General features: G+C 43.5%; 1 protein-coding gene across 2 annotated transcripts; it reads right to left on the reverse strand.

Annotated features, from left to right (window-relative positions):
* Positions 1-24,951: 24,951 nt before the first annotated feature.
* LOC137383813 (E3 ubiquitin-protein ligase RNF144B-like) lies at positions 24,952-109,869 on the reverse strand. Of its 2 annotated transcripts, none has more exons than XM_068057069.1 (8): positions 109,540-109,869; positions 76,999-77,204; positions 75,423-75,527; positions 52,934-52,994; positions 47,127-47,337; positions 36,257-36,401; positions 34,798-34,887; positions 24,952-34,065 (listed from the first exon to the last, which is right to left on the reverse strand). In XM_068057069.1, exons 2-8 carry the CDS (start codon positions 77,164-77,166, stop codon positions 33,925-33,927), a joined length of 921 nt encoding a protein of 306 aa, XP_067913170.1. In that variant the 5' UTR covers positions 77,167-77,204; positions 109,540-109,869; the 3' UTR covers positions 24,952-33,924. The 2 variants fall into 2 exon arrangements, with proteins under 2 accessions (XP_067913170.1, XP_067913178.1); XM_068057077.1 differs by lacking the exon at positions 109,540-109,869 and adding an exon at positions 99,605-99,639.
* Positions 109,870-144,179: the final 34,310 nt, after the last annotated feature.

Consider the following 144,179-nt stretch of genomic DNA (forward strand, 5'->3'; position numbering starts at 1 on the left):
TAACCTGCTTTCTATTTGCTCTGACAGCATTGAACACTTTTTGTCCCTACCTAATCCTTCTTGTTAATCCTGAAGAAAATCAGCTTTAAAACCTTTCAATACCATCTTCCTTCTGCATCCATTTTGCATTTGGAAGCCATTTTGAAAAGATGTGTTTTGAATGGCTGCAACCCAGCTTTTAAGGCCAGTTTTTTTAGCCAATTGTAAGCATATAATGTAAAAATTATCATAACCACATAGTAGAAACAGCAAAGGAGTGCTGCACAGTCAAAGAAGCCCACTTTTGGAAAACATATTTAACCAAGGAGCTCTCAGGTAAATGTAAAAGATCCCGTTGCACTATTTGAAGAAGAGCAATGGAGTTCTCCCAGTGTCCTGGCTAATTTTTATCCCTCAACACCAAAAAAAACGTATCTGTTATTTATCTCATTCTGTTTGTGAAACCTTACTACTGCATTTCCCTACATAAGAACAACTTGTATTTATATAGCACCGTTCATGACCTCAGACCATTTCAAAGCACTTTACAGCCAATGTAGGAAATAACAACAGTGGCAAGAGTCCAAAAATACTTAATTGGCTGTGAAACATTTTGGAGCAGCCTGAGAATGTGAAAGGTGCTATATAAATGCAAGTCTTTCTTTCAGGCACTTTGAACACTCACAGTTTAAACAATCTGTACAAGGGTAGTTGTCGCTCCACCTGGTGGAGCAAGTGAAATTGCAGCTGTTACGACCGAGGTGGGAGCAATGCACTGTCAATTCAGTCCCATCACTCCACAGGTCGCAGCATATTATTAAAGTTTTCCCACCGAACTGGAAAACAGCCAAATTAAACACTCTAGTAATCCCCCCCAACCCCCCCACCCCGAATAAAACAGACCAAACCAGGTATCTTTAGACAACAATTTAACTATTTATTAAAACTAAATCTTAAACACTATTAAGATAAACCTATGTCTAAAGACCTTCTAACTTCTTATTTTAACCTAATTTCTCTATTCACACACATACACTCAAAAATCAATGGTAAATCGATTTTTTTTTTAATTACGTTTTTAAAATTAGCTGTTCCTGAAGAATAAATAAATAATTGTGTTATATGTATTTGTGGGTTACGTTCATGATGGCTGAGGTATTCTAGTGTAAAAATAATCAGATGCCGCTCGAAATCTCGACGCGGATTTGATGAAACAGTCTTTTCTTGATAGGCATTCCAAGCACTTCAGCTGCAGCAGGCGTTAGCAGTTCTTTCAACACGGGGCATAACGACAGGTCTATGCTTGGATTTTAAAATTGGTAGATTTCAGTTGAAGCTTTAGTGCGAATTCCAGAAAACACAATCAGTCAAGAGAGACTCAATATTGGAGACTTAGATTGGTAATAAGGAAAAAGGAATTTTGCTACCTTCAGCAATACGAATGTTCTCTCCAAAAGGGATTTTTTCTCCTTAGGCAATTAACACAGCCTGTGGCTCATTGTAGAATTTCTGCTGAGAGAATTCTCTTCTTTCAAGGCAAGCACACTTCGCTGGTGTCTCTCAAAACTGTTTTTCGCTGGTTTTTACACCCAGTTAAATTGTTACATTACACCATGTCAACTCTCGCTCCTGCTGTTGCCTAGGTAACAGGTGCAGCTATGGCGCACTGTGCCTTAGTTTTCAAAGGCACATTGCCCCAATCAGAGAAGAAAATAAATAGTTTCATGACACAGCACATTATTTTTTAGATGTCAATTCATTTTATTCATGACCCAGAGTGAGGTCTACAACCATAGAGAAGAAGAATGTAATAATAAATAATACTAACATTTATATAGTACATTTCCTATGTTACAACAGTAACCACACTTGGAAAAAGTACTTCAATGGGTGTAAAGCACTTTGGAAAACCCTGATGTTGTGAAAGGCACTATATATACGCAAATCTATCTTTCTTTATGATCACATTGAAACCTCTTAAAGCACGTTATACAAGGACTTACCTTGGAGTGCATTGAGTACTATATGTGGCAAACATGACAGTCATTCCATGATAGGATCAAACAGTTATGAGATGAACGGCCAGCTGATCTTTACTTTGGAGGCATTTAGTCGAGAGACGCATGTTGGCCAGTAAACCAGGGAAAAATCCCTACTCTTTATCAACAGCTGAAATGCGTTCTTTCTATCTACCCAGGATATGGTTTCATAGACATTATGGGTGGAATTTTATGATGGCGGCAGGGGTCTCGACGTCTGGGGGAACCGACGCCGAGATCCCCACGTCGCCTCTTGTACGGAAGGCCCGCCGAATTTAGTGCCAATCAGGCACTTAACTGGATAGCAGTGGGTCATAGGATTTAGGACCCCATCACTAGACGTCCTGGCCTAAGAGCGGGGGGATGGCCCTCAGCAGCAACCACCGCCAACCACCACCACCACCGCCCCCCCCCCCCCTTCCCAATGCCTGATCCCTTGTTCAGGCACTAAGTGCCTTTGAACAAGGGACGCCCCTCCCCCCGCAGCCGGGAAGCAGCCTGCAGGTTTTTCATGCTGTACTTCCCACGCGATGACAAGACCGCCTGCTGCACGGGCAATTGTGGCTGTGGAAGGAAGAGGCCCTTAATTAGGGACTAATTACCCAGTTAAGAGCCTCAAATGACGGCGGGGAAGGAAAGCTGTTTACAGGCCCTCCCACCCGGACTAAATTTTGGCTGAGGCAGGATGGAGGCAAGGCCCACCCTATGTGCTACAGTACACATTGCAGAGTACTAGCAAGAATGTGCAGTAATAGTCATTTATAGTTGAGCAGTTCTTGTAGTATTTCAACTATCCTGCAAATTATATTGAACCATGGAAGTTTAAAATGCTGAAAAAGGCCATTTGGCCCAGCATATCTGTGCCAATCCTTTTCTAAAACAATCCAAAATGAATTTCGATGATCTGCTCTCTCCGTATAGCTATACTTTCCTTTACCTCAAAACTACTTGTCCCTTAAAAGATGCAATCATCTCTATCTCAACAAAAAGGCATTTCTCCTAACATCTCTCCATACTCTTTTTGTGACAATTTTACCTTGATGACCCTTGACATTGAAAGCCCCAAACAAAACAACAACTTATATTTATATAGCGCATTTAAGGTAATAAAATGTCCCAAGGTGCTTCACAGGAGCATTATAAAACAAAGTATGACACCAAGCCACAAAAGGAGATATTAGGTCTGATGACCAAAGGTTTGGTCAAGAGGTAGGTTTTAAGGAGTGTCTTAATAAAGGAGGAAAGCGAGGCGGAGAGGTATAGAGAGGATGAAAGGAACTGAGAAGGACCGGATCTATGAGGTAAGAGTCTTTACAGCACAGCTTGTGGGCCAGGAGGAGCAGTAGTGTTTCCTCTAGACCCAACAAACTGCTTTACAAACCCCCACGATCTGTTGGCAACCCTCCCCCCCCACCACCACTCCCATCTCCCCAATGCTCTACCCACAACCTCCATGGTTTCCCTTTGACCTCCTCCACTTCCCAATCTCTCTCTTCCTCTCCACTCCCTGGCTACAGCCTTGAGCCATAAGTTTTCCCACCCAACAGACAGCCTGCTTGCCAATCACTTCCGGATTTCTGATCTGGAAATCCTCCCCCAACCCCAGTCTTTCCACGACCCTGAGTAAATATCAAGGCCCTGTCAGCCTTGGTTCAGTTAGTAGCATTCTCGCCTGTAAGTCAGAGGTCATGGGGTCAAGCCCCATTCCAGAGACTTCCAGTGTACTGAGGGAGTGCTGCACTGTCAGAGGTGCTGTCTTTGGGATGAAGTGTTAAATCAATGCCAGTCTTCCCTCTCCGGTGAACTTAATAGATCCCAGTGCACCAATTTGAAGAAGAACTTGGAGTTTTCTCAGTGTCCTGACTAACATTACTCCCTCAAGCAACATCTAAAAATGGAATATCAGGTCATTATCTCATTGCTGTTTGTGGTAGCTTGTTGTGTGCAAATTGGCTGTTGCATTTCCTACATTACAAAAGCACTTTATTGGCTGTAAAGTGCTTTGGGAAATCCTGAGGTCACAAAAGGTGTGATGTAAATACAAGTCTTTTTTTTACACTGTGCACTCCCGATGACTTTAATTTTCTTTCTGTAATGGAACAATAGTCTGTTTATTCAAAATGAAAAATTGTGTAACTTCTATGAGCTGTAGCAACTGGTAATTTAAACCCAAGTTCTCCAATGTTTAGTATTGTGTGGTTGATAGTTATAAACTCAGTACAAGGTACATAACTTCCACCCAACTGCAGTTGTCACCTGGGTACATGTTGGCTCCACCTGCTGGATAACTGAGGTACAACAATGACAGCTGTATTAGTGAACTCTGTGTACTGGGAACCTGCCCCTTGTCGGAGCCAGAGAGAGTGCTTAACTTGTTCAGTCCTCACTTTGGCCCTCTCTTTTTTGGGTCGGTCAGTCTTTTTTGGCAAGTTACTGGATAATGTTAGTGTTCAGCTGTAGTCAGATCCACCAGTCTTTCGTAACATTCAGGAGGTGGGTGGGGTGGGGATGGAGACGACTGGCCAGCTCCCAGAAGGAGGGTGGGAGAAGGGATAGCGGGAGTGGGGATGGCAGCTGGTCCACTCCCAGGAAGTGTATGAGGGTGACTGGTCCAGTCTCAGGAAGTGGGTGGGTGGGGGAGGGATGGACGACTGGTTGCTCCCTGTGTCGATCATTGAAATCTTTTAAGGAAACTGCATGCCTCCATTTTAACATGATTTTTATTTTTAATTAAAGTTGGCAAGGTTTCCTGGGGCTCAGAAAACCCATTGTATAAAAGGAACTGAAAAGGGCTGGATGCATAAGGTAAGTGCCTTTATAGCACTGCTTGTGGGCCAGGAGGAGCAGTAATGTTTCCTCTAGACACAACAAGCAAACCACTTTACAAACCCCCATGATATGTCAACCCCACCCCCCAATCTCCACCTGATCTACCTGCAACATCAACAATCTAGCCCTGGCCTGCAAAATTTACACTGCCTCCACCCCACACCGCGCCCCCCCCCCCCCCCCCCACCCCCCACAATTTGCCCTCCTTCCTGAACTCTCTCTTCCTGCCGAACTAAAGCCAAACTTATTTTTTGTAACATGGAAGTTCCTCTCATTGTATCATGAATAATGTTGCCAACTCTGGTTGGACATATTCCTGGAGTTTTTATCACATGACTTCCCTCCTCCTACTGCCCGGGACACATTTTTGATATTTTTACAACTAATCAATGCAAGTCTTTGAAGAAAATGAAGAAACACAATTATTTAAATATTCCTTTGGTGCTTCTCTCTAGTCACTCACAGTAGAGCCCAGGAGATTAATCGTTAATCTTTAATTCCTGGAGACTCCAGGATAATACAGGAGGGTTGGCAATTCTTTTCCTGCCCCTCCATCACTGAACCCGGGATATCACCAATTCATCTTACCATATCCTGCCCCTCAATCATCCAAAACCACACATCTCTGGGTATATCCTAGCCCGCCAGCAGGACATACCCACCAGAGGTGGCGGCACAATGGTATATACAGAGGAGGGAGTTGCCCTTGGTGTCCTCAACATTGACTCTGGAACCCATGAGGTCTCATGGCTTCAGGTCAAACATGGGCATGGAAACCTCCTGCTGGTTATCACCTACTGAGCCCCTCAGCTGATGAATCAGCGCTCCTTCAAATGAACAGCACTTGAAAGAAGCACTGAGGGTAGCAAGAGCATAGAATATACTCTGGGTGGGGGACTTCAATGTCCATCACCAAGAATGGCTCTGTAGCACCACTACTGACTGAGCTGGCTGAGTCCTGAAGAACATATCTTCCAGACTGGGCTTGCAGCAGGTGGTGAGACAACAAACACAAGGGAAAAATCTACTTGGCCTCTTCCTCACCAATCTACCTCTTGTGGAAACATCTGTCCATGACAGTATTGGTAGGAGTTATCACCACATAGTCATTGTAGAGATGAAGTCTCGTCTTCACATTGAGTTCACCTTCCATCGTGTTATGTGGCATTCCCACTGTGCTAAATTGGCTAGATTCCGAACAGATCTAGCAGCTCAATATTGGGTACCCATGAGGCACTGTGGGTCATTAGCAGCAGCAGAATGGTATTCCACCACAATCTATAACCTCATGGCCCAGCATATCCCTCACTCTACCATTATCATCAAACCAAGGGACCAACCCTGGTTTGATAAGGAGCATAGGAGAGCACACCAGGAGCAGAATGAGGCATATCTAAAAATGAGGTGCCAACCTGATGAAGCTACAACACAGGGCTACAATGGAAACAACATGTTGTAGACCGAGCTAAGCGATCCCACAATCAATTCATCAGTTCAAAGCACTTCGGCTCACATGGCCAAGCCATCTCAAGCGCTGCTGACTCAGTAGGGTGTATAAGCTGGGGATGTTGGCCGCCTCGAGGACTTCTGTGTTGGAGATACGGTCCAGCCACCTGATGTCAAGGATTCTCCGGAGGCAGCGAAGATGGAATGAATTGAGACGTCGCTCTTGGCTGACATACGTTGTCCAGGCCTCGCTGCCGTAGAGCAAGGTACTGAGGACACAGGCCTGATACACTCGGACTTTTGTGTTCCGTGTCAGTGCGCCATTTTCCCACACTCTCTTGGCCAGTCTGGACAGCACTTCAGTACAAAAGATAAGACTGAAATGTTTGCAACCATCTTCAGTCAGAAGTACCACGTGGACGATCCATCTTAGCCTCTTCCTGAGGTCTCCAGCATCACAGATTCCAGCCTTCAGCCAATTTGATTCACTCCACATAATATCAAGAAATGGTTGACGGAACAGGATACAGCAAAGGCTATGGGCCTTGACAACATCCTGGCTGTAACACTGAAGATTTGTGCTCCAGAACTAGCCACGCCCCTATCCAAGCTGTTCCGGCTACCACACTGGCATCGATACGACAATGTGGAAAATTACCCAGGTATGTCCTGTCCACAAAAAGCAGGACAAATCCAATCCAGCCAATTACCAATCCAACAGTCTACTCTCAATCATCAGCAAAGTCATGGAAGGTGCCGTCAACAGTGCTATCAAGCAACACTTACTCTGCAGTAACTTGCTCACCAGTGCTCAATTTGAGTTCCCCCAGAACCACTCAGCTCCAGACCTCATTACAGCCTTGGTCCAAACATGGCCAAAGGAACTGAATTTCAGAGGTGAGGTGAGAGTGACTGTCCTTGACATCAAGGCAGCATTTGAGCGAGTGTGGTGGCAAGGAGCCTTAATAAAATTTATGTCAATGAAAATCAGGGGGAAAACTGTCCACTGGTTGGAGTCATACCTAGCAGTGGAGGCTGTGGTGTAGTGGTATTGTCACTGGACAAGTAACCCAGAGACCCAGGGTATTGTTCTGGGGACATGGGTTCAAATCCCAGCACAGCAGAAGGTGGAATTTGAAATCAATTAATAAATCTGGAATTAAAAGCTAGCCTAATCTAATGATGGCCATGAAACCATTGTCGATTGTTGTAAAAACCCATCTGGTTCACTAATGTCCTTTAGGGAAGGAAATGTGCTGTCCCTACCTGGCCTACATGTGACTCCAGACCCACAGCAATGTGGTTGACTCTTACATGCCCTCTGAAATGGCCTAGCAAGCCATTCAGTTGCATCAAACCGCTACAAAGTCAATAAAATGGATTGAAACCGGACGGACCACCTGGCATCGACCTAGGCACCGGAAACGACAACGGCAAACCCAGCCCTGTCGACCCTGCAAAGTACTCCTTACTAACATCTGGGGGCTTATACCAAAGTTGGGAGAGCTGTCCCACAGACTAGTCAAGCAACAGCCTGACATAGTCATACTCACGGAATCATACATTACAGACAATGTCCCAGACACTGCCATCACCAGCCCCGGGTATGTCCTGTCCCACCGGCAGGACAGACCCAACAGAGGTGGTGGCACAGTGGTATACAGTAGGGAGGGAGTTGCCCTGGGACTCCTCAACATCGACTCTGGACCCCATGAAGTCTCATGGCATCAGATCAAACATGGGCAAGGAAACCTCCTGCTGATTACCACCTACCACCCTCCCTCAGCTGATGAGTCAGTACTCCTCCATGTTGAACAGCACTTGGAGGAAGCACAGAGGGTGGCGAGGGCACAAAATGTACTCTGGGTGGGCGACTTCAATGTCCATCACCAAGAGTGGCCCGGTAGCAACACTACTGACCGAGCTGGCCGAGTCCTAAAGGACATATCTGCTAGACTGGGAATGCGGCAGGTGGTGAGGGAACCAACAGGAGTGGAAAACATACTTGACCTCGTCCTCACCAATCTGCCTGCTGCAGATGCATCTGTCCATGATAGTATTGGTAGGAGTGACCACCGCACAGTCGTTGTGGAGACGAAGTCCCGCCTTCACATTGAGGATATCCTCCATCGTGTTGTGTGGCACTACCACCATGCTAAATGGGATAGATTTAGAACAGATCTAGCAATGCAAAACTGGGCATCCGTGAGGCGCTGTGGGCCATCAGCAGCAGCAGAATTGTATTCAACCACAATCTGTAACCTCATGGCCTGGCATATCCCCCATTCTACCAATACCATCAAGCCAGGAGACCAACCCTGGTTCAATGAAGAGTGCAGGAGGGCATTCCAGGAGCAGCACCAAGCATACCTCAAAATGAGGTGTCAACCTGGTGAAGCTACAACACAGGACTATCTAGGTGCAAAACTGTGTAATCAGCATGCGATAGACAGAGCTAAACGATGCCATAACCAACGGGTCAGATCTAAGCTTTGCAGTCCTACCACATCCAGCCGTGAATGGTGGTGGACAATTAAACAACTAACTGGAGGAGGTGGCTCCACAAATATCCCCATCCTCAATGATGGGGGAGCCCAGCACATCAGTGCGAAAAATAAGGCTGAAACATTTGCAACAATCTTCAGCCAGAAGTGCCGAGTTGATGATCTATCTCGGCCTCCTCCTGAAGTCCCCAGCATCACAGATGCCAGACTTCAGCCAATTCGATTCACTCCGCGTGATATCAAGAAACGACTGAAGGCACTGGATACTGCAAAAACTATGAGCCCTGGCAATATTCCGACAATAGTACTGAAGACCTGTACTCCAGAACTTGCTGCTCCCCTAGCCAAGCTGTTCCAGTAAAGCTACAACACTGGCATCTACCCTGCAATGTGGAAAATTGCCCAGCTATGTCCTGTACACAAAAAGCAGGACAAGTCCAACCCGGCCAATTACCGCCCCACCAACCGATTCTCTATCATCAGTAAAGTGATGGAAGGTGTCATCAACAGTGCCAACAAGTGGCACTTGCTTAGCAATAACCCTGCTCAGTGACGCTCAGTTTGGGTTCTGCCAAGGCCACTCAGCTCCTGACCTCATTACAGCTTTGGTTCAAACATGGACAAAAGAGCTAAACTCAAGAGGTGAGGTGAGAGTGACTGCCCTTGACATCAAGGCAGCATTTGACCGAGTATGGCATCAAGGAGCCCTAGCAAAACTGAGGTCAATGGGAATCATGGGGAAAACCCTCCACTGGCTGGAGTCATACCTAGCGCAAAGGAAGATGGTTGTGGTTGTTGGAGGTCAATCATCTGAGCTCCAGGACATCACTGCAGGAGTTCCTCAGGATAGTGTCCTAGGCCCAACCATCTTCAGCTGCTTCATCAATGACCTTCCTTCAAACATAAGGTCAGAAGTGGGGATGTTCGCTGATGATTGCACAATGTTCAGCAGCATTCGTGACTCCTCAGATACTGAAGCAGTCCGTGTAGAAATGCAGCAAGACCTGGACAATATCTAGGCTTGGGCTGATAAGTGGCAAGCAACATTCGCGCCACACAAGTGCCAGGAAATGACCATCTCCAACAAGAGAGAATCTAACCATCTCCCCTTGACATTCAATGGCATTACCATCGCTGAATCCCCCACTAACAACATCCTAGGGGCTACCATTGACCAGAAACTGAACTGGAGTAGCCATATAAATACCGTGGCTACAAGAGCAGGTCAGAGGCTAGGAATCCTGAGGCGAGGAACTTACCTCCTGACTCCCCAAAGCCTGTCCACCATCTGCAAGGCACAAGTCAGGAGTGTGATGGAATACTCTCCACTTGCCTGGATGGGTGCAGCTCCAACAACACTCAAGAAGCTCGACACCATCCAGGACAAAGCAACCCGCTTGATTGGCACCCCATCTACAAATATTCACTCCCTCCACCACTGATGCACAGTGGCAGCAGTGTGTTATATCTACAAGATGCACTGCAGCAATGCACCAAGTCTCCTTAGACAGCACCTTCCAAACCCACGACCTCTACCAACTAGAAGGACAAGGGCAGCAAATGCATGGGAACATCACCACCTGCAAGTTCCCCTCCATGTCACACACCATCCTGACTTGGAACTATATCGCCGTTCCTTCACTGTCGCTGGATCAAAATCCTGGAACTCCCTTCCTAACAACGCTGTGGGTGTACCTACCCCAAATGGACTGCAGCAGTTCAAGAAGGCAGCTCACCACCAGCTTCAAAAGGGCAATTCGGGATGGGCAATAAATGCTGGCCTGGCCAGCGACGCCCACATCCCATGAATGAATTTTTAAAAAGCACATAGGAAGATGGTTTTGGTTGTTGGAGGACAGTCATTTCAGCTCCAGGAAATCACTGCCAGAGTTCCTCAGGGAAGTGCCCTTGGCCTAACTATCTTCAGCCACTTCATCAATGACCTTCCCTCCATCTCGAGGTCAAAAGCCAAGATGATTGCACAGTGTGCTGTGATGGAAATCACACCTGCCAAATGGAAACATATTAATTTCATCATATGGGACACTGCTTGAAACTTTGTTAGTGGACATTATAAATAATTTTTTGAAAAAGCCGAGCTGAGCAGCTGAAAACATGGTTGCATATTTGCATTCTGAGAGGACGGGGCTGGCTGAGAGATATGAATGGAGAGACAATAGGGGTGCACCTTGATTCAATTAGCAAAATTAGTCTGGGCGATAGTGGTGATCAACATCCCTTGACTTTGTAAGAGCCAGAACGCCACCCCTCACCAAGGGAGTTTGGAAAGCTTTGAAATCCATCAACCCTCCCAGAAGCTGCTGTTTCAAACAAAGCGATGGTCACATGACCTACATGCTGGTCCGACTTGGGTTTTTGAATTTTGCCTCACAGAAAGGAAATAGACTGCAACTGGACTGGCAGAAGAAAAGTCTCTCTCTCTCTCTCCAGCAAAGTCCCAGGGAACCAATGGCGGCAGCTTAGACTTCAAAAGTACTGACAAAGCCCCCCTTCAGCCTTCTGGTACCCGAGATACAAGTCTGCAATTGTGTACTTGACCCCAGCAAGGACTCCCAGACCTTAACTTCAATCAAGGACATTACATCAACGACACAAAGGACAGTACCTGTATTCCATTTATTGCCAACTCTACTTCAACATCGCCCCCCCCAACTCTGCGGCACAGTGGCGCAGTGGTTAGCACCGCAGCCTCACAGCTCCAGCGACCCAGGTTCAATTCTGGGTACTGCCTGTGTGGAGTTTGCAAGTTCTCCCTGTGTCTGCGTGGGTTTCCTCCGGGTGCTCCCGTTTCCTCCCACATGCCAAAAGACTTACAAGTTGATAGGTAAATTGGCCATTAGCAATTGCCCCTAGTCTAGGTAGGTGGTAGGGAAATAACGGGACAGGTGGGGATGTGGTAGGAATATGAAATTAGTGTAGGATTAGTATAAATGGGTGGTTGATGGTCGGCACAGACTCAGTGGGCTGAAGGGCCTGTTTCAGTGCTGTATCTCTAAACTAAACTAAAACCCTGTATCTATTTTTGTGTGTGTGCCTTTCGTATGCATGCGAGTGTGGTTGCGATGCACATTTTAGTGATTTTAATCAGGTTAAATTGATAAAGCTAATAAACTTACATCTTTCTTATTTAAACGCAAGAAAACCTGTCTGATTGGTTCATTTGCAATTGTAATGAGAATGCAGTGAGCAAGGGCTCACTGAGGTAGTAAGCTAAAATCACTTTCTTTTAAAGGATAAACCGTGTTACAGCCAAACCAGAGAAGGGGCAAGAGGGGGGGGCCTGAGACCCCTTCCTCACCTGGCTGGAACAGTTCAGTTCTGCTTCCAACTCCTCAGATAATGAACCAGTCTGTGCGCGCATGCAGCAACATTCAGGCTTGGGCTGATAAGTGGCAAGAAACATTCGTGCCACACAGGTGCCTGGCAATGACCATCTTCAACAAGAGAGAATCTAACCACCTCCCTTGACATTCAACAACGTTACCATCATCCCCCACCAACAACATCCTTGGAGTCAGCATTGAACAGAAACTTAGCTGGTCCAGCCACATAAATACTGTGGCTGTAAGAGCAGGTCAGAGGCTGGGAATTCTGTGACAGGTAACTCAGCTACTGATTTCCCAAAGCCTGCCCACCATCTACAAGGCACATATCACTTCACTCCACTTGCCTGGATGAATGAAGCTCCAACAACACTCAAGAAGCTCAACACCATCCAGGACAAAGCAGCCCACTTGATCGGCACCCCATTCACCACCTTAAACATTCACTATCTCTAACACAAGTGCACAGTGGCAGCAGTGTGTACGATCTACAAGATGCACTGCAGCTGCTTTCCAAGGTTCCTTCGTCAGCAACTTCCAAAACCGTGACCTCTACCGCCTAGGAGAGCAAGGGCAGCAGGCACATGGAAACACCACCACCCCCTGCAAGTTACCAAGTCACCGTGCTGATTTGAAAATATATCGCTGTTGGTTCATCATTGCTGGGTCAAAATCCTGGAAATCCCTACCTAACAGCACTCTGAGTGCATCTACACCACACAGCAGCAGATTAAAAAGGTTGATAACACTTCCTTCTAAAGGACAATTAAGGATGGTCAATGAATGCTGGCCTTGACATCCCATGAATGACTAATAAAAATCTCATTTACACAGCTCACCTTCTCATCTTGGTCTCTGTACTGCCTTTAGTTATTTCCATGCTTTCTGCCCAGGTAGCAAAGGTTTTCAACGCAGTATCGGCTTCTGAGAATGTGCTTATTATTGGAGTCTTAGTGACCTACATCTTCGTGCAGCTCTGCTACTGTCTCTGAGCCCCACTCCAGAATTACAGCACATATTCTAGGCACATATTCCAGTACTGAACAGATCGTAACCTCTACCCCATTTTGTTTCTTTTTTTTTGCCAATTTGTTTTTTTTCTCTTTCCTTCTTAATTCCTTTACTTTGTGTGCAGGAGGCTGCTATCCTGCCATTCAAACCACCTCTAGATATATCTTTTATTTCTTTACTTGTCCCATTATCATCCCTTTTGGTCTTGTATAATGAACCCATTTTGTCATTTAATCTCTCCTGCCTTCCATCCTATCAAAGACCTTCCCTTTTGTTCTTCTTCCCACCCTCCCTCCTTTAATTTGCTCAAAACCTATTACATTTCTAACCTTTCTCAGTTCTGATGAAAGGTCACAGACCTGAAACGTTAACTCTGTTTCTCTCTCCACAGATGCTGCCTGAGCTGCTGAATATTTCTAGCATTTTCTGTTTTTATTTTAGATTTTCAGCATCCGCAGTATTTTGCTTTTGTGTTGTTACACTACTGAAGAGTGCTGCATTGAAGAGGTGCCCTCATTTGAATGAGCTGTCTGATACCCACTGCACAAGTACAAGTCCTATTCAGTTTGAAACTTGGTACTGCAAAGGATGTCCAGGTGCATCTTAATGTGAATGAGGGGCTAAAGCCAGAAAATCCTAAGCCCAGAGCAATACTGTATGCTTTAATGAAAGAATATGAATTAGAATGTACAGAGTGAGAAGGCATAATTAAGATAATTGTCCCTGGTGACAGAGCAAGCCTGATTGTGCCTGTGGTAAAACATGAACAGAATGGTTTGGAGACCATTTCATAAAGTGAAAGCATTAAGCCCACCACAAAAATAAGCCCTGATGACAATCTGGTGTGTGGCTTCAAGGAAGAACAGTGGAAATTGCTCAATCCAGAGGGCAAGATATAATATGACCAGAATATCTCCTTGCCTGCCAGTTCCTACAAAGCCAGTTTCCAGAAACCCAGATAATTTGCCAGTGCTCAGCGATGTTGTTCTTGAGGATATTACCTGTATCCAAATAATGACAAGACATTGGGACCCCACACAAAGGTTGTCTAGGATCACAGGCTTCATACCATCCTATGTAGAAGTCGTCACAAAGTGAATGAGAAGGAGCTCTTGATGATCTTGAAATACAAAAACAAAGCACATAAACTATTCCAAAGGAAGAGGTGAAGCCAAATGGTGTTGAAATTGAACTCGATAAACTTAATACTGCTCCTATTAATTGTCCCTGTTGACCTGTTGTCAATCCAACTCCTGGAGATCTTCAAAGGTCAACAAAACCTGCAAATCGTTTGAACTTGTACATAGTTATGAATGCTATGGTTTGTTTTATTTATCTTTGTACGTGACGTAGTAGCTAAATTTCTTTAGTTCTTCTTGTTTTACTGTTAAACCAGGCTCATTCTGAAGGAGGAGCATGGAAGTGATACGTGATGTACTTGCAGATTGTTGGTTGAACACTAGAGGGCTCCTTGATAGCAGTAAGAATACAGCAGCAATTACATTCCAGGATCTGCTCATGTTACTGCATGTTTTAGCTTTGGGAGAATGTTCCAAGTCTGTCTCTTTATTTGGGTGATCACTAAGATCCAATGGCACCATTCAAAGGGAGTTGGCCCATTGCTCCTCCCACAACCTAGATCACCAAACAATAGAGTAACTTGTTCCTCATCTCACTGTGCTATGGGTCTTGCAATCTGCAAAGTGACTGCTGATTTACTGGCATAACTGCACAACTTAATTCATTGTATGTGAAACACTAGGGAACAAAAGACGTAAATGTAGGGGGCATAATCAAGATGTTTGCAGACGACACACAAATTGGCCGTGTGGTTGATAGCGAGGAGGATAGCAGTTGACTGCAGAAAGATATGGATGGCACAGTGACACAGTGGTTAGCGGCACAGTGGCGCAGTGGTTAGCAGCACAGTGGCGCAGTGGTTAGCACCACAGTCTCACAGCTCCAGCGACCTGGGTTCAGTTCTGGGTACTGCCTGTGTGGAGTTTGCAAGTTCTCCCTGTGACCGCATGGGTTTCTGCCGGGTGCTCTGGTTTCCTCCCATAGCCGAAGACTTGCAGGTTGATAGGTAAATTGGCCATTATAAATTGCCCCTAGTGTGGGTAGGAGAATGGTGAGGATGTGGTAGGGAATACGGGACCAATGTAGGATTAGTATAAATGGGTGATTGTTGGTCGGCACAGACTTGGTGGGCTGAAGAGCCTGTTTCAGTGCTGTATCTCTAAATTTTAAAAAAAAATCAATGGACTGGTCAGATGGGCAGAAAAGTGGCAAATGGAATTCAACCCAGAGAGGTGATGCATTTGGTGAGGTCAAACAAGCCAAAGGAGAACATAATTAAAGGGTGAATACTGAAAGGTGTGGAGGAAATAAGGGACCTTGGAATGAATGTCCACAGATCCCTGAAGGTAGTAAGACAGGTCATTAAGAAGGCATATGGAATCCTTTCCTTTATTAGCCGTGGTATAGAATATAAGAGTAGGGAGGTTATGCTGGAACTGTATAAATCATTGGTTAGGCCACAACTTGAGTATTGTGGGCAGTTCTGGTCACTACAGAAAGGATGTAATTGCACTGGAGAGGGTACAGAGGATTTATGTTGTCAGAACTGGAAAAATGCAGCAATGAGGAAAGATTGGATGAGCTGGGATTGTTCTTCTTGGAACAGACAAGGCTGATAGGATATTTGATTGAGATGTACAAAATTGTGAGGGGCGGTGATGGGAAGGGCTTATTTACCTTCGCAGAGAGATCAGTGACAAGGGAGCATAGATTTAAAGTGATTGGTAGGAAGATTAGAGGGGAGATGAGGAAAAGCTTTTTCACCCAGAGGGTGGTAGGGGTCTGGAACTCAGTGCCTGTTGGGTAGTAGAGGCAGAAAACCTCAACTCATTTAAAAGGTGTCTGGATATGCACCTCAAGAGCCGTAACCTGCAAGACTACAAACCATAAGTGGGATTAGGCTGGGTGGCTTGTTTTTCAACTGGCACAGACAAGGTGGGCCAAGTGGCCTCTTTTTGAACTATAAGCTTTCTATGATTCTATACCAATGCAAATTATCAATACAAAGAGCGGGATGGTGGTGGGGGGCGGGGGGAGGGGGTGGGCATAACATAGAGTGGGAGGCTCGGGGGGCCCTTCCCGACCCGCTCCTGCCTCCACCGCCACTTTACGCAGAGTGGGGGCGGTGAAAAATGGCCCGTCCCAGGCCAATCATGGCCCTTAAGTGGCCACTTAATAGTCACTTAAGGGCCTTTGCCCGCCTTCAGGGGATTTTACCCGTGGCTGTCAGGTAGCCGAGCCCCAAGAGAAGCCTATACCCAATGGAGGATTGCCCCTGCTGCCCCAACCACCCCCAACACCGCCCCCATCCCTCCAATCAAACACCCTTGCCTCGCCGGGGCCCGCTCGATCACCCCAGGTGAGGCAACCAAAACTTACCTTTGATCTGGAGTTCCCCGACATCTTCTTCTTCAACTGGGCTGTAGTCCCACCACTCCCAGTGGCGCTGCTGGGACAGTTAGCTGCCGGCCCGCTGATTGGCCGGCAGCTCTATTAGGCCAGACTTCCTACTTCAAGCAGGTGGAAGTCCCACCTCACACCAATTGAAGCCCAGCGACCTGCAATATACGAGTCAGATCCCCAGGCAAGGCAGAAGCAGATTCACCACCGACTTTTCAGTCAGTGGCCAGTTCCCGTCCACCCAGGGTTAAATCCCGGCCAGGGCCTCAGATTGATGACTGAACCTCCCTAGACCATTTTCGTTTCACCTGAGATAATGTAGCCCACTGTGGATTGAAGCTCACAACCTTTTGGACAACGAAGCAAGCAACTAAGCCATGTTGAACTAAATGAGAAGCTCCTGAAAGAAGGTTCTCCCTGTAATAGTGGATTGCAGCTGATTATAGATGTTCTCATGAACACTCGGCGTTAACATTGGTGTGAGCTCACTGCATGGTGATTTGCATCAGTAGGAAACTCTTGTGTTTTCTGCCCCAAATTGCAAAAAAAATTATGTTCTCTGCATTAAAGAACACAAGAACAGGAGTAGGACAGATCATGAATGATCTGTACCTTAACTCCATTTACCCATCTTTGCTCCATATCCCTTGACAACTTTACCTCATGAAAATCTAACAATCTCTGTCTTGAAAATTTCAATTGACCCTGTATCCACAGTTTTTTGGCAGAGAGAGTTCCAGATTTCCATTGCCCAACATGTGAAGAAGTGCAACCTGATTTTATTCCTGAATGGCCGAGCTCTGTCCTTAAGATTGTGTCCCTTGTTCTGGATTCCTCCACCAGGGGAAATAGCTTCTCTGTATCTATCCTATTGCATCCTTTTATCATGTGAATGCCTCAATTAAATCATTCCTCAACCTTCTTAACTCGACAAGCCCCATTTAACCTAATTTAGCCGTATTAAGTCCTGGAATAATTCTGGTGAATCCTTAATGCATCATGTCTTAAAATGATGTATTTAAACAATACAGTTATTTTTAAAAAAAGAATTGATTTAAAAGTTCTTAAATCCTGTCTTTTTGTAAATTCAAGCATAAGGGTTAATAAAATTTGCAACAAATGCTATAGTTTGGCTGGAGTTTGTTGATTGGCCACTAGAGGTTGCGCAATATCCATTTATATATGAACAGCAAATTAGTGCTGCAGACGGGCACAGTACAGTCGTTGCTAGATAATATCAAACAAATCATGTCACATGTACAGATCCATTATTAAAAATATATGCTTAAGATCACAAATGCATCACTATTTTTAAAGTGCAGGAAACTTGCAGCAAGACCGTCACCGTCTGTAAAGACATTTTTGGGTACAGACCCCCTCATTGGAAATGAAAACTGTAAGATAAAGTCCAAAAATTGTATTGACACATAAAAAAGGTATTATAACCACAAAGGGGGTGAATGGGTTGAATGATGTGCACCTGCTTATTAGAGAATCAGGATTTATTTTCTTCTTTACTCATTCTTGAGATGTGGGCATAACTGGCAAGACAGGCATTGGTTGCCCAATCCTAGCACAACTGAGTAGCTTGCAGGCCATTTCAGAGGACAGTTAAAAGTCAACCACATTGGTGTGGGACTGGAGTCACATATAAGCCCAGACTGGGTAAGGATGGCAGGTTTCCTTCCATAAAGGACGTTTATTGAACCAGATGGGTTTTTACAACAATCCGACAGCTTCATGGTCACTTTTACTGAGACCAGCTTTTTATTTCCACACTTCTTAAACTGAATTAAAATTCTCAAACTCAATTTTCATAATGGCATCAGAAGGCTTAACACATTTTTATGAACTTACCTCGTCCACTAATTTAATGGTGGCATTAACACTTTAGAAATAGATGATTAAAACCTCTTTTAAAACTGTAGCTAAAAGTTGTTTCATACAGCGACCATACACTAATGGCGGCCAGTCTCATTTCTAAGCTTATGTGACTCATTTTGTTTTTTACTCCTACATTACGGCAATAAATACACTTTGAAAGTTCTTCATTCGCTGTAAAATGCTTTGGGACGTTCTGAGGTTGTGAAAGGCACTACATAAATGCACATTCTATCTTTTCAGATCTGAATGGACATCTCACAACATTGTGTACCCCTGTGGAAACTCATTAATAGGTCACTCATCCTGGTCTACTAATCCTAAAACTTCCTTCTTTCATTCATTGGGAACCAAATCTGGAATCTGCCAGGTGTATACTATCCAATACTACACCATTCCCCCTCCCCCCACCTTACAAATCATTCAGCTTAAAAAATGTAAACTTAAATCCCTCTATAAGGGTGCATTTTCCAATTACACACATTACACAGAGCTGCATTCTCCAGTGGGAAATTGTGCACCTATAGCCAATGACTTATATGGATTGCACACTCATGATTTCCTGCTTTGCTGTCCCAGTGGGTGAGGTGACCAGCCGGGAGTACGCAATCAGAAAATTCACTTTATAGTTCAAGAAGCACAGAAGAGTTTGACACTTAAACCAGTAAATCAACAAGAAGAACATTCCAAACCCAGAACTTAGTTGCTGGATGCTTTTAAAAAAAACAAATGTAAGGAAATTGTGCATGAGGAACATCCCTAGATTTGAGAGTTCTCGATATGAGGAAATAATTGGTGATTTATGGCTAAAAGACTTTTTGACCTGGTCACAGACACAAGTGGTTTCCCATGATTGGTGGTCAGACCCATTAGCTAATTGGAGAACTCCCCACCCACACACTCTGATCATCTGGTGTCATGTGTTGTTGGTATTCAGGAAAATACATGAAACTTCTTTAGGGGTTGGCTGTCCTGGTTACACTATTAACTGGATTTAAATTGGTGTTTCTTAGTTAAGTTATTATTTAAGGGGCTGTCATTCTCTGGAGTTTAGAAGAATGAGAGGTGATCTCATTTAAACTTATATGATTCTTAAAGGGCTTGACAAGGTAGATGTTGACAGGTTGGCTGGAGAGTCTAGAACTAAGGATCATAGTCTCGGGATAAGGGGTTTACCATTTAGGACTGAGATGAGAGAAATTCCTTTATTCAGAGGGTTGTGAATCTTTGGAATTCTCTCGCCTAGAGGGCTGTGGATGCTCAGTTGAGGAGTATATTCAAGATCGAGATCAATAGATTCTTGGGAAGGATTATGGGAATAGGGCAGGAAATATAGAGTTGATGCAGAAGTTCAGCCATGATCTTATTGAAAGGCAAAATAGACTCAAGGAGCCATATGTCCTACACTTGCTCCTATTTCTTACATTTCTTATATCCTGTGTATGACTGCTTCAGTAACTTTAGTTCCTGGTAAAGTTCTGCTCCTGGGTGGTTGCGTCAGTGCCTGTGGGAAGTTTGTTGTAAGTTGGCAATGCGTGTGATTCACAAAACAATGAGGTAGTTGGATTACTGAGCACCGACTGAGATTTTCAGGTAATAACAGAAAGGGCCTCACAAACCAATAAAAGAAAGATTTGCATCATATGACATCTCATCACATCCCTCAAAAGCCTCAAACCCCTTTAGATGGTTTCATTTCGAAATGACAACTCAGTGAAGGATTTGAGTGTGACTATGGAGAGGTAGAGTTACGTGTCGTCCGTGTACATGTGGAAACTGACCCCATGTCTGTAGATGGTGTCACCAAGGAGTGGCATGATTCCTGGGGGACTTTGGAGGTAACAATGCAAGGACACGAAGAGCTTGTGGGGAGGTTTGGCTCAGTGGGCAAGGGAAGAGGGAGAAGAAGTAAAAAGAGCTGAAGGGATTGTCTCAACCATGGTGGCAAAGAAACCCATGAGCTCCTCGCAGTTGGAGGTGACAGTGGAGGGGACAGGAGAGAAGGGGTTCAGGGGACTGTTGGTAGTGGAGAAGTCAGGAGTTATCTTTGCTCTCCAGGTTGATCCTGAAGTAGGCTGTTTTGACAGATAAAAGTGAAGCCAATAACTAATGTGATCCAGCGGCTGATAATGAATAGCTAAACCAGTTGTGCTAAATATTCGCTCAATTCTGCATCCCTTGGACTTGAAGGAGTTTTTTTTTAATTCTTTCATGTGATATGGGCGCCGCTGACAAGGCCAGCATTTATTGCCCATCTCCTAATTGCCCTTGAGGAGGTGATGGTGAGATGCCTTCTTGAGCTGCTGCAGTCCTGTCGGGTAGGTACACCCACAGTGCTGTTAGGAAGGGAGTTCCAGGATTTTGACCCAGCAGCAGTGAAGGAACGGCGATGTAGTTCCAAGTCAGGATGGTGTGTGGCTTGGAGGGGAACTTGCAGGTGGTGGTGTTCCCATGTAACTGCTGCCCTTGTCCTTCTAGGTGGTAGAGGTCACGGGTTTGAAAGATGCTGTCGAAGGCGCTGGTGCGTTGCTGCAGTGCATCGTGTAGATGGTACACACTGCTGCCGCTTTGCGTTGGTACTGAAGGGAGTGAATGTTTGTGGATGGGGTGCAAATCAAGCGGGCTGCTTTGTCCTGGATGGTGTCAAGCTTCTTGAGTGTTGTTGGAACTGCACACATCTAGGCAAGTGGAGAGTATTCCATCACACTCCTGACTTGTGCCTTGTAGATGGTGAACAGGCTTTGGGGAATCAGGAGGTGAGTTACTCGCTGCAGGATTCCTAGCCTCTGACCTGCTCTTGTAGCCATGGTATTTATAGGGCTACTGCAGTTTCAGTTTCTGGTCACTGGTAACCCCCAGGATGTTGATAGTGGGGGAATTCAGTGATTGTAATGCCATTGAATGTCAAGGGGAGATGGTTAGATTCTCTCTTGTTGGAGATGGTCATTGCCCGGCACTTGTGTGGCATGAATGTTACTTGCCACTTATCAGCCCAAGCCTGGATATTGTCCAGGTCTTGCTACATTTCTACACGGACTGCTTCAGTATCTGAGGAGTCGTGAACTGTGCTGAACTTTGTGCAATCATCAGCAAACATCCCCACTTCTGACCTTATGATTGAAGGAAGGTCATTGATGAAGCAGCTGATGATGGTTGGGCCTAGGACACTACCCTGAGGAACTCCTGCAGTGATGTCCTGGAGCTGAGATGATTGACCTCCAACAACCACAACCATCTTCCTTTGCACTAATTATGACTCCAATTAGCAGAGAATTTTCCCCTTGATTCCCATTGACTCCAGTTTTGCTAGGTCTCCTTGATGCTACACTCGGTCAAATGCTGCCTCGATGTCAAGGGCAGTCACTATCACCTCACCTCTTGAGTTTAGCTTTTTTTGTCCATGTTTGAACCAAGGTCAATAAAGAGGTCAGGAGCAGAACCCAAACTGAGCGTCACTGAGCAGGTTATTGCTAAGCAAGTGCCGCTTGATAGCACTGTGGACGACACCTTCCATCACTTTACTGATGATTGAGAGTAGGCTGATGGGGCAGTAATGGGGCAGTGAAGATCTACAAAGATCTTATAAAATCTAATGATCTGATTTGTGCTAAAGGAATTTGAGTGCAACTTGGACTCTGTAAATGCTTTTGGGGAGGGCATCCATCTCTTATCAATAGACAATTGAGAATCAACTGATCCTTATCAGCAGTAAACAGCAAATGGCGGCATTTGACAGTGTTGATATTGAAGCAGTTTTCTGGCTGGTACCAGCAGCAAAGAACCTTGAAGATGAATTGATGGCAGGAGGAGGGTCCAAAATGTTATTAGGGTAAACTGGCTGCTGGTTTTGGAAATGGTATGAAGCTTTGCAATTTTCTGATGTGCTGAATCTATTTTTTTCTTGTGAAAGGATTTCAGAATGGTTTGGTGCCCAAGGGGTGACAACTTGTAGGTTCATGACCTCAGCCTGTGCCAAGGGAGGCAATAGACCAGCAAAGATCAAGGGCTAAGACTTCCTCAGGAGCAGAGGACATCAGAGAATTAACTTGGTTCCTTTTCACAAACATCTAAACAGATAGTTCTAGAGTTTTGACAGAGGCTTGGGTGTAGGTTGCATCCTAACCTTTTCAATTATAGATGGTGCATGCCAAGGGGCATAATCTTAAAATTTGAGCTAGGGCATTCAGAAATGAAATCAGGAAACACTGCTTCAAAAAGGTTTGAAAGCTGGAACTCTCACCCCCTGTGAACGCTGGGGAACGATTGGATCTTTCAAGACAGAGAGAGTGATAAATTTTTGTTAGGTAAGGATATCAAAGATCTGGAGAAACGTTGGTCAAATGGAGTTCAGCTACAGTTCAGCAATAATCTAATTGAATGACAGAACAGGCTCAAAGGGCTGAGTGGCCTACTCTTGTTGCTCGGCCGAAGGTTTGGAGAGCAAAAAATTAATATATTTCTTACTTTAAAAAAAAAGACCATACAATCCAGTATGTTACCAGATCATCAGGTGGCACAGTTGGGTTATATATCGAGCAAAGGGGTACCTTTACAATAACTGAGCTACAGGGGGAGATGACGGAAGCTGAGCTTGCTTACACTGGGAGATGGTGGAGAGGGGATCTCAGTCAGACAGTTAAGATCCTTAAGGATATCAACAAATTGAGCCCCAAGGCCCTGTGAATCTGGAATGAAGCTCAGGAGAGGGAAACTGAATGGACAGATCAAATATGACAACTTCACACAGAGGGTGGCGAGTTTTAAATGGACTGCCCAATCAAAGCTGGTGGCATCGTTCATTTTAAGCATAGGTTGGACAGGCATTTGGTCAGAAAACTAGTTGAAATTTGGGAAATAAGCTGTGCATTTAGTTTTTGAACTCTATGGGTGGCTCAATGAATTGAAACGTTATTTTTTGGAGTCACGCATTTTTATGTTCCCATATGTGTTTTTGTTGGTTTGAGTCAGAATGTAGACCATTATATAATATGTTTACTGTCCTCAGTTAATTGCCATTTTTTTTTAAATAAACAGAAGATTTAATATCTTGGGATCCCAATGCGATTGTTAAAAATGGAAAGCGGAAAGTTATCTTGATTCAACTACTTCTTAGAAGCCTCAAAGCTCCAGATGTTATTTTTCAGTGAATGATGGAGCTGTACAGATCTGGAAGGTCCTGGGCTCAATCCTGGGACAGTGCTGTGTTAGCTACTCTCAGCACAGGAAATGGTAGAACTATCATAACTGGCCTCAATCAGCCAGGACCTCTGATCTTGATTGCGATCAAGCAGCTCTTGCTTGAAATGTGTACATAAACTGACTGCAGAATTGAGTTTAGTTGTGTTGCTCATCATATTTGAATAGTCAGCCAATACTCGCCATTGTGATATGAATAAAAATTCGTCTCTTGGGTGAGGTATTGGAATAAACCCTGTGCAACGAAATGTCAATGCATAAACGGTCACCTCATTTTAAGCAGCAAAGGCATCTGTTGACTGTCTCGATCTCTCTTCATCTTCTCATTCGCCCACAGGACAGTTGCAGAGTGGTAGGAGTCCACACTACAGCAAGTTCCTAAGGAGTCAGAGGAAGAAGATACTTCAGAGCCTGCACCATCACATTTTACGAGGGCACCCTCCACCAATGCAGACATTCTAACCGCAATGGGTCCTTGCACAGTATTAGAAACAGTGGTGCAGAGTGAAGCAGATCACATGAGAGCTGAAGGATCATGGGAGGCAGAGTTGGCTATGGTCAGTCCCCCTTGGAGGGCGGAGGACAGGCGCAGCCCTGCTCAGCAGAGTAGAGATGCAGAGCCTCGGCAGTCAGGGCAACTTTAAATGAACCGTGCATGAGATGTGTGCCCACATGTCGGAGTTACCTGAGGCAGTGCAGGGTCATGGGATGAGAATGGAGGAATCCAATCATCCCGCGCTCCACAATAATTCAGTACTTTGAGCATGTACGCTCCTCCATTGAGAGAGTGGCCAACTCTTGGAGAGTCATATGTGGCATCACTCAGTTGTCTCATGAGGTAAATGCTTCATTGGTACAGAAGGTAGGATCGTGATTTATGGCAACTGGAATAACCCCTCACTTCCAACTAACATTCCGTTGTTTTCTTGCAGGGAAAGAAAGCAAACCCTGAATCCCAGCTCAGGTCAGCATCACACAGCTGACCTAGAGAAGAGTGAAACAGTAAATCTACTGAAGGTCGCAGGAGAGGGGAAGGCAGGCTGCAATAGGTCCCAGGCCAGACTAGCAGTATCACTGCCATTAACTTCACTGAGACTGAAAAACTGTCACAGCCACACCTCTTCCAATGATACTGTGATGTTCAATCAAGACAGGATAGCAGCCAAATGTCAATAAAAAGCACTGTGCAAGGTTAAGTAATATGATTTATTTTAATATCAAATAAAAATATACATAAGCTTCCAAACTACTGTTTTTTTTTACAAACTTTGAACATTATTCAGCAATATGCCACTATTACATAGAGCTATATACACATACATAATATAAATACATGAGAGAGAGATAAAGTGCATGGATTTACAATATTATTCTTATGATTTTATTACAATGAGACTTGGTATGAAAGTTAATGACTGGGACTACAAAGGAAACTCAAATCAGTTGCAAGTGGCATTTATGTTACTGGAGTGGAGCTGACTGCAGCCTAAGGTTGCCAACCCTCCAAGATTGTCCTGGAGTCTTCAGACATTGTAGAGTAACATCATGGACACTGCTGTGAGCAATATCCAGGAAAGAATTCACTGGGGAAATGATAAAGAAATGGTGCGGGTTTCATTTTTACTATTTTCTTTGACACTTTTCTATTAAGGTCTCAAAATATTGGAAGATGGGGGATAAAGGCTACTTGACTGGGCAATTGGAGGCAGGGGGTCATGTGATGAAACTTCCAGGCAACCTCAAACCAGAGTTGGAAACCCTATTGCAGCTACATTGTGCTCCTAATGCCAACTGTATTCTTCAATATAGAGTACAGTCCAAGGGACCAGTGGGGCTGCCACCCCCTCTTGGGTTAAGTCTGCCCGTTTCAGCAGGGTAAGCATGGGGAGCCAGACCCACAGTTTGTACCCTTGTCAGAATGGATTGTAAGCTCCCACTGTATGACTCTCTTACCTTAGGAGTAAAATTAAAGATATTTAATAAATTATCAAAGTATATAATAAGATCTTCCCAATGATCCCAAAAAGGATGCATTAATATCATTGCATTTTAACACCTGCTTGGCTAGGGAACTGCTTCTCCAGTTACTTGTGCAAGAGTGTCCCATGATTCTCAAAGAACTTAAGACTATCCAAATAAGGACATGCTTCTAAACCTGCCCCTGCAGTCCACCCCCAACTCCCCACTGCCACCCTTGCCCCCACGTGGGTCCCCCTTATAAGTAAAATAGAACAAAATGTAGTATAAACTATTGGGGATGGGGGGAAAGGACCAGTGCATGAAGATTCCTCTCCCTAGCCAGCAACAGCAAACATACAGACAAATAAAAGCTTATTTAAACCCATAGCAAACTTAAGTCTTTTGCCACTCAGTCAAAATGGAATAAATAGCTTGACCCACAACCTGCAGCACCTAGAAGGTCAAGGACAACATTGGAACACCATCATTTCCAAACTCCCTTCAAGTTATACACCGCCCTGCCTTGGGCACATAGCACCATTCCTTCAAAACCCTGAAACTCCATAACTAACAGCAATATGGAATTAACTTCATCATATGGAGTACAGTGATTCAAGAAGGCAGCTCACCATACCTTCTCAGGGGCATTCAGGGATGGGCAATAAGTATTGGCCTTGCCAACGATGCCTATATTCCAAGAATGAGTTTTTTAATTCAACAGCCTTGAATTTTAGTCTTAGCTATTCAATTTTTGCATTGCTGATCAAGATTCTTGTAAATAGGTGAGATAAAGTACAACTACTTTTATTTTATTTATTTAGAGATACAGCACTGAAACAGGCCCTTCGGCCCACCGAGTCTGTGCCGACCATCAGCCACCCATTTATACTAATCCTATATTCCTACCACATCCCCACCTTTCCTATATTCCCCTACCTATACTAGGGGCAATTTATAATGGCCAATTTACCCATCAACCTGCAAGTCTTTGGCTGTGGGAGGAAACCCACGCAGACACAGGGAGAACTTGCAAACTCCACACAGGCAGTACCCAAAATTGAACCCGGGTCGCTGGAGCTGTGAGGTTGCAGTGCTAGCCAGTGCGCCACTGTGCAGCCGATTGTTTAAAATTCTCAGATACTATTTCATGGGGATAATCAAGTGTCGAGTGTGATGCTCAGCTTCATGGGCACTGTCTTGAGGTCTATCTGATAACCCAATATAGCTGCATCCATGTGTTAAAATCCAGTTAATGGTCATAGCAGTGAAATCAGTACAAATTTAGGAACCAGTAGGATTGGGTTGAAATGAGGTTCCCCAGCCCAAGTTCTAATGCCCTGCTTTCCATGATTCATAGCATTGCTACTTTATGCAAAATCAAATTTCACAAACATGGCAGGGATTTCCTGTCCCATTATCTGTGACAGTAACAACAAAGATTTTCAGTAATGCAAATTACACCAGCACCTGCAGGTTAAAACTGGGACCAGTTTCTCATGGCAACAAAAAAAAGCAAATTGAAATTCCTTTTCCTCCCATACATAAACATTAATTTTCAAGCAGATGGTTTTATATAATTCCTATTTCCCAGTGTACATGTTTTAACTTCCAATAATGCTCAGAAAGCAGAAGTGTCCAATGAAGAGATGTCACTAGCAAACAGTTCGCCTCCAGTCTGGACCTGTCCTAAAACAATGGGCCTGAACTTAACGGCCAGGCCTCATTACCATGAGATTTGTGGAAATTCAGGTGGCAGGAGACCACAGCTGGGAACCCCGGTAAATGTGAAGGATTGTTGGACAGAGCAATTTCAGATAACTTGCTTGTTTATGCATTTTGTGGTCAAGAGGAGCAGGAATGCAATGTAATTATTCACCTTGCTGGGCCTCTTCCGGGGAAGCCATCACTGCTCCCTCGCTCAGGGTTCAAACTAAAACTGCACAGCGTATCCCCATGGCATCAAAAGAACCAGAAGGGAGATGAGGAGAAATTTTATTACACCATGACTTGTTATGATCTAGAATGCACTACCTGAAAGGGTGGCAGAAGATTCAGTAATAACTTTCAAAAGGGAAATGGACATATACTTGAAAAGGAAAATGATGCAGGGCTATAGGGAAAGAGCAGAGGAGTGGGTCTAATTGGATAGCTCTTTCAAAGAGCCAACAGATGCACAATGGGCTAAATGGCCTCCTTTTGTGCAGTAAGATTCTATTATTCCCTTTATATTGCACACTGAAACTAAACTCCATCATCACTTCAGTTCAACTCATGCATCTGGCTGTATGCTACAATGCAAGCCACTGGCAGATATAAAAACTCAGGGAAAAACAGGACAAAAGTGTACATATTACATAGAGTAATGTAGACTGGAGTGTGTTTGAAGAACAGACACATCTTGAAGTTAAGACAATGTTGATGAAATACTCAAGCTTTGTTGCTGAAGTTCAGGATGTCACCTGTGGCCTATAATATGGTCTGGTACCACACTCTGGTCTATGTTACCCCCATATTGCATCATTCTGTTTAGCTGTTCTTTGGTCCATTTGATCTCATCCTTCCAGAACAGAAACCCTTATCCTCTCCCTTTTACAGAATCTAACCATTTGTTAAATGAGTCCGGTGCAATGGCTTCAGCCAACCTTCCATGCAACCCACTCAAGACATTGATAAACCTCTGTATAAAGGTAAATCCTGTACTCTGTCCCAAGTTCCCCCTGGGGCTGTGCCCTCATGTTGCTGCCCCTAGCATAGTTGAAAGTAACGTGCTGCTGTTGGGTCCGGATTTCAGACTGTTTCTCAGCTAAGCTGCCATCAGATTCTCCCTTCAATTAAAGGGGAAAGGCACATTAAATTATCCTGCCATGGGAAAGTCGAGCACCACTTTTGTTGTTTTACATTATAAATAAGTCAAGAACATCTCCGCAGATGACAACATTTCACTGACAGCTTGCAAACAGGGTTCCAAATATTTGCCTAATTGTACTGAATGTCCTTCTACAATTAGTGACACAACATAAGGAACACAAGTACAGTGAGCCTTTCTGAGCCACATCTAAATATGGTATAAACATTCTGATGTTAACAATCTAAAAAGAAAAACAGTTGCAATGCAAGATTTTAAATAACAGATGCAGAGCATCACGGAGGCAGCTGAGCACCATGAAGCAAAAAGAAACAGGCATATTTGCAAGTCCAACTAAAACAACATTAATACATCATTTGGAAGAGTCAAGACAAACCCAAGGTTCCAACTTCCTTCCTGTGTGTAAGTGCTTGTGACATTATGTGAGCACTTAAAAAAGGGAACTCACAGAAAGCTCAGAGATAGAGCTACGCTGCTCCTTACTGAAAGCACAAAATCCTAAAGGCAAAGCAAATAATCTAAGATCTTATGAACCTAGCTCCCTCTACAGTTATAAATGTTTCACAGACCACTCTTCATTCTAATGCTATGAGTAATAAAAATGCCTAGGTGCAGACAGTTTGTGTAGAATCTCATCTTCAACTGGCTCCCAGTGGCAACACAAGTTGACAGTGCTGCCCTCTTGGTGATGTCACTGGAGGACTGCCTCCCATCTCAGAAGACAGAGGCTCAATAACAAAGGAAAATTGAGCTGCCAGTAGCAGTACTTTGCAAAGTCTGATTATAGGACCAATCTCATGAACGTTGGCTATCAGTGAGCAGACTTGCCTGCCAGGAACAAAAATTGGGAAATCATGAGGCTGGCCCCCAGTAGATTTGTACATTTGTAAAATAATCCCTTGTGTGTCCCTTCTTGAAGAAAATATATTCTCTTCAAAGGGAATTTCTAATCATTTTTGGCATCCAAAACTACCGTTTGCCAGGCAAATATGGCTCAGGCCCTGTTCCACTCTTTTCCCTGTTTTAGCCAAGTAAAGGGGCAGTAGCACTGTCAGCCGTGGCTCAGTGGTACTACTTATGCCTGAGTCAGAAGATCAAGGGTTCAATTTCTACCTCAGAGACTTGAGCACATAATCTGGACTGACACGCCACTGCAGTACTGTGAGAGAGCTGCACTGTTGGAGGTGCCAAGTTTCACTTGAGATGTTAAACCGAGGCCTCGTCTTCCCTCTCAGATGGGCACAGAAGATCCCATGGCACTATCGCATATTCTCAAGGGGGGAGGCAAGATCAGAGGGAAGGCTCTGTTATCCACGGCCTCAACAGCAAGATGTCAGATAGATTTTAAAAAAGGCACCATTGCCCAGAAAAATAGCCTCATGTTAAAAAAAAATTATTTGATGCAATTATCGTCACCAGTACTTGCAGCATTACAACTATTAACTAAACACTATCGAGCTAACTTACAGATTTGTACTCCTGACAACTTTTGACTACTAGGGCACAAATGAAGATAATGATCTGCAAATCCTACAGAGCCCACTGACCTCCAAACCCAAATTCCTAATGTACGCTCCCATCAGACAAATCTCTACATCGGGAGCACAATTCCTTAAAATCTATCCCGTATATAGTTTACCAAGTGTGCATTTGATGACATTAGGCGAATCATAAGCAGAATTGTGTTGTCTTTTATTAATACACACATTTGGCTGATTTTAACATTTAACGCCACACATTATACTCAGGTGGCTGGAATTGGTCACTACAAAACATATTCTAGATTATTACTAATAAAATGGTTGGTAACCATCAACAGTGCAAAAAGAGCTCCTACATTCATTAGTAGGATCTGTTCTCCCTGAGGAAAAGGCTTTGAGAACTCTTTCTTGTGCATTCTCTCCTTCTTGTGACTGATCTCGCTATCCTTTCTGGAGAAGCAAATTTCAGTACAGCTGCCCTCAGAAAGACATTCCACTGTAAAAGGCAGAGCATGACTGGATTCAGGTCTCGGCAAACAAAGATTCCCAAATTGGGATAATTTTCTCTCAAGTTACATTAGTTCAAACTGCGGGTTGCCAGAGCTCAGCACATAGTTGTTCAAAGATACAGCAGTCAGAGAGGTTGGTGGCACCTTTACCTTCGAGTCTCTGAGGATCTCTATGCTATCTAATTTAGAAAGATTATATCAAATGGCACTACGTTGCATGATTTCATTTGAGTTACATTACTGTCAGTGGAAAATTATTCCGGTCTCTAACTGGATAATAGGCTAAGATTTCCATAATATTCACGACCTATTTTCATCTGTTTTCCCCTCACTATCTTACTTATTCTTATGATTCTGCTTTTACCAACAGGTCAATAACTAAGACAGACTAGAGATTCCCTCACATCTGCTGGAACAGTACAATAGGAAACGTGCATCTTCTTGCAGAGAGACAAGCTAAAGTTCTCTGCAATTATTTTTAAATCCAGGAAGTTTGTCAGGAACCGTCAGTGACCAGCTGTAAATCTAAATAAATCGTTGGTTGGAGCGCAGTTAGAATACAGTATCTAATTTTGTGACCATCCTTTAGGAAGGTGTAAGGCGAGAGAAAAAGTACAGAAGGGATTAATTAAGATGATATCAGGGATGAGAGCTTTAGTTCGGAAGTGAGACTAGAGAAACTGGAGGTCTTTTCAACAGACAACGATAACTTGTATTTATACAACACCTTTAACAGAGTAAAACGTCCCAAGGCACTTCACAGAAGCATAATCAGACAACAACTTGACACTGAGCCAAAGAAGGAGACATTAGGGCAGGTAACCAAACACTTAAGGCTGAATTTTCCAAGTTGGGTTGCGATTCCGGTGTCTGCCCCAATTCTGGGTCAGGAATCTGGAATTGGCCATAGCAGGACATCTATCACAATCTGCCTGGAGCCAGCCAATTAAGTCGCTACCTCCGGGTGCCCCGTCCAATAAAGGTTGAGGCTGGCAGGAGACTATGAGAGGGCCTCAAAATGGAGGTGCTCTCTGCAACTTTGGGACTTAAAAAAAAAATTAAAATATAAATTACACATGACCACAGCTGTCAGGCCTTCAATGTGGAGGGAGAACCCCTTGAGGCAACAGCTGTAACCGTTACATCCCAACAGGTCCATGCTGGAGTGATTGAGTTGAGATGTCAATGGCCCACCTCCAGTTGCCTGCCAGGCTATGGCCTCAATGGGAGTGTGGCTGTCTATCATTGGAAGGATCCCAGCAGCGCCATCAACATTCCCCCAATTGGCCCATTAATGGGCCTAATGGACTAACTGCCACTGCCGGGCAGGTAGCCTCTGTCATGTTGACCCTGCCTCTGTAAAGGCTGCTCGGAGTCAGGAACACATCAGGTAGCCAACCCAACATGCAACTTTGCTCCCAGTCCCACCTCCTACTGCACTTCCACAGGACTGGGAAAATTCAGCCTTTGGTTAAAGAGAGTTTTTAAGCAGAGTCTTAAAAGGAGGAGAGAGTAGTGGACAGGCAAAGAGGTTTGGGGAGGGAATTTTAGAGCTTAGGCTCTAGACGCTGAAGGCACGGCCACCAATGGTGGGGTGAAGGAAATGGGAATTGCACAACAGCCAGTGTTGCAGGCTGGTAGAGTTCTGAGGGTTGTAGAGCTGAGGGAGGTTCCGAGAGAGGGAGAGGTGAGGCCATGAAGAGATTTGAACATAGGATGAGAATTTTAAAAACACTGATACACTTTAAGCCAATGTAGGTCATTAAACACAGGAGTGATGGGTGAGCAGGACTTGGTGTGAGTTAGGATACGGCTAGCAGAGTTTTATGGGAGCTCAAATTTATGGAGGGTGAAAAGTGGGAGTCCAATGAGGAGAGTATTGGAATAGTCTAGATTAGAAGTAATAAAATCTTGGATGCATTTTTAGTCAAGAGGAGATATGAAAATGGTGTTCAAAATTGTAAAGGTCTTGATGACGTAAATTGGGAACATCTGTTCCCGCTAATCAGAGAGTTGGTATGCGAGACCATAAATTTATCATTAAAAGAACAAATGAAGAAGTTAGTGCTTTCTTTTCACAAAGGGGTGTTAGGACTTGAATCCCTTACAAGGAACAATGGTGATGCAGAATCCATGATAGCTTTTAATAATGAAGTAGATAAATAAAAGAAAAATTGAAAAGGTTATAGGGAAAGGACAATGAGAATGGCATAAAGTGGGTTGCTCTTTCAGAGAGCAGCATAGGCTCATGGGCTATATCTATGCAGTACAATTCTATGATTTTATTACCAATGAAGGAAGCTTCCAAATGTGACATCTGCTGTGGCTGAAACTAGAAGGCTTCCTCAAAGGCTTTGAAAGGGATTTTCTGGCTATGACTTCAGCTCCCAAAATTAATCCCCTTTCTCTGAAACTGCCATTCCCAATCCATGGCGAGATCTGTAAACTGTACTCAGTTGTCTCAATTTAGTGCCAATGGTATATGTAAAGATGTGTGTGCGTACTGTTTAAGAATTCACTGAGCATGTTTTTTTCCTTTATCATCAAGTCTAAATAAACTGTTCTGGCCCTCCTTCCATTCCTTATAGACCCCAAAACTTTAAGGAAGGAGGATGTCATGAGCAGTGTTCGGAAATTAGATTCCAGCAACCTTGGTGACGGGAGGTAAGCTGCACAAGATTTGCCACCCAGTTGCATGATTGGTGCCTTTGTGTGTACCGAGCGATGGCTTGTAATAACAAATAAGTTAGTGTTCCGTGGGAAAAGCGAAATCTAGCAACGCACTAATGAAGCAACAACCATAGTCCAAACATCAGAATGTAGGTCTAGCAGTAAAGTACTGCAATTTCTCATCCAAAAATGGCTTTGAGTTCCAGCCTCAAATTGCTCCCTCCAAGTGAATCCCACTGTTTTTCTAGATGTTACTAGATGTAGCATTTTTATGGCAGCCAAACACTGCATTGTCCAGGGGATGAAGGAAGCTGAAATTGGAGAATCATATCCTGTCCCAAGATGGTCAAAACAGATCATGGTAAGAACAGTCCTGGCTGAAGTACAATGGGTCTGTTGGGGGAGGTAGAAAAAATTGCTGAAAGCATACAGTTCCTCAGATTATTAAGCGATGTAGACTGCAGCAGCTTGCATTATTAAAACAGTTGGGACAATAATGTCAAAAAGAATCCATCGATTCCACTTTGGTGTGACTTGTTTCCTTCAGTTTCTACAATGATATATCCAAAGTCTAAGCTAACCCCCCAGCCCCCACTCCTCTCCCCCATAGTCTGTATTACATGTGCTTCCACAGCACTGATGGAGTCGGCACTTCACCTGAAAGAATGACCAGGTGGAGTGAAGAAGTCTTGGCACAAGAACAACATTTTGAATCAGGCACTACTTCAGTTTAAGTAGATGATGGGCCATGGTGTTTCCTCTTACTCCTGCAGGACTTACAGGCACAGCAGATGATGCAGGGGGAGGCCAGGAGGAGAAGCGGAGAAGTGACCAGTACAATAAGACCTAATCCAAAGAGGATCCCGACAACCTGCAAAGGGGAAGAATAAAACGCACGTCCCTTAGTGTTTCCATAATGCATAGGATCAGTAATCAAGCTGTACAGATGCCAAGACTCACGTTCAGACCCCAAGTGCTTTCTCCTGCGATCGTTAAAGTACATTATCACCAGGAATTTCCAAAATTCTTAGCGAAAAGAATCACTCTCAGCACTACAACCGTCACTGCACCCCCCCACCCCCCATCCCCCGCAACCACCATGGGGAGGCAGATTGCGATCCCACTTGCTATCTTTCCCACTTCCTTTTTTTTTTATAAAGTATTCAAACATCTTAAATGAATCTAGAAGTTTGCACCAGAGAGGAACACCATTAAGCTCTCCAAAAAAAAGCAAATTAAAGAGCTTTGGTGTATACAATACCTTGAACCTCTTGAAGCATCATCATATTCCACACTAACTATAGTTTCTCTCATTAACACACACACACATCAGTCTCCTGTGGTGTTGTTCACATGGGGTCAAGGACCAAGAGCATCTCCAGTTGAAGTAGGGTTAGAAGGTGGGAGATAATTGGAACAGGCTGTATAGACATAATACAGTCCCCAATGCAAAGTCATACATTCAGTCCCAGTTATCGTTCTGAGTACTTATATTTATATATTTATTTATAAATAGGCACACCGGAATTTCTAGCCCAATGCCTCTACATAACTCATCAATGCAGAATTTAACTGGTTCCAACTTTCCTTTTGGTCCACTCACCTGGGTTCTGTTCCAAATGACTGAGGCCCTGGAGTGGCCAAGCTTATTGCGACATGGACCTTTGTCATAATGTCTCAAGAAAATGTCATTCTGAAAAATGTAAGTTATTTACATTGAGTAAACCACATCGAATTACCATATTCTACTGAGTGTCAACAATTTGTTCATTCAATATCAATTATAAATACTATGCATGAAGATTAGCATTTTAAATGCTTAATGCATTCATATGCAATTGTTTGCTGTTTTTACAGAGGTTAACCCAATTGACAGTTGAAGCACTACACTCTTAGAACATTTACCACATGACATCAACGTGCACTTCCATAGCATCTTTAACTTAGAAAATGTCTCAAAGTGCTTCACAAAGTGCTGCCTGTGTGTGGAGTTTGCAAGTTCTCCCTGTGTCTGCGTGGGTTTTCTCCGGGTGCTCCAGTTTCCTCCCACAAGCCAAAAGACTTGCAGGTTGGTAGGTAAATTGGCCATTATAAATTGCCCCTAGTATAGGTAGGTGGTAGGGAAATATAGAGACAGGTGGGGATGGGGTAGGAATATGGGATTAGTGTAGGATTAGTATACATGGGTGGTTGATGGTCGGCACAGACTCGGTGGGCCGAAGGGCCTGTTTCAGTGCTGTATCTCTAAACTAAACTAAAAAAAACTAAAAGGTTTAATCAAAAAGGATGCCAAGGCAAGACAAGCCGAAGATGGAGATACTAAGAGGAATGGCCAAAAGCTTGGTCAAAGAGGTAGGAAAAATTGGGGGGAATTAAAGGAGGAAAGGATGATGGAGAGGTAGAGGGGTTTCCAGAGGGTGGGACCTAGAGAAGCTAGGATTGTTCTCCTAAGGGGATAGAAGGTTAAAGACAGATTTAATAGAGGTGTTCAGAATTATGAGGGATTTTGATAGAGTAAATAAGCAAAAGCTGTTCCCACTGGCAGGACAGTTGGTAATTAGAGATGACAGATTTAAGGTAACTAGCAAAAGAACCTTAGGGGAGATAAGGAAAGTTTTCTTTTTAAATAAAGTGAGTTACGATGATTTGGAATGCACTGACTGAAAGGGTGGTACAAGTAAATTCAACGGTAACATTCAAAAGAGAATTGGATATTTAGTTGAAAAGGAAAAATTTGCCAGGCTATGGGGGGAAAGTCCAGTGGAGTGGAATTAATTGGATAGGTCTTTCAAAGAGTTAGCACAGTTCACAATAGGTTAAATAGCCTCCTTCTATGCAGTATGATTTTATGATTCTAGGCAGCTGAAGACACAACTGCCAATGGTGGGGTAGGGGGAAAGTGTGGACGCACAATGACTGATGCATAAGATCAATTATTGCACAGATGGATACCTCTACCTTGATCAGAATCTCTGCCCAGGTCATTACTTTCAAACAATTTAGAAGACTATGAATTCATGTAACCTCTGATTGACTAACAGCTTTTTGAGGAAGACACTTACATCCAGATTATGAAGACAGTACCAGCAGAAGGTGTGCTTGCAGTTTTTACACATCATTTGGGCACAACCTTCGTTTCGTTCTATGAAGATATGACACACTGGACACTGTTTGATGGGGGCATCAGTGTCATGGCTGGTGAGAACACTACGGAAATTGGCAAAGAAAATTAGTTAGAATTCATTAAAATACAAACTTGGCAAAAATAAGCAAACTTAGGCCAATCTCAAAACAATCCCAATATGCATTAGAAGTTACCACAATTATCATACAATATAATCAGATTGTTTCATGATCAACATCTGAGAAATAAGCAAATTAGTGTACCATTGAAAAAAAATTCATCAATTTCTGAGTATTGTCTCATTCTGGAATTTTCCAACACACATAAATATCAAAAGCTATTGACTATAATCTGTTCCACAGAAAATCTGATTAATTTGTTGACTGGATTCTTATTTATGGACTCCATGTAAAGACCAGCAGTCAAAATATTTCAGTCAGGATTTCACTGACTCATTTTCAGAACTTGATGAATCCCTACAAAAGGTTTTTCAGCAGATTATAGATCACAATTATTTTTCTCTTTAATTGGACTCAGCTCTTCGTTGTTGGAATGGGTGATATGGAATTCAGATTTAGGATACCCCAGTTCGTAGAGCAAATGCTTCAATCCATTCTGACACTTACTAAACCAGACAACAGGCTGACACACTGGTTTAGATCGTTCACCCTTAAGGTGTGCTGGTTGCAAGGGTCAGATGGGAAATGGGCAGTCTCAATTCATTTCCTGATGAGTGTGGGTCCAGAACATAGAACAGTTCCTAATTTAGTACTAATTGGTCAATCATCTATGGGGAAAAAATCCCCCACTGTTTCAACCGAGAGCACACTTGTGAGCTGGGGGCTGAAACATTGGGGTAGGGGGGGTCTATACTCTGCAATGGCTGTGCTGCTCCTGATTCGACACTGGGCACCTCAAATGGAAAGAGTTCCATTCTCACCCTTGTTTTAATGAGTATGAAACATTAAAAAGTAAAAAAGGTAAAAAAAAACTCAGCTTTTCGTTGAGCTTGCAGTTAGCATTTCAAAAGTGACAAAGAAAGCTATGAAGGAACCAATTATGATCTGCTTTGAGAGTGATGAATCCATGACACAATTTCGTGAACTATTCATTACATGCAAACTAACTAAAAGCAAATCTATCACAACACAGTGACTCATCGGAAAACAGAAACAGCTTTAAGTAAAGAGCATAACTTTTGTTCTTCATATTCAGACATCATCCGAAAACATGACGTTAGGTTTCACATGTATGCTGATGACACCCAGCTCTACCTCAACACCACCTCTCTCTATCCCTCCACTGTCTCTAGACAGTCAGACTGCTTGTCCAATATCCAGCACTGGATGATCAGAAACTTCTTCCAACTAAATATTTGGAAGACCGAAGCCACTGTCTTCATTCACTGGTTACCAACTCCATTCCTCTCCCTGGTGAGGCTGAACCAGACTGTTCTCAACCTAGGTGTTGTATTTGCCCCCAAGCGGAGCTTCTGAAACCGCCTACTTCCACCTCTGCAATATTGCCGTCACCACCCTGCCTCAGTTCTTCTATTGCTGAAATCCTCAACCATGCATTTGTTACCCCTAGACTTGATTATTCCAATGCTCTTCTGACCAGATTCCCATCTTCCACCCAATACTGTGCTCACTTACATACATCGGCTCCCGGTCAGCAACACCTCAATTTTAAAATCTCATCCTTGTTTTCAAATCGCTCTATGATCACGGCCCTCCCCACCTCTGTAACCTCCTCTAGATATGCAATCCTCAGAGGTATCTGTGCTCATCCAATTCTGGACTCTTGTACAATTTTAATCACTATTGGTGCCCATGCTTTCATCTGCCTAGACCCTAAACTCTGGTATTCCCTTTCTAAACCTCTCTGCCTCTCTTCCCCTTCAAGATGCTCTTTAAAAGTTACCTCTTTGACCAAGCTTTTGGTCATCTGTCCTAATATCTCCTTTATGGTGGTGGCTCAGTAACAAGTGTTTTGTTTGATAATGCTCCTGCAACGTGCTTTGCAATGTTTTACTATGTTAAAAAGTACTATATAAATGCAAATTGCTGTTGTTGCTTTTACTTAAACATATGGTGGAGGACACTATAAACATCCACACAGATATCAGATAAGCAAGGAGCTAATGGGAGGAAAGATCATTGTAACAGTCTCTATCATAAGGGACAAAGTATTTGACAAACTAATGGGACTACAGGCAAACAAGTCACCAGGACCTGATGGCCTACATCCAACGGTTTTAAAGGAGGTGGCTGCAGAGATAGTGGAGGCATTGGTCGAAATATTCCAGAACTCACTCCAGAACAGACGGGAAGGTACCAGCGGATTGGAAAACCGCTAATGTGATGCCCCTGTTCAAGAAGGGAGGGAGACAAAAAGCAGGAAACTATACGCCAGTCAGCCTAACATCGGTCATTGGGCCATTATTAAGGAAGAAATAGCAGGATATTTAGAAAAGCTTAATGCAATCAAACAGAGTCAACATGGTTTTGTGAAAGGAAAATCATGTTTGACAAATTTGCCAGAACTCTTTGAGGATATACCAAACAGAGTTGATAAAGGGGAACCGGCAGATGTTGTGTATTTGGATTTCCAGAAGGCATTAGATAAGGTGCCACATAAAAGATTATTACACAATATAGGAGCTCACAGTACTGGGGGTAATGTATTAGCATGGACTGAGGATTGGTTAGCTCACAGAAGTCAGACAGTCGGGATTAATGGGTCTTTTTCAGGTTTGAAAGACGTAACTAGTGGAGTGCCACAAGGATCAGTCCTCGGGCCTCAATTATTTACTTTCTCTATTAATGACTTAGAGGAGGGGGCAGAGTGTAATATATCCAAATTTGTTGATGATACAAAAATAGGTGGGAGGGCTTATTGTGATGAGGACATAAGGAATCTGCAAGGGGATATAGATAGGTTGAGTGAGTGGGCAAAAACTTGGCAGATGGAGTTTAATATAGGAAAGTGTGAAGTCATGCATTTTGGTAGGAAAAGTCAAAAGGCAGACTATTATTTAAATGAAGAGAGACTTCAAAAAAATAATACAGCATGGAGGGATCTGGATGTTCTTGTGCATGAAACACAAAAGGTTAGGATGCAGGTGCAGCAAGTAATTAAAGCAGCAAATAGAATTGTGGCCTTTATTGCTAGGGGGTTAGAGTTTAAAAATAGGGAAGTATTGATACAACTGTACAGGGTGCTGGTGAGGCCACACCTGGAGTACTGTGTACAGTTTTGGTCCCTGTATTTAAGAAAGGATATACTGGCATTGGAGGCAGTTCAAAAGAGATTCACTAGGCTGATACCTGGGATGAAGGGGTTGACTTATCAAGAACGGCTAAACAGGTTAGGCCTTTATTCATTAGAGTTTAGAAGAATGAGGGGTGATCTTATTGAAACGTACAAGATTCTGAAGGGGCAAGACAGGGTAGTTGTTGAGAAGATGTTTCTGCTAGTGGGGGAATCTCAAACTAGGGGACATAGTTACAGAATAAGGGCACACTCATTTAAAACCGAGAATGCAAAGGAATTTCTTCTCTCAGAGTAGTGAATGTCTGGAATTCTTTACCCCAGAGAGTTGTGGAGGCTAGATCACTGAAAGTATTTAAAAAGGAGGTAGATAGATTTTCGAAATATCGGGGAGTTGAGGGCTATGAGAAGTTGGCACAAAAGAGGAGTTGAGGTCTGGGGCAGATCAGCCATGATCTTATTGAATGGCGGGGCAGGCTTGAGGGGCTAAATGGCCTAGTCCGGCTCCTATTTCTTATGTTCTTATATTTAATATAGTCACGAAGAACTCAACCATGTATATATATATGCACAGAAGTTTGTGTGCTCTGGACAGGTATTCAGTATTAAGTGTTATCCATGGTACAGTGGTGGCCCTCTGGCCCCCAATTCATAAGATAGTGGTTTTAAGTCCCACTGCAGAGACTGGAGGATAGAATCTAGGTTGACATTTCAGTGCAGTTTTGAGGGTGTGCTGCATTGGCTGAGGTACCATCTTTTGGAGGAGACGTTAATTCGAGACCTCATCAGTCCTCACAGGTTGATGTAAAAGATCCTATGGCACTATTCAAAGAACAGCAATATTTGAATAATTATCCCTCAACCAATATCACTAAAAACAGATGACTTGGTCATCACCATGTTGTTCTTTGTGGCAGCTTGTTGTGTTCACATTGGCAGCCACGTTTCTCATATTACAACAGTGACTACACTTCAAAATTACTTCATTGACTGCAAAGCCAATGTTGGGAATCCTGATATTGAGAAAAGTGCAAAATAAATTGAAGTCTTTCATTTACTTAATTTAGTTTCCTGCACAAACACAAACAGCAATTCTGGTGCAATGCTGAGTTTACAATATCAGTTATACTTATATATTTAGTTATAAAATCACACTTTAATTCAGTACTGTGAGTCAGCATTAGCTTAGTAACGGCAAGCAGTACAGCTGCAATGGCTTTGACCCCCATCAGAATATGCATCGAGATTTCATAACTGCAATTATAGACCTTGCACAAGAGTCAAAACAAATAATGGGGAACAGTCTAACCTCAAGGATGTCATATCACTCTCTTTTCACATTAAAAAGTAGATGCTTTAAGGGATGTGGAACCAAGGCAGGTAAATGGAGTCAAGATACAGATCAGTCATGATCTAACAGAGCAGTGGCACAGGCTCGAGGGGCTGAATGGCCTACTACTGTTCCTATGTTGAACCTTGTATGTTTTGGTGTTGAGCGTTCTCTGTACCTCACTTCCTATTCAGTTGCAAGCATGCAGATAGCCATCTTTATACTAGTAAATGTAGAAAAGCCTGTAAAACGCTGATGAGTTTATTCTGCAGCTTCCAAGATATCCAAATGTTATGTATTATTTATAAATATTTCTCAAAAGTATTGATTAAGGAACTGTATAGGGCCAGGTAAAAACGTCCTAATTAGCTGCATTCACTGTATAACAAAACCTTTTTATAAACTTTGAAATCCAGACCACATGCATTCCTTCTTAGTCATTTGCTAAAGAACAAAGAATTGGATACATAGCTACATTAAACTGCCAGAGGACTATATATACAGACTGCCAGAAATTCAGGCAAATAGCATCATCATGAGAATATCCAGGAAAATGGACTTATAGACACCACAGGCTGAATTTTCATTCCAAGGATGAGGCATGTTTAAAGGCGGGCGAGCCAGGAAAATCGCAGCACTGAGAGGCATGCCAGTTTCCCAACGCATTCCTGCCTCCCAGTAATTTTGGTTGAGGCATCTTCACAGGGGCGGGGGCGTGGCATCCCACCTGATAGTGTCAGATGGTCAATTGAGGCAGTTTACAAGCCAGTTAAGAACTCATTGCAGGGCTGATTTAGATTTGAGGCTATGCATGGGAAACACGTTGGGTCAGTAGCACATCCAAGGAGATGAGGTGGCTGCACCGCAGGGAGCCATTCCTGACACTGCATAAATAATGGAATAAGCAGGGAGGAACTCATGCATTGGCACACAGCGGTCATTGCGTAAGCAGAGCTCACAGAGAGTTTCAGGTGGAGGCAATGGGGTAATTGTAGGGAGTGTACTTGCATGGGTAAACGGGACACAGCAGGGAGTCCAGGCAGCTATTCCATGCAGCTGATGGCAAGTGAAGCCATCCCTGGACAAGAGACTCAGCAAACCTGAGGTGGCATCGAGTAGTGATGAAGAGAAGCTGAGTCAGAACCCATGTAAACCCTTGGTGCAGAGGGATGCAGAGGTGATACCCGAGAGGCAGGGGGGCACAAAGGCGCTACATTCACCATAGGGCATACCACCAAAGACTCAGCCTCCTGGCCATGTTAGAAGCTGCGACTATTGAGGCAACTGATTGCTGACTTGTGTGTCCTCGTGGAGGATGACCTTCGGCCCTGCCAGTATCTGTGAAAGTAACAGTGGCTTTGAAATTCTTTGCCCCTGGGTCCTTTCAAGGGGTGGCAGCAGACCTGTGTGGCATCTCACAAGCAGCATCATTGCATCAGATGATGGATGCCCTGTATGAGGGAACATTGGAGTACATTGCCTTCCAGACTGATTGGGGTCACTCAGGCCCAGAGGGTCATGGGCTTTGCTTCCAAGGCAGGATTCCTCAAGTTGCAGGTGCGATTGAATAGAGCCACGTGGCCATCAAGGCCCCGGCGAAGCAGCCAAGGGACATAGGGGCATTTATCAGTAGGAAGGGATTCCACTCCCTCAATGTATAGATAGTATGCAAACACCACAAGCATTTTCTGCAGGTGCTTGCAAGGTTTCCTGGCAGTTGCCATGGCGCCTTCATCCTGAGGCTATCACAGGTGTCACCACTGAGAATGCCATGAGAGATACTATGTGGATGGCTGCTAGGGGACAAGGGTTATCCAGTGAAGAAATGGCTGGTAACACCTTTGCGCAATCCTATTACGGAGGCACAAAGTCACTGCAACCGCTGCTTTCTCAGCACAAGCGCCACCATTGAACAGACCATCAAAATCCTGAAGACGTAGTTCCAGTGCCCTCCACTATGCTCTCGCAATGGTTCCTCGCATGGTGGTGGCATGTTGTGCTCTGCACAACATGGCCCTCCAGAGGGTGTGGACCTTGATGAAGATAGTGCAGAGGAGTGGTACATGTCTTCAGAAGAGGAGGAGAAAGGCATGGTGCAGTATGGTCATCCTGCACTGCAAGACCTTCCAGAGGTCAGGCTGAGATGTCAAACCATTGACCAGGATGGCAGGGAATCTCATGCTGCACTGTTCCAGGCATGCATCTCCAAATGACGGCACATCCTGGATTGCATTTGGCTCATTACTACACCTCTCCCACAAGGTGCGGCCACATCCAAAATGCCTGCCATGCAGACATGTCTGCTGGTCTCCCACAATACCTGAAAGCCACGTCACCATCAGCCACACAGTGTCCCCGACCATGCACCGTTGCATCGCACATCCACGTCAACATGCTAGTGCCTTAATGTTCTCAAAGCAATGCGATCACACAAATCAGAGTGCTCCCATGAACCATCTCATTACTTTGAGGGTTAATAAGTGAACAGAAGCATTACAAAAGTCACCCGACTGAACACCCAAGTAAAATTGCCGACGCAGCACCGTCCACATGCAGTCACTCCCACAGGGCGGTTCCTTTGTGGCTGAGGCAGAAGAGGAGGTAGGCTGTTCGCTTGTGTGTGCGGCTGAGATGCCCCTGGCACCAGTCCTTGGTGGCACTGTGCCAGTACTGGCATTGTCACGCCTGCATCGATGCAGGGGCAGCCTTGGTCATGCGGGCTTGCTGTATAGATGGTGTCTCCATCAGAAGGGCCAAGAGGGCAGCTGATGAAGAAGAGCCCCATGAGGGGTGGCCTTCTCAGCATCATCTCTGCCTGCCCCAGCCCTTTCATGGCATGCATGCATGTCCGAGGGGACCAGCAGCTGGGGGGCATCCGGTTGTTCATCCAGGCATCCTTGCGCCATCTGACCGATCAATGCCACAGATTGTGGCATGCACTCAGTGTGATGTCACGTAGAGATCTCCACGAGGTTGGCCACTCTTTCAATGGAGGAGCTCATGCACTCATATGCCTGAGACATTGCGGAACACATCTCACGAATAGACTCCTCTTTTCTCCGCCCAAGACTCCACACTGCCCCGGGGATCTCAGATATTTGGGCATACGTCTCCCACTGCTGCTCCAGAAAGACCCTCCCTTGTATGTGACCCCCGAGGCTCTGCATCTCTGCCCAGCTGAGCATAGCTGGAGCTGTCCTCCACCCTCCCAGAGGGGCTGCCCACAGCTGCTGCAGCCTCCGTCACCTCCTCCTGCTCACATGTGAAGTGCTGGTCACCTTATGCCAGCCTTTCTAAAACACACGAGGCCCCACCGAGGTGAGTGTATCGGTGCTCCATCCCCTTCACCTGGAAATGGTAACATGCTTTCACCCTGTCTAGGATGGACCCCCATCTCTCACTCACTGACTTCCTGTCGAGCTGCCACCCTGGCAATTTCAAGGGCCTCCTCCTCCAGGGCCGGCAGTATAGTGAGATGCGCCACTCCACTACTGGTGCAAACCCTTTCTTGCACGTTATGGGCTTTTCTTTTCTGCACAGTCAAAAGCGAGGAAGTGAAGACCATGGTGCTCTCCTTCACCACAGCCGTGATGTGCACGGCTCCAGTATCACCTTCTCCACAAGTGCTGGTGGTGTGAGTGTTGCCCAAAGGTCAGGAGTGCCCCTGGGCACACATATCCTCACTGATCCTGAGTACTATGTGCCCTCAGGCTGTTTTGCCTATAGGTGTGCTGGTGACTCCTGAACTGGAGGCCTGTCATCTAGGTGTCACATTCCACTCAGCTTGCCAGACCCTAGAAGGTCACTGAAGCGTGTCCTGCAGTGCACATATGTCCTGCTAACCACACTGCAGCCCCTCATCTCCTGAGCCACATCCATCTATGCCTGCTTTGTCTGATTGGCTGGCCTCCTCCTGCCGCTCTCCGGAAACAGGATGCTCCTCCGAGTTGCCACCATCTCGAACAGCATCTCCAGGGATTTGTCAGCAAATTGTGAGACCGCCCTTCCGCGGGTACATGCCATGCTGCTGCTCTGCTGCGTTCCAGCCTCTGCCATTGCTCAGGATAGCAGTGCCCACAATTATGGCTGCTGGGTGCCTTTTAAAATCGGGCCCGCCATGTCTATATCCCGCCTCCTTAACCCATCCGACGCCCCTAATTGGACAGCGAACATGCCAGCAGGTCACTAATTGGCCACCTCCTTCAAAATAGCATCGGATGTCCGGCAGCAACATTGAGCAGGGTTGGGACCCGGAAGTGGCCCTGACCTTGGGGTCTTGATCCTGGAATGAAAATTCAGCCCCACAAGTTCTCAGGTATTGTACAGCAAGGGGGGAAAAAAAGAAGAGTATTGGGTGGCAATATGAACCCAGGAGCCATTTGCAGCCACGATCTGACCTAGGTTTATAATGCAAGGTCACTCATTACCACATCATGATATAGCTCCCCAGCGTGAAGCACATAATGCTCTGGATGGGGGTTGCTGTCACCTGGTCAGGTTAACAGGCACCAGCTGCTGTTAAAAGGCCACAGGCTGCACTTAAAGCTGTGTGTAGGTTTGATCTTAAAAAAACAATATTGGTTGCTGAAACCATCGTATTTCACAAAGCAGACGTAGTAGAACAGAGAGAGACAGACAGACAGAAAAAAAGAGAGAGAGAGAAGGGGTAAGGGAGATAGCAGAGCCACCCTTCACTGGAGTACCTGTTCCATGTAGAGGAGAGGGTCACCATAAAATAGAATTTATTTTATAATCTTGCCTTCCTCAAATTGTCAGTGTTACTTTGGCACTGAGGGTCTGTAGAGCACCTCAGATGTTCCAGTTGCATTATGGGAATGGACCCTCATTTACATAAAAACATAGTCTTAAGTCCAGTGCACACTGGGCAGACCAGGCCTCAGGCCACCATACCCAAAAATATTGACTTCTTGAAGTATAATCTCTGAGCACATTGAAAAATTTATCCATGTGGGAATCAAAGAAACATTATTTAAAATGGTTCTTTTCACAAAACAAAATAACTCCCCTTCTACAAAGGGACACCCACCAAATATGGAAATGAATTTCAAAATTATATTAATAGAATCTACTAAAACATCCTACCACATACAATTTTTTTTTAAACAAAAAGAGAAAGGCAAATCCAAATGTCAATAGTCTAAATCTGAGCTTCACTCAAGCACTTCAGCATACAATCCACACTGACACTTCAGTACTGAAAGGATGCTACAATATTGGGGGCTTGACTTCAGATGATATGTTAAACCTCTGGCTATCCCGGTAGATAATAAAGATCCCACGACACTATTAGAAGAGCAGAGCTTTTATGTGACCTGACTAACATTCCTTTCTCGACCAATACTACCAAAGAATAGTTTAATTTGTCACCATCTCACTGCAGTTTGTGGGATCTTGCCTTGAACAAAATGACTACCTTTTTTTTATTATTTGTTCGGGGGATGAGCGCGTTGCTGGCTAAGCCAGCATTTATTGCCCATCCCTAATTGCCCTTGACAAGGCGGTGGTGAGCTGCCTTCTTGAACCGCTGCAGTCCTAGTGGTGTAGGTACACCCACAGTGCTGTTAGGAAGGGAGTTCCAGGATTTTGACCCAGCAGTGAGGTACCGGCGATTTAGTTCCAAGTCAGAATGGTGTGTAGCTTGGAGGGGAACTTGCATTCTCTCCTATATGACAATAGTGACCACACTTCAGAAGGGAATAAAGGGATGTGGGCACATCTGAATGCGACTAATGCTCGTGTGGAGGATAAACATCAACATGAACTGGCAGGCCGAGTGGCCCAAATCCATTTTGCAATTTCTACTTAATTCCTTGTACGTGAAGCACTTTGCGATGTTTTTGAGACATGCAAATTTAACCTACCTTTCTTTATTTCTTCTGAAATCGCTACATTTAATTTTGATTCAGATATGAAAAGTAATTTTCCAGTTAATTTAGTGTTCGCCGCGGTTGACCTACTTGTGTTTCATACTCCAATAAACATGTCAAAAAAACCCACAGGCTAGGTACGTAGAATCATAGGATGTGACACTGTAATAAAACACTGTTATTCTCATTTTACAATGACTTCCATGGATGGGTCTCATGTTAGGCACTTGGAAGGGATAAAAAAGTTAAAGATTCACACAAAGTGCTGCTCATTCTGAGAACAGAAAGGTTGCTGTTTCATGAGTCATAATTCTTACCCAGTATCCTCTGCTTTCGAGGGCATGAAGGGCTGGTTCTCCTGACATGCTTGCCCTGGATGCCAGCTGGCTTTGCAGACAGAGCAAAACTGTATGTGACAGGAGGGGCATTGTACTGGCACAGCCTGGTGAGAATCAGCCACATCAATCTGGCATACAGTCTGACACTGAACTCCGGGGCACCATGTCCTGGAGGGATCCAGATGGACTTCTAAAAATAAAACAAAGAGACGTCATGCGAATTCTCATTACCATTGATAATTGACTGCTAAATATTTTCAACCCTACCCTCTGACATTACACAAATTAGATTTTATAACCTGTTACTTTAGTTTCTCCCTCATCTAATTAATGTTATCATGGTGTTTCTTTTTAAATTTATGCTGTTGTGGAATGGGTAGCCCTCTGGCCCAAGGGTTTAGGCATGAATATTAATCTCAACCTCAGTGAAACAATTACAAAATGTTTGGTTTTAAATCAACTACCTCTTGTTGGGAATTTTATTGGTGGGGATTTTCCTGGTTCTGTTCCCTGGGTGTCTGAATTTCCTTGCTAAAGAGAAAATCAGGCTTGGAGGGACGCATTTCTGTGAAGAAGCCCACATGATTGACTATACGTGCTGTGCTGAAATGTTCCCGCACATTAGGGCACGGGACCAGAAAAATCTACCCTATACATCCAACAAAGATCAATGTGCCACTGGTCTCTTATTAAATAATCAAGGTACTTCTTTTCTACATCACCTATTTCATAATCTAATCAGTTTCAGATCCCAATCTAATTGGCATATCAGAAGATTGCCAACGACTTAAAAGGGCCAAGAAAATTGAAGGGGGAATGCTTTCACTTTGAAACAAACTCTCTCCTGAAGTTTGTGTAACATTTTATTTCTACATATTTATAAATAAGAATTCGTGCCAAAAGAGAAAGCAATGAATTTACAGTACAGAAATAGGCCATTTGGCCCAACTGGTCTATGTTGGTGTTTATGCTCAATACCAGCCTCCTCCCAACCTACTTCATCTAACCCCATTAGCCTATCCTTCTATGCCTTTCGTCCTCATGTACTTATCTAGCTTCCCCTTAATTGCATCTAAGCAATTTGCCTCAACTATTTCATGTGTTAGAATGTTCCACATTCAAAGCACTTTCTGGATACAGAGGTTTCTCCCGGATTCCTTATTTATTAGTGGCCATGTTATATTGATGGCCCCCAATTTTGGACTCCCCGCAAGTAGAAACATCTTCACCGTATCTACCCTATTGAACCCATCATAATTTTAATTTAAGGACATCTACCAGGTCACTCTCAGGGGGGAAAAAAGAGCTACAGGTTGTTCAGTTCAATTTTTGGTTTTCTCTTCCTTCATAATCTCTCACTGGCATGATGTAGCCGCCCATATCCCATTACCATTCCATTCATTTCAAAGGGGATTTCCTGAGAACTGACCCACAGTAGCACAATCTTGGGAAAACACTACCAAAAGTGTACACTGTACACTTTGACATCCTTGTTTAACCAGAGTGGAACAGGATAGCAGATCTCACTGCAGGACACAAGCGATCATTAAAGAAACTGTCAAGTAAAATAGAAGAGGCAATGCTTAAAAGAACAACAGACAAGGGCTTCCTGTTCAAACCCAATCCCATAAACCTCTACTAGGCCAACCTTGTGGAGAATTATCACTTTGCGGGGAGAGGGGATTCATTGATAGCAAATCTCAATTAACACGTCCAAAGGGAGTTTGGTTGAGGTATCACAGGATAACTTTTACAAGCGTGTGCTCTCGATGCAGAACTCCGCTCACCTGGAGCGCACATCGGGGATTTGGATGGAAAGATCATTGAGTCCTCACAAGATTCTCCAAACATTTATTTCCTGCAGTGCTCATGGACCTCCACAGTTGAAATCCTGATTTGCACCAAGTAAAACCTACCCTCTTATGTCTTTGGGTTGTATAAAAATACCATTGCCTTACACTCCAAAAGTGATAATTCACAGGTAGAATATGTAGATGCCAATTAGAACATTTTCCATTCTTGTCAATAATATAGAGCAGACATCAGTATGTTAGATCATTAAAGTGTCAATATTTAGGAATAGGTTAGATAAGGGATTGTAAGAAAAGGGAATAAAGGGATTAAGGAAACTGGTCAGGCAGTGGATTAGGTCTATCCACTCACATGGACTAGATGGACCAAATGCCTTTTTCCATATTCGAAGTTCTAAAAATTTATCATATGTTTTGGCCAGTTATTTCAATTTTGTGAATGATTTGAGTTTGTTGTTTATTCCTAATGTGGCTGACTATGAGAGATGATGGGGATATTATAATATATCATTAGCTTCCTCCCAAAGCAGCCTGCACATGGTCACATCCAGTAGCTTTGTTGGGTTACTATCATGATGCAAGAGGCTCAAATAAAAGAAAAGAGCACCACTTGACTACAGTCTTCACATCGTCTGAAAATTGAGGTTATGTGTTGCCACAATTGCTTAGAATAATTTTTATTTGCGTTTCCAAAATTCTAACAGGAGTTCACTGGATTTCCACTTTCTGTGAAGTGTGTGGTATTTTAAGGGTAATGAATGCAAGCAGTTGGAAGTGTAACTAATAGAAAACTTCAACAGCAATAACTTTGAACATAATAAAACATCCCAAGTCACTTCACAAGAGCATTATAAAATTAAATATGAAACCGAGCCACATAAACAAATATTAGGTCAGATGACCAAAAACTGTGCCAAAAGTAGGTTTTAAGGAGTTTCTTTAAAAAGAGGAAAGCAAGGTTGAGAGGCAGAGAGGTGTACAGAGGGAATTCCAGAGTTTAGGGCCTAGGCAACTGAAGGTTCAGCCACCAATGGTGGAGTGATTAAAATCAGGGATGCTCAAGGGGCCAGAATTAGAGGAAGGCAGATAACTCAGAGTTGTGGTGTTGGTGGAGATTACAGAGATAGGGAGGGACGAGGCCATGGAGGGATTTGAAAACAAAATCAAGATCTCGCTTGACCGGGAGCCAATATAGATTAGCAAGCACAGGGATTATAAGTGAACAGGACTTGGTGCAAGATAAAATTTTGGATGACTTCAAGTTTACAGAGGACAGAATGTGGGAGACCAGCTAAGACTGCTGAAATAGTCAAGTCCAGAAGTAATGAAGGTACGAATGAGGGTTTCAGCAGATGAGATGAGTGAAGTTGGGCGACAATATGGAGATGGAAATAGGCAGTCTTAATGGTGGTGTGAAAATGAGTCAAACATGACATCATCTCGGAGTCAAACATGACATCAAGGTTGCGAGCAGTCTGGTTTAATCTCAGACTGTTACTAGAGAGAAGGATGGAATCAGTAGCAAGGGAATGGAGTTTGGAACAGGGACCGAAAACAATGGCTTCAGTCTTCCCAATAGATAATTGGAATAAATTTCTGCTCATCCAGTATGGGATGTTGGATAAGCAGCCTGATAATTTAACAACAATGGAGGAGAGAGGGGGTGGTGAGGTAGAGCTGGGGTTGTCAGCGTATATGTGAAAACTAACAGTGCTTTCGGATGATGTTGCCAATGGGCAGCAGGTTGATGAGAAATGGCGGGGGTGGGGTGGGGGGTGGTGGTGGTGGGTGCCCAAGGATAGATCCTTGGAGGACACTGGAGGTAACGATGCAGAAATATGAAGAGAAACAACTGCAGCGGATACTCTAGCTACGATTAGATACATAAGAATGGAGTAAGGTGAGAGCAGTCCCACACAGCTGGATGACTGTGGGAGAGGTTTTGGAGGAGAGTGGTGTGATCAACCATGTCAAAGGCTACAGACAGATCAGGAAAGATCAAGAGGGAAAGCTTACTTTTGTCACAGTCACACAGGATGTTATTAATGACTTTGATAAGAACTGTTTCAGTACTGTGGCAGGGGCAGAAACCTGATTAAAAGGGATTCAAACATGGAGCTCCAGAAAAGATGAGAACAGACTTGGGAGCAACAAGAAGTTCAAGAACGTCAATGGAAAATAAAACTCCCAATACCTGGGAGGATATTTTACAGTTGCACTGAAATTCACTTGGGAGAGGCAATTATAACAAAAAGAGAAGTTAGAATGGCTTATACAATTAGCAGAAGCTCTGGCATAAAATGAGAAACTTCTATCCCTCCCAAGTATAAGCTATTGTCTATAGAAAGGGGGCATGTGAAGAAGGGCAATGCTCTTGTTACATGGTTCACTTAATATGATGAGCTTTTTCCAATCATGATATATACAAGTGTTATCTAGAAAGGGTGATGAGGAAAGTGTTACAGGGAGTGTGTGACAGGAAATGTGACACAAGAAATTTAAGCTTTATGCAATGTACCAATATTTTAGAAGGTTCCTCCCCTCCATCATTTTGGGCTCTTGCTTTTTTTTTGATAATAGCAAATGCCACGGCAATGACCTGCATGCTCCATGTCATTGGTATGTGATAATGTCCATGCTGAAGGATTAATGATTGGGGTGGGAATATTGCAGGTATATGGTGTCATAATTAACAGCTGATCAGAGGGAAATAACAGATTTTTAATCCATTGAGAAAGGAGTGCTCGGTTGCACTCCAGGTTCACTTGAACAAATTTACCGAGCACTGTGTCAACCAATAGATTGTAAAAACATCCAGAGGATTCTGTGGTGCTGGTATTATTTCAAAGATGTCGTAGGGATATTTGATAGAGGATACATAGGTTAGAAAAATTACTCAGAGGAGTTGGAGAGACGTAGCTGATATTTACTGAGAGTCAGAAAAACTCACAGTAGATAAGGTAAATTATTTAGTACAATACTGGAACAAAAAGGACATTGATATTCATGTGAAAAGGTAGCAAAGACTTACCACTTCTCTAATACGAACACAGACTGGTTTATACTTCCTCAAGCATCCATTATAAAAGAGTTTTTTCTCCCTCCACAGAGAGCAGTGACCTCCCCCTTCACTGGACTATTGAAAGCACTGGCTTCTTGGGCAAATGATATTATATATTGAAAGCAAGCAGCCATGGTGGAGATGTGGGGATGGATGGATATGCTGCAGTTTCGCTTGATTATCTTTATGGGGCCAGGGAGCAGTTGCACAGAACTTTCCCTCAGCAGATTAAATAGTTGGTACAGAGTCTGTGATATGGCTGGATGTAAATGGACTGTGGAAGATTAAGCAGTCAGCATAGATTCCACTATATGACCTTTTACACATAGACTGTGGAAGGAGATTAAGTAGTTGGGGAAGAGTCCATGATAGGACCAGGTGCACAAAGACTGTGGAAGGAGTGAGTTGGATTGACAAGATTGTCTTTTCTAATTTTATGTTTCCTTTCATTCTTATAATTAACTTAGAAACTTGGTGACAATTTTGTGAATTTTTTGGCCAGTCTCACATGTAAATCATGACTGAATGCATAAGACAATCTGACCACATTTTACCTTGCATCGAGGTCTGAAGAGGAACCACTTGTCTGATATATTGCATTGACTAGCGTACAAGAATGCAAGAAGCTAACAATGTAAGTGCAGGAAAATGTCTGAGGAATCAGAGAAAGGAAAAGGAAAATTTGAGTGAAAGGAAGGCAAAGCACAAACAAGCCATCTCTCGATTAGTTTTCTGAGCTGTTGAAGATGTGAATGATTTTTTTCTGTCACAATGTAAAAAATAGCCCTTTGACATCCCCAGCTGACACACTGATCAGGCAAATGCTGCTTTGCAATAGTTGAGAGTCAGAAGCAATAGCATCCCCAGTGCAGAAACCAAGACATAGCACTGTTGCGTATAAAAAGGTTGCACACCTCGTTCAAATTTCAGTTTCTGGTACAGCTGAAGCACATCAGCTGGAACTAAACATGCAATCTGAAACAAATATAAAATAAAACAAGTTAAACAAGACCTGAAAAGTGTTTTCTTTAAATAAAAATTATAAATAGACATACATGCAACTCAAAATATGCCTTAAACACTCCGCGACTGATTTTCTTTCCGTCGGCTGTCACCAGTGAGTAGGGCCACTTTCTAGTGATGAAGCTGTAGATATGTTGTTGCTATCTCCAAGAACCAACAGTACGGAGATACTACTGGGTCTCCAATAAGGGGAACAGATCAGCATGTCATATACTGATTTATAGATTTTTTTTTAAAGTCCTTTCCTGAGTATCTGCATTCCTCATTTGCCCTGGAGGTCATTAACTTCCTGTTGAGGTACAGTTCCATAGGTGTTGGTTGCCCTGTTGTACCTCATCCAAATGCCAAATGTTCATATGTGAACCATAACAGTGAGTCTCTATAGACTGTTCCATGTGTGCAAGGGAGGAGGAGGTGAGCAAAAGGACCCATTTGCCAGCAGGGGTAATCCAAATCCCCACCAAGATATCTATTCTCACCCTGGTTGAGACCAGTCAACTCGGCATGACCCAGGGATCACACTTGGAACCTTCCTGGTCCATGTGGTTTGGCTACTCATCGACCTACACAGCTGAGCTATTAGTGCAGCCATTTTGTAGCATTTTATTTGCTTTTAGCACTAGCAAAGGTAAGGCCAGCTAGAAGCTTCAATTTCGCTGAAAACAAATCTTTGGGCCACAATTTGAGCTTATATTTGAGCATTCAGCAGGGAAGAAACTTAGCAGTGCAGAGTACATAAATATTTTTATTTTACAACAATTAAGTTAATGAAACTAAGCCTCTTAGTCATAGAAGGCAATGCCATATACTGCTGCCTTGTATTCTCCCTGCTACTAGACAGATAGAATTGTGGCTGCTGGGACTAAGACAGTTTGGCAGAAATTTGAACTTCTGATGATGTGCACACTCCCATTGATGGGAAAAGCTGACTTTTGGCCAGTATCTCCTATTCCCACAGCAAAACCAGCAATCCCACCCCTTCCCACATAAAGGAAAAATTACATAAGGCATGCTGCGTCATCTTCCCTATTCGGAAAATGATATGACAGTTACAAATTACTTCTGTAGATTCCAGTTAAAGTGAATGAGTAAATCAAATTTAATAATCATAAGTTTTTTTTAAATCTGTATCTATTGTGTTCATTTGTGTTAAGTGAATACTCCCAGATATAAGCACGCAACCTTCGCCACCTAGAAGGACAAGGACAGCAGGTGCATGGGAAGCACCAAGCTTCCTTCCATGTCACACCTCATCCCAATTTGGAGATATATTGCCATTCCTTCATAGTAACTGGGGCAAAATCCTGGAACTCCCTACCCAGCAGAAATGCCTTTGCAACACAGACAGCAGAGGTTCAAGCAGGTGGCTCACTGCCACCTTCTCAAGGGTAGCTAGAGATGAGCAATAAATGTTGGTCCTTCCAGCCACATCCTGACAATGAATGCTAAAAAAGGTTGACTAGTAGCCTTATTCTCGAGTATTCCTTCAAACAATATGCTTCATTTGTACAAAAGATGTACCTGTGTTTTTTTAAACTGGCCGCCAGACGGGCATCACCATTTTTGCAACCTCTTCAGGGTTGCATTCAAAGCCAGTGATTAACCATGAAGAGATAGGCAGAGAAGCACAGCTAGGCTGGGGATTGGCTCCAGCACTTGTGGGATATATTAACTACAAAACCTGCTGCCTAGCATTTTTAAAACAAAAAAAAACTAAATGAGAACAAATCCGCATCCTTAATCAAAAAAACTACTTCTGGCAATTATTCTTCTATGTGGAAATAGCTGAAGGAAGTCACCAGAATGCTGGTGTGCTAAGTTATGCAGAGCAAGAGGCTCAATTGCTGGCTCGGTTTGAGTTTGCTTATTTTAGCCAGGGGAGCAGGTATGGCACTAGCATTGGCCTCGGTTTCCTTGGGTTAAGAACCGGAAAAACAATTCCCACGCAGAATCACTATCCATTGATCCCTGCCACAATGTGTGTATCTACAGATATAAAAGTAAGAAATGCAAGGGGCTTGGCTGCGCTTGCTCAAGCTCAAATAACCTCAATCCACCCACACACACCCACCATCCATATATTCTAGACTGACACTACAATGCAATATTGAGGCAGTACTGCACTTTGAGATGCTGCCTTTCAGTTGGGACATTAGACCAAGGCCCTGTCTGCCCTCTCAGACAGATGTAAAAGATCCCATGACACTTTCTGAAGCAAATCAGCGGAGTTCCCATTGGCACCCTGGCTAATATTTATCCCTCAACCAATAATTTGGCTATTTATCTCATTGCCGTTTGTGGGATCTTCCTGTGTGTAAATTTGCTGCCCCATTTCCCTAAATTACAATAGTGACATACCACTTCAAAAAGTATTTCATTGACTGTGAACTAATTTGGAACATCATGAATTTGTGGAAGGTGCTATATAAATGCAATTTCTTTCTATTTATAAATGTTGTGCTTTTCTTGTAAAAACTGAAACGTGTACCAGGGAATTCACTGGATTTAAGGAGAATGTGGGAGGCTGTAACAGTGTTTAAAATGGATGTATTTTTAGCAGTAATGCATTATTGTGGCAATGGTTTTCTATGTTTCTTTGAGACGGGACATGACAGGACAAATAGCATTTCCTCTTTGTTTGAAATGGATGCTCTATCACCCTGTGGCATCACATTTGAATGGGTTGCTTATGAACTGCTAAACCATCATTAAACAAGTGGCTGCCAAATTACCATGGCAACTAGCCATTACTGAAACCACAATTACAAGGGTGTCTGTAAACTTCATAATTATAGCATTAAATAGGGAGGAGGAAAAACAAAGTGCCCAGATTCCTACCTTTACTCAGTGACTCCCGGGCAGGATTTTCAATTGCTGTTGGTGTCGGGAATGGTGTGGGCACAATTTGAAAATCACGTTCCTGGAGGATGGCACTGAATCTCGCTGCCTCCGCAACGCAATGCAATTTTCAATGCGAGGGCGGGAGGGGGAAAAAAAAAACGGGAAACTCGTTTGCATCCAAGTAACAGCCCTTTAAGCTCCTTGAAGAGTTTGTTAACAGGCTGGGGAGGGCGAGAAGGCAATTTTCAAAGTAGCAACTGCCAACAGTCTGGTGCACGTTAGTGCAAAGCTGTCAGGTTCAAAGTGGGCAGAAGGTAAAGCGTTTTTTTTTATGTTGAAAAATTTCAGGAGCTGGGGGATCTTGTGCCTGATAGTTCACTTTACCTTCCATTTGTTCAGTTTGGCCACATTTGTGCTCGATGAGGCTGCTCGCCCTCCGAGGTGCTGCCTGCTCTCTTTTTACAAGGCAGCCGCTGGTCCCTTCGTGGCTGCCATCTGCCTTTATTACTCAGACTGTGCAGGCATGTCACGCCTCCTGGTTATGCTCAGCGCCACTAATTAGGTGCCAAGTTCGCCGCCGGCCCAATAAGGACATTTACATTTGAAGCATGAGCAATGCAGTTGTGGAACAGGGTCAGGATCTGGAAATTATCTAGGCTCCTGACCCTGATGTAAAAATCAAGCCCTTGGTCAGTGTGCGTGTGGATTGTACCTGATGCAATACCATTGTACCCATCACCGCATTCACTGCCTAGACTCATAAGTGAAGAACCAACAAGAAACCTCTAAAGTCCCCTGCTGCAGTCCCTACCACTGCTGAAAGCTTTATCCTTACTTTTGTCACCTTCATCCTCCACATTTCCAATGTACTCCATTCCAGCCTCTCAAACCCTACTCGACACAAACTTCAATTCATCCAGTGATCCACCATCACTTGCTCTGCTGATTATCCACCACCATCTTCACTGACCCCCACACTAGCTGTCTGGACCCCAGTGCATTAAATTCAAAATCTTGCTCACCACCACTACCACCTTCAAGAGCAGTTAGGGATGTGCAATAAATGCATTGCCAGTGACTCCCATGTATGAATTTTAAAAAAATGACTGTTCTGTCCGTGGCCTTGTTCCACCTAACCTCTGCAACCTCCTCCAAACCCATCTCTCAGCTCATCCTCTTCCGAAACCCATTGTTCCTTGCTACATCTCTCTTCACCTTCTATCGCCTCAAAATCTATCAAATCTCTTCAACTGCACCTTCCATCACTTCCTGTAATTCCCAACTTCTGCTTAGTGTCCACTTCCTCTTTGTGAAGTGCTTTGGTACATTTTGCTCCATAAAGTTGGCTAATTAATTGCAAGCTTATGTTGGCTTCCTGAGTGCAGCACTGAACAATGTGATTGGAACAATGTCAAACTAGGATTCAATGCCTTCGGACAAGGAGGAGAGAACAGTGGAGGAGCGGGGGGGTGGGGGGGGGGGAGGGGAGAATCTAATTTTTTAAAAATAAACTCACTGCATTATGTGATAGCTACAATTATGAGTAACAACTAGGAAAGGTTTTGATAAAGTAGATAGGGTGAAACTGTTTCAACAGGCAGGAGAGTCAGTAACCAGAGGACACAGATTTAAGATAATTGGAAAAAGAACCTTGGATAAAGAGATATGAATTTTTTTTCAAAACACAGTGAGTTGTTATGATCTAAATGCACTGTTTGAAAGGGCAGTGGGAAGCAGATTTAAAAGTATCTTTCAAAAGGGAAACAGACTTTTACTTGAAAGAGAAAAAATGCACCAAGGCCATGGGGAAAGAGCATGGTCGTCAGGCTAATTGAATTGCTCCTTCGAAGAGCTTACACAAGCATGATGTGCTGAATGGCCTACTGTGCTGTATCATTCTATGATTCTATGAACTAGTCAATCCCCTTTTAAAAATGATTTGTAGTACGTATTATGCTGGAACGGAGAAGAAAAGTTAAGTTTCCATCTGGATGAGGAACCTAAGATCCATATAACACACGCCACAAGATTCTGGTGTCAAATTGCTAAGGAATGACTCACAGGCAACAACTAACTGCAGCTGTAGAATACATGCCTTCGAAGGACAAGCACCTGTACTGAATTTTACTACTTATTGCAAGCTTTTAAAATATTAAATCTTTTGAAAGTTTTGCCAGCACTATTCACATAGCATCTGAGAGTTTAGAAAGCCAATGCGAGATCTCAAAATAGGGCCTGCTCGTTCACCAAAGTGCCAAGGAAAGAAAATAGCAGGTATATAATGAAGTAATACTGTAATGTAAGATCGAATGAAAGTGGTTAACCAATATAATCTTTCAAGACAAATATTATTGGTTTTGTGATAAACACCAATGGATGAAACAGGATCTCTATGGGCTATCAGAGAGTCACCATCAAAATAAACCCCGTGTTGCGGAGATTTCAATCATTTACATTTGATGCTCTCCCGTTAACATGTTCTCTCCCCCCCATTAATTTAGTTACTTCCTCCCCACTCCCAGATTGCATTCCCTCCCAACCAAAGATATATGAAAATTATCCAAGTTCATCAGCCTACGCACAAAGACATTCTCTGCAACTAATCAGAGGGAAGTAAGGGTAGAATTAGAGAGGTGCTGGTCAAAATCTTCCAGTTGTCCTTAGATAAAGGCTTGGTGCCAAAGGACTACAGGATTGCAAATGTTACACCTATGTTCAAAAAAAAAGACAACTGACTGGCAATTATACGCTAGTCAGCTTAACACTGGTGGTGATGAAGCTTTTAGAAATAATAATCTGGGCGAAAATTAACACTTAAGGCAAGCATGGACTAATAAAGGAGAGCAAGCACGGATTTGTTAAGGGCAAATTGTGTTTGACTAACTTGATTGAGTCTTTTGATGAGATAACAGAGAGGGTGGATGACGGCATTGCAGTTGATTTGTATACTGACTTTCAAAGGCATTTAATAAAATACCACATATTAGGCTCCTCATCAATTTTGCTAATAAGCCATATAAAAGCCCCTGAGATAAAAGGGGCAGCAGCAACATGAATATAAAATTGGCTAACAGATAGAAAACAGTGTTGTGGTGAATGGCTGTTTTTCAGACTGGAGAGAGGTATAAATCGGAAGTTCCCCAAAGTTTAGTACTAGGACCATTGCTGCTTTTGATATACACTAATGACTTGGACTTGAGGGTAGGAGGGCACAATTTCAAAATTTGCTGATGACACAAAACTTGGAAAGATGGTAAACAGTGAGGAAGCTAGTAATAGACTTCAAGAGGACATAGACAGGCTGGTGGAATGGGCAGTCACATGACAGATGAAATTCAAAAGCAGAAAAGTGTGGTGATACATTTTGGTAGGAAGAAAGGCAATACATGCTAAATGGCACAATTTTAAAGGGGATGCAAGCTAGAGACCAAGGGTGTTTGTGCACAAATCTTTGAAGGTGGCAGGACAAGTTAACAAAGAGGTTAATCAAGCTTATGGAACCCTGGGATTTATAACTAAAGACATAGCATACAAAAGCTAGGAAGCTATGCTAAATCCATATAAAAACGCTAGTTTGGCACCAGTTGCAGTATGGTGTTCAATTCTGGCCTCTGCACTTTAGGAAGGATGTGAAGACTTTGAAGAGGGTACAGTAAAGATTTATTAGAATAATTCCAGGGATGAGGGAATATAGTTAAGTGGATAGACTGGAGAAGCTGGGCTTGTTCTCTTTAGAACAGAAAAGGTTAAGAGGATAATTGATAGAAGTGGTTAAAATCACAAAGGGTTTAAATACAGTAAATGAAGAGAAACTGTTTCCAATGGCTAAAGGGTCGATAATCAGAGGGGGCAGATTTAAGGTGATTGGCAAAAGATCCAGAGGCGACATGAGGAAAAACATTTTTATGCAACAAGTGGTTAGGATTTGGAATGTACTGCCCGATAGGGTAGTGGATACAGATTTCAATAGTAGCCTTAAAAAAAAAAGGGAAATACCTGAAGGGGAAAAAACAAAATGCAGAAATATGGGAGAAAGGCCATAATTGGAACTAATTGGATTGCTCTTCAGAAAAGCCAGAGCAAATCTGATGGACTGAATAGCCTTCTGCTGTGCTGTACTGTTCTATGATTCTAATGCTAGTAGGCGGTTGTCATCTTAGGTGCCTGACTGGTTGAAACTCTGCGTTTGATTTTCAGTAGACACTGACAGATAAAAGAATGTTGCTGATTTCAAAGTATTTGCTGCAAATGCAAGCTTTTTTTAAAATCAGTTTGTTTATGTAAACTGCTGCCCCCATAAATTGCTCTTTCATTTTACACATGTACCTGTAGCTGTCTTTGCTTCCAAGCAATCCCATATTCAGAAGCTTTGCACATATTGGAAGCTCATCCTGTTACAATTAAAAATCAGAAAAACATTTGAGGCCATATGAACATCAAGTTTCCATCTGTTTGAGGAATTTGTTCCATATTTGTTTAGGTCTGTTTCCTAGTTGACTGCTTACAGGAGAGCTTCAGAACAGAATAGCAGGGTGGGTCTGATATAATACAGAGTTTGGCAGAAAGCTGTGGCAGCACTGAGTCATACTGTCTCCAGTAATACAAAAGCAAAGTACTGCAAATGCTGGAAATCCAAAACAAAAACATAAAAGTCGGAAATACTCAGGTCAGGCAGCCACCTCCCAATGGATTCTGCCTGAACGGATTAGTATTTGCAGTATTTTCTGTTTCTAACTCCAGTAACGCCTGATCCAGATGTATCCACATACGCAAAATGGGCTGGGTTTCATATTCCCGCCCGCCGGGAGTGACGGCAGACGCAGAACATGGCGGTCGTCCCCCACGGGACCTGCGATTACGTGGCAGGCGGCCATTTTACAAATTCACGGTGGCCGCCCCGCCCCCAATTCACATAGCGGAGTGGCCTCGGCAACGCCGTCAATGCTATCACCTGATCCAGGAGCAGGTGCTGGCGCCATCTTTAAAAGGCTGCCAGTCCTGCATTTACTTTCTGTGTTCATTCAGCATCAGGTTACTGAGGCTAAAAGTCTGTGCTCTTCAAAAACGAGACTTTATCTGCAAGCAGCCCCCCCCCCCCCCCACCCCCGGGCGTCATTACAACAATGGCAGATCGAGGGTGGCCCCACGGTTCAGTGATGCCTCCCTGCTTATTTTCTTCCAGGCTGTAAGGGAACGGCAGGATGCGCTTTTCCCCAGCGATGGGGAGAAGAGGTCCTTCTGCCAGACCATGCAAGCCTGGACGGAGATCACAGAGGATGTGAGCAGCCGTGGGGTCACCCAATGAGACTGGGTGCAGTGTCGTAAGAGGCTGACTGATCTCCTTTGTTCAGCACATCTCTAAATTGCTTGCTGTGGTCTGGTTGTCCCCACACGGTATGCCACATGGGTGCCCTTGTCTGTTCAGAGGCAGGGAAGTCAGGGAGGCTTGATGGCACATGACTGGCTGCATGTGAATCAAGTCTCCTTCGTTAGTACCTCCGAGCACATCAAGCCCATGACAGGGTGAGTCGTATTCCAAACCAAGCATCCCCTAGGTGTTGATGAAGGGCCCAGTTGGTACGACCGTGACATTGGCCAATGTTCAATATCTGCACCCTTGCTCTTTCAGGAGAAGAGGGCCCACAACAGCAGTGAAGCATCCAGGACCAGAGGCAGGGTGCCCGACCTGAGGCCGCCGTCACAGGCCGAAGAAGAGGCGCTGGAGCTAGACAGGAGACAAGGAGCACATGCCATTTCGGTGGTGGAGCTCAGGGTCTCAGTTGACAAGTGATTATTGCCAAACACAGAATGATTCGAAATTTCATTTCCTATGCTGTCCTCATTGCGACATGCGTTCAATAACACTAAATGTCAGTTCTTCTCATTGTATGTTCCAGGGCGACAGTCGCCAATACCCCCAGGGACCAAGGGAATGAGGATCACCTCTGAGGATGAGCAACAGTTAGAGGATGCACCGTCCCATGACTCTCCTGCAGCTTCCACCAACGCAGATACTCTCACCTCAGTGGGTATCCAATCGGCATTAGAATCAGGGTCACAAGCTGCTGAGAGCATCACACACGTGCCCGAGCAGCAGGTTGAGGCTGAGACAGCCCAGGCCTCTGATAGTCGGAGAACTGTGGGTGGTCATGCCCATGCTGAGCCCCAGGTGCCTGCAGCACAGGGCATGCTGGAGTTGCAGGGTGAGGTAAGGCAACATCTGGCGGAGATGCCAGAGGCCACGCATAGCCTTTGGCGGACTGTGGAGAAGTCCAACCTTGTCATGACTGTGCCATGACCCATGCTTATGAGCGTATGGCTTCCTCCCTGGAGAGGATGGCAACCCGCATGGACAGCCACATTCCGCAAATGCTCAATCACCTGCAAACGCTCGCCTCGGGCATGACTGCAATGCAGCAGCAGCTAGGCGAGAGGGGGACCAGGAGCATGGAGAGTATTCCTGCTCCTGGTCCTTCTCTGGAGAGCAATGAAGTTCCAATGAGCCCTGAGTGGGAGGAGGAGTGGCTGCGCAACACATCTGGAGTTTTCCCTCAGGGTGATTCGAGTGTGGACATCGGTTCCTCAGCCCCTCTGCCAGTGAGTCCAGCTCCAGCAGGCGCACCGGAGGACAGCCCTGCATTGGTGCAGGAGACCCTCAGGCAGCCAGGCCCTCCAGGCCTCAGGCTCACAGAGGACGACTGCTGAAGTCATCCTAGGCCAAGGGGCAGCCTGATCAGCAGCCTGCCTCCAGTTCAGCTGCCAGCACAGGAGTTAATCTGTAAAAGAGCACCTGCAAATGTTTTAAAAAGAAACCTTGACATATACGGGTATTCATGGATAAGACAAATATGTTGTGTAGTTTAATTAAATGTGTTGTCCGACAATCATCAGCCTTCATTGTCTGACTAATGCATGCCACCATTGAGCGATTGTGTCGTTCCATTACATTATGGGCCTGACAGTACTGCCAATACTAAGCAATATCATTGCCATGCCAATATACACGATGTGACACTGCACAAATTAAGTCACATGGGCAATGCCTCAGTTAGCGACTGCCAATCATGCTGGAAAGAGACAGACGTTAAAGGCAGAAGACTTCAGACGAGATGCAGGATGGTGCTTTGTGCTCCGAGGAACATGTGTTGAACTTCAGGGATTGTGGAAGCATTCAGTTATCAGTCATTGCCTTGCCTCCCTTGCTCGCTGCCTGCCATGTTGGCCCTCCATCACTGCTCTCTGTGCTCCCATGAGTGGTTTTCTTGGTTGCCTTCTGTGTCCTCATTAATCGCAGGATGTGTCCTGCTCCCGTACCTCTTCATCCTGCAAGGCCTCCCCCCTCTGGACTGCGATGTTGTGCAGAACACAGCAGACTACAACGATGTGCCCAACCCTGTCTGGTGTGTACGATAGGGCTAGGGATCTAGAGGCGCAGCGGAAGCACATCTTCAGCATACGGATGGCCTGCTCGATGGTATCTTGGGTGGAGCCGTGGCAGGCATTGTAGTGCTCTTCAGCGACATTGATGGGCTTCCTCACCAGCAGCAGAAGCCATGTCATTAAGGGGTAGCCCTTATTCCCAAAAAGCCACCCCTGAAGATGAGTGGGGGGGAGAGGGAGCGAAGAGCAGCACCAGTATGAATGAGTCATGGCAGCTCCCTAGGAAGAGGGCCACACACTTTCAGGAAATGCTTCCTGTGATCACATACAAGATGGACATTGATGGAGTGAAAGCCCTTTCTGTTGATGAAGGTTATTCCGTGGGAGCCTTGATGGGCACATGCGTGCAGTTGATGATACCCTGCACCTGTGAGAATCCTGCAATGGCCCCAAATCCATCTCAGCCTGACTCTCAGGGTCTGTCCTGAAGTGGACATAGTCGCTGGCCCTCCTATACAAAGCAGTGACCTCCTTTATGCAGCGGTGCACTGCACTGCAGGTTGAGACATCCCACACATCTCTCTGGTTGCTCCCTGGAATGATCCACAGGTGTAGATGTTTAGGGCCACAGGCATAGGTTAACCACCAAAGTCCATTGGCTGCAGGTCATTATTCAGCAATGCTTAGAGGTGACAGCCTCTCTGGTCATCTGCAGTCGTCTCTGACACTACTGCTCAGACATCTGGAGGTATGTCATGCGAGTCCTGTATGTGGGCTACTTGGTGGCTGCTGCTGCACGCATCTGGGAGGTTCCTCGTAATCAGCACCTGCCCCTTGGACCCACCTCCTGCAGAGATGCCTCATCACTGCAAGGGCATCCAGGAACACAGGGTGGATCATACCCATCTCTATGCTCCTAGTCACTTCAGATTCCTTCAAAAGGTCACTCTCACCTATCTGGGCAGAGATTTTTCTGTTAATTCCTGCTTCAGCAGTGTTCCGGCATGATGCTCTGTGATCGAACTTTAGATAAGTGTGAGCCAATCATTTCATTTGCCTGCACTGGACCACCAACAGCAACCTTTACAGATTCCCATTGTCCCCCACCCCCCAAACTGTTCATCTTAAATGCAGAGTGGACCCCTTGCCCCTCCAGGTTGACAAATGCAGAGCTGTCCCTTTCCCCCTCCCCTTCCCGATACACAAAAGACGGAGACAAAGTTCCAACTCCCCTCATTTCTGGCAATTTCACTTCACTGCAAATGTCCGAGTTCGCTGCAGAAAAGAATACGAGCAGGGCATTATTTACCAACCTTTGCAGGCACCGAGGACCCTCACCTTGGTGGTGCCAGCATTTCAAGGACAGGAAAGTGAAGACACACGTGAATGCCGCACGTCAAGCTGAAGATTGGAAATGGCTGGTAGGAACGTGGGGAATTCCACTTAAACGAATGCAGAAAGGTCAGTTAAATATGCTAAGTCGGGTCCCGTCACAGAGTGGCAGAGGGGCCGCCATGGAGCTTCCCTGCCGCCGTGAAGATCGGGCCTGGCAATCCCAGCATCGGGTTCCGTGGCAACTGCTGCCGCTCCGATTTTCCGACCCCCCCCCCCCACCCTACCACCGAACCAAACGTTGGGCTGGGAACAAAATCCAGCCAAATGAGAGACAGCCAGCACTTTGTTTTTAAATCTAGTGTCACTGCCTGTATTTAGAAACTAGTTAAGCCAAAAGGGTGTTTGATGGTTAGGCTGTCTTTCTTTTAAAATGTTCAAGCATGCAAGCCCACAGACTCGGGGATTCAGATGAAATTCCTTACCTTAATGACTGGCCCATTAAGGAATATCTCCATATTGACTTAAGTGACATGAAAGGCTTGTTTTGGCATCAAGATATTTTCCAAGCTGTTCAACTTTAGATCATTTTCAGTTCAGTGAATTTGACAGAAAGGGCCTGAATCTCATACAAACATTGCATTGGGAAGTTTATGAAAGCCCATTTCATCCAAAAGTGTTGCAGATTACCGGTCAGTGTAAGAAACACTCTAAAGAAGATATTTTAACTCTTTGAGTTAATTCTATTTTTATTGTTTTCTAAATATTTATACCATCAGCACCTTACCAGGTTTTCCTGTTTTTATATATCTTATTTATAAATAAATCTGACAGTTTTAGCATGAATGTTATATTTTGACAGTGTAGTGATTACCAGCTTTCAGAGTAGAAAGGAGTGGACATACCATGCAGTCTGTGATGCAGTATTGCCTTAATTAAGGGGTAATTGTTAGTCTGGTGCTGCTTTGTCCCAACCAAATCACATCTAAGGGCACAATTAGTTTCAGTTCATGGAATACTCAAACTGTTTGTATAAAGTGCGGGCTGGATTTTATTTTGGCAGAGCGCGTACCAGCGACAGGCCAGATGGCAGCGAGCCAACCCCACCTCGAACAGTTGTCAGACCTCCGCTGAATTCAAAGGCAGGCAGACAATTAACTGCAACCCCTGTCACCAAGAGTGCTGGCTACTGCTGGAGGCCCAGAGCAACCATGGAGGAGGCAACAGAAGACAAGTGAGTGTGGATTGGGCTTGCCAGGACCACTCAGGCAGGCCCTAGCGAGGGGAGGGGTAATTACTGAGGGTGTGGGGTCTCTTTCTTGCCGCTAGAGGCAACCCTCCATGGGCCACAGGACGCCTGATCAGGAGGGCTCCCCCCAGACCTCAGGAAGGCCACCAGCTTATACGGGGCAGCCTCCCCATGTGGCGGAGGGCCACCCTGCTGCTGGTAAAATACCAGCGGCAGTGGAAAGAGGCTCTTAATTGGCCACTTAAGGGCCTCAATTGGCATCTTGGTGGGAAGGCCATCCATGACCTTTCCTGCCCCTGGTAAAATTCCATAGCTTCGTGTAGGTAACGGGCACTCCATCCCCACGATCTTCCTTCACCATTTTATATGCAACCACCCCACGCCCCCTCCATCCCAGCCCATCCCTAGAAGGCTGTTAAAATCTAGCCCTGCCTCTCTGTTGTGAGCACTAAACAGTAGTGTTGGGAATAAATCCAAATGAGAACATAGAGATTCTATGATATTACATTTCTCACTTGCAAAGCTTTTAAAATAGTAACTGATATGCTCAATATAACGGCGTGATTCATACCAGTGTAAATTGTCATACAATCAAGATTTTTGGTTTATACTTTTCACCTTACAGGAATGGGTTAAAGCCACCTTGGTTCCAAGTGTGGGATGTGAAATTTTTGAGCTTAAATCCTCTATTTGTGTATTCATTTTAACAGATGCAATGTCTATCAATGCATAATTTTTTGAAGAAATAGATGTCTTGCCTCATGACTTTAATGACTCCTAAAGTGTCTGAAAACAGTTCCAGCTTAAGTCTGGGTGACACAAACAGAGGGAACCCCAAGGGAAATGGGGCAAATCACAAGTATTATTGTTGTAACGGAATGAGCCAGTTAGTTTGTACAAAACAGAATGAAAATAAATGAGCTGAAATATTTATCATTCCAATACAAAAAATGGACTTCATTCCCTGCCAGAAAAGAGTTTGTCTCTCTTGGCAGGGATGTACCAAGATTCTGAGCTTCCATTTAGCATGGGAAAATTTTCAAACTGTTGCATTTCAGATAATTGATAGCTACCACTGCGTTAAAGCATTGCAATTCAAGGGCCCTAAGTATATTCAACCAAGATCTTCTTAATTCAGACAGACAGTCATCCAAAAAAAGATCAGGACAATAACTACTCAGGATATTATTTCAATAATGATGTTAGAAACATAGGAAAAAATGTAGGAACAGAAGTAGGCCATTGAGCCCCTCAAACCTGATCCACCATTCATTGAGATCATGGCTGATCTGTACCTTAACTCCATTTACCCGCTTTGGTTCCATATTCATTAATACACTTGCCAAACAAAAATCTATCAAACTGAGTTTTAAAATTTGCAATTAACTTGTTCCTTTTGGTTGACCATTCCCGAAGCATACTGTGATCACCCAAGGTTTTCCACCCATTGTAACAAATCAATGGAAAAGTCATGGCTTGTGAATGCACTATTTCCCGGCACAGTGGCGCAATGGTTAGCACCACAGCCTCACACCTCCAGGGATCCAGGTTCGATTCTGGGTACTGCCTGTCCGGAGTTTGCAAGTTCTCCCTGTGACCGCTTGGATTTTCGCCGGGTGCTCTCGTTTCCTCCCACAGCCTAAGACTCACAAGTGATAGGTAAATTGGCTGTTGTAAATTGCCCCTAGTGTAGGTAGGTGGTAGGGAATATGGGATTACTGTAGTGTTAGTATAAATGGGCGGTTGTTGGTCGGCACAGACTCAGTGGGCCGAAGGGCCTGTTTCAGTGCTGTATCTCTAAATAAATAAATAAATTTGTGATGAAGAAAAAGGCTTTGATGAATTGTGTCGTCCAAATACTTTCCAAGAGAGCATCATCCATACAAAACATTCCTTCATGGAAAACTTTTGTCTCTCAAATGATGTGAAGATGTAAAAATGGCACAAGTTGTGATATGCTGGTGTAGTAACGTGCCGTGCCACAGATTGGTAGGAATTAGGTTCTCTCTCAGCTGCGATGCAAGGGAAAGCCGTTAAGCTGAAAAGTAGAGGGAGTTGAGGCGTTTTTAAGTCAACAGGGGCACTCTAGTTCATTTCCCAGCAGCCAATTGCCTACAGCAGCCCTGACAGAAGCTTGCCCAATATTAATCATTCATGTGTGGTACTTAAGAAATTGGAGCAGGAGTAGGCCATCTGGCCCCTCAAGCCTGCTCCACCATTGAATAAGTTCACAGTTGATGATCTGCCTCAGCTACATCTTCCTGTACTATTCCCATATCCCTCAATTCCTTTAAATATCCAAAGATCTATTGATCTCTGTATTAAATACTGGGACATGAGCGGAATTCCAAAGGTTCACAACCCTTTGAGTGAAGAAATTCTTCATTTCAGTCCTAAAAAGCTGATCCTTTATTTTGAAACGTCACCCCTAGTAATAATCAGAGATTATTAGCTGAGGTTTTGTTATAATTTTGACCCTAGCTCTCAGCAAAATTCTCATTCCTAGTTCTACATTTGTTGTTGGTTCCTACTTAGACCACGGCAACTGGATCCTTCCCCTCACCTCCAAGTTCTTCTCCAGCTGCGAGATGTCCTTAACCCCAGAACCAGGAAGGCACCACAACCTTCAGAACTCCAGGTCACGGCCGCAGAGAACAGTATCTATCCCCTTGACTATACTATCCCCTACCACTACTGTGGGAATGTGGTTTCACACTACCCAGGTATTTCAATGTACCTTGTTGTTTGTGGGATCAGTATACGACGAGTTAAGACAGTTTTCAGTTCTGTTCAACAGGGAACACAGAACAGTGAAGCAAGCCTAGTTGAAGGAAAGTCATTCATCCATTTCTCAAGGGTCTGGGACATGTTGTTTGATCACTGTTTATAATAATAAAGTGATTAAAGGGCTTACATAGACCAGATAACCATGATAACTGAATCATTGGGAGAGATTGAAATGAACATGAGTGCATCCTCTTGCCTCCATGTAATCTGAAGTCTGCATTGTGTGTATTTTAATGTATTGTAGTTTAGTGTTAGTATACATGGAATGCAGAGATTAAAGGTCGAATTGGTACAAGTATTTTGAGCAAAGCACTGTTTGCTATAATAAAAGCAAAATACTGCAGATGCTGGAAATCTGAAATAAAAACAAGAAATGCTGGAAATACTCAGCAGGTCTGGCAGCATCTGTGGAAAGAGAAGCAGAGTTAATGTTTCAGGTCAGTTATGACGAAGGGTCACTGACCTGAAATATTAACTCTGCTTCTCTCTCCACAGATGCCGCCAGACCTGCTAAGTATTTCCAGCATTTATTGTTTTTATTATCTTTGTTTGCTGTTGTCAGGCTGGAATGGTAAAGCTTGGTACCCGAGTTCTTATAATGAATTGTGAACTCAATAATAAAGAATCATATAATCAAATGGAATCGAATTGTTTGACTTGACTGAGTACCCATGTTGGATTGTGTAACATGAGCTCATTAAAAGACAAATATCAGATACTCCGGTTGTTACAACTGATGACTGTGTTGAACGAAAGAAAATAGAACAGGTAAGCAGACCCAACAACTACAACATTCCTTTTCACTCCACCCACTTAAATGGCCTCATGTACCCTGGTACCATGGACAGTTTTCTCATCCACCCTGCAGACTTTGCCCTCATCTATATGGACAAGAATTTCATAACTGTTGGATAAGGGTAAAGGCCAAAGTTCCTCCAGTACTGCATCTGAGGTCTCCTTACCTGCCTGACTCACAGTCACACTCTCTTGTCCCTGATCATTAACCAAACAAAGAACAAAGAACAGTACAGCACAGGAACAGGTCATTCGGCCCTCCAAGCCTGCGCCGATCTTGATGCCTGCCTAAACTAAAACCTTCTGCACTTCCGGGGACCATTTCCCCCTATTCCGATCCTATTCATGTATTTGTCAAGATGTCTCTTAAACGTCGCTATCGTACCTGCTTCCACCACCTCCCCCGGCAGAAAGTTCCAGGCACTTACCACCCTCTGTGTAAAGAACTTGCCTCGCACATCCCCTCTAAACTTTGCCCCTCTCACCTTAAACCTATGTCCCCTGACTCTTCCACACTGGGAAAAAGCTTCTGACTATCCACTTTTCCATTCCGCTCATAACTTTGTAAACCTCTATCATGTCGCCCCTCCACCTCCGTCGTTCCAGGGAAAACAATCCGAGTTTATCCAACCTCTCCTCATAGCTAATGCCCTCCAGACCAGGCAACATCCTGGTAAACCTTTTCTGTACCCTCTCCAAAGCCTCCACATCCTTCTGGTAGTGTGGCGACCAGAATTGCACGCAATATTCTAAGTGTTGCCTAACTAAAGTTCTGTACAGCTGCAGCATGATTTGCCAATTTTTATACTCTATGCCCTGACCGATGAAGGCAAGCCTTCTTGACTACCTTATCCACCTGCGTTGCCACTTTCAGTGACCTGTGGACCTGTACGCCCAGATCTCTCTGCCTGTCAATACTCCTAAGGGTTCTGCCATTTACTGTATACTTCCCACCTGCATTAGACCTTCACCAAACCTGCATCATTACCAAACCTAAGGGGCATGACTACCTCCTGAACCAAAGTGTCCAGGTAACCTTTCTCCTTCTTGATGTACCACAATTTCTGCACCTTATAATCTAGCTCAACAGCACTGAACTGAAGTTCCTCGAGATGCAGACACTTATTGCAGATGTGGTTGTCCAAGATCACAATGGTCTCCCAAACTCCCACATGCTGCAGTTGTGGCACACTACCTGTACTGTTGCATAACAGGGATCAGGAAAAGAAAAAAAGTGGGAAATTAGTTTAAATTGATTTTTAAAAAAATATTACACCATCAAAACTAGAAAAGCAGGTCACGCTGACAGGAAACAAGTACATTAAGTATTAGTGTTGTTAAAGTGGATTTCCAAACACAGAATTTTGAGCAGACAGCAGCTGTTTTAGATCTCCCTTTCCAATAATTTAAGTGTTTCGGGATTTAACTCTTCGAATCATTCTGTCAATCATGCCTGTGCCGGCTTTGAAAGAGCTATCCAATTAGTCCCAATCCCTGCCCTTTCCCCATATCCCTGCAAACGTTTCCTTTTCAAGTATATATCCATTTCCCTTTTAAAAGTTACTGCTGAATCTGCTTCCACCATCCTTTCAGGAAGGGCATTCGGATCATAACAGTTTGCTGTGTAAAAGAAAAATCTTTTCATTTCTCCTCTGCTTCTTTTGTCAACTATATTAAACCTGTGTTCCCTGGTTACAGGTCCACCCACCAGTGGAAACAGTTTCCCCATTATTTATTCTTCTCAAAACCCCTCAATTTTGTGCAACTCTATTAAATTTCCCTTTGACCTTCTCTGCTCTAGAAGTTTCGTGATCTCTAGACTTGACTACTCCAATGGTCTCCTGGCCAGCCTCCCCTCTTCCACCTTCCATAAACTAGAACTCATCCAAACCTCTGTTGCCCGTATCCCAATTTGCACCAAGTCCTAATCAACCATCACCTCTGTGCTCACTGACCCACACTAGCTCTTGGTCTACTTGGATTTTAAAATTCTCATTATTGTTTTCCAATCCCTCCATGGCCTTGCCCCTCCCTATCTCTGTAACCTCCTCAAGCCCTGAGATTTTGTCACTCCTTCATTTCTGACCTCTTGCATAGCCCCAATTTTAATCATTCGACCATTGACCACCGTGCCTTCAGTTGCCTGGGCTCAAGGCTGTGGAATTCCCTCCCTAAACTGTTTTGTCTCTCTACCTCTCCTCCTCCTTTAAAATGTTCCTTAAAACCTATCTCGTTGACTAAGCTTTTTGTCACCTGTCCTAATACCTCATGTGGCGCTGGATCAAATTTGGTTTGTGAAGCACAGTGGGAATTTTTAAAACATTAAAGCTACTACATAAAAGGATGTTGTTGTTGCTGCCGAGAACAATCGCAGCTTCCCTAGTTTCTCGTCATCTTTTCTTTCATGGTACTAGGCTATTTTGTAACCCAAATGAGCAGAAAACATTTTTTTTAGAATTCCTCAAGAGTCAAGGATGCACTTCTAGCTTGTGTGTGTGTTTAGGTCCATTGTAACTAGCTTCTGTTTGAGATTGTGTGCCAAGAACTGCTACATCTGGGTAAGATACCAGATGACATGTTCCATACTGTCACAGCACAGGCAGGGGGAGGGGTTTTCCAGCTTGACACTCACTTATCAAGGGGAATTTCAAGGCCAAAGCTAATTTTAAAACAGTAAAACCTGTTCAATTGTCCCAATGTTTAGGGGTTTTTCTATGAATTAAAAACCCCCCCCAAAAAAAATCCACTCTTCACAATCATAAAACTAACTTTAAAATAGCCTCACTAATTGAGGAAATGCAAAGAACCGAAACTTGAGATATTGAGTTATTTGAAGGTAAAAAACAGAAGTTATGTGGCAGCTGTTGGATTCGATGTACATGTACAAAAATAAAAGTTAGTTAACAAAACAGTGAGTTAGGGATAGTCAGTGAAATTAATATTAACTTCAATTTGTGGTGGTGGTCAGTAATTTCACATTTTTTCCCATTGTATTTTCAGGCCCACAAAGTGAAAGTAAATGTGAAGAGATAAAATGATGAGGTAAAGTCAAATTGTTTTTAAATCACATAGTCAGTGTGCCAGGTGATCAGTTCCCAGAGTCACAGGTAACAGGTGCAAGAGAGCAAAGGGCTAACTTTCCATCTGGCAATTTAAATGGATTGAAAATCATATGCTTTGAGACTGCAATTTCTTGGCCAGCATTCCTAGCATGTGCCTCTCCCCATTTGTGAGCTCCTGCTTAGGTGATCAGATTGGAAAGAGCAAGCAGGATATTGGGCCTCAGAGCTGGACAAAGGGGGAGGGGAGGAGGGAAAGACTGGAAATGCTGGATACAAATCTCAGGAAACAGCAAGGCAGAAGCTTGGGAGAGCTGGATGGCAAACAGCAGAGTAGGAAATTGATTCCCAGCATTAGAGAAAAACTGGGAGAGTTGGACATGGAACCCAAAAAGGACAGGGAGCCAATTAAGTAGAAGCACTGTTGTAATATGAGAAACACTGCAGTCAGTTTGCATACAGTAAGCTCCCACAAACAGCAATGTGATGACAACTAAATAATCTGTTTCTTTCAGTGATGTTGGTTGAGGGATAAATTTTGGTCAGGATAATGAGGAGAACTTCCTTGTTCTTCTTCAAGTAATGCCCTGGGATCTTTTACATCCATCGGATAAACAGAGACCCTGTCCACCTTAACCTCTCATCCGAAAGACGGCACCTCAGACAGTGCCACTTTCCCTCAGTATGCACTGGAGTGTCAACCTAGATTTTTGTGCTCAAGTCTCTGGCTTGGCACTTCAACCTCCAACCTTCTGACTCAGAGGCATGAGTGCTACCAACTTAGTCATGGCTAACACCAAGATGGATGTCTGATTAAACCCATTGTTTGGATGAACAACGTTAGTACAAATGATAGATCACTTATAGCTGACCTTATTATGCTTAAAATTGCTGTCCTAACCCACCCCCGCCCCAACCCTTCCCAAGGAATAAAAACTTGCCAACTATCTTTTATGAAGACAGGACCCCTTAGAGAGAGTCATTATAAGTAGGATGAGAATATTGCATCTTTGCCTCTGGTATCTAGGTCAGATTATCTCCTGTCTGACTACTCTGTGCTCATTTAATGAGTTTAGGCAGCCTCAGCACTACCCCGAGTCCACAGCACAGTAACTCAGTCTACACCTTAGCACTGATGCTGCTAAATTGTCACTCACACTCAAAGTTCGTAAGAGTGACTGATGTGGGAAACAGAAGTGTTGCACTGGTGCAGGTTGGGATGCTGGTCAGAGTTATACCATATTGTTGGGGCAGTGTAGGAGGGAGCTTTACACTGTACCTCTGTTATACCTAAATTAAGAATACTTGATGTCAACATAGAGTGGGAAAATCCACTTTCTGGCCCAAATATGCCTCATAATTTTAATAAAGTCGCACCCATTTGTCAGCTTCTTTTAATTTTTCAGATGCTGATCAACCAGCTGTGCATTTTCTGTTTTTGACACTGATATCCTCCACTTTGTTGAATACAAAAACCGAAACATTTCTTTGAAGAGGAGAATACAACTGGAGAGGTCACTTATGGAAGTTATCAAACATACAACCCAGTATTGCTGGGACATCCCCTGCACTTCAATATGAGGCAGGTTTTCAGTGCTATTCAGTTGCAGGCACAAGACCAATTGGCACTAGCCAACCTTAATTTGATTTTGATACAGACATGCTCATTGATTGAGATGAATATTCTAACATAATGCAGAAAACTTGGCCATCAAAGTAGCCAAAACATTAAAATAACAGAGTCAGAGGCTACTTAAACATTCCACAGAAGCAGCCCTGGTTCTAAACGCATGCACTGATTTCATCAGGTACTCCAACAGGCAAAAAGGAAATGAATATTAAGCAATCAAACGTCTGGGAATCATATGGCACTTTCACAACCCAAACCGAATACCCTGCAGGCACTTTCTAATAAGGAACACATTCCACTCTTGTCTCAAGACTCTTGTCTCAACCCATGAACAACGGTTCATGTGTAATAGCAAGCACTTCACAGGCACTTCTTTTGAGAGCCCAGTAACATAAATGTTGCACTGTTAGGTGTAGCACTGAAAATGGCCCTATATGATTTCATTTCTTCTCATTCATTTCCTTTCTCTTTCTTTTGATCTCGTATCACCCTATGAACAGGCAAATAAGTAACCTGCCTCTAAGCATCTCGCAAAATCAGCCATAAGCACACACTAGGAAGCATTAAGTTGTGTCCAGATGCTCCTGTCTCCAAATTTCCCTCTCATTGTGGGAAAAAAATAAATTGCTCGCCTCCACTCACTTTGATACCATGTTAGCAACTGGACAACTTACCAGGGTTGGGAATAATAGGCAAGAATCCATCTCACACTAACGTGGCACAGAAGTACTGCCACCTGGTAGCACCACACTATTCATGTAGGTCTTTTAACAGTCAAACCCACTCCCAAAGGAAAGCACTTAGTATTTCAATCAATGTCTTGCTATTTTTAATCCAATTTCTTTTCAATAAAAAAAAATGTGCTCTCGCCCCATTGTGTTGCAACGCAAAGTCACTACAACAGCATGGAAACTATGTTCAGGCCTCTAAGAGGGGTAAGATTTCATATGGGCATCTTGTCCTATCTTCCCTTTGGAATCACTTCCATACTTCTGTCCTTGCAGACAGTGACAGAGGAGCATTGCTAAAAACCTAAGGAATAGGAAGGACGCAGACAGCACCTATTCAGCGAGTGGTGAATGACCCAGAGGTGTGGGACAAGACAGTAACTGACAGATCGATTGGCTGGAACATCACAATTTGACGTGTTATAAGTACAATAACTAGCTGTAAATTTCAAATATGAAAGTTTATGAAACAATAAACATTGCAACATTAAAAAAACAGAAAACCACAAGGGTTTATTTCAAAAAGCAAAAGTTAGAAAGAGCAGATTCTAGTAAACATAATATGCAAAACATTTTTACCTCTGCATCCTGCAAGATCCCATTTTTAGGGCATCCCAGCTCTGGGCATGTGATAGGAGATCCACAACCTTCTCTAATCATCAGTTCTACATACTGCGTTAAGCACTGATAAGTCAAAACATGACAGAAAAAGAAAGTACATTAGTTACTTGTGTGACAGTATCAGCACGTCTCTTCGTCAGTGAGCTCTGGTTTCACTCCCCTTAGAATGTCACATCAAATGATAAGAAAATACGAATTAGCTGCATGCAATACCATTAACAAAACGTAATATTTACAAATCCTGTTCATGATTCTCTACATTTCTACAGTAGTTTTACTAACAATGGCATTAAAAGTTATCAGGAATGTCATCTTGTGACTTATTCAGCCACATAATAAAACACATGGCTCGGTAAATAGATTGAAGAAACTGAATCCTTCTCATACAAACATCAGATAGAATAAAATAGCTATCATATGGGTTCTGAAGAATGGCCCAAACATTGACCTGTTCTCGTCACAGATGCGGAGTGAACTGCTATGTGCTTCTAGCATTTTCTGCCTCTCTAAGATGATCCTCAGTGCCCAAAGAAGAACCACATCTAACTTTAAAGGGCAAAATTCAGGTGAAATCTGTTTTACAGCGCCAAATGTGTATTTCAGCCTGCTACATTTTTTTTCTAGACAGACACTGGTGTCTGTCTAATTTCTGATAAATTTCAGACAAATTCAGCTTTAAGGGTAACACCAAAGGTTCAGTAAAGGCTTAATTTCAGATTGCCCAAAAATCACTCTAATAGCTGCGATGCTCTAGATTCTAAACACTCCAACAACTTGCATTTATAATAGCAACTTTAACAAAACTTCCCAAGGTGTTTGGCAGGAGCACAATGAAACAAAAATTGAGACTGAGCCAAAGAAGGAGACATTAGGACAGGTGAGCAAACACTTGATCAAAGAGAAGTTTTATTCAGAGGCTTAAAGAAGGCAAGGTGGTGCGGCAGAGATGTTTGGGGAGGGAATTCCAGAGTTTAGCAACTGGACAGCTGATGGCATGGCTACCACCGGTAGTGAAGGAAGTGGTGGGGGGCAGTGGGGGGAGGATGCACAAGCTGGGGGAAGCGGAGAGTTCCTGGAGGGTTGGAGGAGGTTAAAAAGATGGGGAGGGGCAAAGCCATGAAGGGATTTGAATATAAAGAAGAATTACTTTTAAACAAAATGAAGCATTGGTGGATTAGGAGCCAACGTAGGTCAGCAAGGACAGGAATGATGGTTGAGTGGGTTTTGTGGCAAGTTAGAATGAGCAGCAGAATTTTGGATGAGCACAAGTTTAGTGGAGTTTGGAAGATGGAAGGCTGTCCAAGAGAGCACTGCAATTACCTAGACTGGAGAAAACAAAAGTATGATGTGGGTTTCAAGAGCAGATGGATTGAGGCAGGGGTGAAGATGGGTGATATTATGGAGGAGTTACTATTTAAAAGAAAGCTGTATCTTTCCAACCCAATCAAAATGATAGTGATCTCATTAACAGCTTTCATTCAGCTTCAATTTCGATAAAACTCTCCTGTTATTATGCATTGCCGAGCACACTCACCTGGGTGCAGAAGAAGCAGTCGCATTGCTCCAGGGTGGTCATTCTATCGAGAGGGTATTCGCAAAGGCAGAGCTTGCACGTCACCAGTGGGTCCAGAGCCAGCTCCCCACCCACTGACAAACCTGTTGTAATCATTGTGTGATGGTGGGTTTGACTGGAAGATTCCATCCTCTACTGAATTAGGCCACTGGATCTGGCCCTGGTACCTGTCAGTAATCACAAGAATTGATGAAGCTGCTACCATGACATGACACAATTCTTTCAATCAACTGTTTTTTCCCTCTCATGTACCAGAAAACCAATGCATAAATTGGAACATTGAACACCTGTTTTGGCAGAATACCAAAAGGTTGACCATTCATTTGGGTTTATGGGTGAGACCCACCCATTTCAGCACCTTTGCACCAACTGCAAGCACCTCCACTTTGCTGAATCTGTGGTTTCTGGATTTTCAGTCAGCCATCGTTAGCCCAGTAGGCAACCTACCTTGCAACTCAAAAGTTGCAACATATTCATGTTTTTCCCCAAGAACAGGGAGTTCTCCTAATATCCTGTGCCATCATTCTTCACGCAACCAACACCATGCAAACTGCTTATCTGTTTGATTGGTGCTTGTAGGACCTTGTTATGTACACATTTCTTCTGTGTTTGCCCAAGAAACAACAGCTACACTTCAAAAGTAATTAATGACATGTTTTGAAACATTTCTCAAATGATAATGTGCAAGGCTTTCTTTCTATTTATTGAGCACATCGTTTACTCAGAAGTAAACTATCCAATTCAAGTAAAACGTTAGATTATTTTCATCAATTATGTAGGCTCTTCTCTCCATTCTTTGAGGGGTCATCAAACCATGCACCACTGGCAGGTTTAGCAGATGGGAAGGCAATCTGATCTCCAATCAATGTCATCAGGAAACTTGCTGGTAAACCCAGAGATATCTTCACTTCCTCCCTCTTTTCATTGTGGGAAGTAGTTCCATCATCGTCACACTAGCCCCAGTTAAGATCAGAATTTCACTACATAGAATATCAATTGGTCTGAACCCAAGTAATGCACTCTGTGGTGTAACACGTTGGTATACCAGCCCCATGGTGATAGATATTCAAGCACAGTGTTAATCCAAGCAATGGGCATTCCCAAGTATCGACTGTAACAATGGTGATTAAACCTGCATCTAAAAACAAAGCCAACTAAAATGTAGCTGATCTAAGACATTTTAAAGAATGTTGATTGCCAGCCAGGAAACCTGAACCAACCAAAAGATAATTCTCATCTTTCCAGGGAGTTTGTTTGATGTCCTGGGTAACATTCATCCCTCAACCAACACCACAAAAGTAAAATCATCAAATCATTTGGGACTTTGCTGAGCACAAATTGGCTGCTGCATTGGCCCATGTTACAACAGCACCCATGCTCTAAAAATACTTCAGTGGCTGTGATGCACTGAGACATCCTGAGGACATGAAAGACACTATAGAACAAAGTCTTTTTTTCTCCCCTTCAGTTTAGTGTACATTGCATACAGTTTTCTACTATGCTCACATTCACTTGAAAGCCAGTTGAGACTGCGCACATAATTATTTTACATAGAACCCTTACAACCAGAAATCAGACCTGGATCCCAGAGGTGAAAGGATGATGTGATAACTTGTGTTGCCCTTTCCGTCTCTAAATAGCAGTGTAATATAACAACTCGTTGACTGAGTGTCTATTCATTCTAATGTATAATACCGATCCTACTCACTCGCACACATCCCCACCCCCCCTCACCCAGAGTGTTCATGTTTTAAAGCTACAGTTTCAACAGTCAAAATATTTCTTTTTCCTTGCAAAATTTCCCGACAATAGCAACATGTACCAAAAGTCTCATCTTTTGTTCAAAAGTATTGTAAAACAGAACTTATAGAACAAAACTGATGTTTCTTGTTTCAGAATTATTGAAAAAGGACAGCTTCAGTGGTTCAATGGGTAAGTGCATCACAAGATCTGGTACTGAGCTACACAGACCTTATGATTTTCAGATTAAACCGCTACTAGAATTGGCTGATCGCAGCTGGGTAGCAACCAACAACTTTTATTTATATAGCGCTATCAATGTCATAAAACACCCCATGGCACTTCACAGTAATGTTTTCAAACAAAAGTGGACACTGAGCCACAGAAAGAGATATTATGACACGTAACCAAAAGCTTGGTCAAGGAGCTGGGGTTATAAGGAGCATCTTAAAGGACCAGTAAGAGGTAGCGAGGTTTAGGCAGAGAATTCTAGGGCTTCAGGGCAAGGCAGCAGAAGGCACAGCTGCCATGTTGCAATGATGAAAATCAGATTTACGAGCAAGACCAGAATTGGAGGAGCGCAGAGACCTCAGAAGGTTGCAAGGCTGGAGGGGGTTATAGAAATGGGGAGGAGAAAAACCATGGAGGGATTTGAAGATAAGGATTTAAAAGCAACACATAGCTGGACCAGGAGCCAATGTAGGTCAGTGAGCACAAGGGTGATGCGTGAATGGGACTTGATGCGAGTTAGGATACAGACAAAGATTAGGATGAATTCAAGTTTAGAGATGCTGTAAGGTGAAAGGCTATCCAGGACAGTATTGGAATAGTTGAGTCTAGAGGTAACAAAAGCATGAATAAGGATTTCAGCAGCAGATAAACTGAGGCGGGGCGGAGACTAGCAATGTTATGGAGCTGGAAATAGGCAGCCTTGGCACTGCAATCATCTCACAAACAGCAAGAAAAACAGCCTGTGTCCCTGATTGCTTGCTAATGATCCCTGGGTCACAGAGGATAGGAATCAGAATCAGCTGTAATTTCACCCGCAGTTCCAACCACGCCCACCGCCCCTCCCCCCAAATTAAAACAGCTCATTCACTGTCCAGCCTCACAACTAAAATATTTATGACTTGAACATGGTACCAGAGAACAAATGATACCCTTGGCAGCATTTCTGAGCATGTGAGGAGAGGAGGGAATAAAGACAGAAAAAAAATTAAGTATTTGAATTATGAGTTTTTGAAAGCTCTGTGTGCTGCCTCTAGAAACCTCTACCAAACATGGAATGTCTTGGCAAGTGAGGATTTAGTTGAATGACTATAAACAATTTTGCACTCAGTTTTTTATTCCCATTAACATATCTTTCGTTTTGTTCTGCTAACAAGAGATTGCTTGCAGACCCTTGGAATGTGCCTCTGGCAAATTCAAGACATCACCAAGTGCAGCAAATCAATAAAATCAGAGGAGTTAAACCACCAAATCATCAAATTTCATAATGAGGGGGTGGTTTCAGTATAATCTCCTCTCTAACCATTAGTTTAACAACCCACTTCTCACTGGCTTTGTATCAATGTTTCTTTCTACCCATAGTTCACAAAATGTTAAAGATTAGGAGGGGAAATAACATTGAAAGAGAAGGCAATCGATTTATTGCCAAGCTAATTCTGCAGGCTGGACTTTCCTAATCACACCACTTCAGGGTCAGCATGGGACATCCCCCCCCATCACACCACACCAAGCTGATTTTTTGGGTCATAATGGTTATGTATTCATGGTTGCCTCCCAGAAGGATTCTCATCAGCAAGTAGAAGCCCAACAATGGCTGCCAAAATTTTAGAGGCGGCACTGCAGTGGGACTGCCACTGCAGCACCAGAAGAAAGCCAAAGAAAATTTAGAAAGGGGGCAATGGGACGGAAGGAAATCCCCCACTTCAGCTGAAGTTGAGGTCTTCAGTCTGTAAGTTATGGAAGCAGATTGGTGAGAGTGGGAGCCTCTGCAGGTCACATATAATTCCACCAGTACTCAGGGCCAATCACCAAACTTCACTTGGTGGTCCCTGTGAGCAGTATAAACAGGGGCACCTGGAACCCAGGCCCAGCCCGGTCATTGTTTACATGAGGTAGGCAGAGAAGGAGCATCCAGTGGTGGGGTGGAGGGAGGAAGACAGAGGTCAGGTCAGTGAGATAGCAGTTGGCCTCAATGCCAATTTTGTCCATTTTCTGCTGCACCCTGTACAATTTCAATGTATTTTCCCTGCTGTTCTAACTGCATGGTCTCATCTCTAATACAGTTCATTTGTCTATGCTCTCTCCAAGTCTTCTTCTTCATAATTTTAGTGCTTTCACTGTGTTACTTACCCTCTACTCCCTTGACTTTCAGTTTGTAATCCTCTCAATTAGCCCAAGGAGTCAACAACAAAAGCAATAGAAAACTAGAAAGAATCTCAAAGTACATAATATAACTCATAACAGTAGCTAAGGTTACACAAAACGATTGATAAAACATAATTAGCAAGGAAAACACACAATCTGGAGTGAAAGCATTAGTGCCCCATGAGTGGAAGGCCAACAATTAAATCTGCAGGTATTTTGTTGTTATGGTACTGAACAGGGTATGGTACAGAAGTCTGGAGTTGTATTCTCCAAGTTGTGAAATTGGTCAATAAATCTAGTAATTTGAGAGTTGGCACAAAGAAAAATGACAATGTAAGCATCCAGATTGTCATAAAATCCCAACTGATTTCACTAATGTCTTCAAGGGACAGGAAACTGCTACCCTACCTGATTTGGCCTATGTAAGATTTCAGCCTCACATAGGATAGCTGCCTCTTTATGCCCTCAAGACAGTCAAGGATGGGCAATAAATACTGCCCTGTCAGTGACACCAATGCCCCAAGAAAAAGAAAGCTACATGCTGCTGGCAGTTAAGTATCTTTGGTACTGCAATGTTAGTGCTCCTTTCAACATCATAACATGAGCTGGAAACATACAGAACTGATTGTCTCCTTGGGCTAGTCATTTTCCTGCACCTGAGACTGGGCTAAGCACAGAGAGGAAATTCAGGCAGAGTGAATTACACGCTGATGAGAAAGCCCACCTGAATTTCCTACCATTATCTTAAAATGGTGCATCAAATCTGCACTGGTGATTCATTCCATGAGCTACCTAACATAATCCTATTCTCCAGCTGGCTACCCTCCTCCCCACCCTTTAATATTCCTCCTTTTCAAGCAATTTTATTTTATTTTTTATTTTTATTTAGAGATACAGCACTGAAACAGACCCTTCGGCCCACTGAGTCTGTGCCGACCATCAACCACCCATTTATACTAATCCTACACTAATCCCATATTCCTACCACATCCCCACCTCTATTCTCCTACCACCTACCTATATTAGGGGCAATTTATAATGGCCAATTTACCTATCAACCTGCAAGTCTTTTGGTGGTGGGAGGAAACTGGAGTACCCGGTGAAAACCCACACATACACAGGGAGAACTTGCAAACTCCACACAGGCAGTACCCAGAATTGAACCCGGGTCGCTGGAGCTGTGAGGCTGCGGTGCTAACCACTGCGCCACAATTATTTGATGATACCCTTTCAAAACTAAAATGATTGGACGCTTCTTCAAAAATGTTATCTGGCAGAGAATTCCATATTTCAGGCAAACCCCGCACCTGCCAAGACTGAGGCACACATGGTTTCACCACATGAACATTAAAACTTAAAATTGCAAGCCCCCTGCTGGAAGGATATTTGCATTGTACCAGACAGTGTTGAAACAAAGGAACCAGTCCCTGCCCCAATACACAGAAGAGACCTGGTCAAACCAGTTAGTCATGTGACCACCTGCTGGCCAACCAGGGGAGTTTTAAACTGGAAAAACAGAATTTGAACTTAGAACTCTGTGTGCTTCTGGAACTGAAGCAAAAATTATCTCCTCTCCTGACTGCCCTCATCTCACTCTCACCAGCTTCGGAAACCACTGGACACGTAAACTCAAAGAGAGAAAAGTCTCCTAAGTGAAGAAGGTTTAAGAATTCTGGGTCCCAATGAAAAGCAAGACCACATCTTCAATCAAGGACTGCAGCGAGCTCGAAGCACAGTAACAAGATATTGCCTCAAACTGTTCCACTTTATCTTTTCTGTCCCTATATGCATGTTGTATATCCATAGACGTGAACCATACTAGAGTTTAAGTAAGTTTAATAAATTTCACTTTTCTTCTTTAAACCAAAGAAAGCCTGTTTATGCTAATTTCTTTGTCTTATAATTGGAAAGCTGTGAACAAGAATTCACAAAGGGGGAGCTCAAAACTGTGTGTTTAAAATTAAACCTTGTTGCAATAAGACCAGGTGAAGATAGTAACAGACCTCTCGACACCTTTCTTGCCTAAGAACATTTTGCTTAGCTCCCCCCCCTTTAATTTTTTTCATAATCATTACAATGTCATGAACATATGTAAACATGGTTTGATTTACAGATTATAACCACTGCAAGTTAAAAAAAAATAGCCTGACCTCTCAAAAAGCCCTGTTGGAATAAATTGCGAAGGGTATGGTAATCTCAAGGTTCCACGCATGCCTCCAATCACTGGAAGACACACCTTTTTAGGTAAACATTTGGTACACTGAAGAATCAGTGCGCATAGCCTCCCCCAAAGGACATGTCAAGAAGTCACAAATATGCAGCTTTTGATTTTCCAAATAATGGATAGAAAACTGTGGGCTGCACAAGCACAATTTCTCAATGTGCACTTGAGTGGGTGCGGCTCCACACCAGGATTGTGCAATTGAAAAACAACATTTTTCTCAAGCTCTCATTATAGTTGGTAAGAAAAGAAAAGGCAAGTGGAAAAGCCAAAAATGAAAGCTACAGGTACATTGTAGAGCAGTTTGTTGAAAAGGGGAGGATTTGAATTTATAGGAAAGCTATACATCAGTACAAGAGAAATGTTCCACAGTTTTGTTGCACAATACTTAATTCTATTGACTGCTAGCACTGGAAAATCAGTCTGGAGAGCATTTTAGCTCTAGTCCCACATTGAAAGAACAAAGTGGGCCAGCAATTAAAATGGAGCGGCTCCATTTCTAGCTCAATCCCAGCAATTTTAAGACCAGTGGCTTTAGCTGCAGATGAGGTGTCACATTTAAGGTTGCCAACTGTGGCTAGATGTATCGCTGGAGGTTTTATCGAATGAGCTCCCACCTCTAATCACCCCAAGCGGTCAAAGAGTCTTTTCCACACCCCTTACTCCAATAATATTAAGAAAAAAAATCATTAAAAGATACAACTATTTTTAATACCCCAATGACCTTTCTTCCAGGTTGCTCGCAGCAGCTTCCTGGAGATTAATCTTTAATTCCTGGAGACTCCAGGACAATCCCGAGAGTTGGGAATCCTACCCTCAGCTGACTCAGGCAGCAGCCTCTGGTACAAATGCTAATCAGTGTCCAACAATGTCAATGGGGTGAAGCAGGTCAGCAGCCAATGGAAAGGACAAGGAGGCTCCCCAGATAAGTGAAAGACCTTAATACAAGAGCAAAATACCACAGATGCTGGAAATCTGAAATAAAGACAGAAAATGCTGGAAATACTCAGCAGATCTGGCAGCATCTGTTGGGAGAGAAACAGAATTAACATTTCAGGTCCATGCCCCAGTTCTGAAGAAGGGCCAAGTTAGAAATGTAATAGGTTTTGAGCAAGGGGAGTGTGGGAAAAAGAACAAAAGGGAAGGTTTGTGATAGGGTGGGAGACAGGAGAAATTAAACGACAGAAGAGTTAGTCATGCAGGGCCAAAGGCAGTGTTAATTGGGCACGCAAAGAAACAAAAGATGTGCCTCAAGCAGGTGTGCTTCTGTCCAAAAGCAAAAACAAGAGGAAAACTGAAATATACAAAGAAAAGGCAACAAAATGGGAGCAGAGATTATGGTCTGAACTCACTGTTGAGTCCAGAAGGCTGTAGAGTGCCTCATTGAAAGATGACGTGCTGTTTCTCGAGCTTATGTTGAGCTTCATTGGAACACTGCAGGAGGCCTATTACCATTCCCTTTAGCACTGCATGACTAGCTCTTCTGTCATTTACTCTCTCCTGTTTTATACCCAAAGTCCTTCTCTTTTGTTCTTCTTCCCACCCTCCTCTTGCTCAAAACCTATTACATCTCTGACTTGTCCCAGTTCTGATGAAAGAGCACAGACTTGAAACATTAACTCTGTTTCTCTTTCCACAGATGCTGCCAGCAGATGTGTATTTCCAGCATTTTCTGTTTTTAAATAAGCGAAAGACCTTCCTGTTTTTTGGGACCAGGAGGAGGAGTGCTCCCATGGCCCTCACGAGCAAGGTCAGTCTGTCCCTGCCAGGTCTCACTCGCACTTCCTTGCCACACGACTGAAAATCCCTTCCATGCTTTTTATCTCAAATCCCATGGGCAGCCAATGGCTGCTCAACCTTTCGCTGCCAGTGACCACTCTGCACCTTTCTCCCACTCTGGAATTTAGATGAGGCCCAAACGGTCAAAATCACTGTGGCATCTTGTAGGAAATTAACCCTACCAAAAACCTGCTCCAATTATGATCCACTTCAATCCTGGTTTCTACGAACTTTTTGTGGGAGAAAAACATTGTATAGATGTGACAAAAAATAGTGTGCATATATCGAAATAGCAATGCAACACAAGTGCAGATACACAATTTCAAACAAACTGGACTGTAGCTGTACTGAAGCCAAATGCTTAGGAAACAAGTCAGAAACCTGGTTTGTGACCTAGTTGTGATGAAAGCAATTGTGGTTATTCTGCACATCAGGGACTGGATTTCTGGAACTGATCTGTTAATCAAAGTTTGGTATAATTACCATGCAAGCAAAAAAAGCTTAAAAGATAATATCTTGTCACAAAAAGTATTGCAATCATGCATTGATTAACACCAGAGGTAGTTGAGAAATTGCAGAGTCTAGCGCAAAAATATCTTGCTTTATCATTTGCGTTTTGAGTTGGGTGGCTGTGTGTTGGATCTGCAGCCAGCATAATGATTTGGAGGGAGGTGTTCCAACCCCAGTGTAAGCAATTTTCTGCTTTTGTGAAAGTTGCTTTTGTACAAATTATGTTTCATGGCTTGAAGCAGACTGGAAAAAAAAAGTGTCTGACCTTCATGACGCCAATTTGGTAAAAATGACACCATGCTCTTCTGGCTTTTCTCTTCTCCAAGCGAAAAGAAAGGTTTTGCCAAAATAATTCTCCTGAAGGCGTTTGGAGTTTCTCTTAATTCATGAACATTAGATATTACATAAAGCAAAGGGCAGTTCCCAGAGCTGTGAAGGGAACTGGAAAGGGGAGAGGAGGGACATCTGTGTTGTCAAGAAATGGACCAAATCTCCATCCATCAATGATTACGGATCATGAGTAACTATTGAGGTTTGACAACCAGTACAATTCCAAACTATTTTAGATTTACTTTGAGACCTTTGTGTGTTGCAGATGATCAAAGCTTTGAATATGGCCAAATAAGGATTCAAGTTTAAACCTCTTTAACCAAATATGTAAAGATTTAGAAGTCCAAGTGGTCTTTATTGCTTGGGAATTATGAAATCCATATAATCTTTTCAATAAGGAGCACCATTGTGGAAGTAATGTGAAGGAGATGAGCTATACCTCCATCACGTTGAAATGATGGTAGGTGGAATCTGACTAACAGTTTCGAATCAGTCAAGTCACCATTCTTAGGTCTTGGTTGAATATCCAGTAGTGCAAGATGTTTAGTTACCTCTTAGTCGATTATACAATTCTATTATCCTAATTCACATACCTTTGTAGGCTGGAAAGAATTAAAATATCCTTAATAGCAGTTACTGGTGATTAGGATTGGTAATACTGTGATTCGAACGTCAATATTTGGCAACTGGAATCCATCCAACACTACAAAGGTCCCAACTCCACCAACATTTTGAACATCTTTCTTAAGTGAGATGTTACGACCAGGTGAGAAAGGTGTCTAGGGGTCCCTTTCAGCCTTCACCTAGTCTTACCGTAGCAGGGTTTAATTTTAAATACACCATGTTTTCAGCTCCCCCTTGGTGAATCCTTGTTCACCACTTTCCAATTATAAGGCAAAGAAACCAGCAAAAACAGGCTTTCTTAGGTTTAAAGGAGAAAAGTTGAAATTTATTAAACTTAAACTCTAATTCGGTTAATGCCTACGGATACACGAACCGCCCACGCTAGCATGCATACATGATACACACATGCAAATGGAGACAGAAAAAAAAAATAAAGTGGAAAAATTTGAGGCAATCTCTGAAGAGTTTTTGTTACGGTTCTTCAAGCTCATGTAGAGTCCTTGATTGTTGGTAGATCTTGCTTTTCATTGGGGCCCAGTATTCTTCTTCGCCCAGTATTACTTGTTCTCTGTAGGAGACTTTTCTGTCTTAGGGTTCATGTGCCTTCAGTGGATTCAGAGACTGCCTCTGGGAACCTCATCCAATTAAGGACACTGGAAGCATTGCACAGGTGGGAGGATCAATGAGAGTGCCTGAGCACCTGGGCAGCTGGAAGCTTCACTGGGAGATGTGGGTGCTGCGACTGTTGGTGGGGGACCGTGATGGCACCACAAGATCAAGGTGCCCTCTAAAGACTTTTAAATGCTTAAAAATAAACAGTGGCAACAACTGCCCTCCACAGGATGGTCTGTGGCCGCAGCTATGACCCTCTGGCACCCATAGCTCCAGGGGGAAGGGGAATTCAAGGAGACCTCACTGACACCCTCCCAGCCTAAATAGGCGACATGTTGAGATAGAGGATCTGGATCGGCGCAGGCTTGGAGGGCCGAAGGGCCTGTTCCTGTGCTGTAATTTTCTTTGTTCTTTAGGAGGCCACATCCAGGCACCTGCCGGGCTTTGCACTCAGCAAGAGGTCCATCTGCCACCAGTATGATACCGGCAGTGTCACCAATTTGCCTCTAAATGGGCACTTAAATACTGATTAGCTACCTGCCACTATAGGGCAGGTAGCTGATGTCAGTCACAACCCGCCTCCAACAACATCATTCAGAGGTGGGAATGCATAGGGTATAAGACCCGGAATACACATTTCAATATTTTCCCACGCTCCCACAGTCCAAAGCCACCTCCGCATGGTTGATAAACTTTTATCCTTGGTTTTAAGGGACTAGAAAAAAGGAAAGAACTTGGATTTACGTAGTGCCTTCCATGACCACAGGAGTTCCATAAATGCTTGACAGCAAATGAAGTACTTTTGAAGCATAGTCACTGTTGTAATGCAAGAAACACAACAGCCAATTTGCATACAGCAAGGTCCCACACACAATGGGATAATGACCAGATAATCTGTTTTAGTGATTTGTTGGAGGGATAAAGACTAGCCAGGACACCATGAAGAACTCCCCTTCTCTTCTACAAAATAGTACCATAGGATCTTATGTCTACCTTAGAGGATGGGGTTTAGGGTTAAACATCTCATCTGAAAGACAGCACCTCTGCTATATTGATTGTTTTTCACTTTACAACATAGGCAAAATTTTGACTTTCTGACACTGAAGTATTAGAATCGATACATTCGATTTTGGACTGAATTGTAGCCTCTATTCCCACTAAGGTGGCAGCTGTTCAACTGTGAGGAAAGGGGAGACGGTTCACGTGACTAAAGATGTACTATAGCACCTTATAGCAATCTTCATTACATCTTTAAACAAAATGATTTAAGAGTAAAAGCAAAATACTGCGGATGCTGGAAATCTGAAATAAAAACAAGAAATGCTGGAATCACTCAGCAGGTCTGGCAGCATCTGTGGAAAGAGAAGCAGAGTTAACGTTTCGGGTCAGTGACCCTTCTTCGGAACTGACAAATATTAGAAAAGTCACAGATTATAAGCAAGTGAGGTGGGGGTGGGGCAAGAGATAACAAAGGAGAAGGTGTAGATTGGACCAGGCCACATAGCTGACCAAAAGGTCACGGAGCAAAGGCAAACAATATGTTAATGGTGTGTTGAAAGACAAAGCATTAGTACAGATTAGGTGTAAATACACTGAATATTGAACAGCAGCAAGTGCAAACCTGAAAAAAAACAGTGGGTAAGCAAACTGAACAAACTAAGATTAAATGAAATAAATGCAAAAAAAAGATTGTAAAAAATGTAAAAAAGAATGTAAAAACAAGGAAGAAAATATAACTAAAAATGAAAGTAAAATGGGGGGCTGTCATGCTCTGAAATTATTGAACTCAATGTTCAGTCCGGCAGGCTGTAGTGTGCCTAATCGGTAGATGAGATGCTGTTCCTCGAGCTTGCGTTGATGTTCACTGGAACACTGCAGCAATCCCAGGACAGAGATGTGAGCATGAGAGCAGGGGGGAGTGTTGAAATGGCAAGCAACCGGAAGCTCAGGGTCCTGCTTGCGGACTGAGCGGAGATGTTCCGCAAAGCGGTCACCCAGTCTGCGCCTGGTCTCCCCAATGTAGAGGAGACCACACTGTGAGCAGCGAATACAGTATACTACATTGAAAGAAGTACAAGTAAATTGCTGCTTCACCTGAAAGGAGTGTTTGGGGCCTGGGATAGTGAGGAGAGAGGAGGTAAATGGGCAGGTATTACACCTCCTGCGATTGCAGGGGAAGGTGCCCTGGGACAGGGACGAGGTGGTGGGGGTAATGGAGGAGTGGACCAGGGTGTCGCGGAGGGAACGATCCCTTCGGAATGCTGACAGGGGAAGGGAGGGGAAGATGCGACTGGTAGTGGCATCACGCTGGAGGTGGCGAAAATGGCGGAGGATGATCCTTTGGATATGGAGGCTGGTGGGATGAAAAGTGAGGACAAGGGGCACCCTGTCACGGTTCTGGGAGGGAGGGGAAGGGGTGAGGGTAGAGGTGCGGGGAATGGGTCGGACACAGTTGAGGGCCCTGTCAACCACAGTGGGGGGAAATCCTCGGTTGAGGAAAAAGGAGGTCATATCAGAAGCACCGTCATGGAAGGTAGCATCATCAGAGCAGATGCGTCGGAGACGGAGAAACTGGGAGAATGGAATGGAGTCCTTACAGGAGGTAGGGTGTGAAGAAGTGTAGTTGAGGTAGCTGTGGGAGTCGGCGGGCTTATAATGGATGTTGGTAGACAACCTATCCCCAGAGATGGAGACAGAGAAGTCGAGGAAGGGAAGGGAAGTGTCAGAGATGGACCATGTAAAGGTGAGAGAAGGGTGGAAATTGGAAGCAAAGTTGATAAAGTTTTCTAGTTCGGGGCGGGAGCAGGAAACGGCACCGATACAGTCATCAATGTACCGGAAAAAGAGTTGGGGAAGGGGGCCTGAGTAGGACTGGAACAAAGAATGCTCGACATATCCCACAAAAAGACAAGCATAACTAGGACCCATGTGGGTACCCATAGCGACACCTTTTACTTGAAGGAAGTGCGTGGAGTTGAAGGAGAAGTTGTTCAATGTGAGAACAAGTTCAGCCAGGCGGAGGAGGGTGGTGGTGGATGGAGACTGGTTGATTTAAGAGTGGTGGTGGTGGATGGGGACTGGTTGATTTAAGAGTATGTTGTACAAACAGAAGGAAGAGAAGGTAGAACACAAGACTTCGGAGACACTGCGGGGACATCAGAAACATTCTCTGCATTTAACTTGTGTTGACCTTACCGGGACCTACTTATGCCGTTTCGAGCGCTCTACTGTCACCTAGCTTGCATGGCCACTTCCATCTCTGGGGACGCTGCTGGTCCTCTGGGGAGCTGCCTGCTCTCTTCGGCAAGGCAGTGGCAGCCCCCAACATAACTGCTGCCTGCCTTTGCCACTGACATCAGGCAAACAGCTCCCACCTCCTGGAGGAGCTTAGCACCTTTAATTGGGCACCAAGCTATCTTCCTGCCCAATTAGGGCATTTACATTAAAAAATAGTTGCGAGAGAGTGACACGACTCAGGTGCGGCATCAGGACCCGGATTTCATCCGTTAACTCTGCTTCTCTTTCCACAGATGCTGCCAGACCTGCTGAGTGGTTCCAGCATTTCTTGTTTTTATCTCAGATTTCCAGCATCCGCAGTATTTTGCTTTTATTTCATCTGGGTGTCGGGTTCCCGACCCGGCTTCGAAAATCCGGCCCATGGAGCTTTTTTGTTTCCACGTAAAGGGTTATCAGTTCATGGAAGTCTTATAGTGGTGGAAGCAGAATCCATAATAGCTTTTCATTGGCAAAGTGAATAAATGTTTGAAAAAATATATATAGTATAGGGACCTGGGATTAAGGGAACAGCTCTTACAGGTAGTCAGCACAGGAATGATGGGCTGAGTGGTTTCCGTCTGTACTGTAAAATTTCGTGAGCATAGTGTAAAGAAGTAGTTACATATTTATAGACAGTGCTGCACTTAAGTTGATGTTGTAAGACACGTATGGGACAAATCCAACAATGTAGGTATGTTGTGTAAGCTTTGACTGAGATTACAAACGAATATTCAAAACCAACATTGCAAACAGGGAAGTAAAACTTTACATTTTAACTTGCGTAAGGTCAAACCGGTTGAGGCGACAATTTGAACAGGATGTTGGGTTTGTCACATGATGGTGAATGTATCATAAAATGATTATGCCAGTCTTGCACAAATGATTGCTTGTGGCCAAGGTGCAGAAGTTTTCTTAAGACCATAAAATTGGAAGATTAGCAAACTTTCAGCTAAATTTTATTATGCATCATCAAAAGCAAAATTTGTACTGGGCACTTAAAATTAAGACTTGCAGCAGCCCCAGCCAAAAACATTGCTTTCTTCAGCAAGAACCAACAACACTTAGAGTCGGATAGTTCAACGGTGTTTACATGCAGTAGTTATTTTGCCGTCATTATACTTATCCAGGGAAGCTTCTGCATGAATAAAGATTCTAACCAAACAAACAAATTTGTTTGGTCTTAAATTACCCAGATCTAGGGTATGCAGGGATATCTTGCTGTAATTATACAGGGCCTTGGTGAGGCCACACCTGGAATATTGTGTGCAGTTTTGGTCTCCTTATCTGAGGAAGGATGTTCTTGCTATAGAGGGAGTGCAGCGAAGGTTTACCAGACTGACTCCTGGGATGGCGGGACTGACTTATGAGGAGAGGTTGAGTCGGTTAGGATTATATTCGCTGGAATTCAGAATCGTGAGGGGGGATCTCAGAAACCTATAAAATTCTAACAGGACTTGACAGGCTAGATGCAAGAAGGATGTTCTCTATGGTGGGGGGAGTCCAGAACCAGGGGTTATAGTCTAAGGATATGGGGTAATCCTTTCAGGACTGAGATAAAGGGGAAATTTCTTCACCCAGAGAGTGGTGACCCTGTGGAATTCGCTACCACAGAAAGCAGCTGAGGCCAAAACATTGTATGTTTCAAGAAGGAGTTAGATATAGCTCTTGGTTTAAAAGGGATCAAAGGATATGGGGCGAAAGCGGGAACAGGTTACTGAGTTGGATCATTAGCCATGATCATAATGAATGGCGGATCAGGCTCGAAGGGCCGAATGACCTACTCCTGCTCCTATTTTCTATTTTTCTATGTTTCTTCAGAAACAGCAGGAATCTCACCTCTAATATATTACACCATTCATCATACACCCAAGCACCAGGGAAACCACACTGGTACAAATATCCCTTAAAGGAACACAGTCATGAAAAATTGCTTGATTGCTTGTAGTAAACATTTTTCTGGAGAAGGGAGAAAAGCCTAAACAAGCACAATGGTGTCAAGCGACATTTTGTTTGGTTTGAGATCACAGTAAGTTACCCATCCTCGATCTCTCTCTGGCCATCAACCATGCCATCCTCCTTTACCACCTGTCTTCCATGATTGACCTCCATGGCACTGTCCTTCTATAGCTTCAGTCCTAATGTAACTAGCACAAACCCCTCCCCTGCCCATACAGTTGCCTCCGGTGTGCCACAAGGATCCATCGTTGCATTTTCATTCTCTTCCTCATCAGCCCATGAGTACACAATCTGAGCCAAGCTTTAAACTCCACAGTCAATCACTAAGATAGCCTACTTCAACATCTGGAACATTGCCCACCTCCATTCCTACCTGACCCTCTCTTACTGGCCTCCGAAATTCCATCTCACACAAATCCAGCCCATCCAGCAATGTGTCACCTGCATCCAATCCTGCTCACCTATCATCCTGATCCTTGCTGACCCCAATTGGCTCTCACCCTTCACTGCATTAGTTTCAAAATCTTTGTCCATATCTTCAAATTGCTCCATGAGCACTCACTGTGATACTGGAGCTTGCTTGATCACTTTTGGAGGTAGGAGAGAAATTTCCCAGAGTTTTCCAGAGAGGTTATGAAGATGATTGCTTGTAAATTACACCATGCCAGAACTGGACAGGAGGAATTCCTCTGTCTTTTAAGTATGTTCAAGTCACCTCACTCCTCTCTATCTTTGTAACCTCCCTGTTCATACCCTCTTCGCTTCCAACTCTGGTCTGCTTCACGTTCTTCACTTCCTCAATTCTACCAGTGGTGGTCAAGTCTTCAGCCATCTTGTCCCAAACTGTGGGAAGCCCTGTCCAAATTCATCCACCTTGCTATATCTCCCCTCCATCAAAAACCACCTTAAAACATATCTCTTAGCAGTGCCTTCTGCCACCTTCCTTCCTACACCTGCTCCACTCCAACTCCTAATGTGAAGCACCTGGGAATATTTTGCTAAGCTAGTTGTTGCATAAGTGATAAGCTGAAGCAATTTGTATGATGTCATACTTTTGCTAGTTAATGAGAAAAGACTTTCCAAGTATCTTGTCATGAATATTTAAAAATAAGTGGTGCAATGCTCTTAACATGCCAAGTGTTCACTGTCAGTGGATTGTCAAGTTTTCAAAGGCTCAGTTGTTATAGGAGATTCCACTGAAAAATTAGTTGAAAGTTCACTCTCGTTAGAGTTCACTTTAGCAGCCATTATATAAGCTGCAGCATGAACTTTTATGTCCAGCTGTTACCCCTTTTGCATTCATTTTAAACTTAGTTAGCAGTGGCACCACTCTCACCTGACTGAGACTTGAGCACAAAACCTAGGCTAATGCTCCAGAGGGAGTACTGCATTATTGAACTTGCCGCCTTTCAGATGAGACATTAAACCGTGAACCTATTTTCCCTCAGGTATGCATAAAAAAATCCCACAGCACTATTTCTAAGAACAGTGGAAGTCTCCCCACTGTCCTGGTCAATATTTAACCCTCAACCAACATCATTAAATCAGATTATCTGATTATTATCTCATTGCTGTTTGTGGGGCCTTGCTGTGCACAAATTGTTTACTATATTGTAACAGTGATTACAATTCAAAAGGTACCTCATTGGCTGTGAAAAGCAGTATATAAATGCAGTCTCTATTTCTTTGCTTTAAAAATCTTGTTAATCTTGCTATATTTCTAGTGATCCAAGCTGATGTTGCCTTTGGTTTCATTTCAGTGAAATACTGTTTACCAGATTGCAATAATCCCTTCAATAAGATTTGCAGCAACACCTTTCTTTTTGCTTATGCAAGTCAGGTCCCAAGGTTATCGTTAGGTGAGCTTGTCAATAAATAAAGCACAACTCACGTGGACCTCATTTACACAAATTTGACAACAGATTTGTTGTTAGCTAACTTTCTTAATAGCTTAATTACTGGTCTTGCAGTTCTTTGGCAGAGGGCTGTTTTGTGCTATTCAGTCTTCAAGATGGTAAAATTGTTGACATTGAGACTTGCCAACAGAAAACGACTTTATGTTTTGATGTTGTTGATGGTGTAAGTGAGCAACCAAGGAGCTGAAATTGATTCTTTTCCAATTTTAACAAGAAAAAACATTCATGAATGAAATGCTGAAACCATTGCATCTTTTAAAGGAGAAGGTGAACAAATAATTGGGGAGCATACAGAGCTATGGGGACAGAGTAAGGTAGGGTCAGGCTAGATTCAGTCTGTACTACTCAAGTAAAGAGCCAACATAGACACGACAGGCCAAATGGCCTCTTTCTGTGGTAGGTTAAAAATAACTGAATAGTAATCATTCAGGTTTAGAACTGCTCTGACATTTTCAATAGGAAAATGAATTAACAGCAAAATACGAGTTTAAACAAGATAGTGATTTTTGTCAGTGAAGATCACTTATTAAGATGAACTCATGCAACATTCCACAGCTGCACAGTCAAAGAATATTTTAATTAATCTCAGACTTGTTATTGGTAAGTTCGCCAAAAGGAGAACGGTTTAATTTGATCACCAGAAAGACAGGTCATTGACCCAAAACCACCTACCTCACAGACTTGAAATTCCAGAGTGTTATTTTTAGTGAACTGGTTAATGTGACTTTGTAAACTCCTACATGTGCTATCATAGAATTATAGAACCTTACAGCACAATGAGGCCATTCGGCCATCGTGTCTATGCCAGTGCCAGCTCTTTGCAAGAGCAATCCAATTGGTCCCACTCCCCTGCTCTTTCCCCAGTGCCCTGCAAATATATCTTTTTCCAAGTAGGTTAAGTTACTATTGAATCTGCTTCCACCACCCCTTCAAGCATTGTATTCCAGACCAAAACCCCCACGTCATATGCCAATTATCTTAAATTTGTAGTCATCAACCCTCCTGCCCGTGGAAACAGTTTCTCCCCATCTATTCCATCAAAACCCTTCCTAAATTTGAACACCTCAATGAAATCTCCCATTAACCTTCTCTGTTCTAAGGAAAACAATCCCAACTTCTCTAGTCTCTCCACATAATTGAAGTCCCTCATCCATGGTATCATTCTAGTAAATTTCCTCTGCATCCTCTCCAAGGCCTGGAGATTCTCCACTTAGTGTGGTGCCCAGAATTGGGCAGAATACTCCAGCCTGGGCCTAACCAATGATTTTAAATTTATATATTTTAATGCAGTTTTAAATGCACCTTTAAATTTTAGAAAATCTGTTTTGAACTGTTCTCAGAGAAAACAGAAACCAAACAAAAGCTGAAGCATTATGTTTCCCCTTCAAATACATCTTACACCAGCTCTAACTGTGCCAGAAACACTCAGTGAAACCCAAGCTCAATCTCTACTGCTGCGCCTTTATCAGCCATGTGTGAATGAATAATTTTCTAAGCATCAGGAATAAATACATACGTTACTAAAAGAATTACGTTTTCACTGATTACTTTGAGCTCACACCATTATGTCATCCCCTCCCCCCCCCCCCCCCCACAACAGACATAGTACCTGTGAAATAATCACTTTATATAAAGAATATTTGAACAGGCTTATCAAGTACTTGTTAACTTGCATTTAGCAGTGACTAAATTTGGCACATGCCAAAAGGTTAAAGTTAGATTTTTTTTTTTTAAAAGGTGGTTTCAAGAATACTTGGTGGTTTCGATCCACTCAGAAGTAAGTGTATTGGATTACCAAATCCCTGTAACTGTGCTATGGGACTGACAGACACACAACACAACTGGAGCTGGATTTTTAGGCTCCGATGGGTGTGAGCACAGAGGCAGGCAGGCAAGGTATTTCACACTGCCAACTGGCATGCCATTTTGCCAGCATCATCCCATCCTGGGCCATTCTCCCAAAGGTGGGATCGGGGGGGGGGGGGCAAGGGGGAGGGCCACCAACCCACAAACAGCGAGTAGCCAATTAAGGTTCTTTAAAGGCCTATTGTCAGAGACCCCTGGAGGCATCGGGGACTAGGCCAGCTAACTGGAGGCAGCCTTCCTGCAGCAGACTAGGGGGCCAGTACTTCAGACAGGCTTTGAAGCCCTCCCCCCCCCACCCCACCCCGGCCTGGCTTCTGCTGTAGCCATAGTCTCCCTTGTGGAGGGGTTTCCCCTCCACAGTGTTGGCCTGGCTGTGAATGGCATTTTTTATTTTAAAGTTTAAAGAGAGTTTGCGAAGTTGGGGTTTCATTAAAAAGCAGGGCCTTTGCCATAATGATCTTCTAGGACATTGAACACCAGTTTCGGAGAAGCAGATTAGCCACATTAGTATGCAGCTCGACAGATCATGTAGAAAGGAGGTATCAGAACTGAGTTCTGTAACAAGCAAAAGCTCCACAGATAGAATGGGCTTCACATGAACCAAATTGATAGCAATGTCCAGGCAAAGAGGGTAAATAAAGCAATGGGGGTGGTGGGGAGAATTTTAAGTTTATAAATCTAAGAACAAATGGGTTGGAGTTAATTTCCTCTAAAGCTCCCACCACCCTAGCCCTGAACTCTTATCTATCTCCAATTTCTCAATCTCTGCTCATGCCCTCTCCAAGCTTAACTTGTCCATGAGACCCACCTCCCGCTCAGTCGACCCTATTCCCAATAAACTGCTGACCACCCAACTTCCCCTCCTGGTCCCCAGGTTCACTAACATTGTTAACAATTCTCTCTCTTCAGGCGTTATTCCTCTCTCCATTAAATCTGCCGTCATCGTCCCATCCTCAAAAAAACCCTTGACCCCAATATCCTTGTAAACTATCACTCCATCTTCAACCTCTCTTTCGTCACTGAAGATCTTGAATGTGTTGTAGCCTCCCAACTCCCTGCCATCTTTCCCAGAACGCCCATGTTTGAATCCCTCCAATCAGATTTCCCCCCACAGTACCAAAACAGCTCTTATCAAAGTCACAAATGACATCCTATGTGACTGTGACAAAGGTAAACTTTCCATCCTTGTCCTTTTCAACTGGTCTGCAGTCTATGACAAGGTTGACCACACCATCCTCCTCCAAAACCTCTCTGCTGTCGTCCAGCTGGGTGGGGCTGCTCTCACCTGGTTCCACTCTTATCTATCTAATCATAGTCGGACTATCACTTGCAATTGCTTCTCTTCCCAGACCGTTACATCTAGTGACCCCCAAGCATCTATCCCTGACCCCACCCCCTATTTCTCATCTACATCCTCAGTGACATCACCCAAAAGCACAGCGTTAGTTTCCATATGGACACTAACGACACCCAGCTCTCCCTCACAACCTCCTCTCTCGACTCCTCCACTGTTGCCAAATTATCAGACTGCTTAACCAACATCCAGTACTCGATGAGCAGAAATTTCCTCCAATTAAATATGAAGAAGACTGAAGTCATTGTTTTCAGTCCCCATTCCAAACTCCGTTCCTTAACTACCGATTCCATCCCTGTCCCTGGCAACAGTCTGACACTAAACCAGGCTGTTGCAACCTTGGTATTATATTTTATCCTGAGATGAGCTTCCAACCACATATTCATGCCAGCACTAAAATCAACTATTTCCACCTCTGTAACATCGCCCAAATTCACCTGTCTCAGCTCATCTGCTACTGACACCCTCATTCATGCCTTTGTTACCTCTAGACTTGACTATTACAATGCACTCCTGGCTGGTCTCCCACATTCTACTGTCTGTAAACTTGAGGTCATCCAAAAATCTGCTGCCCATGTCTTAACTCGCACCAAGACCCATTCACCTATCACCCCTGTGCTCTCTGACCTACATTGGCTTCCAGTCGAGCAATGTCTTATTTTATTTATTTATTTAGAGATACAGCACTGAAACAGGCCCTTCGGCCCACCGAGTCTGTGCCGACCAACAACCACCCATTTATACTAACCCTGCAACAATCCCATATTCCCTACCACCTACCTACACTAGGGGCAATTTATAATGGCCAATTTACCTATTAACCTGCAAGACTTTGGCTGTGGGAGGAAACCGGAGCACCCGGCGAAAACCCACGCGGTCACAGGGAGAACTTGCAAACTCCGCACAGGCAGTACCCAGAATCGAACCCGGGTCCCTGGAGCTGTGAGGCTGCGGTGCTAACCACTGCGCCATCTTGATTTTAAAATTCTCATTCTTGTCTTCAAATCCCTCCATGGCCACACCTCTCCCTATCTCTGTAATCTCCTCCTGCCCCACAAAACTCCAAGATATCTGTGCTCATATAGTTCTGGCCTCTTGAGCAGCCCCAATTTTAAATCGTTCCACTATTGGTGGCCATGTCTTCAGTGACCTAGGACTCAAGCTGTGGAATTCCCTCCCTACACCTCTCCATCTTACTTTCCTCCTTTAAGACACTCCATAAAACCTATATCGTTGACCAAGCTTTTGATCATCTGACCTAATATCTCCTTTTGTGGCTCAGTGTCATGTTTTGTTTTATGATGCTCCTGTGAAGCATCTTGGGACATTTTATTACATTAAAGGCTCAATATAAATGCAAGTTGTTTTAATTTTGGCAAAGGGTTAAAGCAGTCTAAAATAGTATACATGGACAGGTAAGGGGAAATGTATCTTAGGCAAGAGATTACAGAGTGATCATAAAAAAAGGGGGGAAAAAAGTGTTAGAATACTGAGGAGTATGAATGTGTCAGGCTGTCAATATCTATATCTGAATGTTGAAAAAAATACAAATAAAAAGGTGGAGAACTAACTTTTCTATGGTTCTAACTAGAAACGCGAATTGGAATGGGAGGAATGGGAGGATGAAAGAAGCTTGATAGTCAGGGTGAAATTGAGAGCTAAACATTCCCAGCTATAAGTTTTTCAAGAGAGGTAAAGAAGGGAAAGATTGAGCCAGTGTGGCCTTGCTAAAAACATAATTATCACCATTGGAAGGAGAGTTTCTTTTAAATTGGTGATACTCAGTCTGTCTGGGTGGAGTTAAGAAATAATAAAAATAATTTATATTGAGAGCTCAATACAAATAGTAGGAAAGAAATCCAGATGAGATTTGTAAACAGCTTAGAGAACTCTGCAAACACACTGGGCTGCATTACGGCAGACTTGATCTGTCCTAAGATAGGCTGCAATAAGATAAAAGTTTCTCATCAAAATGAGAGAGGGTTCTTAGAATGCATCCAGGACTGTTACCTTAATTTTATATTTTGCATGTCCATCCAACAAGGAAGGTTGCAGTGCTGGATCAGATTCTGGGTGACAAAACAGAAGAACACTTAGAAAATAATTACCACAAACTAAGTAGGGTCTCATTTAAACAAAGGCAGAAAAAAGCAGAAGATTAAAAAAGGTGCTGGACTAGATAATAGGCAGTTTGACTGTAATGAAGAGAGACCTAATTCAGATTAAATGGATTGGAAAGAAAATGTCAGATCACACATTGGAGCACTAGTGGAGGATGTTTAAGTAGAAAATAAGATAAGGGATGCAGTGGTTTTTGTCAAGGTTCATCCCAAGCAGCTCTGTAACTCAGGAGTCTGTGCTCTACGGGCTGTTCCCAGGGACACACACCGAGACAAACATCAACTACTGCTGGAGGACCATCAATTCGGTGAAAGATGCCCTTTGGTCTGCCCGAAACTTGCTGGTCTTCCAGCGCAAAGAGTTGTCCACGACCGAATGTTGCAGACTGGCACATTCCAAGGTCCAGGACTACATGCTGAGGGACGCACTAAAGCTTGGGGCAGCCGCAGCAAAGGCTCAATGGGGAAAGACCACAGTGTAAGGTCCCCCCACCAAGCTGAACCGAGGGGCTGGATCCATGGGAAACCCCTCGAACTGTATCGGGAAAATTCTGTCTCCTGTAAAATGTAAAAATGTATCTGGCACGACAAATGTGAAATGGAAGGGTTGTGAGGCAACTCATGATTGTTTAGAAGGAAATTGATCACCTTTGCACTGTTTGTATTTTTTGACTTGGTGCTGTTTGAAACTGGTAATGTAATTTTCACAGATTTTTATGAATAAAGTATATTTTGGAAATAAAAAAAAATAAGATAAGGGATAGGTCAAATATATTCCAACTAGGATTCAAGAGGAATACTTCAAAAAGACAGGGACCACCATGGAAAGTCAGATTTTTTAAAAATGAGACTCATGAAGGGAGGGTGGAGGGAAAGAGAAAAAAAAACAAAGATAAATGTAAAAGGCATTGAAGGGAAACAAGAGTGAGATTAGGAAGGCTATATGAGAGCATGAAAGAAGACTGCAAGTCCCCCAAGAAATCTTCCTTCTGCTTACTTGAGTTGTGGCAGTCAACATAAAAGAAAACAACAAAGTCTGTTGAGCAGATAAGTAAAAATATAATCCAACGTGATGGGCTGAATGGCCTCCTTCTGTGTCATAAATAACTATTATAGATGTTCAATACAGATAAAAAGGAAATACCGTGGATGCTGGAAATCTGAAATAAAAACAGAAAATGCTGGAAATGCTCAGCAGATCTGGCAGCATCTGTGGAGAGAGAAACAGAGTTAAGTGTTTCAGGCCGATGCCCTTTCATCAGAACCACAGTTGCTACCAGACCTGCTGAGCATTTCCAGGATTTTATATTAAATACAGACTTTGCTTCATTTTTTACATGGAGAGGAAGGTAGGGCTGCAGGAATACCTCGGAAAGGTATGTGGAAGGCATCATTAGAGATAAATATTCAAAAGGACACCATATTTTAAAAGATTTCTTTTATTGGCAAAACGAAAGAAGGTTCCGATAAAAGATTTCAAAATAACGAAAGATTGTTTCCACTGATCGGTGAATTAGTAACAAAGAGGAAATAGTCTCAAGATCACGAATAGGATAAAAGTAGAAGAGGTTTTATCATACAGAAGAGTTATAAGAACAGCAATATTTTAGTCCAAATGGCTTCTGAAGCAGATACCTTGAAATCATTTAAAAATAAAACTAGATAAATGTGAAATGGAAAAATGTGGAAAAATATGGGGAAATAGTAAATAAAATAGGATTATAAACAGTTCTAGTTGAAGAACTGGCAAAGAGATGTTGGGCTAAATAGCCTACTCCTGCACTGAAATTTTTACAACTCAGATTCTTGTCACACGTACTCTTGTCCATTACATTCCACTATATGAAGGTGCGGAGAAGCACTGTGTCTGGGTAATTTACAAACTGAACAAGAAACAACAGGACTGCGATGACTGTATGGGTCATGTGTACAGTGTCAACAATCAAAATTCAACATTGCAACAATTATTACTTCAATTAAAAAGATCTGACACAGTGCAACTCATGTCACAGACAGCAACTGCCCCCAGGCAGCAATACATAAAACAAATCAACTTATTTCACTGCACACAAACACCACATTTTACTTCCAGATATCCATACTCCAGTGCAAGGACATACAATGGTGCCTGAACTTCTGAAGTTCCCCATCCAGTTCATGTCACATAACCACACACATTCTGCCAGTTACTCAAATTGCTTCCTCCTATATTTTATTTTAATTTGTTGCCCTAAAATACATATCAGCCTTAATAAATTTGTGCTGAATAAATAAGACATGCAACTTGGAGTAGTTAACAGTATTTATACTATTCACATACCAGCCCCCATGATATAAGCAGGTTCATTCACAACGAAATCCTACCAGTTACATATTTGACATATTTATCAAGAAAAGTTAAAAAGATGAAGTGAAAGACAGACTTGTGTGTAATAAATATATATAAAATATATATAGTGCCTTTCCCAATGGCCCAAAGCACTTGAAGCCAATGGAGTAATTCTGAAGCATAGTCACTGCTGTAATGTAGCAAATGTAGCAGCCAGTTTGCATACAGCAAGTTCCCACATACAGCAATGTGATAATGTGATGTTGGCTTAGTGATGAATATTTGTCAACACAGTGGAGATAACTCCCCAACTCTTCTTTGAAATAGTGCCATGAAATCTCTTGCATTGACCTGAGGGGGCAGATGGGGCCTCTGCTCAGCATCTCATCCAAAAGTCGGCACCTCTGACAATACAGCACTCCCTCAGCACTGCAGCCTAGATTTTTGTGAAAAGCATTAATATACAGAGAAGAAAGAACTTGGATTTGCATTGCACCTTATCACGTCATTGGCCCATCTCAAAATGCCTGACAGCCAATTAATTACTTCTGAAGTGCAGTCATTGTTGTTAGGTAGACAAATGCAGCAACTAATTTGCACATAGCACAATCCCACAAGAAACAAATGAATGGCGAGGCAATCTGATTTTCTTTTTTGGTGGTGTTCATTGAGGAATAAACGTCAGCTAGGACTTCTATGAAGAATGCCACAGGATCTTTTATATTTACCTGAACTGGCAAACAGGGCTACAGTTTAATGTCCCACTCCAAAGACAGCACCGCCAAAAATGTAACACTCTCTCAGCACTACACTGATGTGTCAACCTAGATTACATGCTTGAATCTGCAGTGGAACTTGAGCCCACAACCTTCTGACTCAGTATTAGCAGTTGAGCCAACCTAACATGTCATGTAACACTGGACACAGAGACCATGAATGTGAATATACCATGACTAAGTTCTTCAGAGTCAATTCCTGCACTAGTTGAGTCAGCTAATCGTAGTTGGGGGCAGCAGTACTGGCACCATGAAAACAGCTGGGAATCCCTTGCTTAATCACTACCCACTCATCCTGACTGTAAGGCCTTGGTTTTGACTTCAGATAAGGACATGATGAAGCACGACCATACAGTATCCCAAAGCCAAATATACCACCCAGATTTACTGACTAGGCTCACACATAAAGAATGACTATATGGGGGAAGCTAGCAGATGGCTGCTCACCTATGGAACCATGGCCCAACATCAGTCGAGAGAAGAAAAGGGATAAAAAGGAGAACATAGGATGAGAAGTAAAAATGGACATAAACAATCTTAGAGTTCTGAGGTTGCTGCACCTTCTGGCAAACAGTAACTGGATGTGGTTTCACAGCCTGCAATATTTCTGACTCCGCAACACTCACAGGAAGGTTCTGACATTTCAGAGTTCTTATGCGCCAAAGGTAGGACTTGGGAAAGAGGTCAAGGCAGCAAACCAGTGTACTGGCTGATTTTCCTCTTCTGACAGGGATATGGCCAGTCAACAACTTGGTCAGTTAAAAAGCAGATTTATCCCAGTTGCTAATTTGGCAACATGCTACAAATTTCTCCACTACTATGATCTTGATTCCTGTCCTAGCTGGGATAGAAATCCAGGTCAAATTAAATTTCCCCACCAAAAATCTGAAACTCAAATTGGCATCACATCTAGGCGGCAAATCACTGAAGACACTCCAGTGGACAGACAGAACATATTTTGAATTTTCACACTACACAAGGGGGTTTCAACATCCTCAATGTCTGTGCCACCAACAGAAACCGACTCCTGTCGGTTTTAAGGAAAACAGCATCTATTGGCCAGAATTTAGTGCAGCCATTTAAAATGTGAATGCTAGCATGGGGGGACGGAAAATTGCAGCGGAAGTGTCTGCCCGGAAATCTGGCATCTAGACACCGGATCTGGATTTTGTCTGTAGTGGGAAAGCACCAAGACCGAATGGACACCCCGACGCGATGGGAATGCATTTTACATCGTAGAACACTGGATTTAAATACATTAGCACCTCATTCGGCATGATTCATTGGGGGCATGGGGTTAAGTGAACAGCGGGCGGTACTCATGTGCCTTCGGCACATGCAATCTATCACACCTTGAACCCAAATCCGACGGCCCCCTTGGCTTGACTGTCAGGGTTGATCCTGTAGCGCACATATTTGCCAGCCCTCTTGAACAGGCCATTGGGCTGCTGCTGATGATGAGATTCCACTGCCTAGATCGATCTGGTGGAGCCCTGCAGTATGCCCCAGCGAGGGTCTTGCGTATCGTGGTGGTCTGCTGTGCCCTGCACAATCCAGTCCTGCAGAAGGGGGAGGCCTGGTATGACGATGAGATGCCCGAGCATCACTCCTCCATCGATGAGGAGGAAGCTAAGGAGGGAGATGAGCAAGCAGCACTGGATGTTGAAGCCCTTGCACCAGAGGCCAGGCAGATTGAGCGACGAGCAAGGAGGCAAGAGACAATCTCATAATCCAGCCTCTCTGATGCCCACTAAAATAGAAGCCAATGAAGACTCCCCTCAATGCATGTAGTCTGTTGCCTCCTTTCCATTTGTGTTCCCTGACTTGAACCCAGCTGAAAAACATACTAGTGCCCATGGGCAATCGTATGTAAAATGAGTGTTGTTCTTATATTGGCATTCTACTAAGGGGGAAAGTCAACAGCTCACATTAAGGCATAATAGAATAATCACTTTTACACAATGATCACAATGGCTTGACCAAAAGGACTCTATATTATTCCTCACATGTAAGATGTCAAACACCTATAAATTCCCAAGTGTGACTAGGTACTTTTCTTTATATATTTAGTGTACTCAGACGAGGTGTGAACCCAGTGACAGCAGCTGTGCTGGAGGCTGGCTACCCCTTGGCCTGTGATGACTTCAACGGCCGTCCTCTGGCTGCCTGAGGCCTGGAAGGCCCCTGCTGCCTGAGGGTTTCCTGCACTGGTGCAGGAGCCTTCTCAGGCATCATTACTGCTGGAACTGGACTCACCAGCGGAGCGGCTGAGGAGCAGGGTGCCACACTCGAGCGCCCTGAGGGGAGCCCCCAGCTGTGGAGGTCAGCCTCTCCTCCCTTTCAAGGCTTGCTTGACCCTCCCTGGCCACCAGAGAATGACAACGAGCTGAGGAAGATTCCAGCCACCTAGTCCTTCTCTCGCCTTGCCACAGCTACGTCAAGCTCACAGCCAAGTCAATGGTGTGGCGGTCTGCACGCATCTGTGGGATCTGGCTCTCCAGGAGTGTCAACCGCTCAATGGAGGAAGCCATGCACTCACATGTCTGAGACATGGCATCTCCACCAGATGTTGCCTCACCTCTCTCTGCAACTCCAGCATGCCCTGTGCTGTCAACACCAGAGGCTCGTCATCAGCCTGGGGCTCAGAAAGGGCCTGGCCACACACAGACCTCCGATTGTCAGAGGCCTCGGCTGTTTCAGCCTCAATCAGCTGCTCGGGCATGTGTGCGGTGCTCTCACCAGCTTGTGACCCTGATTCTACAGCTGAGCAGAAACCCACCTACATGAAAGTATCTGTGCTGGTGTAAGGTACAGGAGAGTCATGGCACAGTGCATCCTCAGCAGTTGATGGCTGTCCCCCTTCAGCTGGTGTCTCCTGCAGGTACTGACCTGCATGAGAGGACATAGACATGTGGGGGTTAGGCTGTGCAGAACTTGTCATGCCAACCAAACATGATGTGGGTCTCCAGAAGTGATCTATATGTCGATGGAAGCCAGTCCTCACTCTTTCGTGCAGAGACTCCAGTCTCCCCATCTGATATGGCCTGGCCGCCCAGGATGTGCCTGTCAGTTCCAAAGCCTCTACCTTGGCTGTGCTGACAGGCTGAAGTTCCAGAATGCCTCTGCCTGTTTGGGATATCTCCCTCCTATTTTGGACCCTCTTGTCCTGCAAGAGGAAGGATGGAGATAGTCACACTTCAGAGAGATCAATATGACAGTTCTGCTAATGTCAGCTCCTCATCCCCTACTGGGGTATCACATATAGCTCATGCTGCTGCCTGCTCTCAGGTGAGTTAATGGGAGTGAGCTGTGAAAGGAGCCCGCCTGTGGCCGAGATGCAGCTATGCATCTGTCAGGATGAGGTGATGACTAACCCCAATTGCCAGCTTGATTGAAGTGCCTCCCTTTCTATGCCCCAATTCTTCCTGCGTAGTAACTTGCAATCAGCAATAGAGATAGAGTTATGGAGCACTCACCTTGCCAGAACGAAGGAGGTCATTGACCCTCTTGCGGCATTGTACCCCAGTTCCGTGGGGTGACCTCTCAGCTGCTTACCTCCTCAGCTATCTTCACCCGGGCTTGCTTGATCAGATGGGAGGACCTCTTCTTGCCATCACTGGGGAAAGAGAACCTCCGGCCTTTCACTGGCAGCCTGGAGGAGAATCTGCAGGGAAGCACTGAACTGTGGGCCACCCTGTGTCTTGTCTCAGCCATCCTCTTCTGCCCTCCTCAGGGTGGAGGGGGAGGGGTGGTTGTGGGGGGGGCGTCCAGGAGTCAGTCTATCACCAAATTTCAGCAGTGAACTGAAAACAGCAAATGATTATAAGGCAGCAATGCAAGCAGGGTCGGCAGAGCTTTAAACATGATGCCAGTACCTGCTTGAGCCGTCTGGACGCCATAATCAGTGTCTCACCAGCCACCCCCTCCGCGTCATTTGCGGGGGGGTAGGCACGCCTCCAGTATGCAAAATAGCTGCCTGCCACATGATCGTGGTGGAGCAGCCGCCCAAGTGATAAATTGGAGCGAAGCCCATTGTGTGCAACCCACTTGAGCTTTTCTATATCTGTCTGACATTAAAGGAAGCACAGGAATTTTGCTCCTGGCAAAAATGTCCTCCCTTATCAGTTATTCTCTATACATAGAATATAATATTAGTTTAAGCAATAAACTGTAATTATTACTTTTCCCTGAAGATATTATCCAATGACGAGTTTCAGTAACTTCCTTTGGGAATAGCAGGACCATAGTTTCTATGCAACTGCCCTTGATTTTCATTTGGATTTAATAGCCCATAGACTGAATTTTGACACTGGCAATAAACAGCATCACTTTCCTGATTAATCCAGCGGTACAGAATCATACAGCACAGGAGATGACCATTCGGCCCATTGGGTCTATGCTGGTTCCTTGAAAGAGCTACCCAATTAGTCCCACTTCCCTGCTTTTTCCCCATAGCCCTGCAAATGTTTCATTTTCAAGTATTTATCCAATTTCCTTTTGAAAGTTTCTATTGAATCTGCTCCCAGCACTCTGTTGCCGATCATAAATCGCTGCACTAAAAATGTTTCCTTATCTCCCTCCAACATCACAACAGTGACTACAGTTCACGAGTACTTCATTGACTGTAAAATGCTTTAGGAAAACCGAAGGTCATGAAAGGTGCTATATAAATGCAAGTCTTGCTCTGGTTCTTTTGCTAATTATCTTATGTAGCAATGAGATTAAAAATGGCAATAAGCTTTCAGGCTTTTTCCTTCTTTCTTTCTTGCTTCTGATAGGATACTACTGGGGCTCAGGGAAAAGAAATGTCCTGTCTGAAAGGGGCAGGATGATGGAGCAACTGAGGCTCAGGGAAAGGGAGCGCTTGGGCAGAAGAGAGCATAAGAGTAAAGCTGCTGCCTCATCAGACTGTCCCCCTCTTCTTGTTGTGACAACAAGACAAAATGCAGGATGGTTTTCTCCTAGGCATTGCATTTTAAGGGAACAGTTAGTGCTCTTCTCTGACATGACTCAAAACTTATAAGGATCAGAAACTCTACCTGCACCCTCTGATTTCAGGCAGTGTGGCCATTACCCAAATTGTTACTTATTTAAACATTGAAATCAGGCCACATTTACTATGATGGGCACTGCTTTTCTCTAAGTCCCAGTATATCCACCACCCTGCGACCTTATACATGGCACTGCCTTTCCCGGAGACACAAATCTACATAGTCAATATAAACCAAGCTGAACTGGGGCTGGATCCATGGGAAACCCCTCGAACTGTATTCGGAAAATTTTGTCTGCTGTAAAATGTAAAAATGTATCTGGCACGACAAATGAAATGGAAGGGTTGTGAGGCAACTCATGATTGTATTGAAGGAAACAGACCTCCTTTGCACTGTTTGTAATTTTTGACTTGGTGCTGTTTGAAACTGTTTGGTAATGTATTTTTTACAGATTTTTATGAATAAAGTATATTTTGGAAATTAAAAAAAACATAGCCAATACAAAACCTGCAATGGCAAGAGTAATGAGGCACCTCATATATTGTATTGAAAGAAACTGATCTGTTTTGCACTTTATGTAGTATCGAATTTGAACTGTTATGTAATGTATTTTTACAAATTTTATGAATAAAGTATATTTTTGGGGGGAAAAATGAAACCTGTTGCAAGTAACTCTCCATTTTGCCAGCTGAGAAAGAGGAACAGTGCATATTTCATGCATCATGAGGATAGCATTTTGTAGATGGAGTCATATTATACCAGCACCAAGTGTGCCATTATCTGTCAAAGAACAAGACTGTATTTTTCTCTTATAGGGTGTGTGATAATTCCATACTCTGGGAACATAGCAAATTAACAGCAATGGAAACAGAACGAAACTGCAGCTGATGGCTACATAATGATCTACATCATCCATTTGAACTCCACTTGGTTCAGGTCCTAATTAAACTGTCAAGACTAACAAAATATTCAAATCACACATGCATGTGCAAAACACCAACAGACCCACAAAGTACAGGCAGCAGCAGCAGCAGATGCCACTGCTAAAATACTTTATTGACCTTAATAAAATCTCAGTGCAGAGCCTTTAAACCCAATGTTACAAGGAACGTCTGATTCATAAAAAGCATACGTCAGTACACAGCGTAAAAGATACAAGTGCAGGGGGAAAAAACGACAGGAAGAGTTGGAGTTTCTGGTGTATTATTTTGGAGAGAGTGCAGGAATACTAACTATTGTCCTCAATGGGTTAACCAGAGTCTGCAAAATACCTTTGGTTTTGAAACCAGTAACGAGCTTGGTTAGATATTGACAGCGTAAAAACTATTTTTTTATTACCAGACCAATCAGATAATAAACCAAAGAGTAGTATTTGAAAAATCACCTCAATTTTGCCAACACACTTTGTGTCCCAACTATCGATATATGTCAAGGGTGATTTAAATGTTATCAAAGGAACTCCTATGACAGCAGGCACAGGCTTGCACAAAATCAGATGGACTTCTTAAAAAAAGATTTCCAAATAAATATTTTGTCACTTTCTTTAAATTCTATGCCAAAGGTGAAACGCAAACAATGGATAAATAGAAAAACAAAAATAACACCCCCATTTCACACAAACTACATAGGGTTTTGTGGCAACCATACCAACATGATTTGTTTTTTAAATACGATACAAGAAGTAACATTGATTAATTTTAAACATATATTTTATTTTCACATTCCATACCTTTGGAGGAGGTGAATTCCAGGCCTGGAGGAAAGAGATTGAGATCAGTGGAAGCTGTTTGTCTGCTGAAGCTAACGTGCAACCTGGTATGAAAGCCGACCTGTACCTTTGGTAAACACACACACAATGCTGCTTTTCAGCTGCTGCAGCTTTCTCTGTCTCTGCTCTGTCTAAAAGCTTCACAACAATTGCACACTTTCCAGCGAGAGGCAGCCCAACACAAGCAAAGAAGACACTTCAGCCTCTGGTAGAGGCTGCTTCACAGTGGGAATGCATGTCTGCAAGTTCCTGAGAAATTTATTAGAAAAGCAAAAAAACAGCTCTTTTTTAAAGCAAGCAACTCAACAGACACCACGTCATAGATTGCCTCCACCCATGGGAGGCTTGTGATTAAACAGGAAATTGAGCATAGAACTTCCTCCTTTCTCTGTGGTAAATTTAAATATTAATATAAAGAAGGGCTCACTTGTTCTACAAACAACTGTTTGATGATTGAGTTAAAGCCGAGACACAAGTCAATAATTCTTGCCTTGGGACTAGCAGCATCCTAAATTAAGTTTAATGACAGTCAAAATAGAAAAAGCACATTTAAAAAAATCAATGGAAAGAACAAGAATAGTGTCATGCCAAACTGAAATATTCCAGTTCTTAAATTTTAAAAAGGGAACAAATATTTACCCATATTAACGTAAGTATTTCTCTTTGAGCTATATGTTACTAGAACAAATAGTCTTCCTTCTGCAACAGGAGAGTTAGAGCCATTTGGCCCATTGAGTCCATGCCAGCTCACAGCAAAGCTCAGTCAGTTCGACTCAATCCTGTAGCCCTGCAAGTTTATTTCCTTCAAGTGGCCATCCAATTTCCTTTTGAAATCATTGATTGTCTCTTTTTTTATTCATTCATGGGATGTGGGTGTCATTGGCTATGCCAGCATTTGTTGCCCATCTCTAATTACCCATGAGAAGGTGGTGGTGAGCCACCTTCTTGAACTGCTGCAGTCCTTGGGGTGTAGGTACACCCACAGTGCTGTTAGGAAGAGAGTTCCTGGATTTTGACCCATTCTGCCTGGTAAAATTCCACCCAGAGAGGCTGCAAAAGCAAAAGGTTGATACATGCTTCAAGCGTAATTGTAGTAATGACCTGGAACTCGTGCCCACAAGGGTGGTGGAAGGCCCACCCCTAGCCAATCTGTTTCAGTACAGCTACAACACTTGCATCTTCCTGGACATCTGGAAAATTGCCCAGGTATGTCCTGTCCACGAAAAAAACACAAATCCAACCTGGACCAATACTGCGCTAAAAGTCTACCCTCGGTCATCAGCAAAGTGATGGAAGGGGTTGTCGACAATGCTATCAAGCGGCATATGCTCAGCATTAACCTGCTCACTGATGCTCAGTTTGGGTTCCGCTAGGGCCACTCATCTCCTGACCTCATTACAACCTTGTTCCAAACAAAGAGATAACTCAAGAGGTGAGGTGAGAGTGACTGCCCTTGATAACAAGGCAGCATTTGACCGAGTATGGCATCAAGGAGCCCTAGCAAAACTGAAGTCAATGTGAATCAGGGGAAAACTCTCCGTTGGTTGGAGTCGTACCTAGCATAAAGGAAGATGGTTGTGGTTGTTGGAGATCAATCATCTCAGTCCCAGGACATCACTGCAGGAGTTTCTCAGGGTAGAGCCCTAGGCCCAACCATCCTTAGCTGCTTCATCAATGACCTACCCTCCATCATAAGGTCAGAAGTGGGAATGTTCGCTGATGATTGCACAATGCTGAGCACCATTCGCGACACCTCAGATACTGAAGCAGCCCATGTCGAGATGCAACAAGACCTTGTGCTGATAAGTAGCAAGGAACATTTGTGCCACACAAGTGCCAGGCAATGACTATCTCAAACAACAGAGAATCTAGTCATCTCCCCTTGACATTCAATGGCATTATGATCGCTGAATCCCCCACTATCAACATCCTGGGGCTTACTATTAACCAGAAACTGAACTGAGTAGCCATATAAATACTGTGGCTACAAGAACAGGTCAGAGGCTAGGAATCCTGCGGTGAATAATTCACTTCCTGTCACCCCAATGCCAATCCACCATCTACAAGGCACAAGTCAGGAGTGTGATGGAATACTCTCCACTTGCCTGGATGGGTGCGGCTCCAACAACACTCTAGAAGTTCAACACCATCCAGGACAAAGCAGCCCGCTTCATTGGCACCCCATCCACAAACATTCACTTCCTCCATCACTGACGCACAGTGGCAGACAAGCATTCACTCCCTCCAACACCGACACACAGTGGCAGCAGTGTGTACCATTTACAAGGTGCACTGCAGCAACTCACGAAGGGTCCTTAGACAGCACCTTCCAAACCCACGACCTCTATCACCTAGAAGGACAAGGGCAGCAGTTGCATGGGAACACCACCATCTGCAAGTTCCCCTCCAAGCCACACACCATCCTGACTTGGAACTATATCGCCGTTACTTCACTGTCGCTGGGTCAAAATCCTGGAACTCTCTTCCTAACAGCACTGTGGATGTACCTACCCCACATGGACTGCAGTGCTTAAAGAAGGCATCTCACCACCAGCTTCTGAAGGGCAATTAGGGATGGGCAATAAATGCAGTCCTAGCCAGTGATGCCCACGTCCCATGAACGAATAACAAAAAGTATCCAATGTTTTTTTTTGTTACACCTAAACTTACCTATTTATTATACTTAAACGTTATTAAGTCCTCCCAACCCAGTCTCCAGTGGCGCTGTACATTAAACATATGGTAAAATATCATGTGCTCTGAAATCCACCAATCCAATCCACCAATATAAATAATTATAACAGTCAATCTAGTGTAAAATTGCTGCTTCTAGCATGAAGCTTTTTTTTATTCGTTCATGGGATGTGGGCACGCTGGCTAGGCCAGCATTTATTGCCCATCCTTCCTTGCCCATGGGGAAATACCTTCTTAAACCGCTGCAGTCCTTGGGGTGTAGGTACACCAACAGTGCTGCCAGGATTTTGACCCAGATACAATGAAGGAACAGCGATATAGTTCAAAGTCAGGATGGTGTGTGGCTTGGGGGGGAACTTGCAGATGGTGGTGTTCCCATGCAACTGCTGCCCTTGTCCTTCTAGGTGGTAGAGGTCATGGATTTGGAAGGTGCTGTCGAAGGAGCCTTGGTGAGTTACTGCAGTGCGTCTTGTAGATGGCACACACTGCTGCCACAGTGCATTGGTGGTGGAGGGAGTGAATGTTGAAGGTAGTAGGTGGGGTGCAAATCAAGCGGGCTGCTTTGTCCTGGATGGTGTCGAGCTTCTTGAGTGTTGTTAGAGTTGCACCCATCCAGGCAAGTGGAGAGTATTCTGTCACACTCCTGACTTGTGCCTTGTAGATGGTGGACAGGCATTGTGGAGTTAGGATGTAATTTACTCATCGCGGAATTCCCAGCCTCTGACCTGCTCTTGTAGCCACAATATTTATGTGGCTGGTCCAGTTCAGTTTCTGGTCAATGGTAACCCACAGGATCTTGATAGTAGGAGATTCAGCGATGGGTAGGCTATTGAACATCAAGGGGAGATGGTTAGATTCTCTCTTGTTTGAGATGGTCATTGCCAGGCACTTGTGTGGCACAAATATTACTTGCCACTTATCAGCCCAAGTCTGGATGTTGTCCAGATCTTGCTGCATCTTGACACATGCTGCTTCAGTTTCTGAGGAGGTGCAAATGGTACTGAACATTGTACAAGGAGGGCCTACTAGAAAATCATGTGGGCACCGTCCTTGATTTTCTGTCCATCAATTTTCTGGTGGTTAAAGCTCCACATCAGGACCACAGAAGCAGAATGTTCAGCCTATTTTAAGCAGCCCCGTTTTCCAAAAGTAGGAGATAATCAGAAGAAGATGGTACCTTAAATTTGACATGTTTCCAAAGAAGGCATGGAGCAGCTGAAGCCAAGTTTCACAATTCAAAACCATACACAACGCCCTACATATATTAGTGGGACTAATTAAAAGGAGGTCCCGAGAGGCTAATTACTTTCACTAAAAATAATTGTGCTGAGCCATGTTCAGTGTTTCAGTGCTCCAAACAAGCATTGCTCAACAATAGCATTTAACGTAAACAGCAGAGAAATAAATTTTTAAAAAGAGGTATGAAGTCAAAAGCAATCACTCCCACTATAGAATCAGAATCATAGAACAGTTACTGCACAGAAGGAGGCCATTTGACCCATTGTGTCTGTGCCAGCTCTCTGCAAGAGCAATTCACCTGGTCCCGCTCCCCTACCTTTTCCCCATAGCCCTGCAAATTTTTTCTCTTCAGATACTTATCCAGTTCTTTTTTTAAGACCTCGATTGAACCTGCCTCCACCATACTCTCAGGCAGTATATTCCAGATTCTAACCACTCACACATAAAAAAAGTTTCCTCATGTCACTGTTGCTTCTTTTGCCAACAACTTTAAATCAGTGTCCTCTGGTTTTGAATCCTTCAGCCAATGGGAACAGTTTCTCCCAATCTACTCTGTCCAGACCCCTCATGATTTTGAACATCTCTATCAAATTTCCTCTTAATTTTCTCTTCTCCAAGGAGAGCAGACCCAGCTTCTCCAACCTATCCACGTAACTGAAGTCCCTCATTCCTAGAACCATACTTGTGAATCTTTTCTGCATCCTCTCTAATGCTTTCACATCCTTCTGAAAGTGTGATGCCCAGATCAGGACACTATACTCCAGTTGAGGTCAAACCAGTGTTTTATACAGGTTTATCACAACTTCCTTGCTTTTTTAAAAAGTCTTTCATAGGATGTGGGAGTCACTGACAAGGCCAGCATTTGTTGCCCATCCCTAATTGCCCTTGACAACTGGCTTGGTAGGCCATTTCAGAGGGCAGTTAAGAGTCAGCTATACTGTTGTGGGTCTGGAGTCACATATAGGTCAGGTAGGGTAAGGACGGCTAATTTCCTTCCCTAAAGGACATTAGTGAAGCAGATGGGTTTTTACAACAATCAATGATAGTTTCATAGCACCATTACTGTGACTAGCTTTCAATTCCAGATTTTTATTAATCAATTGATAGTTTTAAATTAATTAATTGAAGTTAAATTCCACCAGCTGCCATGCTAGGATTTGAATCCATGTCCCCGGGCATGAGCCTGGCCCTCTGGATTACTAGTCCAGTGAAATTACCACTATGCCACCATCTCACCCATTTTTACTCTATACCCCTATTTATAAAGCCCAGAATCCCATACACTTTATTCATAATTTTCTCAGCCTGCCCTGCCACCTTCAATGATGTGTGCACATATATCTCCAGGTCCCTCTGCTTCTGCATCCCCTTTAGAATTGTACCCTTTAATTTATATTGCCTCTTCTCATTCTTTTTACCAAAATGAATCACTTCATACTTCTCTGCATCAAATTTCATCTGCCACTTGTCCATCCATTCCACCAACCTGTCTATGTCTTCTTGAAGTTCACCATCCTCCTCACAGTTCACAATACTTCCAAGTTTTATGTCATCCGCAAATTTTGAAATTGTGCTCTGTACACCTAGGTCTAGGTCATTAATACATATTAAGAAAAGTAGAGGTCCCAATACTGACCCCTGGGGATCCCCACTATATACTTTCCTCCAATCTAAAAAACAATCATTCACAATTACTCTCTGTTTCCTGTCACTTTGCCAATTTCGAATCCATGTTGCTACTGTCCTGTTTATTCTATGGGCTCTAATTTGCTGACAGGCCTGTTATGTGACACTTTATCAAATGCCTTTTGGACGTCCACATACACATCAACTGCATCAACCTCATCAATCCTCTCTGTTAGTCTAATACTAGGGAAGGATCTGTCCTAATCTCAATAACATGCTGTAATGTTAATTCCTTCCCAAAACGAGTCTGCCATGAGTTACAGATACAAAGGCAAAAAAGCTACGAGTGCAGCAGTACTACAGTTCAAACTTCCTCCTTCTCGCTTGACTCCAATCCCACTAAACTCCTGACGACTCAACTTACCTTCCTGGGCCCATGCTAACTGATGTTCTAGGTGGCTCATTCTCCTCAAGTTTTGTAACCCCACCCCCCACCCCCCCCCCCGCCACCCCCCCACCCCACCCGACTTTTTCAAACCACCATTATCACATCCTCCTCAAAAAACACACACCTCATCCATTTATTCTTGCTAACTATTGCTCCATTTCCAACCTCTCTTTCCCTTCCAAGGTTCTTGAACAAGTCGTCATCTCCAGGTCCATGGCTATCTTCCCCATAACTCATGAATTAAACTTTCTGTGCCTGTGACTATTATATTATCACTCGTTTGTCCTCTTCAAGTTCTTTGCAGCCTTCAACAAAGTTGACCATGCCATCCTCTCTCAAAGCCTCTCCTTTGTTATCCAGCTCCACGGGACTGCCTTTGCTCGATTCTACTATTATCTATCCAATCATAGCCAAGCCCAATTCTAACATGGCTGCACTTTCCACTCTCTCATCTTTACATCTGGAGTCCCCTCAGAATATATATTTGTCTCTTTCTTCTTCCTCATCTGCATGCTTCTCCTTGGTGACATCATCTGCTGACATGGAACCAGCATCCACATATGCACCAATGAGTCATAGCTCTACCTCTGCACTACCTCACTGATGCCTCCATGTTGTAAGACAGGTTATCCAACATCCAGTCTTGAATGAACCATAACTCCCTCCAGTTAAACTTTGGGAAGACCAAGGCCAAAGTCTTTAGGCCCACTGCAAACTCCGTATACTTGTCACTGACTCCTTTTCCGTCTGAATCAAACTGTTTGCATCCTAGGTGTTTTGTTCGACCCTAAGGTAATGTTCTGATCCCATAACCCTCTCCATCACAATTAATGTCACTTCCACCTCTATAGCACACCCACTCCTTCAGCTGCCTCAACCTACCTGCCGCTGAAACCATCATCTATATGATCTTTAGCTCCCGATTCAGTTACTTTTTTATTAGTTCAGTCATGGGACGTGAGTGTCGCTGGCAGGCCAACATCCACAATTGCTCTTGAGAAGGTGCTGGTGGTCACCTCTTGAAAGGCTGCAACACATTGTACAGCGAGCTCGCCACTGGTATCAGACCCACCGGCCGTCCATGTCTCCGTTATAAAGACGTCTGCAAACGCGACATGAAATCGTGTGACATTGATCACAAGTCGTGGGAGTCAGTTGCCAGCATTCGCCAGAGCTGGCGGGCAGCCATAAAGACAGGGCTAAATTGTGGCGAGTCGAAGAGACTTAGTAGTTGGCAGGAAAAAAGACAGAGGCGCAAGGGGAGAGCCAACTGTGCAACAGCCCCAACAAACAAATTTCTCTGCAGCACCTGTGGAAGAGCCTGTCACTCCAGAATTGGCCTTTATAGCCACTCCAGGCGCTGCTTCACAAACCACTGACCACCTCCAGGCGCGTATCCATTGTCTCTCGAGATAAGGAGGCCCAAAAGAGAAAAGAAAAGAAAAAGAGATATGGTGAAAGCACTCCCACATTGCTGTTAGGTAGGAAGGGAGTTCCAGGATTTTGACACAGCGACAATGAAGGAACAGCGATATAGTTCCAAGCCAAGATGGTGTGTGGCTTGGAGGGGAACTTGCACCTGCTGCCCTTGTCCTTCTAGGTGGTAGAGTTCCACAGCTTTGGGAGGTGTAGTCAAAGGAGCCTCAGCAAGTTGCCGCAGTGTATCTTGCATATGATACACACTGCTCCCATGGCACGCCAGTGCTGGTGTGAGTAAATGTTGATGGTGGTGGTTGGGTGCCAATCATTTGGGCTGCTTTATCCTGGATGGTGTCAAGTTTCTTGTTGGAGCTGCACCCATCCAGGCAAGTCACATTCCTGACTTGTGCATTGCAAATGGTTGAAACGCTTTGGGGAGTCAGAAGGTGAGTTACTCGCCACAGAATTCCTCACCTCTGACCTGCTCTTGTACACACAATATTTATGTGACTGGTCAAGTTCAGTTTCTGTCGATAGTGACCATCCCCAGGATGTTGATGGTGTTGAATTTCAAAGGGAGGTGGTTAGACTTTGTCTTGTTGGAGATGGTCATTACCAGGCACTTGTGAGATGCAAAGGTTACTCCCCACTTATCAGCCCAAGCCTGAACATTATCCAGGTCTTGTTGCATGCAGACACAGACCAAAATTCCAATTCTCTCAAGGCCATCTTGCTGTTCATCATCTTTCAAAAACATCAGCTCATCCAAAATTGTGCTGCCCATATCCTGTCCTACACCAAGTAACACTGAACCATCACACCCCAGCATTCTCACTGACTTACATTACCTTTTGAAACTGCAACACCTGAAATTTACAATTCTTATCCTTGTGTTTAAATCTCTCACTTGCCTCACCCTTCCCTACCATTATAACTTCCTCCAGCCTTACAACCACTACCCCTTTAAACTTGTAGTTCATCTGGCTCCAGTCTCTTCTGCACCACTCTCCCTTTATTCCACTACTGGCGGCCTTGCCTTAAGTTGCCTATGTGCCACTCTCTGGAATGCCCTCCATAAACCTTCCACCTCATCACTTCCCTATTCTTCTTTAAGAGCCTCTTTAAACCCCTTTCTTTTACCAAACTTTTGGTCACCACATCCAAATATCTGCATTCTTGGTACAGGATCTATTTTGTTCAAGCTTCTGGGAAGTGTATTAAAAAATTTTTATTCATAAAGGCGCTAAATAAATGTGATTGAGTGCTGTTGTTATTTTATGTCGGGCAGACATCAAGGCCTTTTACAGAAGGTTGAAGGCAAGAAAATAATCGTGGTACTTGCTGCAATGTAGTGTAGCCGGCAGTGACAGCTGGTGAGAAAGTTTTAACTACAGCAATTGATTGTTCTGTGAATTTTAACCCACCACCCACAACCACCCCACCCATACCACAGAGGAATGCTGGACACCCGATTGGAAACATGTAGAGGGAAAGTTGCCTGCAGACTGTCACGTCTTTCTTAGTTGTCAACATAAGATCATCTTGGCAGTGGTTTGAGAGAATATTTCCCATTTGTAAGTCCCTGGTCTGTAGCATTTACGCTACTTGAAATTTGAAAGAACGGAATTCAAATTATGAACATGGGGAATGCAGTGCCAGACAGAATCTTTATGATATCGCATTATCTCATGTTACCTGAAAATATGAGATCAGAAAAAACCTTTATCGTGTGTGATAATGCCTGTGTTTACATACCACTAATATCAGTATGCAATTCGTGGTATGGTTTCATATTTTCACTGTAGTGTTATCATTGCAGCGTGGGAGAGGGATGGTACAATGCCAAGTTCACTTCAGAATGGAATCCATCTTGAAGTCTCTCCAGCTCACTAATAATGGCAACATAAACAGGGTAAAAAAGACAGTGGATATCAGCAGAAAAAAATCAAATATATTCAGCACATTTCAGTTTTAGAGGTATATTAGCAATTTTATCTATTCCATGTATTTCATATCAGTTCTAAATGTGTAGCAGCAAAGGACTTTATCCCCCAATTCTTTACCAGCACCCGGAGTATAACAGTAGATGAAACAATCTCCAAATTTCATTCCATATCTAGAGTTAAAACAGTAGTAGAACCTATCCCCACATTCCTTACAAGCTGCAGGGCATTAAAAGTAGCTCACTTTCTGTCCACATTCTATCCCAATTCTCAGGCTTTAACAGTAGCTGAACCACATTTGATACAGTGTTACGGCCATGTGGTGAGGGGTTTGCATGGTTCCCACTGTTCAACTCCTACCTGACCACAGCAAGTGTGATTTGTTGTTAGGGTTTAACCCCTTTGTGTTTTGTTTGTCAAATAAACAGACGGCAAAGGTTTTCTTGTAGGTTTAAAACAGAAAATTATTTTTTGATTGAGCAATATGCCTTAACCCAAAAATTTCACAACGTCATCCACTCAAGCATTCACTCACACACACACACAAATACACACACATACACAAAAGAGACAGATAGAGAGGAAAAAGGGATGTGATTTTAAGTGGGGGCTATGTTTCGGGGGGTCACGGCAAAGCTGTTGAAGTCTCTCGGAAGTCAAGTTTTCATTGGTTGCAGCCTGAGGTGTTTGCAGATTTCTCTCTTGGTTGAATGTTCAGTTGAAGACCGTGGTTCACTTCTCATTCACTGCGGTATAGGTGTAGATGTAGAATTCAACAGCAGGGCACGTCCCTTCTGGATTGCTGGATGTTCTCCCAACCCTTTAGCTGGAAAAGCTGTTTTTGTTGTTACTTACTGGGTATCTCTCCCTCCTTCTCTCTCTCTAGGCTGCTTTTGAGGGTAAAGATGTGTTACATCTCGCCTCTACCGGAAGACAGCTATTTTCTTCCCTTTAGTGATCGGCAATGGCCTAGGATATGGCTACTTGACACCTCCTTTGTTTCAGAAGAACCCATTCATTCAAAAGTGTCTCTTTATGGGTTTCGCATGAGAATAATCCGGTTATGATGTTTCAACTTCACACCTTCTTTGTTTCAGAAGAACCCATTCAATTCGGCAATGTTTCAGGATGAGTGTAGGATGAGTGCAATTGACACCTTTTACCTTTGAAGATTTTCTTTTGTCTCTGTCAAACAGTTTGAATATACAAAAGGCAAGTCTTTTAACCTGCGTTGGCCATTTTGGAGCACATTGTTCATTTTTTAAAAGAAATTTTTATAACTCTTCAGTTCTGGTCCATAATTTTTCATCATCGCACTTCTTTTATGCGTGACAATGATTATACCAGTTAGTGAAGCTATCTCCACATTTCATATCAGCCTTAGGTGTATAAAAGTTGCCAAACCTATCTCCACATTCAATAGCAGCTCCAAGATTATAATGGTAACCTAACTTACATCCACAGTTCATAACAATTCCAGAGTTATAACAGTAGCTCAACTCATGCCCACATTCTTTACCAGCCTGTTGACAATAACAGTATCTTAGGTTGTAACAGAGTTGAACCTATAAACAAATACCATGGGCAGGGTTTTTGCCCCGACATGGGGGCGGGAACAGAGGCAAGCGGGTGGGCACATAATATAGTGCCACTGGCCAGCGTGCTGGTTTGCCAGCACCATCCCACACCAAGCCATTTTTCTGGGGGCCAGATGGGGGCAGAATGACTACATGCCCACAAGCAGTGAGTAGTTTGTTAAGTTAATTAAAAGACATTAATCGGACGTTGACTGGAATTTTCCGGTCACCCTGGGGCCCCTCGCGGCATTGGGTGCATGGAGGCAGCCTCCTGGCAGCAGAACGGGACACCAGCACTCCAGGAAGACTTTGAGGCCCACCCCCCTCCCAGCCTATCTCGTCACAGCTATGGCCACAGGCTGCCATGTGGAGGGGGATCCCCTCCACAATAGTGGCCCAGCAGCTGTGGCCATTTTTTACTTCAAAAGTTTTAAAAGTGCTGAGTATCTGCTGGAGGGCCTCCAGCTTCAAGAACCTGCTCGCCATCCTTAATTGGATGGCAAGCATGCCCTCAGGCCACTAATTGGCCAATCCAAGCAAAATCAATGTAGGGTGACTGCTCCAGACCCCAATGTTGGGGTCCTGACCCAAAACACAAAACCCTGCCCCATACTAGTTCCAGTGGTGCAACAGTAGCTGAACCTCTCTCCACATTTGGTTCCACCACCACAGGTATAAGAGGAGCTGAACATATCTTCACAGTCCATACCATCCCTAGAATGATAACAGTGGCTGGACCTATTGAATACCATCTGCGGGGGTATTATTCTTTCATGGAATATAGGCGCCCTTGGCAAGGCCAGCATTTGTTATCCATCCCTAATTGCCCTAGACAACTGAGTGGCTTACGAGGCCATTTCAGAGGGCATTTAAGAGTCAACCACATTGCTCTGGAGTCACATGTAGGCCAGACCAGGTAAAGATGGCAGATTTTCTTCTCTGAAGGGAATTAGTGAACCAGGTGGGTTTTTACAATAATCATACAATAGTTTCATGGCACCATTACTGAGGCTAACTTTCAATTCCATATTTATTTCAATTAATTTAATTTATTAATTAATTGAATTTAAATTCCAGCAGCTGGTGAGTTTTGATCCCATGTCGGCAGGGCATTAGCCTAGGCTTCTAGATTACTAGTTCAGGGACATCACCACTAGACCACTGCCTCCCTGAACCTATCCCTACATTCAATACCTATTCCTGGGTTATAACAGTTACTGAACCTTTCTCCATATTACATACCAGTTCCAGGGATATAACTGTAGTTAAGCCTATCCTATTGTCAGGCTTACTATGGCCATGAAATCTCCTTTCTAAAATAGGTGGTAATTTTGACTTTGGGTGAATGTGTAAAATGGATGATATCATTCTACTTAACTTCAATGGAATTGCAAATTGTGAGAAATATATAATGCGTGACTGGTTCGATATTGACCCTTTTATGCTATCATCCAATGTCAAAATTATCCCCACAATGCCTGAAACCCTTTGTTTCAAATAAACACTGTTAATTCGTCTTCTATTAAGCATTACCCACAAGATAATTACAGATAAGCAAGTACACACAGATGAAGGAGGTTATTTGATCGGGTTTAACCCATCAATTCGGAAACCACCTACAGATTGTTATGACCAAGGCGGGAGTAATGCACTGTTAATTCAGTCCCACTACCCCACGGGTCACAGCATATCAAGAAAGTTTTCCACCTACCAAAGAATAGCCAAATTAGACACTGTATTTGTCCCCCAGAATAAAGCACACCAAACCAGGTTTCTTTAAACAACAACAACAACATTAACTATTTATTAGAAAAGAAATAATAAATCTAAACTACTAATGAGATAAATCTATATATATGAAAAACTCCTTATTTCCTTAACCCTCATGCATACACACATACAAAAAAAAGCGGTTAACCAGGGAAAAACGAGTTTTTGGTTTACATGGTGGTCACCATCTGCCGTGGTGAAATTCGAATCCATGTTCCCACAGCATTAGCCTGGGCCTCTAGATTACTAATCTGGATTACTAGTCCAGTGACATTATCACTACACCACTGCCTCCCCTCAGCAATCAGCATGTTCAGCCTTGTGTCAACCAGTAAAACGCACAAAGTTCACAAAATGGCCGATTTCACAGAGGACATGGAGGGCCCAAGATTTCATGGTCCATGACACATTTTTCATGGCGTGAATTTGGTAGGGCACTAATAATAACTCATACAATAGTGTAGTCATTATGGTACAGAACTAGCAATCCAGAGATAATCCCACAGAAGCTACCTCATTGTTGTAAAAACCCAATTAGTTCACTAATATCATTCAAAACGCCACCTAGTCTAGCCTAAATGTGATTGGCGTCCCAACTATGGGGCTAATTTTAATTTGAGGTGATATTGTAAAATGGATGATATTGAATTGGCTGCCCATTTTGCAACAGGCCTGATCTTCCTTTCCAACTAAGACAATGGAAGGCTATATTGGACAGGACATATAATGGGTCAATTAAGTAGCGCCCATTTTACACTATCACCCAAAGTTAAAATGATCCCCTATGTGGATGACTTAATGCCCCTCTAAGTGGCTTGACAAACCAGTTTGAAAGAAAATTGTTTGCAAGTAAGGATGGGCAATAAATGTGGCCTCGCCAGTGTTACCCTTAATAGAAAAAAGCATTCATAAACGTTGGTTTTAGTTTGATGATACATATGATACTGGGAGGCACATTGGCGCAGTGGTTAGCACCGCAGCCTCACAGCTCCAGCAACCCAGGTTCGGTTCTGGGTACTGCCTGTGCAGAGTTTGCAAGTTCTCCCTGTGACCGCGTGGGTTTCTGCCAGGTGCTCCGGTTTCCTCCCACAGCCAAGACTTGTAGGTTGATAGGTAAATTGGCCATTGTAAATTGCCCCTAGTGTAAGTAGGTGGTAGGAGAATGGCGGGGATGTGGTAGGGAATATGGGATTAATGTAGGATTAGTATAAATGGGTGGTTGTTGGTCAACACAGACTTGGTGGGCCAAAGGGCCTGCTTCAGTGCTCTATGACTCTATGATATGATGAAATAATGGGTGCCTGTCAGAAAGGTACAGAAATAATCATGGGGGATTTTAATCTACATATAGATTGGAAAAATCAGATGGGCAATTGTAGCCGAGATGAAGAGCTCATAGAATGATTTCAGGATGGTTTCTTAGAACAGCCATTCTGGAGCCAACCAGAGAGCAGGCTATATTAGAACTGGTATTGTGTAACAAGCTAGGATTAATTAATGACCTCATAGTGAAGGCACCCCTAGGCAGCAGCAATCATAATATGATTGAATTTTACATTCAGTTTGAGGGAGAGAAGAGTGGGTCTACAACTAGTATTTTAAATTTAAATAAGGGCAATTATGAGGGCATGAAAGCAGAGTAAGCAAAAGTGAACTGGCAAAATAGGTTAAGAGATAGGTCAATAGAGATGCAGGGGCAGACATTTAAAGGGATATTTCAGAATACACAGAATAGATACATTCCAACAAGAAAGAAAAATTCCAAGGAGATGACCCACCATCCGTGGTTAACTAAAAAAGTTAAAAATAGTATCAAACTTAAAGAAAAAGCACATAATTTTGCAAAGATGGGTGGTAGGTCAGAAGATCGGACAGAATGTAAAAAGCAGCAAAAAACAACTAAAAGATTAATAAGGAGAGAAGAATTGGAGTATGAGAAAAAGCTGGCAAGAAATATAAAGACAGATAGTAAGAGTTTCTATAGATATTTATAAAAGAAAAGAGGTAACAAAGTGAGTGTTGGTCCTATAGAAAGTGTGTCTGGGGAAAGTAAGGAGATGGCCGATGAATTGAACAGATATTTTGCACCGGTCTCCACCACAAGTAACACCCCAGAAATAGCTGTAAATCAGGAAATGGAAGGGAGGGAGGAACTCAAGAAAATTACAATCACCAGCGAAGTAGTACTGAGCAAATTGTTGGAGCTGCGGGCTGACAAGTCCCTGGGTCCTGATGGACTTCATCCTAGGGTCTTAAAGGAAGTGGCTAGTGAGATAGTTGATGCATTGGCTTTGATTTTCCAAAATTCCCTAGATTCAAGGAAGGTTCTATTAAATTGGAAAATAGCCAATGTAACTCCTTTATTCAAAAAAGGAGAGAGACAGAAAGCAGGAAACTACAGGCCAGTTAGCTTAACATCTGTCATAGGGAAAATGTTGGAAGCTATTATTAAAGACATTATAGCAGGGCATTTGAAAAAATTCAGGGTAATCAGAGCCAACATGGTTTTGTGAAAGGGAAATCATGTTTAAGCAATTTGTTGGAGTTCTTTGAAGAAGTAACATGTGCGTTGGATAAAGGGGAACCAGTGGATGTACTGTACTTAGATTTCCAGAAGGCATTTGATAAGGTGCCACATCAAAGGTTATTGCGGAAAATAAAAGCTCAAGGTGTAGGGGTAACATTTTGGCATGGACAGAAGATTGGCTAGCTAACAGGAAACAGAGAGTAGGCATAAATGGGTCATTTTCTAGTAGGCAAGATGTAACGAGTGGTGTGCCACAGGGATCTGTGCTGGGGCCTCAACTTTTTACAATTTATATAAATGACTTGGATGAAGGGACCAAAGGTGTGGTTGCTAAATTTGCTGATGACACAATGATAGGTAGGAAAGTAAGTTGTGAAGAGGACATAAGGAGGCTACAAAGGGATATAGATAGGTTAAGTGAGTGGGCAAAGATCTGGAAAATGGAGTATAATGTGGGAAAATGTGAAATTTTCCATTTGGCAGGAAGAATAAAAAAGAAGCATATTATCTAAATGGTGAGAGATTGCAGAGCTCTGAGATGCCGAGTGATTTGGGTGTCCTAGTGCATGAATCACTAAAGGTTAGTATGCAGGTACAGCAAGTAATGAGGAAAGTTAATAAAATGCTATCATTTATTGCAAGGGTTATTGAATACAAAAGTAGGGAGGTTATGCTACAGTTATACAGGGCATTGGTGAGACCACATCTGGAGTACTGTGTACAGTACTGGTCTCCTTATTTAAAGAAGGATGTAAATGCGTTGGAAGCCGTTCAGGGAAGGTTTACCAGTCTAATACCTGGAATGGCCAGGTTGTCTTATGAGGAAAGGTTGGACAGGCTTGTATCGGCTGGAGTTTCGAAGAGTAAGAGGCAACTTGATTGAAACATATAAGATTCTGAGGGGTCTTGACAGGGTGATTGCGGAAAGGATGTTTCCCCATGTGGGAGAATCTAGAACTAAGGGCCATTGTTTAAAAATAAGGGGTCGCCCATTTAAGACAGAGATGAGGAGAATTTTTTCTCTCTCAGAGGGTCGTGAGTCTTTGGAATTCCCTTCCTCAAAAGGCAGTGGAAGCAGAGTCTTTGAATATTTTTAAGGCAGAGGTAGATAGATTCTTGATAAGCAGTGGGGGAAAGGTTTTTGTGGGTAAGCAGGAATGTGGAGATGAGGTTACAATCAAATCAGCCATGACCTTAGCGAATGGCGGAGCAGGCTCGAGGGACCGAGTGGCCTACTCCAGCTCCTGGTTTGTATGTTCGTATGATTTTTTTTCTGGGCTTGGGCAAGAGCTTCTGGCTTTTGCCAACAGCAAATCTGCTTCTGTCCAAAGTTCTCTTTGATAGCTTCAAAATAACTTTAAATATGTCAACATCTACAAAGCAGACATTTTATGAGTTGCTGGTGTTTTTGCCCAGAGAATCCCACCAGTGAAATAATGCAAGTTTTATTTAATTAAAAAAAAACAAAATAAATTTTAAAAATAGGGAAACTTTGTAGGGTGGTGAGGCAACAGCAGAGGGAAGGAACTAATTGGACAGCTGGCACAGACACTATGGGCCTGTAATGTAGTCCTATGTTATGAGCATGCCCAGTGTGTGATGATGTCATCTGGCCATCTTGGTGTCTATCTTTCTTTACTAGTTCCTCCAAATATATAATAGATTTGGGAACAAAATGAGATTAAAGTGCAAAAAACCTTTGCAGTAAATGGCAGTAGAGACTGTGATGAATAAAATAAGCTAGCTCCCGGTGACCTACCTGACTGGATGGTGAAGATTTTCGTGGAGATTGTGTTGAGCCTCATTGTTTCTGAAAGCATGTGACTGCACTCAGTTGAATAGAATCTGCAAGGTCCTAGTGCCCATCACTTCAACTCCACTGGCTTTCATAGAATCATAGAATAATTTACGGCACAGAAGGAGGCCATTTGGCCCATCAAGTCTTAGCTTCTGTATCACTATTACAGATGGTCACAGTAAAGTGTTTACTGGGTCACTGTTACATCTGAAAATGGGACAAAATGACTGTACCCACAGGATACATTGGAAGGCTAAGAATGATTGACAGAGCTCGAGAACCATTCAGTTCACACATTGAAAGAATGGACATGTTCTTCAGAGCTAATAATATACTAGAATTTGAAGGTGAATATGAAGAGGCCCAGTCTCAGAATAAGGCAATTCTTGAGAGCAGGAATTTGTGCTTGTCATGGTTTACCAGAGGAACTTGTCTCAGATAACAGCTCTCAATTTCCTTCTGATCTGTTTCAGAATTTCACAAAGCAAAATGGTATCAAACATACCCTCACCCCTCCATATCATCTGGCATCAAATGGAGCAGCAGAAAGATCTGTGAAAATGAGCAAGGAAGCACTCGAAGCAAGTGCTGCATAGACGTTCAAGTTTCAGCATGAAACAGAGATTAGTTAATTTTCTGCTGAAGTATAGAACAACTCCTCCCTCAACTACAGGGTGTACATCTCCTGAGCTTTTAATGAAGCAAAGATTAAGGACACGTTTGAGTTAGTTCCACCAAATTTGACTGCTAAAGTTGAACAAAAAGAGTTCAGTCGTAGAATGTCGTAGAAATTTGTGGTACTAAGAGACACTTAGTTGAAATTGCTGGAAAAGTGAGAGGTGTTCAAGTAGATCACATGATCCCAGCATGGGATGATCCAAAACTTGAGCATGACCTACTTGATAGGGAGCTTTTGCCTGAGTGTGAACTAGTCCAGACCTCAGTGTCTGAAGTACCAGTTTCAGAAAAAGAAACAAGTTCTTCTGTAAGTCCTGAACTGAAACCAGACAGTCGAAAATCTGACTACACCAAAACTTGTGAGAAGATCAGGAAGACTTTGTAAACGAGTTGTTAGACGTGATTTATAGGTATCGTTTAAAGAAAAAGAGTCAATTGTTATTTTGCCAAGTGTGCATATTCTCAAAGATTTGTTTGTTTTTAAAGTTGTACAGTTAGTATATCCGTAAATAGTTTTTTTTTAACAAGAGGGAAGCAGTGTAATGTATTCCAACATTATGAGCATGCCCAGTGCATGATAATGTCATTAAGCATGTAATCTGGCCACCTTGGTGTCTGTCTTTCTTTACAACTTCCTCCAAATATATATCAGGGCCAGGGCCAAATGGCCTCCTTCTGTGCTATATGTTCCTATGATTCTATATATAAAATACCAATCATGCAGTAGTTCTGACACACTATACAAATTAAAAGGAAAAAAGCTGAAAATGCTTGAAAGTTGCAAGCTTCTGCTCCTGGTGTGAAGTGATGGATCAGCAAAAAGGGCACAGAAATTCATGCACCAGCTTCAGTGCTCCTTATTTTCAGCCTTGCAAAATTTATGTACATGCATTATGCCAAATTTATGGAGGGAGTCTCATTAGTAGTTTCAAAAATCAAAATGGATCCAAAACTGCCACACAGAATTTTCAATACTTGCAATTCTCAAAGGGCTCCTGACAGGGCCTAGTTGTGGTCTCAAAGTGGAGCTGAGTTTACTCAAGATTCTTGCTTTGACACTGTGACGAGACTCCCTTTGAGAGCTGTGGTTCATGGCAGTAGATTACACCTTTAACCTTCTGTACTCTGGCGTGCTGTCATGAGTAATTGCCAACCAGAGCTTAAGCACTTCCCTGCACGGTAGCTTTGTCAACCCTTCAGGGTTGTTCTGGAGTCTCCAGGAATTCGAGATTAAACTCCTGGACACTGCTACAAGCAACCCAGGAGAAAAATCATAGGGACATTAAAAAACTGTGTAATTTTCTTTGTACACTTTTGTTTATTAGCTATTAAAATATTAAAGATGGCAAAGACAGCTGTATGACTGGGCAGGATGGTTGGAAGCTGACAGGCATCTGAAGAAATCTTCAGGAATACATCCAAGCATAGTTGGCAGGGGTTGTAGGGGTGGGGAGGGGGCGGGGTGAGGGAAGATGAGAGGAAGAGCTCACCAAGGTCACTATTGTGCACCCTTCCGAGAAACCAGAGAAGTGAAATGGGGAGAAAATAGCACCATACTAAAAAAAAAAGTTTTACGATTAATTTTATTTTCCTGTTCTTCTTTTGGTCCGCTTCCATTTTATTTAAGTAATATTGTATCATTCATCAATACCAATGGCATCGTAGTAGAACCCAGGGGATAACAGTAGACCCTAACTTGGTGAAGCTGCTTGAACTACATAAACAGACAGTTATTAACTCAGTCTAGGTCAGTACTCTTGTGATTTCAACTCCCACACACGTTCAAGCTCAGTTAGTTCTAATAATGATGTCATCAGCAGTCACCATTTAAAGAATACAATTTTTCCAATAATAGCAACAGGCATGTTGATATTACTAGTAACTGATTGCAGCTGTTTAATTTTTTAAATGAATAGGGCTGGCAAAACTTCCTCTTTGAAGAGACCTCAGATTTTCTGATTAGAAGTAGGCCCCACGTTATATGAAGCTGTATGATTTTTCATGCTTTCTCTTTGAATGTAATGGACAGAACAGAGGTATCTTGCAGGAAATCAGGAGAACTTTAATCAAAGTGGCTAGAAGCAATGGTTAATCCCAAACTATAAACACAAGGGTTTAGGAATTCAACACTGCCAAGCCAGTTTTTCAAGTACAAAATGGGCACCCAAGCCCAGCAGGCAGAGCATGAGTGCTAATTATTCAACAGAAGTGCAGCACCGGCCACACTGGTAAAAGCAGGTAAGGAGGCACCCAGGGCATGTGCAATAGTTGATAGACCTTTTGCATTGGCACATAGGGGGACCTGGGGCATATTTAAGGGGTGCTTTGCAAAATTGGGCTGCCTTAAAGGCAGCCAGCAACTGGCCAGCTACGTTCAGGAAATTACAGTCTACATTTGGACTAACTTAAAAGGACCAGTCATTTCCTGATCACCCAGTCCCTCGCCCTCCCCTAATCTACCCCCATTCCCTTGATTGTACCAATCCCTCTTACAATAACTCCTCCCTCTCCTGATAGCCCCTCCCTCTCCTGATCTCCCTGATCATGCATCTCTGTTTTATTCCAGAAAGCTAATTGGTGAAGAATATAACCGGAGCCAATCTTCACACAATTTTATACACATTTATTTACAAAGTTACAGATTACAAGCAAGTTCCTCCTAACCCAATAACCAAAGTTTAAGTAAAAGCAAAATACTGTGGATGCTAGAAATCTGAAATAAAAACAGAAAGTTCTGGAAATACTCAGCAGGTCTGGCAGCATCTGTGTGGAGAGAAACAGAGTTAACTTTTCAAATCGAGGACCTGAAACCTTAACTCTCCTCAGATTCTGCCAGACCTGTTGAGTATTTCCAGCACTTTCTGCTTTTATTTCAGATTTCCAGCATCCGCAGTATTTTTCTTTTATTTTAGTGTTTAATCTACTGCCATTTCTCTTCCAGGAATGCCTACCTTGAAGAAGTTCTGCTCTTCTCTCCAATGGGATTTCCGTTTGTATCTTTTACCAGCTCTGGTGAAAGGTCATCGACCTGAAAAGTTAAAGTTTTTCTCTCCACAGATGCTGCCAGATCTGCTGAGTATTTCTAGCACTTTCTGTCTTTATTAACCAGTTTAAGTTTGTGTCTATATATAGGAGCACAAGTGAATCCCCAAGTTAATGGCCATCACCTGCCTACAATTAACACAATTAATATACAATTGACACCCTCCCTCTCCCAATTCTGCACCCCACCACCCCCCCCCCCCCACACTACCCCACCCAACACCCCGCCTCACAAGCGAGAGTCACTGCCGGTGATGCAGAGGCTCGAAATGTAAATCTTCTTCGCCAATGAGCTGCCTAGGAACATCTGCAGCTTATCAGTCTCATGAGGCCTGAAGCCCACTATCAGGTGTGTGTCAAGTCAATCCGTTCTGGCACGGAGATCATTCCAGTTTTAGGACATGATATTGTAACAGTAAGATACTGTTGCTGAAAGTTTTTTTTAGCCTGGTGAACATTTTGTTTGAGATTCCAATTTCTAAATCTTGAAGCTACATTCTGGACATGATTTAGATTAAGGGCGAATTTGCAGGGGAAACAAGTCACGACACCACCTGAAACATCCAGTAATGTGTGAACATCACAAACATTAGTCTCTGACACAAATTGTGGTGGGCAAATGAGGTCTGAAGAAGTGGGACATGTGACTAGGGATAAGGCTGCAGGAATAAATTGGATAGCACCAGACATCGGGCGCTGATGCAAACTTCATGACGCTCATTTTCATAATTGTGGCATGCAGCCCAGTGCTGAATGTACTGTTGAGTGGCTACACAATTCAGCAGGGTGCCCAAGTTAGTGCAAGGCTAGCATCAATTAAAACTAGCCTGCACTACTTAAAACCAGACTGCACCTCTTAAAGGCAATGTGCATTCTTAATTCAGCGAGGGCTGGCAGTGGCTGGGAAACATTGGAAGAACTTCAGGAAGCTGCTGCAATGACACAACAGGCAAGAGATTTCTGATTTGAGGGTTTGCTGATGCTGTTCTGGTACAGAAGGTTGATCGGAGGAGAAAGGTTCTCTTCCTTCAGGGGGCCAGGAGGACCTCCAGACAACTGCTCAGAAGGAGCAGCTGTTCGTGGCAGTTAACACCAACAGTCTGGCACTGAGGTTGTGGATGTAATGCTGTAAAACGTTGAATGATGTCACACCAGTGGTCAAGGCCAGTGAATGGGCTTGTTTTCACTGGAGTTTAGAAGAGTGAGGGGAGACTTGATTGAAGTTTATAAGATCCTGAACAGTCTTGACAAGGTGGATGTGGAAAGAATGTTTCCTCTTGTGGGTGAGTCCAGAACTAGGGAGCACTGTTTTAAAATTGTGGATTGTCCTTTTAGGACAGAGATGAGGAGAATTTTTTTTCTCTCAGAGAGTTGTGCAACTTTGGAACTCTCTGCCTCAGAAGGTGGTGGAGGCGGGGACATTGAATATTTTTAAGGCAGAGGTAGATAGATTATTTTTGGTCAAGGGAATCAAAGGTTATCGGGGGTAGATGGGAGTGTGGAATTCGAGACACAAACAGATCAGCCATGATCTTATTGAATGGCAGAGCAGGCTCAAGGGGCCAAATGGCCTGTTTCTGTTCCTAATTTGTATGTTCATATGTTTGTATGCATCCTTACATACGATCCCTTACAAACTGCACCAATTGCCTCACACACTGCTCCAGTCATCATAACCCATTCACTCACATACCAGAAATCTATATCAGCCACAATTCAAACCTCACATTCAAATGCTTCACCTCACCCTCACATATTTAGCACTGTTGGAAGCTGCATGCTCACATCTTCCTCATACTGTCAGCTATTCAACAGTGGCAGGCATAGCAGCCAAACATGTTGCACTACACCCACTGGCACACTTCCCTCTCCTTTGCAGGACAAGGTGGCCCATAATAGATATCAGCAGCAGCTAACCAGTGGCTGCATGTGCTGACCCCCATGTAAGAGACAGTGCTGGGGATAGTTGGAGCCGCTGCTACTGAGGCCGTGGCAAGCGGCGTCGCTGAAGCCATACAAGATGACAGAATGTTCCTTCCTGATTCACCCTCTGAAATCCCGCTTCATGCTCATCCCACAATCTGGTAGGATGTAAAACTATAGATGGTGTAACCATATACCACTTGTTTTACCCCTACCACCCTCTTCCCTCACCCGAACGCTCCACTTTTACATTTATGCTTTCGGATACCCAAGAATTGCCACCTGGCCAGCCAGTGCTGCCTGAGGCTGAAAGTCTCAAGGTAGAGCAGACCTCTGAGAGGGTCGCACCACCACTTGATCTGACACTCTCAACCACCAACTCAGATACTGGTCCTGCGTCTACTTTAGAGGGCAGTATAGAGGCAGGATCTGCACGTGGTGAGTCACTGGATATGAATGGGCTGCAGCCAGAGAAAGGATAAAGGATGGTGTATGTACCAGCCCTCCAGAGGGCATGGTCACACATGTGTTCTGCTGCAGAGGACTCAGATAAGGACTTCAATGGGGCAGCATACACACACATGCTTGGTGCATTGCCAGGCCTGCCTGAGGGCCTCTGTCACTGTCAAGGAGTATGGAGGAGTCCAGCTCCAATTTGGCACAGGGCTTGGAGCTCATACTTTCCGGCATAGAAGTGCTGACCAACTCCATAAGAACACTTGTGGACCCAACCGTGATGCAGCGTTGGACGACCTAAGTCTCAGTTTCCTTTGCAGCACAGTGAAAGCCACACAACATCTGAGGACTGCAGTGGAAGCTCAGACTGAGGTCATGAGATCTCTGCTTGTTGCCATATAGGCTCAGCTTGGTGCCATGCAGGCACAGACTGCTACTATCATGGCTGCACATACCAGTGCTCAAAGGGGCTTTCAGGGTCTCAGTAGTTCAGTAATCTGTCCTCCAACAGATTACAGGGATTCTGAGGTACCCAAGGAAGTGGCAGCAGCTCCGTAGAGCACAAACCTATTGCTCTCTCTCAGGATGGCAAAGGAACCAACCTTTACCTTTGGCCCAGCTGCAATTCACTCATGCTCAGTGACTCATCCTGTGCATACCTCACCTCTATACTGACATCCAGGGCACCCAGTTCTTGGGTGTCTGAAAGCAGGAACTCAGAAGGGGAAATTTGAGGTGAGGGAAGGGGATGGAGTGGAAAGCAGGAGGTCCATGGTGACACCACCTACAGCTTGCTCTTCATGCTAGATATCAAGATGAGGATGAGCTGGGAGTTGAGAAGTCACATAATGCAGGAACATACCAATGTAAGATTTGATAAGACAGGGGTGCTTTATACCCACTCCTAAAGTCGGAACAGACTTGGCAGCACAAAGCTTGTTATGAATCGACTTTATTGAGATAAAGGCAAGGACAAGTTTGTTAAGTTTTCAGATAAACCATAGTCACAAACTCAGGCAGTTATTAACAGTCTTAACACAAATACTACCCGTATTAGAGACTGGACAGCAGAGCGCACGACTCTTTGTGGTCTTCAAGTTTTCAGTCTCTCTCTCTCATCTCTTGTTGTTGTTCAAAATTCTCTGCCGTACAGTTCCAAAGACAAGACTTCTCTTATCCTGGCAGCTTTCCAGTTAACCATCCCCTTTCCCAATCAGTGATTAATCTTATATTAAAGGATGCTTTTCTTAACCAACTAAGGATCTTTTGTGATGGTTGCTAACCTTTCAGATTTATGCAAGCAGTACCCCTTTGTGTTGACCACTTTATCACAATGCTTTTACATTTCGAGGTTCCTTGTCTCATTACAAGGCAAATCTACACAGAAGCTGTTTTCACTGTCTGCTGTTAAGGTCTCACATTTTTGCTGCAAGTAGCCATTTTAAAACTTGACATAATTTCCCAGAATCCCCCGCCTTGCCATCTTGTCTATATTGTGCCTTATTTCCTAAGTTTTTCCACTTTACCATACTACAAAGAAGGGTTCTAATAAAGCTAAATCTTAGTTTATGATAATTGGTTAGTTGTTAGTTTACAATAGCTGGATTTTAACAATTAGTACTCTGGTTAGTAACTTTTAGTAACCTAATAATCTTACACCATCATCTTCAATGTTCTCCGCAACGCTGGATACGATGGGCTCTGCTGCAACTAACCCCCCTCCCCCGCCACCCGCATGATGCAAAGACCCATCTCCTCCATAGGGCTCATGAGATGTAGGAGTCCTTGTTCCCATTGATTCTGCTCTGCTCCCTTCTATTGTGTGCCACCTTGTCCTGCAAGAGGAGAGAGAAGAATGCCACTGATTGTATAAAGCTGTGTTTGGGTGATGTTTCCACCATAGTTGTAACACTCAGCCCTGATCTAAAAGTGTGAGAGGCACTGCAAATCCATCTTAATGTCTGCAGTCAAACTGAATGCACCCGACTTTGAGTGTTGCTCAACACTGAGAAAGTAGGATCTTCTATGAAGGACGGTTTACTTTATGTCTGAGTTGCATCAAAACAAAAGGTTACCTCTTCACACAAAATAAGTAAGCCTTTTGTAGTTCTGTGTAATGCATATGGGAGGCCACTTTTGTCTGCGAACCTCCCTACTCATGCTGAAAATCAGGTTGACAGACAAATAAAATCCCACACCCATTGGCTGTACAAGTCTTGTCAGATCCTATTTTTGAAACAAGCAGGTGTTTTATCTCAATATTTAAATCAGTATCCCAAAGGCAATTCAATGGGCGGAATATGCACCATATACGCTCTGCCCACCGATACTGAATGTTGAACAGTTTCACCTGCAGTCCTCAAAAGAAAGAAAGAACTTGCATGATGACCTCAGGACATTAAAAGCGCTTTGCAGCCAATTATGTATTTTTGAAGTGTAGTCACTGTTTTGATATAGGAAATGCACAACAATGTGATAATGACCAGATAATCTGTTTAAGTGATGTTGGTTGAGAGATAAATATTCGCCAGGGCACAGGAGAACTCCCCTGCTCTTCTTCAAAATAACACCATGGGATCTTTTGCATCCACTTAAGTGGATCCGAAAGATGATACCTCCAGCAGCGCAGCATTCACTCAGTACTGCATCAAAATATCAGCGTAGAGATCTGTGTTCAAGGCCTGAATTTTCGTTCCGGAGTGGGGAACCCAATACCCGGACCATTTCCATGTTGCAACCGGCTGCTCAGCAGCGCTACTGATGCAATGCAATTTTTAAATGCAAAGGGCCTAAATTGGCCAAGGACTGAAGGAAATAAAAAAGGCATGGATAGAGATGATCAGTGAGGTCAAGTAACAGGGCAGTGATCCAAAAGTCCAATGCCTCAAGAGATTCAGTGAACTCATAGGTCTGGCAGTTAAGTGGCAAGTTGCGCCCGGGTGCCAGGTGACCAGTTCCATATGCAGCAGAATGCAAACTAGACACACAAAATGCCCATAGATCTCCCTAACATTGTCAGATCAAGTGCATGTTGTATCACTGAGGCCGCAACTACCCTCACATCTGGGCTGGCTGGTGTGTTGGTGCTTTGATGACTACGTGGATGCAATCAATGACCCCCTGGACCTGAGGAAATCCATCGATTTCGGCAAACCCCAATGCGCTCTGTGCCTGCACAGCCACATTTGTGTCAATTTGGAAGTAGCCTATACCTTCTGGAATATAGTATCCATGACCTGCCTAATGGCGTGATGAGCTGCTGACTGCGAGATGCCACCTAGCTTCGCAGCTGATCTCTGGAACGACCCAGTTGCATAAAAATTCAACGCCATGGTGATCTTGACAGCTGCAGATAAGGGACTGCCCTGGGGGTTAGGAAGTCTCAGGCCATTGCAGACCTGCGAACAAATGTCCGAGATCATCTGTCTGAATAGGTGCAGCCTCCTACGGCACTGGTGGTCCGTCATTTGCAGGTAGCTGGCTCTTGAGCAGTACACCCGATATCTTGGGTAGCACCTTCTTTGCCTTGCAGCCCCTCTCTGTGCTCCTCTGGCCTCCTCCTGTCCAGGGGAATACATCTGCTGAAACTCATCCTGGCTGCTCTGTCCAATGTCAGGGTAGCCTGTTCCCATCTCAACTCCCTCAACTGGTGCTTGTTCGTTTACCAGGGCTTCCCTTGCCAACCCCAAGTGCCCAAGTGATGCAAATGGCCTCACGTCCCTCTCCAGACTCCGATCACAAGTCCGTATTACTGTTTGAGCAGCTGAGCTTTATTTTGCGCTTCTTTAAAATATGTTAAACAGCCCGTCCAATAGCCCTCATGGCCCTCCACAGGGTTTGCAACATCTGCACCCTGCTGTGTTCCAGCCATCCCGTTTTCCCCATGCCCTTCAATTGAATAGCCACAAATTGCTCCTGACAAGCCTTTTGATGAGCTCAACAGCCAATTAATTGGAGGTGGGTGGGTTTCCCATTCCCCCCTCCCAGTGTCCCTTTCAAAATCACTTCTCATCCCAGAGGCAGCAGGATCCAGTGCCACCCTCCGGGAACATGATTTTCAAATCGTGCCTGCCCCTGCTCCCACCCCCACCGGCATTTGAAAATCCAGCCCAAAGTCTCTGTAATGGGGGAAGAATCCATGACTTTCTGACTCGGAGGCAAGAGTGAATCACAGCTGACACCTAAACAGACTGCTGGATGCCACTCCCAATATGGGTAAATATTTATTTTCTTTTTAGTTTCCTGTGGAACCAGGAGGGATACTAATGCTCTTCTTGGCCCAACAGAAATCCTCAGGCCTGCTGCAAACCTGATCATGACTCTCCCATGATTGCCTCCCTCCCTTCTTTGACCTTGAACTTTTATCTCAACTTCACAGAGATGCTACCAGATTTCCCACACCACCATCTTAATCAACACAATTCAACAGTTGCAGATTGATGCATTATGCAGTTGGCGCCCTGCCATGAAAATGCCTCAGGATTTCCTGCTAGTGCAATCAGGCAGTCAGTGCACTTGGTTGACCCTCCCCCGTCCAACTTTCATTATATATACAAATCAACCCCATTGATCATAAAAAGCAGAATTGTTTTCTGCACTAATCACCAGCACAATGAAGTCTTGAAGTTTCGGTGGAAATTTGTAGGGGAAATTCATATTATGTAGAGTTGCCTAGTCTTAGTAGCTGCAGAGAAAAAACTCCTAAAAATGTTCTTTGGAGTTTTTGAGATCTATTTTTTTTCTCTTGTTACCAACTGAATAAAAAAAGGAAGTCAAAAAATGTAGAAAGATTTCCAAAAAGAAACGCATCGAGTTGAGGAAAAAGATCACCGCCCACATAACACAACGGCAAGCAGGGTGGGGGCAAACAAAAGTTTCCTTGGATCTCTCAGAATAGCTCTACTAGAAAGTGCATTGTCTGTTGTGAAATGGCCATACAAACATGTCTGTGTTTAGCTGGGGCAGTGGGAGGAATGCAGCAAATTTGTTTTGGTTCCTCTCAGGGTAAGGGCACTGCAGCCACTTGCCAAGGATACTTGGACTGCATCACCTCCCTGTCCGACCTGCATCACTACAACATTGCCAATATAAAGATACCAGGAGACAGTAGTGTAGTGGTTATGATCCTGGACTATCACCCAGTATGACTGTGAGTTCAAATGCCACCACACCAGGTTGAAAATTTGACTTCAGTTCCAAATGAAACCTGGAATAAAAAAAACTGGTATCAGTAAAGGTTACCATATATCATGTAAAAACCAAACTGATTGACTAATGTCCTTAAGGGAAAGAAACCTGCCATGCTTGCCCAGTCTTGCCTATATATGACTACCAGTCCCACACCAAAATTCTTGACTCTTAACTTCCCTCTGAAGAGGCCTAGCAAGCTAATCAATTATACCAACCAGAAAATCTTTTCAAGGCAACTAGGAATGGGCAATAAAAGTTGGTCTTGCAAGCAAGATCCATATCCTGACTACAAATATTTTAAAAGAATTATATAGATAGTAATCAAGTGACATCGCAAACCACAAGAGTAGTTTATAATCATTGTATTAACTGCAAATAAGATTACAGGGTAAATTTTACAAGTCTCCACTCACAATGTGGAGTCTCGCTCAACAGAAGTGACGATTAACAAATAGCTGTACCCAATTCATGGGGTTTCCAACTTTACAGTGATGATATGAATCATTGGAAAATCAGGAGTACCAAAAATTGGGAGTGCTGTATTTCCCACTGGATCCTCCAAACTATGTGCTGCTGAGCAATGCTCTACAGTTGGAACTTAAAGCATTGAAGTCACTCCAGGATAAGCACATATATAGTTTACAAGGGTGGTTTTTATTTAATCTCGAGTTAGCCTTTTGCATAGTGTCCAAGATAACCTTTTTTTGAAGCCTTTAAACTTTCGTTGTTGTTAGAGATTTTTAAAATTTAAAATTACTTTTCCTTTCTGTTTCTTTTGCTACTTTCTCTCTCTTAATCAAATCTTTCTTTCCCTTCCTTTATTTCTCTTTCTGTACCTGATTTGTCTTGATTTCACCTTATTTCCTATTCCATTTTTCCTGTTTCTTTCTCAATCCTTAAATTTCATTGGTTAAGAAAATGCACTGTTGGTTCTGTTGTTCACTCTGATCCCAAGTACCCCATTGCCCTCTGCAATGCCATTATCAGCTCTCACTTCCAGCAATTTGAAAGGCAAGTAATGTTCAAGCTGAAGGTTGAGGGAAGAAGTCTAACAAACGAGGTACACTGCACAATGGCCCTCTCCAGTATACTCCAGACCAACAAATGTTACACATTGTTTTCCTTGGAATTCTGAAAACTGGCATGAGTATTACTGTTTTACATAGCAACCAGAAATGGGAGTGGTCAGTACAATGAAGTTAAGAAATAGATGGCTTCACTCCACTTCTCATGACTCAATGTGTACTTTACACCCTTTCAGATGATTAGTGACTCACTATAACAAAAGATTCTGCCAGTAAACAGTCTTGGCGAATGTTTTTGGAAATTTCTAGTCAACATTCTGCTGCATTTTTGTGAATGTATTACATCTAAGGCGATGTCACTGTCTTGCACAAAACCTCATAGCTATAGAAACAGTAAGCAACTTCATTTTGTTATCACATTAACCACTCTACCATAAATACAAAAATCCTTCAGATATTCACACACCCCAGTGGAAAGCCCCAAACCCCAAAATAATGGGGGACATTTGACCCCAAAAAACAGGCAGATTTGGGTTGGGTGGTGGTTAAAGTGCTAAAAATCTGAATTCCAACCCGCCACCTTTGATTTTAATGGAGAGGGGGAAGGGGTTGGGAGGAGATGTGGGTGGGCAGCCAATCCCATATTTATGCACCATTTAAAATTTAAACAAGAAATGCTGGAATCACTCAGCAGGTCTGGCAGCATGTGTGGAAAGAGAAGCAGAGTTAACGTTTCGGGTCAGTGACCCTTCTTCGGAACTGACAAATATTAGAAGTCACAGATTATAAACAAGTGAGGTGGGGGTGGGGCAAGAGATAACAAAGGAGAAGGTGCAGATTGGACCAGGCCACATAGCTGACCAAAAGGTCACGGAGAAAAGGCAAACAATATGTTAATGGTGTGTTGAAAGACAAAGCATTAGTACAGATTAGGTGTGAATACACTGAATATTGAACAGCAGCAAGTGCAAACCTGAAGAAAAACAACCTGAAAAAAACAGTGGGTAAGCAAACTGAACAAACTAAGATGAAATGAAATAAATGCAAAAAAAGATTGTAAAAAAAGTAAAAAGGAATGTAAAAAAAAGGAAGAAAAATAACTAAAAATGAAAGTAAAATGGGGGGCTGTCATGCTCTGAAATTATTGAACACAATGTTCAGTCCGGCAGGCTGTAGTGTGCCTAATCGGTAGATGAGATGCTGTTCCTCGAGCTTGCTTTGATGTTCACTGGAACACTGCAACAATCCCAGGACAGAGATGTGAGCATGAGAGCAGGGGGGAGTGTTGAAATGGCAAGCAACCGGAAGCTCAGGGTTCTGCTTGCGGACTGAGCGGAGATGTTCCGCAAAGCGGTCACCCAGTCTGCGCTTGGTCTCCCCAATGTAGAGGGAGTGTCGAAATGGCAAGCAACCGGAAGCTCAGGGTTCTGCTTGCGGACTGAGCGGAGATGTTCCGCAAAGCGGTCACCCAGTCTGCGCTTGGTCTCCCCAATGTAGAGGGAGTGTTGAAATGGCAAGCAACCGGAAGCTCAGGGTTCTGCTTGCGGACTGAGCGGAGATGTTCCGCAAAGCGGTCACCCAGTCTGCGCTTGGTCTCCCCAATGTAGAGGAAATGGCAAGCAACCGGAAGCTCAGGGTTCTGCTTGCGGACTGAGCGGAGATGTTACGCAAAGCGGTCACCCAGTCTGCGCTTGGTCTCCCCAATGTAAAATTTAACTCTGGGTGGCTGGATTTCCTAAGCCTCAGGAAACCTGGCAGCTACAGGGAAGTAAGGACCATTGGATCCAGGAGCTAAGTGCCTTTTCACTTACTTGATGGATCCAATTTACCGGCCTCACCAACCTCCCACAGACACATCCCCCAGCCATTCCTATCTCCCCCTGATCTCCAACCCGAGACCTCTGACCTCCTGCCATCCCCGAGGCCGCCAAGCCACCCCCCACCCCCCACCACTGCCTGAGGCCTCTGACCTCCAATTCCCTGATGTTACCGATCCCTCCCACAGCCTCCAACCCTCTCCCCAAGGCCTCCAACATGCCCCTCCCGGGGTCTCCAAATCCCCCCCATAAGACCTCTGACGTCCAATGCCCCTCACCTCCCCCCCCCTCCACCAAGGCTCCATATGCCTCTGACCATCGCATCCCCTGTGATGGAATATAGGTATAATAGGCTTAATTAATCTTGTATTGATTTGACTAATGGTTTTCGGTCACATCCACTTAAAGAATCTGTTTGGCAAAAAACTGCAATGACAGCCCCTGAAAGTTTTCAATACTGTTGGAATAGATTACCACAGGGATTTTGAAACAGTTCCATTCTTTTTTCTGCACATGTTATCAATCTTTTAAAAGACCTGCCGAATGTTAACTCTCAGGTGGATGACATTTATGTTTCACATAATGTTCTCCAGGAACATTTGCAGGCTGTTGGCACAGTTTTATCCCAGCTTATTGCTGCTGGATACCTGATCAACATTAAAAAGAGTCAGTTTATTCAAGAGGAAGTAGATTTCTTAGGCCTCCATATAACTGGGAATGGTAGAGGATTAACTCAGTGTTATACAGAGAAACTAGACACAATGCAATATCCTCAAACTTTGAAAAATTTGCAGGCAAGTTTAGGACTCCTGAACTTTGCTAGATCATTTACACAGACCTTTGTTGAGCTCTCAACACCTCTGAATGCTACAGTAGGTGAGATAGTAAAAGGCCCATTCATTTTTTCCCCGATGATTACTTGAAATTGCAACAACTGTGCTGTGATGTACAGAAGGCTATAGATTTGGAGCAAAGGATCTTGCAGGTCCCACTTAATCTTCATGTTAAAACATCTCCTAAAGTAGCAGTTGCAGTTTTTTACAATAAAAATCGAATTGTGCTGGATCAGTTTCATTCTTATAATTTTTCCAATGTTGAAAGACGGTACAATAAAAAGGAGAGGGTTATGACAATGATAATTCAGTGCCTCGGTAAAGCATGACCCCTTCAAGGTTCCATTATAATTCATACTGAAATATCAGATTTGAGATCAGTTTTGTGAATGGCCTCTGATGAGAGACGAGCCACTCGAATCCGATACGACAAATGGGCCTCCTTTTTGAATGATCCTACACTCATTTTTAAATTTCTATCCTTAGACATGGACTTAGAACTCTTCCCTGTAAGGAAGAGGGAGTTAAACAAGTACCTCTGAAACCACTTACAGATTATCATCAAGTTATTTACTGTGATGGGTCATCAATGATGATTAATAAAGGGTCTTCCCAACAATCCTCAGCTGGGATGGGGATAGTAATAGGTACCTTTCGGGATTCTTATTCTTACTATCCAGAAGAATTACTGTCCATACCCCTTGGCCAATGGACAGCACAGTATCCTGAAGCTGCAGCATTACGGTATGCTTTAGAAAAGGCAGACCCTATTAAACCTGCATTAATTTGTACAGATAGTGACTATTGTAAATGGGCTTACAACCAAGACCTTGTGTTCTGGGAGCAAACAGGCTTTACCAATCATAAAAATAAACCCATAAAACACAAGTCATTGTGGGAAGATATTCTCCATTTGCAAAAGGAGAAACGTAATTGTCAGGTAATTCATTTACCCGGCATACCACTGGTTCAGTACATTCAAAGGACAACAGTCTTGCAGATGGAGAGGCAAAACATTCAGTCAGCATGACACCCCTTTGAGAGGGGCCTGCCACAGTTAATGTAATCACTAGGACAGAACAGACAGCTAATCAGGATGTGGAACTGATTCAGCTATTAGACCCGACAAAAGAGAATCCAAAAGAATATCCATCAAAGTACTTCTATTCGGAGACCCCGACTGTTATTGTACTGGTTAAGTTGCCCAAGGGTGTCCAGGAGGTACCCCCGAGTCACAAACGAGAACAGCTTGTAAAACAAGCTCACAAAGGTATAGGTCAGGCACATACTGGTGCCCGAACAACATTCTGCAAATTGACTCCTTTATATTGGTGGCCAGGCAGGCTTAAAGCCTATAAAACATATGTAGCAAATTGTGAGCCATGTAATTTGATCAACAAATCTTCACTTAAACAAACCATCGCCGTTGGCTTCGGTGAAGACTAATAAATCAATGGAGAATTTTTTTATTGATTTCATTGGACCACTACCCCCATCAGTGGGGTATAAACATGTTCTCATTTGTGTTGATGGCTGCATTTCTTTCTGCTGGCTGGTCCCCACAAAAACTGTTTCGAAAACTGCACTTGTCAATGTTATTACTGACATTATTACTATAGCTGGTGAACCCAAAATCCTACACTCTGATCAAGGCAGAGCCTTTGTTTCCAAGGTTTTCAAAGACTATTGTGTGCAAAGGGGGATTTGGTTAGAGCACAACTCACCATGTCATCCGCAGTCATCGGAACTGGTGGAACATAAAAACCAGGAAGTAAAAAAGCTATTGACCAAACTGTTGAGAATCAGAGGGAATAAGTGGGCCTCCATCATTCCGGAAGTCCAGTTATCACTAAATAATGTTCCCATCTGTACATCAGGGACAGTGTTCCCTAGAACACTATTATTTAATGTATGGTGTTGAAATGCATACACCACTTACTCACAGTTCTTTTATTGCCTCTACGCTTTCTGACTCCTTGACTCGACAGCAACAATTAGATTTGAAACATGAAATAACAGATCAAATTCATGAAATTGATCAGAGGATTAGAGAGAAGAATAGACAAAAAAAGGAAACTCCCAAAGCTTGGCAACCTGTAACTAGGGAGTGGGTTCTGCAGAGAAAGTTTGAACAGAAACCTGGTTTGAGACTAAGTGGAAGAAACCTGTTCAAATACATTCTGTTATTAATGAAAGAACTGTCAAAATATGTGCTAACCAGCCGAATGGCAAGCACTCTTTTAAAATAGTCTCTGCAGACAACCAAAAGAGGTGTTCTGAAGGGTACAGGAATGGAGGAACAGTACAAGGTGCAGTCGTACACTGTCTTTCAGGACCCAGCCTGGAGGATGGCATCGGAAACAACACTAATCGAACTGAAACCAACTGTGTCAATAAATGTTCCTAACCCATGCAGGACCTCACAGCGCCTCAAAGGTTGGTTTCATAGGGAACCTCACTTGGCACGACGAGCGATAATCAAGTCTCAATGACAGAAGAAGGAAACACTGTGGGAAAGAAATGAAGTACTGCAGACTCTCTGTGATGAGACTTGCTCTCGTGTAAAGCAAGGATTAAGGTACTGCTAGATTCTTTT

The sequence above is a fragment of the Heterodontus francisci genome, chromosome 2 (genome assembly GCF_036365525.1).
Source record: "Heterodontus francisci isolate sHetFra1 chromosome 2, sHetFra1.hap1, whole genome shotgun sequence".
Lineage (NCBI taxonomy): Eukaryota > Metazoa > Chordata > Chondrichthyes > Heterodontiformes > Heterodontidae > Heterodontus > Heterodontus francisci.

Coding starts and splice junctions, on each gene's coding strand:
- LOC137383813 (XM_068057069.1), bottom strand. CDS start 77,166: ATGGAATCTTCCAGTCAAACCCACCATCACACAATGATTACAACAGGT. Junction 52,995..75,422: donor GGATCTTGCAGGATGCAGAG/GTAAAAATGTTT, acceptor TATTTGTTTCAG/ATTGCATGTTTAGTTCCAGC. Junction 36,402..47,126: donor TCGAAAGCAGAGGATACTGG/GTAAGAATTATG, acceptor CAATTTCCGTAG/TGTTCTCACCAGCCATGACA.